At 39.0% G+C, this 122306-nt stretch overlaps 5 protein-coding genes and 2 non-coding genes across 10 annotated transcripts; 5 read left to right on the top strand and 2 right to left on the bottom strand.

Moving 5' to 3' along the window:
* The first annotated feature begins 1875 nt into the window (after positions 1-1875).
* LOC127531206 (U5 spliceosomal RNA) lies at positions 1876-1989 on the top strand. Its single transcript, XR_007938184.1, has one exon. It is a non-coding gene; the product is annotated as a U5 spliceosomal RNA (small nuclear RNA).
* Positions 1990-5866: 3877 nt separating this feature from the next.
* On the top strand, positions 5867-41653 carry arhgap27 (Rho GTPase activating protein 27). Of its 3 annotated transcripts, none has more exons than XM_051939740.1 (18): positions 5867-6625; positions 25570-26043; positions 27387-27626; positions 29402-29482; positions 31004-31126; positions 32611-32697; positions 32788-32850; positions 33856-33923; positions 34574-34661; positions 35078-35179; positions 36253-36351; positions 36887-36998; positions 37153-37287; positions 38335-38433; positions 38519-38596; positions 39690-39821; positions 39957-40062; positions 40459-41653. In XM_051939740.1, exons 1-18 carry the CDS (start codon positions 5882-5884, stop codon positions 40634-40636), a joined length of 3009 nt encoding a protein of 1002 aa, XP_051795700.1. In that variant the 5' UTR covers positions 5867-5881; the 3' UTR covers positions 40637-41653. The 3 variants fall into 3 exon arrangements, with proteins under 3 accessions (XP_051795700.1, XP_022047074.2, XP_051795701.1); XM_051939741.1 differs by lacking the exon at positions 5867-6625 and adding an exon at positions 17586-17827; XM_022191382.2 differs by lacking the exon at positions 32788-32850.
* A 636-nt stretch (positions 41654-42289) lies between these two features.
* Positions 42290-50305, top strand: vps25 (vacuolar protein sorting 25 homolog). The gene is made up of 6 exons (XM_022191387.2): positions 42290-42422; positions 43680-43825; positions 44245-44298; positions 44397-44485; positions 48204-48279; positions 49482-50305. The coding sequence occupies exons 1-6, from the start codon at positions 42376-42378 to the stop codon at positions 49592-49594; spliced, it is 525 nt and encodes a 174-aa protein (XP_022047079.1). The 5' UTR covers positions 42290-42375; the 3' UTR covers positions 49595-50305.
* A 684-nt stretch (positions 50306-50989) lies between these two features.
* wnk4a (WNK lysine deficient protein kinase 4a) lies at positions 50990-108171 on the top strand. 2 transcript variants are annotated; one of them, XM_022191381.2, is made up of 21 exons: positions 50992-51245; positions 51473-52126; positions 73319-73491; positions 74337-74557; positions 75994-76151; positions 80366-80454; positions 81192-81411; positions 83671-84016; positions 85528-85673; positions 86188-86261; positions 87327-87462; positions 88274-88390; positions 90382-90555; positions 94830-94884; positions 95444-95575; positions 97351-98174; positions 99374-99461; positions 103087-103720; positions 104614-104819; positions 104945-105039; positions 105743-108171. In XM_022191381.2, exons 2-21 carry the CDS (start codon positions 51506-51508, stop codon positions 105743-105745), a joined length of 4512 nt encoding a protein of 1503 aa, XP_022047073.2. In that variant the 5' UTR covers positions 50992-51245; positions 51473-51505; the 3' UTR covers positions 105746-108171. The 2 variants fall into 2 exon arrangements, with proteins under 2 accessions (XP_051795698.1, XP_022047073.2); XM_051939738.1 differs by lacking the exon at positions 95444-95575 and having other exon boundaries at positions 50990-51245.
* On the bottom strand, positions 85984-86055 carry trnag-ucc (transfer RNA glycine (anticodon UCC)). Its single transcript has one exon. It is a non-coding gene; the product is annotated as a tRNA-Gly (tRNA).
* Positions 108172-108266: 95 nt separating the features above from the next.
* LOC110949384 (cytochrome c oxidase assembly factor 3 homolog, mitochondrial) lies at positions 108267-109917 on the bottom strand. The gene is made up of 2 exons (XM_022191388.2): positions 109684-109917; positions 108267-108882 (listed from the first exon to the last, which is right to left on the bottom strand). The coding sequence occupies exons 1-2, from the start codon at positions 109877-109879 to the stop codon at positions 108779-108781; spliced, it is 300 nt and encodes a 99-aa protein (XP_022047080.1). The 5' UTR covers positions 109880-109917; the 3' UTR covers positions 108267-108778.
* Positions 109918-110260: 343 nt separating this feature from the next.
* cntd1 (cyclin N-terminal domain containing 1) lies at positions 110261-121571 on the top strand. Its single transcript, XM_022191385.2, has 7 exons — positions 110261-110435; positions 115723-115798; positions 115889-116060; positions 118004-118166; positions 118263-118407; positions 119959-120055; positions 121183-121571. The coding sequence occupies exons 1-7, from the start codon at positions 110261-110263 to the stop codon at positions 121285-121287; spliced, it is 933 nt and encodes a 310-aa protein (XP_022047077.2). The 3' UTR covers positions 121288-121571.
* The last annotated feature ends 735 nt before the right edge of the window (positions 121572-122306 follow it).

Raw genomic sequence — 122306 nt, 5'->3', positions numbered from 1 at the left:
TGGTGCAGTCAATTTGGTTTTTGTTTCACTTTGTAAGATGCACACATTTGTCCAACAGTGACTTACAAAACGACGAGAACTAAGTCCTAATCTGGGGATAATTTTCTGGGCTATTCTTTGACATGTAGGTTCAAATTTAGGTAAAGTACACACAAACTCAGAACTAAATGAAGGTGTAACCCTGTAAGACCTGAATATAGAAAATGAGCAGATAAATAAAACTAATGAATAGAAATAATATATAAACCCATATAGAAGAAAATGAGCAAAAAAGTGTGTGTGACACAGACAAATTTGTTGGTACCCCTCGGTTAATGAAAGGAAAAACCCACAATGATCACAGAAATAATTTGAATCTGACAAAAGTAATAATAAATAAAAATTCTATGAAAATTAACCAATGAAAATCAGGCATTGCTTTTGAATTGTGTTTCACCAGAATTATTTTAAAAATAAACTCATGACACAGGCATGGACAAAAATGATGATACCTTTAGAGCAGACTGAAAATAATGTGACCATAGGGACATGTTCACTCAAGTTGTGTCCTCTAATTAGCATCACAGGTGTCTACAAACCTGTAATCAGTCAGTTGGCCTATTTACATGGTTACCAGTAGTCACTGTGCTGTTTGGTGACATGGTGTGTACCACACTAAGCATGGACCAGAGGAAGACGAGGAGAGAGCTGTCTCTGGAGATTAGAAAGAAAATTATAGACAAGCATGTTAAAGGAAAAGGCTCTAAGTGCATCTCCAAGCAGCTTGATTATCTATATGCATTGTGAAGTTGGCCATGCTGGATTACTGCTGGGTGTTACAATTGTTTTGTGTGATATTTTAACAGGAACATGCAGCATATAAACCCAAAGTCTAAACAATAAAAGTCTGATTTTGGTACTGGGAAACCTTTAATCAAGACTAGACCTCCTCAATAAAGCACACTAAACCCCTTTTATTCAGTAATGTGCTTTAGTGGTGCACACTCCAAAACATCTAATCAACCTACATAAACCACAGTAAACCTGGGAGATGTGTGCTTGTCTGAAGGTCCTACTTGTTCATATATTTAGGATTATAATTAAAGTCAGCAGGTATAGTGTCTTAATTGGATGTTGCCTTCTCTTATAAGCTTTAAGTTGTGATTAGTTCAACAAAAACTGATTTTCTGCCTCCGACATAATATCAAAATTAAAAACATCACATGAAAACCCCTCAAATATTATTTTTTGGAATTTAGGAAGTCTTAACTGTCTAAAATCCTCCCAGTCTTTCCAAACTTTCATTGAAAGACTACACATGTGAGGACGTGAATTGTGTAATCTTCACTGTTCGCCAGGTAAGGTTATATGTTTGACTGTTAAAGCGCTTTATGGATGTTTCTTCTTAAACTGTTTGTGAAGATTTAACTTTAACGTTGTGCAAAGAAACTCTCCGTTTGTGCTCAGTAGTAGCAGGAGGGTATGTTTAGCCTCTAGGGGGCTAAAGCGCATGCGTGAGCCTTTTAGGTCGATTATTTTATCCTGTTTTAATTTTATTTTGTTTTTATTTCACTGTTGGGCTTTTAATTGATTCATTAAGCGATTATATTTATTTTTGCTAAGTTACAGAGCTAGCAAAACTCTCTACGTGCGGTTTGTTACCAGGAAGCAACACGGCACTACCCATCATGCACTGCGCGCAAGATTTAAGAGTTTTGTTAAAGCTTTATTTTGCACTAAAACAACTAGTTTAAATATTTATTTTACATATATTGTTTTTAATAAGATTATATTATATACCAATGAGAAAAATGTGTTGACTCCGATCAGTGACACCGTAGGTGTAGATGGTATGGCCGTGAATGACTCTCTCCGCTCAGACTCTACCAAGTCGTACGCTCATGTTTCTCTTCAGATCGTATAAATCTTTCGCCTTTTACTAAAGATTTCCGTGGAGAGGAACAACATGAGTTTAATCTAATTTTTTGATGCCCTGCCTCGTGTGGGGCTTCTAATGCTGTGAAAATAAAGACGAAGCTTTAGCATAGAAACGTGAACTGTTTTTAGGTTTACGTCGCGTTATTTACGTCAGTGGCTGATGAAAGCGGAACGTACTTACGTAAACGGCCTGAAGTCAACACAAAAACGACAAAAAAATCCAACTAGAGCTTAACAAACAACAAAACGACGTATAAAGTAAGATAACACTTCTTGTCCACATGTTTTTTTCTACTTATTAAACATTTTATTGCTTCTTAAGGATATTATTTGTATTTAATGAATAGTCGAGTGCTTTTTTTAAAAATTAAGATTGATCTTTTTCTTAATTTCACCTCAGTTTTATTTTGTTTTAATTGGTCTAACTGTGGTTGTTTTATCTTCTGATATCCTGATTTGTCTTTCCAAATCGTCTATTTAAAAAAAACTATTATTATAATTATTTTTGTTGTTGTTGTTAAGTCCAGTTTATGTTACTAGTGGCTTAATCCATAAACTGGATTTATATTATCAGCATTATCTCAGACAAGAACAAAATTGGCACAACAATATTTGCACTGCTGCCTCTTATAATAATAATAATAGTTATTATTATTGTAATCATTATTGTCAGTATTATTATTATCATACATGTGTTTCTTGCTGCTGTGTTATTTTCCAAATATAGTTGTAGAAAAATGTGACTAATTTCAGTGAAAACAAAATGGCTAATTGCATTGGGACAAAAACACGAGTAATGTCAGTGAAGGAAGATATGACTAATTTAATTTTCTGATGCACATAAATCACAATAATGCTTCATATCTAGTCTACATTTGAGCAATTTGTTTGAACTTGTTTGAGTGAACCATGGCTGCTCTATTACTAACACGATATTTAAGTAAACGTTATCTTATTCTAGATTAAATCTCTATGAGTCTTCCCAAAAGTGCTTTAAATGCAATAAACACATCTTATTTTGTATTTCTTATACTGGATGAGCATTCTTTGGAAACATCTTCTTGTGTTTGACACAAACTTCCAACAGAGGGAGCAATCATGCAACAAACACGCTGAAGCAGTTTTCATTTTACAGCTTTAATGAACACAAAAACAAAGATAGAAATTCATTCTCCTGTAAATGCAATATTTTGCTTTGTATGTGCAAAACAGCCTAAAATAAATACAAATAATGACTATACTTCTACTTTAATGTGGAGAAAAAGTGTTAATTTTGCATTTTAATGAACATTTGCAGCATTGTTTTTATTATTTTTAGTGTTTCCGTGCTGTTATGTCACCGTGAATCACTGCCCTGTCACTCTGTCCAACCCGGTGCCAGAAAAAGAATTCACATATCGAGAATGCACTTGGAAGTGTGGTTAAAGTTAGACTTCCCATTTCTCGTGGCTTCGGTGCTGCGATGTCTCACCGGCTGCTCAGAACAGGAAATAAGAGCCGAGCAGAAACAGAGCGATGCTGAACGCTACAGCTGTTTGTTTAGAAACAGCAACGCTTCAGGACTTCATCCAACCACGGAGAGTTTCTGGAAACAAAATCAGGCGAGTAGACGAATTATTATCCCTCATTCAGACTTTAGTTTCTTAGATTTCTTCTTTCATTGTTGAGTTTGTTTTTGTTGTCATTAGAGTGTGTTCCAATTCATTTCCAACCTGCTTCTCCTTTTGTAAAATAAACAAACTGAATATAAACTGTGAGGTAAATTTAACTTCAGAATGAATAAGAGAGCTTAGTACAGTATATTTAAACTGTTGATTTTCATTATAATATATTCCTTTGCATTTTTTAAAGAATTTTACAATGTATGTAAGATTTTAGCATGCTAAAGTTGATTCACATATCTTAAAAAATGTAAATATTATGGAATATAACTGCAACAAAATACAAAATTACACTTATTACATGTGAATTAGCCCTTCTCCATCACATTCTGTTGGTTTTATATTCATTCTTGATAATTTTTTTTGTCTTAAATGTGCTTCAGGAGACGATAAAACACCATAAATGCCCAAAAAGACAAACTGAGATTGCCAGGTGACGTCGCGCTGACGCCGAGCAGAGGTTGGTGCAGGCTTCCTGTTCTGTGGCAAAGCGTTTCTTCTGTCTGCAACTTTAGCCGTCTGTGAGCAAGTTCTGGTTGAAGCTGTTTTGCAGCAAATGGAAAGCAGCTTCCGGTCTGATTCAGTGCACACACAAAAACGATTATGATCTCTGCCTGATACTCTTAACTCCAACATCAGACATTCTTGTCAATCAGCATTCTCATGATAAAATCAAACCCCGTTACGGTTGGATTACTGGACAAGCCCACAGAGAACAGACACACAGGAGGTACAGAGACTTTAAACAGGTACTCAAATGACTACAAGCAGGTGGAAAAACTGCAAAAAAAAAAAAAAGCAAAGTTCCAACAAATGGATCCAAATGATGTCAAAACAGCTAAAAACTGGTCACAAAAAGGTGCAAACTACAACAAAAGAGGCACGGATCAACTCTAAAATGTCATTTTCGGTCTGGAACCCGTTTCCGTGCCCATGCTAAAGTTTATCCATATAAGTCAAGGCAAGTCAGTATTTCCAGCACACAGCAGAAGTGAGTCCACCCCCTGAGCGGAATCATTTAAATGCGAAATTATTCCTTGCAGAAGTTACATTACAGCTAAATTTAACAGCAGGGTATTTTCTCTTGAGCTAAAATACAAAAATTCAGGCCCCAAAGTAGGAATTTGTTGCATCAAAACTCAGTTTGAATAGTTTATTTTATTTATCCACCTCTATTTCTGGAAGATATCACTGCTGCACGCATGTTGGAAGACTTGTGCTGTTCTGTATTTCTCTTTCCAAAGATGTTCGGTTAGATTGAAGTCACACTCTGCCAGTTTTCACTTTTTTCTTCCTGTGTGCTTTAGATAATTATCGTGCTGGAATATTCCTCCTCTGCTGTGCTTCTACAGAGTGTTAGTCATTTGTTCAGCCTGTGTTTTGGTGTAACAGGCTGCAGCCTCATATCACCACACTTCAACCTCCGTGCTTCACTGTCAGGACGATGCATTCATTATCGTGGGTTAGACGCTGGATTCCTTCTGAGCTCAACAAATTTATCTCAGACCAAAGACTTTCTTCCCGCTATTCATCAGGCTCCTTTTCAGCTCTTTTAGCAAAGCTGCATTTTTCATGTTTTTGCCAAAAAGCCATCAAGAATGTTTTTTTTCTTGTATGTTGTTTACAAAGTCTGACATCATGAACCGTCCTTCACAGTGTCAGAAATGTGCCTAAAGCATTTGCTGTTGTGTTTTTTACAGCTAGACTGAATATGTGCCACACTGTCCATGGTGTTATTTCAGAATGACAGACACCATGGCCCTGATTAGTGCCACTGTGACTCCTCCTGATCACTGCTGCAGCTGTTTTTCCACTAGTTTAAAGTAGTCATTGATCTTCTTGCATTCTTTTCCATCTTTGTGAAGCCTCATAATGAGATTTTCCAGTTCTTGTGGCAGTTCTTTTCCATGATGTAGACATAAAGATAGACACAGCACACAGGTACAAAACTGAGAAGGTTTTGGAGCTCACTGCTCATTTAGACCAATTAGAAATCACAGGTTTGTTCAGTTTTGTCTCAATGTCTCAATCAGGTTTATTTACTTTTATTGCTTCCAGGCCTGTATTTACAATATAGTGTCTGTAAAATATTTGTTTTTGAATATTTTGAAGAAATAATAGTGACTGAAAGTTGATGTAATCAGAGGTCATTTGACTTTAAAGTGATTTTACACGTGGCTCTCCTCGCTGGTGTTGTTTGTTCAGACCGCTTATGAAAACCACTCAAACATCCCATTTCCTCTTTTTTTGGCAGCTCCAAGATGCCACCACTGCATCCACATTAACTGAGGGGCCTCCGGAGCATGGAGCTGGTGTCGGTGCAGTATGAGTTTGAGTACAAGGCGAAGGACGGCCGCCTCGTGTCCATCAAACCCAACGAGAGCTACATCCTGCTCTCCAAGACTAATGAGCACTGGTGGCACGTCCGCAAAGACCAGCACACCAGGCCCTTCTACGTCCCTGCTCAGTACGTGAAGGAGCTCGCTGCAGTGTGTGAAGTTCCCAATAAGCTGAATAAAACTGAGAGTGAAAACACACCAGTGGATATGACTAACGTGAAACCACGGCGGGCGTGCCACGGATCGGCGCAGGATGCTTCCAAAGAAACGTATCGCTTCTCTACTTTTGGTTTCTGTGACGACCTGCCAGATGTGAAGCCGTGTGAGACCCTGAAAGAGACCAGGAACAGTTTCTCACCCACTCTGGATAACATGAAGATGCACAGTTCAACTGGAGCTTTTTCCCCTCCGAACACCAAAGTTCTGGAGCTGTATGCAAAACCTCACCCTGTGTCAAAGGTCAGAAATGAACCTCCAGAAAGCTCAGTGAAGGATGTTACAGTGGATCAGCCACAGATCTGTGAGGAGGAGGACGATTTCGACTTCCCTTTACCTCCTCCACTCATATATGACACCATACCTGAGATAAAAATCACAGAGTACAACGGTTTTTCTGAGCTGGACGATCCTGTTCCTCCACCTGATGAGTTCTCGTCGCAGCAATGGAGTGTGAATGAAACTGTGAGAACTCCTTCTCCCACTGAAGAGGTAGGACTCTCACTGTTTGCATCGTTTTCATTAAACGTCCTGCATCAGAAGTGGCACAGTGCAGTGGTGGTTAGCACCGTCGCCTTGCAGGTAGAAGATCCCCAGTTCGTGTTCCGGCTTTCCTGGGATCTTTCTTGCATGTTCTCTCTGTGCATGCGTGGGTTTTCTCCAGGTTCTCCAGCTTCCTCTCACAGTCAAGAAACATGCTGAGGTTAATTGGTTACTCTAAATTGTCCGTAGGTGTGAATGTCAGTGTGACTGTGTGTCTGTATATGTAGCCCTGTGACAGACTGTTACCTGTCCAGGTGTCTCCTTCCTTCACCCGAGTCAGCTGGAATAGACTCCAGGACCCATGACCCTACTGAGGATAAAGCGGTGTATGGAGGATGGATGAATAGATGTTAGATGGATCAGCATATTTAAATATGTCACTGAGGCTTTACAGCCACAAGAGGGCGCTGCTTCATCATATATCATAGCAGAGCTGGGCTCTCTGTTCAAATATTGGATGTTTTATTGCACTGAATCGAAGTAGATTGTTGATTTAACCCCTAAAAACTAATTTCAGTGTATCAAAGTTACATATTTAGAGGTTTGTGTTCCCCATAGAATTAATCCTTTTTGCATTAAAATGACTCGGATGTGAGAATTTATAAAACCCTGATTGCTCCATTACCCCACCTCACCTGTAGCTCTGCTCAAACACTCTAAAAAGTGTAATTTTAGCATAATTCAGCCACATATGTTTGAACCAGAAACCATTTCTGAAGAAGAATAATGATTCAGACACACAAGTACAAAGATTCATTCTTTGTTTGTTATTCATGTAAACTGGAAAGTCAAAATCTAAATTTTTGAGACCGTAATCTGCAATTTAAATTGGATTGTAGTAAAAATACACACATATATGTAACCGGTGGCTTCTTTCTCTGCGTTGTGACGATCTAGCCGACACATAAATCTCTTTGGAGGCAATCTCTGTTCATTTTTTTATCCTTCACTGTAGACAAAAAAACATACAAAATCATCTGATTTTTGAACTTGGGCTCCTCTCCTTCTGAATACATGAACAGAAGACAGAGCACACACCTTTACAGACAAAAAACATGCTAAGTCATCCACCTTATGAACCTGGGCTCCTACAGAAAAACGATGCACACATCAGGATTGGAAAGTGAACTAAAAATGTGAGATGTTACATGACACTAAAACACACAAACTGTAACGGTATAATCTGGTTTAGCTCTCCTTCTGAATACACGAACAAAAGGGGAGAGGTAAGGCATGAAAAACACCTTTCTAGGACACCATGAGGCAGCTAAAAGTGCACAGAAGCCCCCCGCAAAGGTTCCACACAACCACTAGGAGGCAGACCAAACTCTGTGTAAATATAACAATATACCTGCATGTTCTCATATATCAGTAGTTCCCAATATACAGTCGGGAAAAGAATTAAATGGAGAAATAACACGTTGAGCTACACATATGAATGTTATTACATGCCAGATTTATTGTCTTAGATGTTGTATTTATTCAACAAACTCTCCAAATCATGCAGTTTAAGAGGGAAAAATACGCTTTTGGTGCAATTTCTCACAAGCAGGGTTGCAAAAAGATTCTTTTTCAGGAACATAAAGCTGCTGAAAACTGAACTCACCTCAAGGGTTTATCAGGTGAAAACCCACTGATTTCACTTCCCACTCTTAGAAGAACTGGGAAGAGAAGCGCATGGCATCCAGATCTCGGTTTCATTACTGGATGTGGCAGTCTGGTCAATGTCAACAAGTCAGAATGCAAATAGAGGATTTATTCTGGTCGCTCTCTGTGTGTTTTAACCCTCATGTCGTCCTGTGGGTCAAAATGAACCTGTTTTAAGTTTGAAAATGTGGAAAAAAATATAGATATTTTCACTGTGAAACTTCTGATGTCCACATTTTCAACATTTTTAGGAAATCTTTGAACATTTTTGGGTGAAAAAAGAAATGTTAAAAATGTTTCTAAAGAACATTCACAAAAAAAAACATTCACAAAACATTCAACAAAATAATAAAAAAAATCCAGTAAATTTCACTCGATTTTGGTTGATTTTTATGTGAATGTTCTTAAGAAAATATTAGAAGTTTTACTGATATATATGGAATCACTTTAGATATTTTTAGGATTTTTTTGGAAGATTTTTTCTCATTTTTTGAAAATATTTACAAGAATTTTCGTGCTAAATTAGTTTTTTTTAAAATCAAACTTTTAAGGAATTATTGTAATTTTCTTCCTGAAATTTTTGCAAATTTTTAGAAATTTGGGTAATTTTTTGCTGAATTTTTGGATTATTTTTTGGTGCCGTAAATGAGGACAACAGGAGGGTTAACGAGGGTGGAAATGACCGTATGTTGTGAAAACACGAGGAACATTTTGTGTTTTATTCAGTTCAGATGTTGTTCTTACGTAGAAGGAACAATCTGTTACAAGCATTTCATGCAAAACTTTACTTTAAAAAGTGAAAATAGAGAAATATTACAAACAGTGTGTGCATAAAATATCTAGAAGTAATTAAAGAACACTGAGAGTCGGCTGATGTGTCGTTATATTTTGAAATTATTATCACATCTACAGCATGTTTTGTAGTTTAATTCTTAAGGTTTTTCATTTCATAAACTAATCAGCTGTAAAATCTACAACTGTCAGATGTAATTGAATAAAACACGTCATAATTACTTTGGACGTGTTGTGAATTGTAATTATAAAGGTCAAAGGGTCTTTATTGTCATATCATTCCACATTTGCACACGCAACAATACGAAATTGGACCCTAAAGTGGTGCAACATGTGGCTGTTAATGTCAGTTACTGGTTTTATTTGATAGATGTTGAAATCTTGACTTTTATCTGGGCTCTTCCTCGTTTTAAAACCCATGATCAGGGCAGAGCTGCTGTCTAGACAGGAGAGCAGCAGAAATAGGATCTTGTGCAGGCTTGAATACAGTTTAAAAAAGGTGCGGCTTAATTATTGCCTCAAAAAAAGCTGCTGGGCCACGTCCTGAATATTCCCCAACACTGCTAACTCTTCCTCTTTACATCAAACTGGTAAAATTAGGCTCAGCAATGCAAAAAATATTTGTAAAAGTCAAAGTAGCATCACTGAAACATCAACATACGCCTTTAAAACTGACGGTTTTATGCAGAAAATGTGAAAATATGCTAAAAATGTGAAAATGACACGAATGAATTATGCAGAAAATGGATTCTGTGAGTGTTTTATTAGCATTTTATATTGATATTAGGACATTATCACTCAGTACAGCATGAATTTGAACTATTTTTTTACTCTTGGGTGATTAAATCTACAGCAGTGCAGCATTTTTTTTATAAACTACAAGCTGTCATATGAATGTAGTGCAGAAAAAACGTACAAAAGCTGCTTTTCTAATGTAAAAAAGTAGTATTAAGTTATCTCTCAGTGTAATTGTCATAATTTAAGGCTGTTTTCAGCAGTAATATACCCTCTATTGTTCTGTTTCCTGTGTGCTCATGCTACTGCAGTTCCATTTGCTTTATCTTTGTTTAGGAAAACTAGGAGTTAATGTTGTGTTTCCTGCACTGCAATGGAAACACAAAGTTCCTGTAGTGGAAAGTTACATATTTACAGTGAAAAGATAACCATCTTTTATTATTCCTCACTCTTCCTTGTCAAAACCTGCTGCCTACGCTACCCAGAATGCACCTCAGTTGGTCCAGCTGAAATAGATAAACAGGTGTGTTATTCTTATTTTATCTTCTATTAGCCTGTTTTGTTGACTGACTGCATCTAACGCCTACACACTGTTAAAAAAAACTAATAAAAGAAAAACAGTAAAAGAAAAAAGAACTATTAAAATTTGGCAGCCACAAAAAATGTCTAAAAAAAAGTTTAAAAAGTCCATAATAAAAGATAATACCTGTAATATATTTATATATATATACACAGTTAGATTAAAATAGTTTTAAGAATCTGAATTTACCTTGTTCTTTTACAGTGTATGGCTGTAAAATTTAAATCTGCTAAAAATATCATTATTTTACAGATCTTTGCTGTCATTTTCACAGTTTTTACAGTTGTTAAATGTTCCAGTTCTCTATTTATTTATTTATTTACATGTTTTATTCTGGCATGTTTGTCAAATATTTTGTTTTTTCTTAGTTTTTTTGTGTTTGTTCATTTTACAGTGTACACTTGCAGATTTTTTTTGTTTTAGTTTGCACCACCTGTGACCATTTGCTGGACTTTGCACAATTTTATTTGGAGCCACAAAACTTTAACGCCCTTTTTTTTGCAACTTTATTTTTATTTTTGTGCGTCCAGCACTGTTATGTAACACCTGTAAACCTGTACCTGTGGAAAGTCAGCGGAAGTTCACCTTTTCTGGCACTTTGGGAAACACATTTTTGCCCTGACTAGATCAGATTAGGTTTTTAAAGTGAGCTGCTTGTTGCTTTTGCCTCATTTCTCGGCGCTCCGTACCGGGAGTTGGCTGAGAGTTGCAGCTCATCAGCATATGAATGGCCGCTCGTCCCCTTCAATAGCAGCAAAGAGGTGTTCATTGAATACCTCAGTGGAAAGCAGCTGATTCAAGGTCTCAGTTTTGCTCAGCGAAACTTTCAGAAGGTTCACTTTTACCGGGTGTTTTTGAGTTCACATTCTGGTGTTTTTACTCGTTTGGGAACTTTTGGAGCTGCGCGCGTAAAACCGAAGAGCGTTGCTTTGAGGTTTGTACGGTGCAGTTGGCCTCTCTAGAGGAAAGGAAGGAGTTAATCCTAAAGCCGCGAGCCACTCCCAAACCTCCAGCTGCTACCTGGTTTCCCCACCGCCAGCGATCGTCCTGGGAAATGAGATGATCCGCCGCGCAGGGAGGCGATGAAACGTGAACTTAAACCCCATCCGAGCAGCTTTCCCCTGGTGTTGGATGTAGTTTGGTGAATTTACGTGCGTCAAACTTCTGGTTTCAGGTGAGTTCCTCGCCAGTTTCTGTTGCACCTGTTGTAGGATCAGGGATGTTTTGTGCTCAGTGTGTGAGGCGCTTTGACTCATGTAATGGCTGCAGGAGAACCGGTGATTTTCTGCGCCGTTTTTACACTGTAATTACCAGCGCGGTGTGTTTGCTCTACTGCGAGGCTAAAGCAAGTTAAAATTCCTGCATTTTAAACCAAATTCAGGAATGATAACTGCTCTGTTTGCCATGAATGAACCCTCCTTTACACTTGTAGCAGGACTGTAGAAGCGCCAGGACCCCTCAAGAGCATGAATTCTGGGCCCACAATGGAGGGCCGTCTCCATGGTGATGTGAGGGGGTCTGGCCTGACTCCCAACAAGCAGGGCTTTGGAGCTTTTAGTGCAAGCCCTGCCATGCAGTTGGCGTGTGTATGCATATGTAATGTGCAGAACTTGCAATTAGCCCGAATGTAGGTCACTTAATACTGAGGATTTTCAGTCCTCTGTGCTCTCAGATGGGATGTTAGAGCTGGTGAGAGAACAAGCCCAGCTGGGAATGTGGAGTTTGGTTAGTTTTAACTCGCAGAACTTGGAGTGTTCTCATAAAGGTGGTGATTATGCGGATGAATTTACATGTGGTTGCAGCTTTAATGGCTCTAATGTGTCTGCTTTGTTTGGAGGAAATCTCACTTAGCATTCATGATGGATACTGACCACATGTCCACTGGCTCTTTATCACCTAAAGTTTAGATTTTTGCCTCAAAAGAAACTCTTATTTTGCCCCTCAGTGCACACCATATCCCCAAACCTTTACTTTTTGTAGAGGTTTCAAAGAAAGCTTCTTTTTTTAAAATAAAATATCATATAAAGTGCAGTTTTGTGGTCTCAGATGGGACGTTAAAGATGGTAAATAGATGAGAAATCTAGTTGAGACAGGAAATGTAAAGTTTAGGTTAGTTTGTGCTTGCAGAACTTGAATTCTTCTCGTAAAAATGTTGATTCTTCCTATTGTTATGCTGATGGATTTACACGTTGCAGCTTCAGTGGCACCAGTGTGTTTGAGAATGGATTTTATTGTGTTTATAAATGGGGTTTTATCACTTCAAGTTTAAGGTTTTGCCACAAAAGCAGCTCATTAATGTTCCCAAACCTTTGATATTTTCATAATTTTGAACCACCTGAGACCAACTTTATATATTTTCAAAGCAAGTATGGAGACTTCATGTTGTTTAACAGAAAATCACATAGAAGAGTGCAGTAATTCCTGCTGCTCTGGTGTCTTAGATCATGTTTTAAAGTTGCTAAATGGATGACAAATTCAGTTGGGATTGCATATCTGAAGTTTTGGTAGCTTTTATTTGCAGAATCTTCCTGCAAACACATTGATTCTTATTGTAATACTGATGTCTTTACACGTTGTTTCAGCTTAAATGGCAGCATTTTGTTTGGTGAAAACCTCCCTTAACACATGTCCAGTGGCTTTTTATCACTAAAATGTTGGATTATTGCCACAAAACAAACTCCATCTAGTCCACAAACCTTTGATTTTTTTAGATTTTTGAACCGCCTGAGAACAATCTTCCATATTTGCAAAGACAGTGTGAGAACTGTAGCAGTAATTCCCGCTGCTCTGTGGTCTCAGATGGATACTAAAGTTGATAATTAGATGACAAATCCACCTGGGATTGGGAAGTTTCGGTTAGTTCTAACTTGCAGGACTGCTTGTCATAAAAATCTTCGTGTAATGCTAATGTCTTTGCATGTTGCTGCAGCTTTAATTGCAGCTTTAATGGCACCAGTGTGTCTGAATACTGAACACGCATCCACTGGCTCTTTATCTCATAAAGTTTACGTTATTTCCATGAAACAAACTCTGTCGAGTCTCCAAACCTTTGATATTTTTAGAAATTGAAACCACCAGCTTTCCATATTTGCAAATCAAGTGTGGGAACTGCAGCTCGTTCAGCAGGACGTCACGTACAGGAGCGCAGTAATTCCTGCTGCTCTGTGGAACAGACGCAATCAAATGCCAAGAAACTGCTCCAACAGGTAGTGTGAGTGCCTCGTCAGAGCTCGTTGTACTGAACACATGTTTCTGTGAAGCGTATCAGAAACAGGTGCATGTGGCTTCGGCTGCCAGACCTGGGAGAGCCTGTTATTTCCACCACATTACAGTCATATTGTATAAATCTCTGGATTTAATGAGGGGTTTAGTCATCTGACAGCACCGTCTGTCTACAGAGTTTACAAGCAGCTCAGGGTGAACACACATTTCCTTTGAACTACGCTCGTATGTTCTGTTCTGTGACAGCAGAGAGTTGAAAAGGTTGTGCCTCCTGTGCTTTAGTGTTGGATTAGTTTCACAACCGATAGAAGTTTGTTCTCAAGCTGGGACTGAGTTGTGTAATGTGGGCAGCCTCAGCTGGCATGTGTCCACGCTCATTTGTCAAACACAAGCAATGAATTACTGAGAAATTTGGCAAAGCAAAATTGATGCCTATTTTTTGACTTTTTTAACCCTCCTGTTGTCCTCATTTACGGCCATCAAAAAATATAGTTTCCTTTTCTTAAAAAAAAAAAAATCCAGCAAAAAAATTCCCCAAATTTCTGAAAATTTGCAAAACTTTTTTTTTTTTTTTTTTTTTACAAAAAAATTAAATAAAATTTCATGGTAACTATACAAAATAGGCCAAAACTATAACGTCCAGATTTTAAAAATAATAATTAGTAATTTATTCTTTGTCCATAAATCACAAAATTTATACTATATTTAAATCAGCTAAAAATGCTGTTATTTTACAAATATTTTCTGTTATTTAAAAAAAAAATCATATATATGTAGTACTGAAAAATAGGTGACAATTTTGCTGCTAAAAAGAAGATTTTTCCCATTTTTTTATGCAGTAGTTTTACATTTTACAAGGATCTGAATACTTCTTCAACCACTGTCAGTTTATGTGATTTTTTTTATTTCACAGATGAGATTGAAAAATAATTATTTTTTAAGTTATTTTACAGATTTTTCCTATTTTGGTAAATGACGGATAAAAAAAGTACAATTTTGCAGCTAAAATGAGTATTTGTCAGACTTTTAAAGGAATATATTTATATGTTATAAGGATGTGAATACTTCTCCCACCACTGGCAGTTTGTTTTCATGCCGTCTGTTGATATTTACTTGCACCTTTACCTGAATGTCAAAGGGGAATCTCTGCACAACAGCGTGGTTTCCGTTTCGATTGGCTCCTTGACGGTTTCCCTGCTGAGCTTTGCAGCAATCAGTGCTTAAATATTTACCCTCCCGCTCAGAAAACACTCCACCTGCACGGCTAGAGACGCCCGTCGTAAATCAGCATCAGCGGGTTCATTCGTACGTCGGCCTGCAGAGCGGCAGAGATCAGGTGGAGATAAGCTGCTGGATTCCACATTTCTGGAGTCATCGTGGATTCTGGGCCACGATGAGTGTGATGTAAGACGGATTCAATGGCTCGACTGTGTGCTTTGTGGCGTGATTTGGGCCCCAATTTGGTTCTCCCATTGTTTGATTGGTTAAGTGCTAATGTGGTTAAGTAATCAAGCAGATTGCTGCTTCATGCGTTGCTGAGGGCACCGAGTTGTCCGCGGATTCTCACCCCGCTCAGAAACACGATTAAAAAGTATTTACACGGATGTTTGCATAGAAGTTCTGGGAATGTCGTTTTAATAACAGAGAAAACCCTCCTGCTAAATATTAAAACACATCTTCAACCAGAACTCACAAATGAGACACCAGACACCGTAAGAAATAATAAAATACCAAAGTTTTTTTAACAGTTTACTGTTTTTTTTGTTTGTTTTTTACAGATTTCCCCAGTTTACATTTTAAATTACAGGTAAAAAATAACAAATCTAATTTTAATTTGCATGTTAACTGTAAAAATATGAGCCAAAACTGTAAATAATGTTCACTTAAAAAACTTCAACTATATTTAAATTAGCAGGAAATATTATTTTACACATACACTGTGTTGTAGTAAAGAAAAATATGTATAAAAAACATATTAAAAATAATTTTAAAAAACATACGTATTAAGGATTGCAAAAATGTAAGTTAGAAATATTTTAATATTTAAAAAATCAAACTATACAAAAGCATTTTTTGCAAGAAAAATAATGTATACTGAAAAAGAGTAAATACATTTTTATTAGTTATTTTATAGATTTTTCATGTTTCGTTAAATTACAGAAATTATTTAGTAAAATCCCCCCAAAAAGTCAATTCATTCTTTTACAACATTTGATCATATAATTGTTTTTTTCTACTGTATTTAAATCGGACAGAATCATAATTATTTTAAAGATACTTGCCAGTATTTTAAAGAAAAATTACATCATTCACGTGTAGTTAAATCACAGATATTACAGATAACGTTTAGTCAAATCAAAGAAAAAGAAATCTACGTGTTAACCAGAAAACATAGACCAAAGCTATAAATAATGTACACATAAATCTTTATTTAAAAAAAAATAAATGTATTCAGCAATATATTATTTATAATATGTGAAAATTACATTGTTTTTACTGTATTTAAATTAGCAAAAAATCCAAAACATTTACGTGCACGAGACTGAAAAATACTAAATAATTTTTTAAATAATTTTCTTTTTAATTTTTAAAATTTTGCAGATTTTTCCTATTTTGTTAAATGACAGATGAAAACTAGTAAAATATGTTGACTATAAAAATCATTAAAAGACTTGTAAATTGTAAATAATAAATAAATGAATATTAATTTTGAAAAATAGACATTATTTTACAAATTATACTTTTTTACAGTGCATGTTTTACTAGTTTTTATCTATCATTTATCAAAATTCTACTAATTTTGATAATTTTTGAATGTAATATTTTCCAAAATGGGAAAAAAAACAATTTTTTTTCTATTTTATTATATGATACATAAAGACTAGTTGCTGACTGTAAATAAAAAAGAATAAACTGTAAAAAATTGAATAAATTGTAAGTAATGACCTCATCAATATTGTGTATTTTTTTAATTAATAATAATTTGTTTTTTCACAGCATTAAACAGTAAAATGTCTCAGATTTACTGTAATTAAATCCACAGAAAATGATATATATTTTTTAGGTATATCCTGTTTTTTTTTCAGCATTTTTACAATTTTTGCATGTTCCAGCAGCAAACCTGCTGCCAGATTTTCACAGTTGATGTTTTCAGATATTTCTTTACAGTGTATTTTTTAAAGTTTTTTTCTTTGAATATCTGTTTTAAGGAACTGAATTAGAAAAATTGGGATGCTCTGGTCCTCTACAAGCACAACAAGCACCAAAAAGCATAGAATTTATAAATATATAAACAGCAGAGTTAACAAACCAGATTTGCGATTAACCCAAAACCCAGAAACCTCCAGAGAAACGGCCACAGCCTGCCGTCGGTTAACGTCGACTCACGTAGAAGGAAGTGCTGATTGAACAATTGAACAAAAAGCAAAACTTCCCGTTTCACACATTCGCCCTGGTGGATAATTTTAACAACACAATGTCTCATGAAAATAGCAGCTTTTCCATCAGTCTGTGGGAAACGATTGCTTCCCTTTTCTCCTGTCATTACTGCCGTTAGACGACCTGCTGGGAGGACGCTTTAGAGAAGCTCCTAGTAGCAGACTGAGCAGCTTCTTCTGTTGTCTTTTCTTCTGGTGGGCATGTTTCTTTAACAGCTTTGTTTCCACTGCTGTCATTTCCTTTTATTTTTATCATAACGAGGAAGTAGGTTGAGGTGACCTGCACCTCTTTCTATCTTGTTTTTTTCTTTCTTGCTTGCTTTTTTGGCTGCACACACAGACGGTTACCCTTTACCCTGCTGTCTTGTGTGCAGGAATTCATGCACAGACACACAAACACAGACACCCACACACATCTCAGTCAGCCAGCCAGCCAGCCAGCCAGCCAGGCCGTCCCTTCCTGCTGCTATTGTAACACCGCTCACAGTTCTCCTTTCTGTCTGGGCTGCAACATCTGCTGCTGCTGCTGCTCTGAGAGGAGGAGGAGGAGGAGCAGGAGGAGGAGGAGGGTGTGTTTGTGAAAAACCGCTCGATCCCATCACAACTTTAACAGTTCGCTCTCCTCTCTGGACGTATGGCTCCTCTAGTTAAAGCGACGTGAACATGATGGACATGTACTCCAGGGTCTGGTCGAGTCATCAGGCCAAGCGGGGCCTGACTCTGCCGGTGGTTCCTCAGGTAGGTCGCCCCGCCAGTGGCAGAAAAGCAGCTTTCAATGCTGCATTATTGGAATTTAAACTCGTATAGTGTGATAACTGCGATGCTTCCTGTTTTTACACGCGCCTCCTCTGCACTTGTTTTCTTTTCCTGTGTTCAGTGAAGCGGCGTAATAGTGAACCCATAGCATCGTGCCATGTTTAACCTCTTTTGTTTCTTTGCTACAGAGCAGCTTTATGTGTTAAAATCTGAATATTCAGCCTGAAAAATGTACTTTTTATGTGGCATGTGACCTCCAAACGCCGCAGTCATGAGATTAGGGGTGAAGTTGACACTTTTATGTGCTTGCAGTCAGATTTTCAGGCGAGTTTTAACCTTAAAACAGCCTCATTAGAGACAGTTATCACCTTTCAACATGTTTTATATGTAAAAAGTATTAACTCCAGCTGTCAGATGTGAGGTTATTTCTTATTAAATCCTGTTGGGTTATGTCATCATGGAGCTTTAATTCAGTGTTTTGCTCAAAGACACTGTGGAGAATTGACTTAGATGAATATAAAGAGCACTTTCACGTGACAAAATCCAAATATTCAGCCTATAAAATGTACTTTTGTGTGGCATCTGACCTCCAAACGCTGCAGTCATGAGATTAGGGATGAAGTTGACACTTTTATTTGCTTGTCAGTGAGATTTTCAGGCAAGTTTTTAGCATTAAAACAGCCTCAACAGAGACAGTTATCACCTTTAAACTCCACTCTATCTGCTTCAAAATACAAGACTGACCTACATAAAGTGCAAAAAGTGAGCAAATGATCAATGATAGAAGATTTTTTTCACATCCTCACCTCAAACAAAAGGCTCAGAAGCCACACAAGTTGACAATCAGGTTGAGTTTTGACACTTTTTTTTTTTCATTTTTATGAATGTTTTATATGTAAAATCTGTCTAAAATCTTAGCTCCAGCTGTCAGGTGTGAAGTTATTACCTCCACCAGGAGGTTATGTAATCACCGGAGTTTGTCTGTCTGTCTGTCTGTTTGTCTGTTTATCTGTTAACAGCATAACTCAAAAAGTCATGGACGGATTCTCACCAAATTTTTACAGGATGTCCGGAAGACCAAAAGTAACAATCGATTAGTTTTTGGAGGTGATCCGGATCACCGTCTGGATTCAGGATTTTTTTGAAGGTCTGTACAATTGAGTGATGGTCGCCTGGATCCAGACGGTGATCCGGATCACCCCCAAAATCTAATCGATTGTTACTTTTGCTCTTCCGGACATTCTGTAAAGATTTGGTGAAAATCCGTCCATGACTTTTTGAGTTATGCTGTTAACAGACAAACAGACACACACACAGACAGACAGACAGATGGCATGGCGGAGGTCTGCGCTCTCCGAGTGCTTTTCTAGTTTCTTATTAAATCCTGTAGGGTTACGTCACCGTGGAACTCTAATTCAGTGTTTTGCTCAGAGACGCTGTGGAGAATTGACTTAAATGAACTTAAAAATCACATTCATGTGCTGAAATCTGAATATTCAGGCTGAAATATCTACTTTTTGTGTGACGTCTGACCTAGAAGCTCAGTATAAATGAGTCAAAGGCTGAATTTGACACTTTTGTTTGCTGGTGTCTGCTGTTTTAACATCAAAGACAGTTATCACCTTTCACCTCTTTCCAATCCTTCATGATGCAAGACTGACCTACATAAAGTGCAATAAGTGAAAGGAGTATTCATTTAAAAGCAGCACTCCTGTAGTTCAGAGAGTAAAACACCTCCATTCAAACTCATAACTACAAAGACAGAAGTATTGTGAGTAAACTGTACTTACAGTAGGAAAAGTGAAAGTATTGGTGTCCTGCTTTTTTTTAGGAACTGTGAATAGTTTGTAGAAACCACATACGTTGTCAATCAGGTTGATTTTTCACTCTCTTGTTTGTTTGTTTTTTACCCTTTTACAGTGAAAAGTGGTAACTCTAGCTGTCAGATATGAAGTTATCCCTCTATTACGTCCTGTAGGGAAATTAATTCTCTGCATTTAACCCACTTTGAGTGTTGGGAGCCTCTATGGAGCTCTGAGTGTGTTGGTCAAGGACGCTGCGGAGAATTAGCTTAAATGAATGTAAAGTACGATATTTCTATGGGGAGCGGAGCAAAGAAGCACAAAATATAAATTAAAGCAAACTAGAACTGTTTTAGAAACCCACATTTCTTGATGTGCTCCTGTGTGACGTGTTTGTTTACGGTTTTCCTTTCATTGCATGCGGTTGAGTTTGAGCAGTTTGTTCCGTTCCAGAGTTGCTGTTTCACCGATCGATCACGCAGCTCTTTCATTTCCTCTCTCTCTCTCTCTCTCATGGTGTGTTGCTGTTAATCGATATGTTTTGGGGTCACTTGTCTGGTTGTCCTCATTGATCGCCTCCTGATTTCACTGGAATCAATGCTGAAGCCAAGTTAGCAAAGTGATAGCTTTGGATAGCCGCTGATGCAGAAATGCTCTCTTAGCTCTGCTGTATTTTGAGTTTTTCTCGCGTTATCCGGCTTTTATCTTCTTCTCCAGAGTTTTTTAGCGTGTTTGCACGGTTGGAAGAAATATTTGGACTTTTACTTGAGCAAAAGTGGGAATACCATGTGAGAATCCTGCACTGCAATATTAGTTGTACTGAAAGTTAAACAACTCATAAATGTTCTTCTTTGATGATAATCAAAGTGGTGATATGACAAAGTGAGATTTTTATCAGAAATTCTGAAAATCAGGCTGGTTTTGTTGTAGTTTAACAGCATTGTTTTGCAGTTTATCCTGCAAAATTTCCATATCTCTGCATTGAAAACTGACTCTTAAAGCTGTATTTTCGGAAAGTATGTGAAAATACGTGAAAAATATCTGTCAGTGTAGTGTAGAAAATCAGAGCTATGATGGGATATTAGTGGGATTGTTATCATAGATCATGAAAGGCAGCCTGTTGTTGTAGTAGTTTGACACAGTGGATCAAATGATAACTGTATTGTTTTGTGGTTTAGCTTGTGAAACTTCCAATTTCATGTTCAGACATGCTGTAACTGCGCATCTGTAATTGACTCTTAAAATCACATTTTCGTAAATTAAGCAAAAGAATCCGCTACTGAAGCTCAAAACCAGAAGAAAATCCTTCAGATTGCTGCACTAGAATGATACAAAATGCCACTTTTGTAAAGAAACTGCTGGATGTACGGGGGAAACTGAAACTCATTATCACAGTCTCAGATTATTTTCTTTATGAAATGATATTACATCTCAGATTATGGAAAGAAGGATGTTATTGTTGTAGTTTGACACAACGGAGCAAATGATAACTGTATTATTTTGCAATCTATCTTGCGAAACTTTCAATTTCATGAAAATACACTAGATCTCTGCATCTGTAATTGACTCTTGAAACCGTTTTTTTTTACAAAATAAATGATGAAGTCTGGCAATGTAGCTTGAAGCCTGAATAAATCCTGCAGATTGCTTTAGCAGAATGATAAAAAGTGCAACTTCCTGGAAGAAGCTACTGATTTACACTGAAAACAGGTTAAAATATCATTACCAAGTGTTGTCTTTTTATTTATTTTTTGCTTTTTAAAGAAAATCGGAGCTATGATATGATTTTGTGGGATTTTTAACGCAGATAATGAAAAGCATCCTGCGGTTGTTGTAGTTTGACACACACTTATTTTGTAGTTTAAATTGCAAAAACTCCAATTTCATGAAAACATATGATGTCTTTGTGTCTATAATTGAACCTTAAAGCCATATATTCGTAAAATAAGTGAAAAGACCTGTCAATTTCGATCAAAACTAGAAAGAGTCCTGCAGATTGTTAGCCAAGCCGCGCTAGACAACGCACGGCAACGAATTTAATTCTCTGCCAGGGTGGGTCTAGTTACCCTCCATAAGGCTCGAGGCTGGATTCTCCTAAAACTGGCCGGACCAATCACCATGAAGTGTAGAGTCAGAAGGCGGGCGTAACTAAGTGACGACAGAGGCGCGACTATTCTGACAGAAACAACCGGAAACAACTAGCCTAGCCGCGCTAGACAACCCACGGCATCGAATTTAATTCTCTGCCAGGGTCGACAACAAAAACGACAACAGTCGTTGAGCTCCATTAGCACCGACTCTGAATAATCTTTCTGTTAACATGTCTGTAATATACTTGAGCTTCACCCATTGACTGTATAAATAAGGCTTCACCGAACTACCGCATCCTCTGATTTCCGGCGCTCTAGGAGCCTATTCGTTGCGCTGATTGGTTGTATACCTACCCAATTGCTGCAGAGTGATTTGAAAGCGTGCCTAGAACCTTGTGCCTTCAGAACATGGGTCTAGCAGGGCGAGGCTAGCATATTGTTTCACTAGAATGCCATGATATTGTGGGATTATTATCACAGATTATGAAAAGCAGCCTGCGGTGGTTGTAGTTTGACACACACTTATTTTGTGGTTTAAATTGCAAATGTTTAATTTCATGAGGACGTACTGTGACTCTATATCTATAATTGACTTGTAAACCAGATTTTGGTGGAGTAAGTGAAAAAAATCTGTCAGTGTCGCTCAAAAACTGAAAAATCCTGCAGATTACTGCACTAGAATGATGAAAAGTGCAACTTTTTAAAATAAACTTCTGGATTTACAGTGAAATAGGTCAAAATATCACTATCACAATGTTGTATTTTTTGTTTTTTTGAAGAAAATCAGAGCTATGATATGTTAATTCAAGGTTATAGTCACATGTTATGAAAAGAAACCTGCTGTCGTTATAGTGGAGCAAATGATAACTGTCTTATTTTGTAGTTTAGTTTTCAAAACTTCCAATTTCACAAAGACATACTGTATCTATATGTATGTAGCTGACTCTTAAAATCATATATTATCTTAAAATTAGCACTAGTGGACCTCAAAACCTGAAAAATCTTGCAGACTGCTTCAGTAGAATCATAAAAGATGCAACTTTTTCAGAGAAGCTACTGGACTTACACTGAAAACTGGTTAAAATATCATTACCACGCATCATATCTTTTACTTTTTAAAGAAAATTTCACTTTTAAGACTAAATTAGACTAAAATGACCTGATAAGAATTCATGCAGACTGAACAATATATGATTTAACCATGAATGAACGAATGTAGTGCAGTTCAAAGTGCAGCATTTGAGTGTAAAATCTAAAAGAACACCTTGAAATTGAACTTAAATACAGTACTAGAGCACTTTCCGGCCCTGCATGCTGCCTTCTACAACATGCTTTTCCTTCGTAGCGTGCTGCATGTTTATTATGGTGATGAACGGATACAAGACAGACTTTAAATTTAGCCCAAGAGTCGAGCGATGAGACAAAAGGGTAGTTAGAGTCGAGTCTGAAACAGAGAAGGAGCCTCTCTTCGGGTTTGTGCCTCCAGTCATGGCTTATAAGAGGCTGTGCAGGGCGATAACTCTCAGGAGTCACAGGGAGAAGAGCAGCCGTCCCAGCGGAGCCCAGGTGAGAACACAACAGCTTCAAGAAAAGTCAGGATTTTCTTTGTAGTTTTGTTTCCTGTGACACTCGGTTGCTGCAATACGGTTTGAGCCGGACAGAAGCCGCCTTTCATCACTCGCTTTCCAGTTCTTAAGCAAATGAGTTGTGATGAGCGGCCCTGCTTTGCATGTTGTGTTCCTGAACCGTGTGTGACGCTCTTCATGAAAACGCATCAGGAGGATTCAGGAGGCCTCGCTCTGAAACATGCAGCTCGTTTTTAGAGGGTCTTTTTTCAGTCCAGGCTGCAGGACAGCAAGTTAATGATGGAAGTGGTGAAGTTTGACCTCGTTTTCAGCCCTCTGAAACTTCACCTATGGTTGGCAGAGTTTTATTTCTAAAGCAACACTCGACAAAAACACACAACAGTTACACACACGATCTGATGTGGAAGGAAGGAGTTAACACAGACGTGAGCTTTGAGGTTTGTTTTCACACTAAACTCTGCTGTGAGGGTGTTTTTGGGCGAGGCTAGAATTAGGTATTGATCAGTGCTGTGGGAGGAACACCTCTGTGGCGTGTGTGTGTGTTTTTTTTGTTTTTTTTTGCAGCTTCCTGTGCTCTGAAAGACGCGGAAGACTGACTTATAAAGAGCTGTAGTTAGAGCAGTGGGCTGGAGGACGAGTTGAAGCTGCAGAAACAAACACACTGCTGCTGCTGCGTTAGCTTTGGATTTACTGGAGTTTCTACACTGTCAAAAAAAAAACTGTACATTAGAAAGTGGAGGATTAGTATAACATGTAAAAACTGTGACAAAATAATGGCAAATAAATGTGAAATAATGACGATTTAGCTGAAAGAAAATGGAGTAATTTTAATGTCTCATGCCGCAAAACACTACTTGTAAAAACAGATTTTTATTCTAGACGTTATCGACAGCCAATTTCTTTGTTTCATTTTTTATTTTTACAATCAACATGTAAATTAATGTTTTAATTATCTGTATACTAGTACTTAATTTTTATTTTTATTTTTTACCATTTTCAGAGCTTCATGGCAAATATGCATAAAATAATAATCATTTTTACGGGCTTAAATACAGTTAAAAGAACTAAAATGTTATAGGTAAATAATAATTACTATTTATTAAAATACAGATTTTTATTGTAAACATTATTTACCGCTTTGGCAAGTTTTTTATTGTAATTTTTTTTTTAATTTTTACAGTTAACATTTAAATTATATTTTTTAAACTAAATATTATCTTTGACAAAACAAGACAAATCTGTAAAATAGTAGTTAAACAAATTATTCCTCATTTTCAGTGCTTCACGGCAAATATGTGTAAAATAATGATAATTTTTATTGACTTAAATACACTAAAAGCAAGCGTTGTAAACTAAAAAATAACCATTTGTTAAAATACAGATTTTTAATGTGGACATTATTCACAGTCTTGATCGGATTTTTAATTTTTAAAATATAATTAATGATTTTATTCACCTGTGATATTACAAAATATCTGTATTTTTTTTAAAAATCACGAAAATCAGAAATATAATGGCTAATAAACTATTTTTATTAATATTAATATTAATATTTTCAGTCCTTAATTATATACATAATTTTTCCTTCAAATAATGACAAATATGTGTAAAATAATTTGTTTTTTTCTGATTTTAATACAATAAAAATGAGTAACTTTATGGTCAGTTGTTGTAAAAAATAATATACTAGCTTTTATGAAAACACTGTAGAAGAATAAATTTGCACTTATAAAAATACAGATTTTTTTGATGTAGACTTTTTTTTTTACATAGTTTTGTCCTGTTATTTCAGGGTTAACATGTAAATTAATACCTTTTTCTTTGATTTTGCTCATTTTTTTGTTCATTTTAAACTACAATATTCTTTTTGAATAATGTCAAATATTTATATTTTTTTTGCTCATTCATTAAGTAAAATAACATGATAATTTTACTCTTTTTATTGGTTTTAATGTTTTTTTAAATTTATAATGTGTATATATGGTGAGTTTTGTTTGTACGGAGTCCTTCAGGGCCAAGAAAAGTAAAATTTGTTATTATTATTATTATTACTGGTAAAGATCAGATGTTATTTCTGTTATATATTTTAGGGATGACATGTAAATTATTGCCATTTATCTCTGATTTTAGGTGTTATTTTCTGTAATTTCACAAAGGAGGGAAACTATCGAAAACAACAGTAAATTGTTCACAAAGCCACAGCTAGAAACCGTTCAAATTTTGAGTTTTTCTCTGCTTTTCCACAGGTGGAGAATGCAAACCTGCGGTCGGCCGTGTACGTGAACGTCGCTCAGCTTCGCCAGAGCATCTCCGAGTCTCCCCCCTCGGCTCCCTCGTCCTACTCCCCCTCCTACCTCGACCCGGAGGGCTGGGAGGTGCACCTGGACCAGGACAGCGGTCAGGAGTACTACTACCACCCCGCCACCGGCCAGACCACCTGGGACAACCCCTTCCTGGACTCCCCTTCGGACCCGGAGCCTCCCCCAGCAGAGGAGCCCTTCTCCCCCTCGCCTCCCCAGTCTCCGGCCCTCTCTCAGTCCACCGCCTCCCCCACAGCCAGGGCCTCCGACTGGGAGCAGCTGGTGGATGAGACCAGCGGCCGGCCGTACTTCTACAACCCGATGTCCGGGGAGACGTCCTGGGAGCCTCCAGAGCCGCTGAGCCCGTATCCTCCCCTGATGGAGCCCATGAGCGTGCACAGGTTTCATGAGGACGGGCCGGTAAGGCTGCTCCACTTAGCCGGTTTTAGCCTCACCCAGGGGGAAGCTGTAAATACAGGCTGCTTTTAATGGAATTAAATCTCCTGCACCTACATAGCAGACAGGACTCATTTCCATTAGAGCTCACAGCACCAGATCCCTAAATGTAAAAGAACAGCAGCTTCTGCCCTCATTTCTTTCTGCAGCATCCTGAAGTATTTCAGGGGAAATAATCCAACTACAAATCCACATCCAGGCACATGTTCTTATTGTGTCGTACTTTTATATTCTGAGTAGCTTTTCTTCACGACACCAGCAGCTAATGACCCAGTTTGTTCCCCTTGAACGACTTTTCTGAGCCGCAGAAACGGCGTTAATGGGCCACGAAAGAAGAATACTTTGAGGCCACGGAAGTGTTGGGACTCATTTTTGAAAGTCATAGAAAAGTAATGGAGCTGAATACCAGGGTCACTGCGGGGAATTATTCAGCTGACGTTACTAAAGGGAATAATTTGACATTTCACTGAAGGCCATAAAGTCCAAATATAAACACGGTTTGAAGTGTTTAAACTGTGAGGAGAGTCCGTCTCTCACATTTCCTCCTGTGAAAACCACAAATTAGTTTTTCACATTTAGAACTACAGACACTGAGCGTTCCAATAGAGAAGGATGTTACAGATTTACCTACAATTCTAAATATTATTTATTATGTAAATTTTAAATTGGAAATTTTAATTAAGGTTAGGATCCTACAATGTTACTTAAATTAAATGAATTTACTGGAATTGGATGAATATTAAGGGAAACAGTATTATATGTCATACTAATTTATTGTACTATTTAATTATTCTTTAAATTAAATACTAATTTAAAGAAAAATGTTTTTTAAATTTAAATATAATAAACAATAATTTTTTAAATATAATTTTCCTGACATATTTAGATGTTAATTTTAGGACCCTACAATATTGTTTTTTATGTAAATTCACTGAACAGTTCTAAATCCTGGGGTTAAGAATCTACATTATTATATTTAATAGAAATTTCCAGAACTAATTTAAATATTTAAAATAAAACCCCACTATGTTTTTATTATATAAATTTGCCTAGCTAGTGCATATAGTAATTTTTTTGTTCATTTTTCTCTAATATATATATATATATATATATATATATATATATATATATATATATATATATATATATTAGTTTGTTTTTTGCAGTTTTTCTTTGATATTTTCTGTTTTACATGTGTGTGTGTGCGTATTTTTTTGTTTATTTTATTTTATTTCTTTTGCTATTTTTTTCTATATTTGGTCTTGCGGGGTAAAGTGTTTTAACTCGGTCTGTTTTCCATCCCTCAGCCTCCTCTGCCTGAGGAAGATTACCCCTCGGAGGATTACCCAGCTGCTGATCCACCGGAGGGCTACGAGGAGCTCCTGGCCACCGGACCTCCGACGCTCCCTAAAGAGTTCACCCTGAGTCATGTGACCCGGACCATCATCCCCCGGGCAAACCTGGACCGCAGCACGCCGGCGGGGTGGAACCTGACGGTGGAACCAGGAGGAACCTGGGTGTTCACCAGCGAGAACTCCCCAGATCAGGTACAGAAAGCATCCCAAATACAGTCAAATTACAGATAAGTAATCAGATTACAGCTCGTCTCGGATGTTCAGAAACACGTTCCAGCACTGATACCGTGACGTCTGGTTGCAGAAGGTATTTTTAGGTTTCCCTCAGAGGTCGTCTGTGGTTGTTTTGATGTCAGTCTAATAGAATTAAAACACAAGAGGCTCCGTTCTTCCCTCTCATTAACATTAGCAAAGACAGGACTAGAAGGAGACAGGAAGTGTCACCTCCACACAGACGTCCAGTCATTTCACCTTAAAAACAAAATGTCACCTTAAACTTCCTCTGCTGATTACTTACACTAAGACAACTACACTTTTTATGCAAGTTTTCTGAAATATTATGTTTACATACACAAATAAGGTATTAAGTCACTGAGGTGTTATCAGTCTATTAATCAGAAATGCTGTGAGCAGTCAGAAAGAATACATTTTTGCCATGTTTTACAGAAAGACTCAGAATCATTGCTTACAGTACAGTTGCTGCCATTCAAAGTCTTTGATATATAAACATATATATATATATATATATATATAAAATGTATAGATTAGCATAAGTAGTCCTTAAAGTATAAACAGTGTGAGCATAAATGTAAAATGTGCATTTTAAAGTATACACCTTAATAAACAGCACATTAATGATATATATAAGATAAGAATGAGGCTGTGGATGATATTTGGTTCAGCCACTTTGTAAAAACTTTCAGAATATAGATTGGAAAAAAAACTTAAAGTTTGATATGTGTAAGTGTGACTGAAGTGGAGATTTTGGTTCAGAATAAGAGAAAAAAAATCATTTTTTAAGGAGGCAAAATGTGTTTAAATAACAGGTAAATTCCAATTCCATCCATTATTTATGAGTACAAAAGTCTCGTATTTGGTCTCACTGTAAAGCTACCCTAGTTTGTTTACTTAAATTACAACTATGACTGTTCAATGAGTCTGACTGGGGAATTACCAGTTCTGGAAACTCCTGGAGTCTTAGTTTTAACTTTAGAAAGATGAAAAGGGTTCCAGACTAAAGGTAACTTTTCTTTTGCAATTAAAGGAACCAACGGCTTGAAGCACAATGACCTTTCACGTGTTTGTCAAGCTTGAAGCATCCTGTTGTTATTTTTCTGTCTTGTATAGACGATCAGAAAACATCTTTTTATAGATCTTCTGCATTGTCTTTGGTGCTTTTTGCATAGGCTATTTGTTTTGCGCAGAATATCATTATTTTACTGTCTTGAACTGCGTTATGATGACAACAAAGCTCCAAATTCTAATTTCAAATGCACCAAAACAGTAGAGACTGGACAGAACTCCAGTTTTATTAACACAAAAGAAAAGGAACAACAGACATTTGACATATTACTCCAACGTTTGCACCGTCCATTTTGCTGCTGGAACACTAACTAATGAAGATTTTTCTCATTTTATCTCATGAAAACATCACTCATTAGGCATTCTTTTAGACTAAAGTCTTATATTTGCATGAAATAATTTCACAAATAAGGAGCCACATTGCAGTGGCGTGGCCAAAGCAGTGAAAATACTTTCACTTTCTGTTTCTTTAATTATATTTTCAGGCATTTTGCCAGGAAAATGTGGGGAAATAGAACAGGGGGACGACATGCGATAAAGGGGACTCAGCGCTTGGAGGCATTTGCACCCATGTGGTTTCCTCCTAAATGCTAATTTTTTCTCTTTTTTGAAGAGATTAGTGCCACTGAGACATGTTTAACTAAGATATGTGCATTGTTTAACAGTGGATCAAGTCTGTGGATGATCGGGGGCAGACCTACTACTACCTGAGAGACGGCTCCAGGTCTCAGTGGAACCTGCCCGAGGTAAAGACCCTTCCCTCCTTCACAGATTGTGCTAAATTAATGGTTGTCAGACGCCGGTTTAATTGATTACCTGTCAGATAAATGAGGTTAGTGGGTTAGGTCATGGAAATGAGCTTCCTCTTTGTGTGTTAGAGGTCTTTATGCACACTGTAAAACAAATTGTTATTTTTACGGTACAATTGTGGCAGCTGTGGTCGCCACAACGCCATTATAAAATCACATTTTCTTCATTTACAGTAAAGAGGCGTCTTCATACTGTTGATTTTATGGTGAAAAAAATGTGCTTCTTTCCATATTGTTTTGCTGTAAAGTTTTAACCTTTAAATACATTTGAGTTTTTGTGAAAATTTACTTTCGCTGGAGTCATTTTTTTGTGTGAATGTTCTTAAGAAACATTTGCAACATTTCTATTTTTCCACCAAAAAATGTTCAAAGATTTTCCAAAACTGTTGAAAATGTGGACATCAGAAGTTTCATAATCCAGCAAGTTTTGCCGGATTTTGGTTTATTTTTTGTGAATGTTCTTAAAGAAAATATTAGAAATTTTACTGATATATATGGAATCACTTTAGCTATTTTTAGGATTTTTTTGTTGAAAATTTTTACTCATTTTTAAAAAATATTTACAAGAATTTTTTTGCCAAATTTGGGGGATTTTTTTTTTTAAATAAAACTTTTAAGGGAAACTTTTCAGGAACGACTGGAATGTTCTTCCTGAAGGTTTTGCAAATTTTTTTGCTGATTTTTTAGATTTTTTTTCAGACAAGGAAACAATATTTTTGGTGCCTGTAAATGAGGACAAGAGGAGGGTTAAACTGTTTTCTTTTAGTTATTTATGCACTCAAACTTCGAGCTGGTGTAGGCAGAAATAAGAAGGAGAAGAAGAAGGAGTGAGAGAAGGAACGATACCGAGACCAAAGCCGAGATGAACGAGATCAATAGACCAGCAAGAAGAAGAAGAGCAAAGACAAAGAAGGAGGAGGAGCTTGGTGGATGGCTGTGGCTCAGTTGGTAGAGCTGGTCATCCAATGATCAAAGGGTTGGTGGTTCAATTCCCACTCTGTCCTAGTCATGTGCTGTTGGACCCGCCTTGCCTCTAGTGCTAGAAATGTAGCCTACCACCACCTGAGTGAGAATGTGTGACTCAATAATGGATCCATTGTGAAGCGCTTTGAGTGCCCAGAAAAGTGCTGTATAGATCTAATCCATTGTTGTTATTATTAAGTTTAAATGGTACCAAAAAAAAGACAGATTTTGGAAATACAACCTCTCCACTGGAAAACCACAGACATGTGCCTGCACTACAAACACATAAACAAGCTACATGCTAACATTTGCTTGTTGCTTCCATGTTGAGTTGATTTTTCTGCCCTGAATCTTGATATTTGGCCATAACATGCTATCCCTGCATCATTTAGGGCACAAAACCAGTTAAAACTCTGGTTTGAGTTGTCTGTATCATGCCTGAAGTGTGTTCTTTTTAATATTTAGGCTAATCTGAGGTGTGTTTTGTCCGTCCAGGTCCATGTCGGTGCCGGTCAGTCCCGGGTGGAGAACGGTGTCGAGTCAGACAACGTGTCGGTGATCAAAAACTGGAGACACACCATGGGACCGGTTCAGCTCGGCTCTGCCCAGGACGAAGGGGTACACTAGCATTACATTATCATTAAAACCAACTCAGACCTGCATGTACACGTACAGGAGGCGTCACACATCCAGGGCGTGTCGGGCGGATTAAACTGAAAGCTTTCCTCAGGTTAGACAGCCAGCACTGCGAGGCTTTTAACCCGTATTTAGCAATTCAAATCGACTGCACGGCCGTCGTATTTACAGAAACAGCCTCGGGACAGAGGCAGAGGGAGGGACGCGTTTGCACAAATCACTTGCTGGTTCCTGGATGCAAATAAGGGCAGTTCGGTTGTAGCAGTCAGGGGTACAACACCTTTGCTCAAGGGCACAACAGGTTCTTCACTGGAGGAGCTCAAACCGAGAAAATCAAGTTTAAGGACACACCTATCCTGAAAGTGTCTGTTTTTGAACATGTGAAGAGTGGAAATAATGGTTAATAGTAAGAATGAGAGCAGTAGAGGTAGTTTAAAAACAGTTTATTTTACTTTCTTTTTGTTTGTAGAGCATTTGGCACATTAAAACACCCCCCAAAAAATAAGAATACATTGAAATAATGCAGCCTTAGAATAAAGTGTTATTTTTGACTGTAGGGTAAACACAACACACTTCCACTGTTGATTACTTACATTAAGATAATTGCTCCTTTAATGTTTGTTTACAGATGCAAATGAGAGTATTATGTCTTTCAGTATGCCATAGGGGATTTTTTTTTTTAATATTCTTTTTATTAATTTTCGATTTTTAGAACAGAACAAAAACAACAAGAACAACAACATCCCTCTTGCCCTCCCCCCCACCCAGCCACACCAGTATATCATAAATGATAGGGTTGGGACAAAGTATCGTTTGGCAATATATCGCGATCCTTGTTGCTACAGCACCAGTATCGGATCGTTTATCAAGTATCGCAATACTTTCAATACTTTTGCATTCCTTTATTTTTTAATGAACACTTTCAGTACTTTGTTACATTCTGTTCTGTTAATGCATTTATCAATCTTAAAAACCATAGGGGATATTTTGACACCTATTTTTATTACTCTATAGATCAGAAACAATTAATTTTTGCCATGTTTTTAGTAATACGATTATATCAATGAACCAGGCTATGAATAATATATGACTAATCCCCTCTATAAAAGCGGAAGTGGAGATTTCTGGCTCAGATTAGATGAAATAAATCATCATGAGAAAACACCCTTAAAAGATTAAAAGAATCAAAAATTGAGAGTTGGACAATATCGGCGTATCGGTATTTGGCAAAAAAGCCAATATCCGACATCCCTAATAATCATAACTGTTTGTACAAAGAAATTCAAATATTGTCTGTTTGTTTTGTTCAATTTCTGGTTATTATGTGAAGTTGTAGTTATTGTCCATTTACTTATAGGTCCCTGTTGAGCTATCTGGTCGCCCGTTGAAGCTATATTTTTGATCCCTTGGTCTGTTTGGTGTATTTTTATGAATTAAAATGTTAAAATCCCCTTTCTGTCGTCCAGAGGTTCGTCCCGACTCACCGCAGGAACACGTCGGACTACAGCAGCGACAGCTCCAGTACAGGAAACTCTCCGGAGACGCAGCACAACGTGAGTTTATCTTTATCTAAAAACATTTTAACTGTAAAGCGCTGTGAGCTCCCCTCGTATCTGAACGCTGCTCTGTGTTTTCCCTTCAAGGCTTTTGGGTTTAGACCCTGGAGAAATCCGTATTATCTGACCTCCAGGTGGCTCCGCTACAATGTGGGTTTTAGTTTTCACCTGAACTCGATCCATAGATAGCTGCGTCTATCTATGACGGGCAGAATGTGTGAATTCACATCACTTAAGGAGCATTTTTACATCAAATATTAAGTTCATTTAAATCCCCCCGTCATTCATACACAATGCTGTCGAAGGCGAATCTCATTTTATGCTGTTTTTGTTTTGTTTATGTGCATCTTTTCAGCTTTAATGTGCTGAAGACAGTTCAGATTTGGTCTAAATGTCATATTTGAAATGCCAAAATGCACTCAAATGGACTAATCTGATGATATTCAACATAAAAATAGATAAAAACCCCATGAAAGGAGCTCTCAGACACAATGATTTTAACTTTTATGAAGTGAGAATAAAAGAAAAATAAAATGCATTTAAAGCAGCCGCAGCTTCCTGATTGGTGAGTTTAGCTGTTCTGTTTATTTTTTGGTGGCTGGCGTCGATAAAGTTTGTTTTTTTTTGCTAATCTTTGGCTTTAAATGAGGGAAGTTGATGATGTTGCACCGTCATGCTTCTATGTGTGACTGTATTGGACTCAACACATCTTTTGGCCTGTTGTCACTCTCATCTGCTGCTGCTAAAAATTGGAATTTCTGACCAGAGAAATCGCACAAACTTTGGATAAATTCATCTCAGTCGCTGCTTTCAAGGGTCTGCTTGTTGACATTTTACTTTTGTTCAGTTATTTAGTCATTCATTCCATGTTTTTGCCATTAGTCAGACTGTTATTGTAGAAAAAAAGTAGTAAAAGAAAGGTTAAATCGATAAAAATATGGAATAAATGGGAATAATTCTAGTAATTGTGTATGTGTGGGTGTTGTACTGCCAATGTGTGGCTGTGAATGGTGCTGAACGTCGTTTGTACACATGACTTAATGACCTGCATGAGATCTTTGTGTCCCTCGTGTCACCACATGCTGTAATTTAGCTTTACATGAAAGAGAAAGAGTCTTCACAGGATTAAAATGCTGTCATCTTTTGCATTTTTAGGTGCAGAACTTGGAAAAAGCTGGAATTCTCAACAAAACAAAAGTGTCAGAGAACGGGAAGAAAGTAAGGTGAGTCGAAAAGTCCCTTTAAACCTTTTTTTTTCCTCGGGTTTGACTCCCATGTTTCAAGTTTGGTGTCATTTTTTGTCTTCCCTAAAGCTCTTTAACCCTCCTGTTGTTCTCGTTTACGGGCACCAAAAAATATTGTTCCTTTGTCTGAAAAAAATTCAGCAAAAAAATTCCCCAAATTTATAAAAATTTAGCATTTTCTCTTGAAAATTTATTTGTCAAGAAATCGCCAAATTTGGCAAGAAATATAAAAAATGATCAAAAAATTTATAAAATTTTCCAAAAAAATCCTTAAAATATCTAAAGTGCTTCCATATATATCAGTAAGACCTCTAATATTTTCTTTAAGAACATTCAGAAAAAACAAATCAACCAAAATCTAGTGAATTTCACTGGATTTTGGTTGATTTTATTTTTTCTGAATGTTCTTAAAGAAACGTTTTTTTAACATTTCTTTTTTTTTCCATCAAAAAATGTTCAAAAATTTCCCCAAAAATGTTGAAAATGTGGAAGTTTTCACTGTAAAAATATATATTTTTCCCCACATTTTCAGACTTTAAAATGGGTCAATTTGCCCCGCAGGACGACACGAGGGTTAATCCTATTTTTTTTCCTTCTGTGTGAGTGATGTTTTTTTTCCCCTATTTCAGGAAAAACTGGACCCAGACGTGGACGGTTCTCCACGGAGGTGTGCTGACGTTCCACAAAGACCCCAAATCTGCTGCGACAGGGGCCTCGGTACGATTTAAAATAAAGATAGAAACCCTCACAGCAGAGAAAAGTGCTCATCATGTGTTCATATGAAGCTGCATTCCTGCTCGTTTTGCCTTCTGCGCACTTCTGACGAGGCTGTGAGGCGCCACACGCAGAATTCATCACTTTTTCTCTTTCTTCATGTTGTGTTTTGAATACTGCAACTTTTCCTCCACATAATTCACACCTCGGTTTCGTGTTTCGTGCCTAAGAAAGGAGAGGAAACGCTAAACTGCAGCTCGGTTGTGTCACCTTTGTGAGCGGTGACGGCGCAGACAAGCCCTCGGGTCACGAGCTGACAGGAGCAGCTTTTGTTGAACAACTCGAGCATCCTGGAATGTTGCAGCGTCGGTTTCGTAAACAGCTGGATCTTTATTTTCTTTTCTCTCTTTTTTTTTCAGAACAAGACCAATCAGATTGTTCCCGAGGTCACGGTGGATCTGCGAGGAGCCACGATCGGCTGGGCCTCCAAGGACAAATCCAGCAAGAAGAACGTCTTAGAGGTGCGTTGGTTTGTTGACACGCAACACGACGCGGCGTTATCTCCGGCAAGTGTGCCGGTGTTTGCTCCGTTAAAGTGCAGAGAAAACATGCTCTAATGCAGAGGTGTCAAACATGTGGCGCGTGGTCCAAAAGTGGTCCTCCAGAGGGTCCAATCCGGCCCTCAAAGTGTAAAAGTTACAGAAAAGACATTAACTGCAGATTGTAAATTAGAAAAACTATAAATTTAAAATCATTTCTACACCATGAAAAATTGTTTAGATCATAAAGTAAAATCTTATCTTGCTCATTCATTGTTGTTTTGCTGTTTTGTGTCTAATTTTTGTTATATTTTGCCTTGTTTTTGTTGTTTTTGTCCTTATTTTTGGCCGTCTTTTGCTGTTCACCCATGTTTTTGTCGTTTTGTTTCTCGTTTTTGTCTTTTGTGTCTCCCTTTTGTCTCACTTGTTTTGGTCCATTTCTTTTGTCACTTTGTCATTTTTTGTCTTATTTTTCGTCTATTTTTTTGTTTTGCTTTGTGTCATTTGCCTCTTTTTGTCGTTTTGTTTCTTGTTTTTGTAATATTTTGTCTTGTTTTTGTTGTCTTTTGTCTTTTTTTTGTTGTTGTTTTGACCACAAAGTAAAAATCCTTTATATTGTTCAGTTCCAGATAGATCTCACTAAATGTTGTGTTCCTTTGTAGACACTCTGTGATCTGGAAGTTGTAATGTGGAAATGATAAACTGAGGCTTGAAATTAAATTAATTTTTCTGCAGAAATTTCAGGTTGTTCACGATGTTTTGCAAAAAGAAAATTCCTTAAATGTGAACATTTTCAGAATGTGCTTTTTTGCACTAAAACAAAGGAAACATTAGGAGTTGTGGTCATTTATAGATTATTATGCTGTGGTTTTACTGGTCAATGAAGATCAAACTGGGCTGAATGTGGATCCTGAATTAAAATGAGTCTGATCTAATGCTTTCATTTTCATCTTTGTAGTGGCTGCTGTGAGTTTAATCTTGCAATAAATTGTGACTGATAAAGTTGCTTCTCTGGTGATGAAACTACAGTTTGATTACTGTAATTGTCTCTCCAGTTGAAAGGAAAGAACGGTGTGGAGTTTCTGATCCAGTACGATACAGAAAGCATCATCAGCGACTGGCACAAAGTCTTAATGGACACCATACGACAACTTGTGAGTCTTTGCATCGCCCGGAACAGATGATTATAAGATAAAAAATAAGCTTTTATTAAACCCACAGAGGGGAAACTTGCAGTGTTACAGCAGCAAATAAGGGTCATTCCAGAACTGGAGGACATTTGGGCTTCAAAATCTTTGTTTAAATATTTTGTCCGCTGTGTAAGATAAACATCTGAACAGTAACTAAAGCTGTCAGATGAATGTAGTGGAGTAAAAAATATATTTCCCTTTCAAATGAACAGAAGCGGAAGTTGAATGCAGTAGAAAATGGACTAAAGTTCACGCACTGCCTCTGTAATGCAGAAGATGCTTCAATTTCTGCATTATTGTTTATTTTAAACAAGTGTTCTGTTATTGAATTATGAATTTTTCAGTCTGTCTCCACTGGAATCCATGTTGTTGTCAGAAATTTCCAAAAATCTTCTGCACTTGAGTCAAAAACAATAAAAAAAAACCACACTTAAAGGACTTTAAATGTGTGGATATTGCCCCGTATTTGTGTTTGATTGTTTTGTTTTGTGTTGATCAGGAGTATCAGGACGTTCACCATCATTCAGACGAGGAGGACGGAGATTTGTACGAGAAGATCGGAAACACGGAGCGAGACGATAAACTTGGAGCCGGAATGGACAAACGAAGATGTAATTTAACTACATTTTACTTCACTGGGAAAGCAAAGCGTGTCTGGTTTAGCTCTGCTTTGAATGACTTAATCACTTTGACCCAGTTACATATATAAATGAGTCCCCATCAGAGCCGCAGTTACAGTTTTAAAAGCCGCTGTTGCTTCTTTAGCCTCCAGGCCGAACGTCACTCACTCATCCAGCTCTGCAGGAGAAACAGACCCCAAGAAGGTCCGAACCAAACTGATGAAGTTCCTCATGAAGCGTCCGACGCTGCAGTCTGTCAAAGAAAAGGGCTACATCAGAGGTAACTTCAGCCAGATGCACTTCCTCCCCGGCTAATTTGAATAGAAGCAAATGGGGAAAAAAATCAGCTCGAAATACCCCCGTTTCCTAGAAGTTTCTGGTTAGATGCAAATTTACCCTCCTGTTGTCCTCAGTTATGAGCACCAAAAAATATTGTTTCCTTGTTGGACAACGCAAGGGTTAAATACAAACTGTTAAAATTACAGCATTTATCAGTACTGGAAACTATACAAGCAGAAAAAATGGCTGTATTTTGATCTGAACATCTGCGGCATTCATGGTTCCATCAGAAACACTCAGCCAAACCAAACTTAACATTTCACGAAAATCACTTTTTTCCAAACTAATTTAAAAATTGCCAAAAACAGGCCATTTGCTCCAATAACATTCTGTAAAAAACTAAATATTTTGGGATTTTTGGTGCAACCGTGAAACCAGGATTGGCTCGGCTGTGACCAACGATCATGCGACAAAAAAAAAACAAAAAACGACTTTTTCAGCTGAACAGGGTTGAACTGCAGGCTGTGCAGGAGACAAATATGGGCACAAATGAAAAATACAAGCAGTAAAATATCTTAAATATATAGAATCACCATTTTTCACGGTATTGAAACTTGGAAAAAGGTTGAACTTTTTTTTTGTCAATTTTGCACATTAATTGCAATCCAATCATCCAATAAGTACTAATTTCAGTATTTCTTTCTGATGATTTTTGCCATCATAACTATGTCATACTGCATAGAAGACATTTTTAAGTTCTCTCTACTTTTAGTCATGGTTATTCTGCTTCCATAGAGGTGCAGGACTTAATATTGCAGTGAAAAATGGCCCGACAGTGAGTAACGATAAAACCATTTTGAGAAATGAATGTAGGGGTACTACAGAAGAAAAACCGCCAGACAAAGAAAGTGTCAAGTTCTGTGGAAGTTTCACACCTAAACTGATGATTCATTCATGCTGCTGTTTCACTGTATGTGTTAAAATGGTTACTAATATATTCAGTGTTTTTATCTTAGACTACTACTAATAATGCTGTTGTTCTTGGCAGAGAATGTGTTTGGTTGCCATCTTGCCACGTTATGCCAACAAGAGAGGACCACGGTTCCTCGGTTTGTGGAGAAATGTGTTAGAGCAGTGGAGAAGAGAGGTAATAAACCTGATTTATTATCACCGCTGGGGTGTTGTTTCTTTGTTTGACATCCCTGTTGACCGACTGCTGTGTTGATTTCCAGGTTTAGACATCGATGGCCTCTACAGAGTGAGCGGGAACCTCGCTGTCATTCAGAAACTACGCTACAAGGCTGATCACGGTAAATCCACTCACTTCACAACAATTAAACTGCAGAATTTAGCTGATATTTACACAAGAAAGTAAATCTACCGACTGCTGCGGCTCCCCTTAGAGTGACTGTATAACCAGAGTGGCGACATGACGGGTCCAAAAAATTCTGGTCACGTGATCTATAGGCGCCATTTTGTTTCCAATTCATGAACGCTGGGTTTCCCTGTTAACGTTGTTTACACCGCAGAGAGTAATTCTAGGTCTTTTTCGCTTCCTAAATACCTGAAAAATGACGGGCTGTTGTGCCTTTGGGTGCACAAATCGGTCAGAGAAGGGATTCCAGATGTTTAGATTTCCCAGTAATAGTGAAAGAATGAAACTGTGGGAAAATAAAGTCCAGAGAGTGGGATGGAAACCGACTTCATCATCGTTTTTGTGCCAGGTTAGTCCCATGTATGTACTTTCATGTTATGATGTATGGGTGAATGACAGTTAGAAAAGTTTGATGTGATTTTAGGCAGTTGTGGTTTTTTTGACTTTGACCATTTTCATGGATGGAGATGCATGAAATACGGGCCGCTGAAGTTTAACAGGTTACCCCGTTAAACTTCAGCGGTCCGTATGTGCAAACGCATTTTGCTAAATTGACCGAAGCTGCAAACGCGATGATAGAAACATTATACACCCATGGAAAGCTTAGATTCTCATGAATCCGCCGGTATAAACCACTTTTAGATGTGATTACCACAGCGGATAATATAAACACATTTGTCCAACAAACAGCAAATAACGTAAACAGCACAACTCACCTTTGAAGGCTCAAAACTAGTCACAGATGAAAATATTCAACAAAAAACGGCCATAATCCAACCTTGGACATCCAGACAAAACAAGCCAGTAAAATATTTTGTCCAAAACATGTCTTGAAATCAGTAAGCAATCCACAAATAGCTAGTTTTCGTGAATGTGCACCTCGTGCTGCGCGTCCCATATTGAGTGAATGGAAACAAAATGGCGTCAAATCCCCAGTTGTCGCCACTCTGGTTATACAGGCACTCTAGCTCCCCTTAGACAACAGCGCCCCCTGCTGTGTTGTAACGCCTCATGTTGTGTTCGAACAGAGGAGCTGGACCTGGAGGACGGTCAGTGGGAGGACGTCCACGTCATCACCGGAGCCTTGAAACTGTTTTTCCGAGAACTTCCCGAGCCGCTTTTCCCATACAGCCACTTTAACAAGTTCATCTCCGCCATCAGTGAGCACAATTTACAATCCATAAATTTGATTTTAGCAGACTATACCTCCCATTCTACGGATAAACATTTGTGTATTTTCTAGTCATGATAATTTCTTGAATCTTTTCCCTTCAACTTTTGGTCTGCTTTTGTAGGAATTCCTGATTACAACACAAAGCTGTCTTGCATTTATGAGCTGGTCAGATCCCTTCCGCCTCCAAACCATGACACCATGAAGCTCCTTTTTGGACATTTACACAGGTTTGCATCACCTTTTGCAACTATCTTTTTATATTTCCATCAAATAATTTTATACATTTTGCAGTATTACATGAATTTATTGAATTTTATTCGTTTAAGTGACTTCAGAATTGGGCTGCACAGTGGGGTAGTGGTTGACACTTTCGCCTTGCAGCAAGAAGATCCCTGGTTCAAATCCTGGCCTGGGATCTTTCTGCATGGAGTTTGCATGATCTCCCTGTGCATGCGTGGGTTTTCTCCGGCTTCCTCCCACAGTCCAAAAACATGCTGAGGTTAATTGGTTACTCTAAATTGTCCGTAGGTGTGAATGTGATTGTGTGTCTGTATGTGTAGCCCTGTGACAGACTGGCGACCTGAAATGTCGCTTTTCTCACCTTTGTTTCATTTCTGTGGCAGGGTCATTCAATACGGAGACGACAATCGCATGACCGTACAGAATGTTGCAATCGTGTTCGGTCCGACGCTGCTCCGTCCAGAGATGGAGTCGTCCAACATCGCCATGCACATGGTCTTCCAGAACCAGATAGTAGAGTTCATCCTGAACGAATACGAGCGTATCTTCCACTCCAGCTGAAGCGGTCGCGAGCAAACCTGAGCAAACGTGCGCTCAAGTTGTTTTAAAGTGCCAGATGTACGTTTTGCATGCACATCATCAGCTTCAGTGCAACGAATAAAAGCAAACTTGTAAAATAAGACAAAGGGGCCTTGAAGTTTAACCAGACTAGATAAAAGGATCTTCAGATGCTGAGGATTTCTGCAGGAAGTTTAACCACAGTTTAGTCTGGATTTCTCCATAGGAGGCTCACACTGTTAGAATTATCTTTGGCAGTATTGTAGGATTGGAAGTGGAGCCACACAGGTGCAGACAGGTGTGGTTCCGTTTCCCTTCTCAAAGCTACTGAGCTTGTTTCTTGGGTGGCAGAAGGACTGTATTAAACTGCTCTCACTCCCTGAGACTTTAGCTGTCGAAATCTCACAGGTCACTTTCTTCAGATTTTATCGTTTTGTTTCATTTTTGTGTTTCTTTCTCTAAATTCCTCCTTTAATAGAACCCAAGTCAAACCTGGGTGACTGCATTAATGCTCTTTTTAAGAAATGATCCACGGTTGCTTCTGTCTTTATTTTAGTTTAAATCTTTGTTTTGGATTTAAAGTTACAGTATATCACACGTGGCAATAACTGAGATTGTTTCTAATATTGTGTTTTCTTTTTTCAGCCTCACTTTTATGCATTGGATTTTATTGTAATATAGAGATGTATAAAAAAATAAATATTAATACCAACATCTTGCTGTGAAGTAGACGGTGACATAGAATACTTGTGCAACCTATAGATTATTTTCCACTGAATTGTAAAACACCATTTTTCAATCATGCTGTACTTGAAGAAACTGTATAATAACAACATAGGATTATAAACTAGCGATGCGTTTTTTTGACAGTTGCCAGTAAAATCAGTCTGACCATGACACAGAAAAATGGATATTAGAAGAGATATATGACCTGTAAATAGAAATAGATGGCATATTTATGCTGAAAGTTGGTGAAAATGCACAAGTTATTCCATAATAAAATAACTTTGTTTAAAAATATCTGCCTATTTATTCTTCTTGCTCATGGAAATGTGTCTTTAAATTATTGATACACACACAACTGAGACTGTTTATTAAAAGACATTGCTGCTATTTACAGGAACATATTAGAGATTCTCAGCAGCAGAAGAAGTATGCAACAGAAAAAAATGCTCTCAAACTCGATTATTACCAACAAAATGTACAAAGAATATCAGAAATAAAGCAGCCATCACTTACAAAGTGCTACATATTTATCATTCTGAAATTATTACTGCTGTACACATTTTAAAGATTGACTATGTGCTTTTTGTATAAATTATCAACCTGTTAACAACCTGTTGTGTAGCTGTCAAATAAATACAGAGTAGGAGAAAATGTCTTTGTAGTATTATTAGGTATTGAACACCTTAAAATAGTGACAATATCTTTACTAATATATTTCACTAATATGTAAATCATTTTATTTCCAGGTGGTGCTTTTTTTTGGAACATATTCAGATCTTTTTTGTAATCAGGCACAATTCATTGCAATATTTTATTTTATTTTATTTTTAATTTAAAGGGAAAAAACATGGTTTTGTCTTGAAGGTTTGATGCTTTGTTAGACTTTCTTCAGTTCACTTCTTGAATCTTGAATCTTGTTTTAAGTCCGTTGGTAAATTTGTGTTGCTAGCCGGAACCGTTTGAGAGGGTGGACTTACTTCCGGACTCTGTCAGCTGTTAGCACCGCATCGACTGCAATGAGTTTTGAGTGGCCCTGGCAATATAATTTCCCTCCGTTTTTTACGTGAGTCGCATTTCTCTGAACTCTATTTCAGATAAATGTCTTTAAACACATTTGTTAGGCTCCATTATGTGGATTTTTATGAGCCGAAGCGCTCGAAGATGTTTTGCCAGCTAGCATAATGTTAGCAAGCTAACAGGCTAACCGACACAGATTGCTAGGGAAGTGGATATACACCCTAGCTTTCTAAAGTGTATATAACAGCTCTTTTTACTTTATTCAGCGACTCATTAAGGCTCCACTTCGTGGGAAGATATAAGGCAATTTACATGTTTGGAATTCACCATCCTGTGTTTGACTTTAGAGAATTTACCTGTTAGCTCTTAGCTAGCTGTTTTGATGGGATGTGCTAACGTTAACTTAGTTGTTAGCTGACAGATTTACCTCACAGTGTTTCTTTTTCTTGTAGCTGATCCTCCAAAATCACAAGCTTATGTGTAACATCCGTTGGGCAACGCCAGGAAATTCTCAGTGCTGATATAATCTAATAACAGTCATGATAATATTAACATTCAGGCGATAAAACCAAGCAGGCAAAACGCAAAAAATATTAACGAACAACCATAAAATAACAATAATAATAATAACTGTATTTATATAGCACCCTTAAGAACAGCGTTCACAAAGTGCTTTGACTGTTAAAATATGCAAACACAGAGATAATCAACAAGCTATATGAGACAAGTCAGAGCAGTCAATTAAAATAAACAGTAAAAATTACAATAAATTCAAAGAATAATTAGCTAGGTTAAAATTAGAAGTCAAAAGTAATAGAGAATTAAGAATTAGAGAGACAACATAACACCAAAGAACCAATCAGGTAAAAATAAAACAAGAGAGAACATCTAAAACATTCAGGACATAATGCAGAATAAAACATTAAAATTAGTTAAAGCTAAAAGTAAACCTCGCATAAAAGCAGGACTATAACAATGGGTTTTTATCTTTATCATCATCACAATGCAAAAGATACAAAACTAAGCAGACAAACATCATAAAAAAATAGAAAAACTGTAAAATATGCCAAAACAAAAATAAATATCCACAACAAAACCAGATGAATGAAAATCTTATAAAAGAAATTGTCAGTAATGTTTTTTGTATTTTTAAAGCCACTGACAACACAGACAACAATCAGACTCAAGCAGAGTTAAGCTGATGTCTGGCTGTGTAAGGCTTTTAAAAGAAGCAATAAAATCTTAAAATTAAAACTAACCGACAACCGCGCTTTACGTTTCCTCCTGATGTCATCCTGGACAGGCTACAGCCAAATGTTGACACCAGACAGAAGCAGCTGGCGGCGTGGTGTTCCCTGGCTCTGTCCTACTGCCGGCATCACAAGCTCTACACCCTGGACGTCATGGAGGCTCAGGAAAGCCCCGTGTTCAACAACAAGAAGATAGAGCGTATCCTAAAAGTCCACGTGGGATTCAGTCAGCTTCGTCCGAGATGCTCTTATTAATTATTTATTGCTACACGCCTGTTTAAACTCCTTACATATTATGATTGTTGAATTTAGATTGGGTTTATAGCCTTCCTGCTTTGATAGGATGTAACATTTCACCCTCAGGATGTTAATGATGACACTTTTTGCAGTCACGGTAGGCGTGAAAAGCTTTTCAGGACAGTAAAACCTCTGTTGCTGCAGGGAAACCTCAGTCTATTCCCATTTTATTCTGAGGTTTCCCTGTTGGTTCAAGGCTGAACCAGGCGTCAAAACATAACCGCCATTTTCAGATTCAAACTATCATCGAGACATCAAAGTGGGTATCTGTGCTCGTGTGACATTTCATTCCTCTTTTATTTGCCCTTAATGGAATTCCAGGAAAGCTGTCAATCGAAGCAATTCAAGTTGTGTTTGAAGAGCTGAGGAAAAAAGGTGCATTTTATTCTGTTGATGTTTATGCCGTGCTTATGAGCAGTACTCCACAGGGATTATTAACGGTTTTGTTACTGCTTTTGTGTGTGTGACTCCAGGGAACCTCGAGTGGTTGGACAAAAACAAATCTCGGTGTTTGGTCATGTGGAGACGACCAGAGGAATGGGGAAAGTTAATATACCAGTGGGTGAGTCATCACACTACAGCACTCACACAAACTGCACTTTTTTTGTCATTTATGGGGCCAATAGATGTGAAGAGAGAAGAATTGAAATATGTTAAATTTGAAATCACTGCTACATGTTAAACCTCTAAATCAGGGGTGTCAGACTCATTCTCGTTCAGGTTCCACGTTCAACCTAATTTGATCTCAAGTCGGCCGTACCACTAAAATCAGAGCATAATAACCTGTAAATAACAACAACTCCATGCTTTTGTTTTAGTGCAAAAATTTTCACATTAAAGGAATTATCTTTTTACAAAACATTGGAACTGAATGATAAAGAATTATACTTTATGATCAAAACGACAAAAGTCAGACAAAAAAACCAACAAAAACGTGAGACAAATGACAAAAGTCTGACAAAAACAAGACAAACTATTTCAAAAATGAGGCACAAAAGAATAATGAGGAATTTAGTATTTTACTTTAGGATAAAACAACTTGTCATGGTATAGAAATTATTTTAAATTCACAGTTTTACTAATTCACAGAAGAAGAAAAACCCCTTTCCATACACTTGTCAGACATTTAAATAAATGAATTACTGAGTTTCTGCAGGAACCTGACTTCCTAAAAGTCACATAAAAGTGAGATCAGGTTCTCGTAATAGATAGTTTTCCCTGAAGAATGCCAGTTTCCCGCCCCTGTGTCCGGATAACTAGGTTTTTATCTACTTGTACTGAACAGACAAAGTATCTCTGTGGCAGCAGAACAGCACGATTAAATTACAGATCACTAAAGATGTTGCACCCTGCGCTGATAGTAATGATAATTCAAGGTCTGACTGAAGCAAAAGCAGTCACAGAGTAGCCTCCCTGGTTTTAATAGTCAGTTTCCACATTTGAACATTTATGAGGCCAGAGTTTAAAAGTAAAAATCAAAGTAATGGTGGTAAAGTAAAGTCAAAGGAGGGACAAATCTGATTACCCACCTGTTTAATGTGTTTTTTGGATGTGCATTTGCATTGGTATAGATGACAGTCCTTATTTTGGTTTCAACAACTAAAAGAGAAAAGATCTGCAGTCCAACAACATTTCAATCTAGCAAGACAGCCAAAAAAGCACAAAAGGGAAGACGAGAAAGACAAAAGCACAGCATCCTCAGAAATCTGCATAGCGCAAACATCATGTACCCAAACTCACACAAATTGTGGTGAAGTAATTACGCTAAAGCCGCCATGCTTTATCAGCTAGATCTTCCCTCCCAGACATAGTGTGTGATCTTAACACCTCTATCCATTCTTTAAAAGTGGATTAGGTAGAAGATTTCTAGTCCTGTAGAGTTATCCCAGTCGCTGTTGTCGTAGCTAAACAGCACCGTAATCTGACGTTTTTACATTTTAACAATAAACTTCAGGAGAAATGTGTATTTCCAAACGTACTGCTCAAAAAAGAAATGATCTAATCCCGTGTGCAGCTGATTTTGTCACAGTCATAGAACACTTTTTTAAACATAAATCTTCAACTTGTGTAACTGTTCTTAAGTTGAAGTTTTTGGAAAGAATTCAACAGGATCTGCGTAATATCTCATAAAAAAACAACCGTGACTGTGTTTTATTAGCATGACAGGATCGTGGTGCAATTCTGATTATCTTACGAGGTCTCCTGATCCGGGCTCCATGCTTTGCCAGCGCGTTTCGAGTTTGAAAATTGTGTAACCCTGATTTATTTATAGAGTTTCGATGCACCTTTGCGGCGTCTGATTTGCAGAAATCTCCAGAATCCTGAGTTAATATCGCCAAAGCATCTGAAGCCAACATCTCCCAGCACAACCCCCATAATATGAATGCCAGACATGATCTATTCAATCCAAAAAAAATATCTCTTCTTATTTATTATTAGCTCCTTTTTATACCATATGCAGGATCTGCTTGCAAAATCGAGCTCGGATTTAGTTATTTGTTGTACCTTTCTCCAAGATTCTCTGGCTGTAGAGGAGGAACTGGGCTCTGTGTTTGTGTAAGAACTGCTCTTCTATTTCCACCCGCAGAGGGATCATAGTGGGGGGTTAAAGGATTTTAGCCGCTGACCTGCTTTCTGTAATCACTGAATGTTTGATAATCTGATTTCTGAGGCTAACCTGGTCTGTGTCCGTATTAAAGTTAACATCTGTGTTTTTCTGCTCCAAGAGGTCGACATTTCCATCCTTATTCCATGAAAAACGCTCACTTTATTTAACGGATACCGTTAAGTAGAAGCAGATGTGTAATTAAATTCAAATAAACGCCTTTAAAGCATGACAGATGGTGTAGATGAAAGGTGCTGGGGCACATCTGTCTTATAAACGGTATGCAAACTACAGCCCAAAAACCTGCACACGTTTTTTGTACGTCTCTCACTGCAAACACATGATGTAGCTGTTCACCTCTGTACACGTGATCACCGGCTAATTAACAAAATAAAAGTCTGACGTCATGCTTCGTGAGCGTGATTTAGCGTGCTTAAAGAAGATTTTGATTTATTTTTTGCGATTTCCTGCCTTTTTGGAGTTAAAACAACAAGTCACAATTTAGAATTTTATAAAATATTTTTACTTTAGAGACAAATTAAAAAAAGAACAACAGCGACACTTTGAAATCAAAATAGGCCAACAAGAAAAAAAGAATGTCAGTCCAATTTCTAATGAATGTTAAAGAAACTAAATTAAAGAAAAAATAGTGTAAACATTTAAGAGGTTGAATAAAACATAGTAATAAACAAGTATTTATTTGTTACATTAATTGCTTTACATTCAAAATGTTTATTACCCCACTAAGAAATATGTTTTGGGGCAGAAATTTGAATGTAAACAAAGAACAAGCTGACATTCTAAAAGGGGAGATTATTTTTCCAGAGAAAGAGTTTAACTTTCCTGTTGTCTTCACTGATGGGCACCCAAAAAAATATTGTTTCTTTGTCTGACAAAAAAATTCAGAAAAAAAAATCATGAAATTTCTGTAAATTTACAAAACCTTCAGAAAGAAAATTCCAATAATTCCTTTAAAGTTTCCCATAAAAGTTTTATTTTTAAAAAATCCACCAAATTTGGCAAGAAAATTCTTGTAAATATTTTCAAAAAATGAGTAAAAGTGTCTAAAGTGATTACACACACACACACACACACACACACACACACACACACACACACACACACACACACACACACACACACACACACACACACACACACACACACACATATATATATATATCAGTAAAATTTCTAATATTTTCTTTAAGAAACATTTTTAACATTTCTTTTTTTCCACCAAATAATGTTCAAAGATTTCCCAAAAATGTTGAAAATGTGGACATCAGAAGTTCCACTGTGAATATATATATATATATATATATATATATATATATATATATATATTTTTTTTTTTTTTTTTTTTTTTTTTTTTTTCCACATTTTCAGACTTTAAACGGGTCAGTTTTGACCTGCAGGACGACACGAGGCTTAACTGAACTCTAACCCCAATTTAGAATTCCCAGTATGTTTATACACAAGAAAATATCTGATTAGCATCGGTAAAACAGCAATGTCTTAACAGTTATTTACTTAGCTTTTCTACAGATTAACTATGAGTCAAAGCATTTTTTTCAAGCTTTTTCTGTTGTTTAAAGAGTTGTTCCTTGACTGCCAGATGAAAACACTAGATATATTTTCCCAGTGAACATTATTCTTTTCTCTAACATTTTAGGTTTCCAAAAACGGCATGGTTAACTCTGTGTTTACACTTTATGAGCTGTCCAACGGTGATGACACAGAAGGAGAAGGTACGGTACCGTTCAGGGTGCTTTTTCAAACAAACTGATGAATGTTTTTGTTGTTTTAAATGTTTTCACTGAGAATAAACACAAACAGCCAACATTTATTATGTAGAATAACGATTGGACAGAGTTTTATTAATAGTTTTCCTTCCTGTTCTTGTTTTTTTGCATAATTTTAAGTATTTTATCGGCTTATCGAGGATTCAGAAAATTCAGTGTCATGCTAAAGTTTTTCTGTTTGGGTTGAAGGTTTTACATAATAATAAATACTGCATGTTTTACATGTAAATGGAAGTACTTTTCTTATTTTTTCTGTTAAATATGTACATTTGAAAACCATTTGGCAAAAATGTTGTCCGTAAATCATCTAAAATAGTTTATCTTCTAAAATAATCCAGAGAAAGGGTTTTATTTAATTCATTAATTTTATTTTCTCAGTTCTAGTATGTCTTATCTGTTGTATTTGTTTATTCTTTTCTTTTTTAATCTTGTTTTATTGCAGTATTTTGTATTATTTTCGTCTTTTTTGCGTGATTTTATATAGGAATGCACAATAATATCATACGGTTCAGAAAATAACACTTGTTAAGTTGTTTTTTGTTAATATGAGCTCAAAGATGAAACTTTTATGACAGCTTCATTTTTCTGTTACTTCAACCCAGATGTTCAGAGATTGTTTAATCTGCTTATCCAATATTGCAAATTCTGAATCAATGACATAATGAGCAGTAACTGAGTATTTCAGGCTTTCATTTTTAGGAACTTCTGAGTTGTTACACAAACATAAACTCAGGTTTCAGTGTGTACAGAAACATGTTGAAAGTTTTTTTATTTAGCTCAGAAATAGCTCACTATATCAAGCTAAGTTTTCACAAATATCTTTTGTAATTTCCATTTGTTATAAAAATTCCAATCGAATCAGAGCTACTGAGCAGAAACTGTTGTAAAAGTTTGACCATTTGAGACGGAGTGACTCATCTGGATGTAATAATAATTCCTCCTGCATCCATCGTGTTAATGATGACAACCAGCTGTTCACTTACTGTCTGTTCTATCAAAGACCTTCACATCTGCATTGGTTGTGAGGTAATCATTGTTGTTTACTTCATCTGCTGGTGCTCACGGTGTTCTGGCTCTCGGTTATATACAGTAATTTAGCTTTATTCTCATTGTGCATTCTTCTGCTGCTCTGTAATCCTGTTCTCCAGACTTCCACGGTCTAGAAGAGTGGATGCTGCTGCGCTCCTTGCAGGCTTTACAGACGGAAGGCAAAGCGGAGATCATCACCATGGATGATGGAAAAGGTGTCAAATTCTTCTGAAACGGTGCTGGAGTCACTCTCACTCTGTCCGGGAACCCTCATACTGTACCCTTTGCAGGCAAATTTCAACATTTAGCCACTTAAGGCTACTCAAGGTGCACCTCGATGTCCGGCTGATGGATGCTGGTCCTGTAATTGTTGTTGCCTTTTGGTTCAAAGCCTTTTTCTCACTGGAAGAGAACCAATATCATATCTTTAAATGTCTGGGGGAAAAGAGCATTTTGAGGTGACATTTGTTGCCATTTAAACATGCAATGAGTCTATCAGGGGACTAAATACTATATGTTTGAATACTTCAGGGGAAATCTCCCCGCCGGCTGTAACTTTACTCCTTTGTTGTAAAAATGCAACTAGTTTTGTTCCCATTTTCTCTGTTAACAAATCTACTCTGTGTAATTAGCTGTGGACCTTTGCTCGCCTGTTGTTCCTCTGTTCCTCCATGCAGACATCCCAAAGAAATCCCGGAACACAACACCAGAGGGACTTTTTATTTTTATTTCGAGAAGTAATACTTCCAGAAGAGGAACAGCACAGAGACTCAGGCCAGCCCTGCTCCCATCAGCTGAGTGTAATAATAGTGGACTCCATGTACAGTTTGCTGTCTTCATATTATTGTGCAGTAGCTCCTGTGACGCTCCTGTTCTCTGTCTATATCCAACCTCTTTTTTTCATATCCTGTAGGAAAAATAAATTAGAAATTTCTTAAATCTTCTTTGTGTTTTTTCCCTTCTTTTCAATAAAAAAATGTCTCGTTGAATGACATGGAGATGTTGTGATGTGCTTTGCGGCTGCTCTCTGGATGTTTCGCTCACATGGTGTGCTGTATGTTCCGGCCTGAGGGGATGGTACAGCTCCGGGGAATCATGTGCATGTTTGCTGATAAAAGCTCTCATGTGCGCTGCAGGGACAGGTGGGGCCCAGTGTGGCCTTGGCTGATAATGGTGTCCTGTTTCAGCAGCAGCAGCTCTAAGCAGTGTAGCCCCCCCTGCAGGAGAAACCAGAACATTCACCCCCTCTGGGCTTCGTATCTCTTTCATTCAGGCTAATCAAATGACGACAGATAGTAGTGAAATGACTCATTCGTGTCTTAATTCTACGAAAAAGGGGGAGGAGCTGTTTTTATTAATGAATTAAGGGACAGGACATCCTGTTCTTCTACGTCAACAACATGAGCTGTGGCACCTGTTCACCTAATCAATACAAGCAAATTCCTAAATGATCACTTTATTGATCCTCCCTGAAAGTTTCCATTTTTTCCACATTGATGCCACTCACCCTGATTTGGATTGTAAAGATATTTCAGTTATGTTGCCGCAGTAAATCAAAACAGAACCTAATGAAAGTTGTGGTTTTAAAGAGCATTAGTCAGCGAACATTCCTCTAATCAGAATTTAATTACTCCCTCCGGATGTTCCTCTCCGAGCGTCAAAGCGGCGAAGGGGGCGGAGTTGGAGAGCGCGCAGCCCAGAGCGCACAGGACGCACAGCCCTCCTGAGCCTTGTTGATATTGGCAACTCCGTCCTTTCACGGGAGGTTATGGCTGGAGTCTTTGCAAGGAGAGGAGAGAACAACGCGGATTATCTGACAGAAACGATGCGTTAAAGTGCGCAGTGCGTTTATTTGGAACGTTTTTACGCACCAACTGCGATGAGTGAGTCCGTTTATTCTTCCTTTTCCTTGTTTTCTAATTGAAATAAACTTCCACAGTCGGTCATAATTGCAGGTGGTGGCATCTCACGTGTTTTAGAGAGGCATGTTTAATCTTGTCTTAGCTGTTATTTTGTGGTCGCTGCCTCTAGATGCGTTGACATCATGGAAAAGTAACTTGGAGCGTAAAGTAACGGTACTCTATTGTCCTAATGTCGTTTCCACATTTAGGCTCTAAATCAGGAAGGCGCTGAACCTGCCACAATGTCTCACGCACAAGTTGAAATACCCGGACGCGGTTTCCCAGGCCTCTCCATGGATATGACCGACGACTGCTTGTCCCGGGTCCCATCCGTGCTCAGGACGCACGGCTTGGGCGCACGGAGGAACTCTTATGGGCTCCAGAAAATTAGTATGGACATCGATTCGCCTCTATACAGTGGCGCCCTCTCCAAAGCCTTGTCCTGGTCCGCTGAGAATATCCTAACGCTAGCCGAGTCCAGAGCAGAGGACGAGAAGACGGACGACACCTCTGCGTCGCCCGTTTCCAGCCCGGGGACCAGCTCCAACACCCCCCCACGCAGCCAGGAGCCCGACGCCGGGTCCCTCGGCGGGAAGTGGGAGCCCAGAGCCGCCGCTCAGGACGCCAGCTCGGACTCTGAAAATGAGCTTCACAGCAAACAGCACAAGATCTTGTCCCGCATCACGTTTGACACCCAGTGGGAGCAGGAGGAGAAGGAGGACGTGGAGACCAAAGCGGTGGCGACGTCTCCTGATGGACGGTACCTCAAGTTCAACATTGAGCTTGGAAGGGGGTCTTTCAAGACGGTCTATAAAGGACTGGACACGGAGACCACAGTGGAGGTGGCCTGGTGTGAGCTACAGGTAGGATGGCTCACAATTCACTGTAAACATTCCCCAAATGCACTGAAATGTGAATGGGAAAGTCAGCACACATTTATATTTAGTTATTTTGACTACAAATTTGTCTTTAAAACAGCTGTAAATTGATATTCAGAAGTTAAGTTCAGTATTCTGTGGATCTCTACATCAAAGTTGCATTGGTTTCCAGCCAAAGTTTACACTAGATCTCCCTTTCTAACCTTCAGCAACATACCCAGGTCACATACGCTGATACTTTCCCCTGCTTTCCTGCCCCACTCTGCTCCAATTCCCCTGTCAGGGCATCAGGGTTGATGTGAAGCAGCTAATCTACTACATATTATGCCTCCCTGACCTTGAGTTGGGTTATGTCAAACCCTCGCATGGTAACCCAGGTCATCCTGTTAGCAGTCAGCTCCCACTGAACCACTGCCTGCCGTGATCCCCTCTAATCTCTGTTTTCATTTCCAACCGGTGACCCCATGGCTCTCTTTAGTGTCTCACGTGCAAAACCAGCAACAACCGAGAGCCAGCAGGTCGTTTATATGTAGCTCTGATCAGCTATCATCACTATTTGTGTGTGAAAATAGAGACTTTAGTGGTCTGATATGTTTCCATCTGGCCGGATCATGTTCTGCTTGGCCTCTGCAGGGCGTTTATGCTCACGTGTAACATGTAAACATCAAGCGAGACAACAACTGAGGAGGAAGGCTGCTGTTAAATTGTGCAGGTGTCAGTACTTTTCTACGCCACAGTGTTTGGCTTGGAGGCAGCAAACAGCCTGGCCAACAGCTGCCGCTTGTCTTGCTTACATGGTTTGATAGCGCAGCGGTGGATTTAAAGATTTAAGCTCTAAGTCCACCCCTTAACATTTGCTGTTGTGTGTGACGTGCGTCGGTATCGGTATCTGGCAACCACATGAGCCTTCTTAAGCGTGAAGATGTGCCCTGATAACCTCTAAATGTCAATTTAAACCCAGTGCCAGCCACACTGAACTACATATTGTCAGCAGGACATTGATTTCTATGAAGATCCGTGCAATCTTGAAGATAGTTTTGGTTATTTTAAACTTATAATTCCACGTAAAAGCACACTTTGCACTCCTTGTGTTGTGTTTAAGCCGTGCAGAAGGTGTCGGTGTGCAGAGATTCAGGGATTATTCAGAGCTGAAGTGAATCTGCCCTCGAGGCTCAAGCTCCAGCACCAGCAGGTGGGGACTTCTGCCTTGAGAACCCACCTGTCAGATCACATAGCAGGTGTCTGTTTGGGGTGAGGTAGATGCCGAGTCACTCCCAGGCTTCTCGGAGAGGCACAGATGTCCTTTTTTACCTGCACTGTCACAACACAGTCACTGGTAGTCCGATCCCTGGAGTCAAACGCAAGCGGGGGTCCGTCTCTGTTTGTGGTTTTGACTTTTAAATCACACCCCTCAGATTTGAACCAAAGCGGACATTTTTGCTCCGTGGCTGTGCGCGATATTGGAAACAAGCATGCCATTTCATCTCTTTACTTGAGACATGATCCCAGTTAAGCTCCTTAATCGCTCCTAATAAGCTTAAAGGTGGCCATTGTTGATATGGTTACTGTTGTGATAAGTTAACCTCAAAGAGACAGACTCAGCTTGCGGTTTCTTAACTGAAATCACTACCACGTCCTCCCCGCGTGCCTCCTCCCTCCTCTACGCTTGAGCGAAACGTCAAAAGCAGGCTGTTGGTGGCTAAACACAATCGCTCCTGTAATGTTGACGGAGCAGCAGACGAAGGTGCGTCATTACAAGTCAGGTAGAAATGCCTTAAGCTCTTTTAACTATGTATTAAAGAGCCTGGGCTGTAATCTGCAGGCATTTAAGATCAGCTGCTCAGGATGTGGAGGAGCTTTAAACACTTCCCACTTTTGCAGATCATAACTGAAACACAATCGAAAGGCGTGAAGGTGATCTGTTTGTTGTTCCAGTGAATGCTGGTCTGTCAGGGCGGCGTCTACGGGAACTTTTTGTACTCGCACACAAAAAAGTAAACAAAACATCTAGATTCTTCCATGACATGCAACACCAAAAGCTTGGCCGGTACAGTGGAATATATGCTCTGCGTCACTGCTCGTAAACCTAATGCCTTACATTAAGAGTATACAACCACAATAGAAACCCAGCCACTCTCTGGAATCTTGTACTATGACTCCAAAGAGAAATAAACTGTATAAAGTAATACATTTACAGCTTGTCTAATACTTAAAGAAGACTTGATAATGTTAGTTTAAGGGTCTTTGTGGGTGCTTTGAATTTTAGACACAAAAAAGCCCCAAGAAAATCCAGTCCAGAAATGTCAAAGATGTGCTTAAAGTGTTGACTTTACACACTTTGTCCACCAGGAAGCTCAACACTCCTTGGCAACATGTGTTTAAAAGTCAAAATTAATGGAAAATTGACAAATCTCTGTTTAATGTAGAAAATCTCTTCACAGTATGTTATTGGATTCATTTAAATACTCCAATCAGTACTGGAAGCAAGGCGGTCATTGATGATGCTATTTCCTGTTGAACATGCCATGCTCAGTACACATGCATAATCAATACGAGCCACGTTGTAAAACTGAAAGAAGATGACAAAAATACGATAAATCCAGCGGACCATTCTATTGGCACTTGAAGCTAGTTGACTTTCAGTTGGATCTGCTGCGCTTTTCACGTTTTAAAATGACATAATGCAACTTTGTACGGAAGTCCAAATGTAAAACCCATAGATTTTTCAATTTGTTTCAGCTCTTATTTCATATTTTAAATATTGATTTATTAGCTAGAGCTGCGAGAAACAATTATTTTTATTGTTGATTAATCTATAGACTGATTTCTCGCTTAATCAGTTGTTTTTTTGCTTTTTAAAATGGTAAAAAATGTTCCTCAAAGCCCAAGATGACGTCCTCAAATGTCTTGTTTTGTTCAAAGATCTTCAGTTTACAGTGAGAGAGGAGCGAAAAAGAAAATTTTCAAATTTCCGATGCTAGAATCAGAGGATTTAGACATTTTCCTTCATTAAAAGATAACTCAAATTGCTGAATTGATTACTAAAATAGTTGGCTTTTGATTTACTACTTGAAAAGTAATCAATTAAATGCTCCACCCTTTTCTTAACGGAGTTAATTACGCTTGTTAGTTGTAAATTCTCCTACATGGGGTGGTGTCCTTTCAGTTTCCAGACTTCTGAACTGCTGAACACGTCTCCAATTGTTGTCAGTTCCATATTTATAAATTAAATCGTGAGGCAAACGTTTCCGTACAGTAATTTAGACGCTCATTACTGTGCAGTGCAGTGGAAACTGATGGAGAACTTTCGAGCTTTTAGGACATGTAAGTTTAGAGCTGCCTGGTGCTACCTAGCAACCCTTCCCCCACGGGCACACAGGTGATTCAAGTGCCATATAGGCGACATAGGCGGAGCTTCGAAGGAAATGCAGCTGTGATAAAAAATGGATGAGCTTTTCTATGGCCCTCCTCCCACTTCCATTCATCCACAGTGTTCTCACTGTACAGCACAAAGGCAGAAGGAAGAGTTAATGAACTCGCTGTGTCTCCGCTGCTGTCGTCTGTGCGCACAAATCTTACATTTTAAATGCATGAAATGACGAGCATGGAGCTTCTTAACCATCAGTCCTGACTGTGAAAGCACAGCGAGTAACCGACAGGAGTGAGTGCGCTGAGGCACATATCCTCTTCTGTGAGACCCTTTAAAGGGCATCGGTTGCACAATACCTAATCTTATTGAAGGGCAGCAGTTTCCAGCTTCTCCCCTCCAGCCTCCATCAGACACTTGTATAATCTCACGTCTGGTTTCTTTAAAACCAGCTCCTATTCTTTTATCATGCTCTAAATAGCAGCTCTATCACGCGCGACTTCACCATACCTGCATTTTTCAGGGCTATCGGTGTTTATGAGGGCTGCGCTTAATGCAACATCAGCCTGAGCGCATTTTATAAATACTGCAGCGCGCTCACAGCCAATTAACCAATTCCTTAACTGCATAAATACCGGCTCAGAGACGACGTTCTGCTGATTGTTAGATAACGAGTTGTAAAAAGTATGTGTGGTTTTTCTTGATGGTCGCAGATTGTTTAAGAGGACTTTTTGGCTGATGCTTTTTTGTGGTAACTGATTCCTTAAACACATAAAACTTTATACTGATACTGCACATAGAGCGGGCTATAATTAATTAGTCGTTTAACTGTGCTTGCCCTGTTAGAAACAGATCGTTTCAGTGCGTAAATGGTTGGCAGTTTGCTTTCACGTACAGAATCACAATTTACAAGTACCAGAGGAGACAATCCAAACAAGATTTAGTGTTAACTTCAACTTTACCTTTAGCTTTTGGACTAAACAAGCAATTTAAAGCCACCTGGGTCTGCTTTTTCTTTTTTTCTGACCCTTTATTAATCAAATAAATAATCAAATGAATCAGTAATGAAGTCATCTGCTCTCCTGTATGTTTATGTGCCGTTGGTGTCAGTGCAGCACAGTTATTTGATGACAAACGACGGAGGGTGTGGCGTGGTTTGGTGGTGGGAGATTTCCATCAGTGCCGCTTTAGTAAGTGTTGGAATCATTACAGTAGCTGTGAAAGTGGGCTCATGGGGTCCGAGGAGCTGGAAGCTGCCCTGTTTACGTTCTAGCTCGAAGTTTTAAAGCTCCTATAAGAGCAGCAGATCAAATTAAAGCTATAAAACCTTATTAATGTCTGGCTACTGGGTCCGCACAGTTTGTATTCTGAGTTATGAGGCTACACAACAAGGCATGAATCTAGTCTGGCACAAACCCTAGATTTCTGTTGCCCCACTCTCCCTTTCTCTCTATCATCTGCTAGCCAGGGTTTCACAGTACAACCCCGGCTATGTAACCTTTATCTGAATGTGGCTAGTGTTCGGTGACAAGCTTCGGGCCTCCTATCAGCTCCACTGTAGCCAACATCAACACCGTCTTTCCTTGTAGCGGGCAGCGAGCGGTGGGATCCAGCTTATCAGGGCCAGCCAATGTTCTCCGAGGGGAAAATGAAGGAGGCCCGCGACGATAGCCTACATTTACACATGGCAGCGCGTCACTTTGACGTGAAGGATGTTTGTTTGTTTGTCTTAACGCCGTTCAGTCCTGAACGGAAGGTCGCACTGGGTCACCTATAAAACTGTACTGAATGTGCGTTCATTCAGTGATTGCTGTGCGAGATACAGCTCGTCTGTATCGCGCAGTGTAGAATCAGCGCTGAAACTAGATAACAGTGTCTCATTGGCTGCTGCTGATAGTCCGTCGGTGTCTTATTTAGGGCGGTTACTGTAAGTGCAAGCAGAGGCGGCATGGGGGTTTAGGGGCCTCGGGCCATTTGGTGTGTTTGTATGTTTCTATTGGAAACTGAAGTGCTGAAGGTGAGGCTGTGTGTGTTTTTCTATATGTCTTAACCCTGCTGTTGCCTAACACATACTGAGGGATGCTGCTCAGTGATGCTTGCTTAGAGAGAAGAGTCCAGAAAATAGATGATTCTTTTTGCCTCATTTGATATTTTTTCTTTGTCTGTCTGCACAAAACACCTAATTTTGAACATAAAGTAAGCAAATTTTACTCCATGAATCCATTTTATGTGTAAGACGGAGGCTTGCAAAGCATCTTTTCCACTATCATCCTTTGACATCAGCCTTATATTATGTAAGTTTTGATAAATAGAAAGTCCACCACGATACCTTAGACCAGAGAGGTCAAACTCATTTTAGTTCAAGTTCCACATTAAGCCTGATTTGATCTCCATTGGGCCGGACCAGTGAAATCCCAGCATAATACCCGAGAAATCACCACAACTTCACATTTTTCCTTTGTTTTAGTGCAAAAAGGTGCATTCTGAAATATTCACATTTAAGGAATTACGATCCTACAAAACATTATGAACAAACTGAAATTTGTTAAGAAAAATAAGTTAAATTTCAGCAACATTCAGCCTCAGTTTATCATTTCAACATTATAACTTCCAGATCACAGAGTGTCGACAAAGGAACACAACATTTAGTCATCTGGAACTGATTGATGTAGTATTTTACTTTAAAAATGACAAAAACTAACAAAAACAGGACAAAATATGACAAAAACGAGACACAAAATGGCAAAATGGAGAAACAAAATGACAAAAGACACAAAAAATTTGACACAAAAGTTACAAAGCAACAAAAAATGAGACAAAAAAGCACAAAATGACAAAAACCATACACAAAACAAACGATAAAGCAAAACAAAATGACTAAAATAAGACAAAAAAACACAAGTGAGACAAAGGATATTTGAGACAAACGACAAAAATCAGACAAAAAGGCAGAAAAACAAGAAAATAAAGACTAAATATTGCAAAAATAAGACACAAAATGACAAAAGAACAATCTAGTATTTTACTTCATGATGAAAACAACTAGTCATGGTCTAGAAATGATTTTAAATTTATAGTTTTTACTAATTTACAATCTGCAGTTAATGTCTTGTCTGTAATTTTTACACTTTGAGGGCCGGATTGGACCCTCTGGAGGGCCGGTTTTGGCCCCCATGTTGGACACCCTTGCATTAGAAAAGCCAGAATTAGTCAAACCATGCATGACATGCACACACAGTAATCTGATTTTATGTTTCTCTAAAGCCTAACCGACAACATGTGAAACTATTATTGACTGAAAATGTGTCTGCTTCCTATCACAACAATTAAATGTGGAAGTAAATCCACTAATCACGCGTGTAAAAGCGTCTCTGTTATTACGTGTAACTCTGCCAGACACAGACTGGGAACGCTAAGTGGAAAGAACAGATTAGAAGCTGGTCTTCCAGATGTAATGACAGAGCTATTGTACTGTAGAAATGTGCTTCTGGCAGGGGACTGTGTTTCTGCTGAATCACTGCTTTTTATTAGCTTCCCTCACCAGATCGATTGTTCATGGGACAGATTTCAGTCAGCGCTCAAGGTTTGCTTAAAGTTTTCCAGCTTCCAGTAACAGTGACCCACATTTTATACAAAGACTCGCTCCTCTTCATGTTCCTCAGATGAGGCTCAGTGGAAAGCTTGTGTCTTCTTATCGAGTTTATCCCTTTAAAATGACACCGCTGTTCATTTCTCTGGAAGAACCTTTTGTATTTACAGTAATCCTCTGTCCTTTAAAGGAACACAAATATATCTTTTCCTCTTCCCTGTCGACACTGAATGCCTGCCAGTGATGTTATTCTTTTCTTCTGGGACGAGCCCTTATCTCTCAGATTAGCTCTTATCCTTCTGTCTATAAATGCACATTGAAAGCGTTCTTCGTGAAGATGATCTGGAACACATTTAGCGGCTCCGTACAGGGGACAGTGACAGTAATCTAGCAGGTTAATTGCATGTCACGCTGTGTGAGACAAATTGTGGTCGCAATTTGTGCTAAAAAGATGTCTGTTTAGTATGGCAAACTGTAGATTTATAACATGAAAACAGCATTCAGAGACTGAACTGACTGCTGTTTATTCCAATTGACTGCGCTGAAAGATTGATAAACATCATTGTAACATCACCCATAAGTTTCCTAAAGAGTGGATTTAAAGTCATGCCCTTAATTATGCATAACTTCCACCCTTAATACAGTTCAAACAGATGAGTTGTATAAAAATTCACCCCCATGCGGCTGTCAGGACCTCGTAAATTAGCTATTGATACCAAAACATGTCGTTGTACCAGGCAGTAAACATGTTTGTTTCTGCTGTAAAGTTGGGCTTTTTAACATGCCGGTTAATGGGGATTGACTCACTTTCGGTGTTGGCCTCTAGTGGTCATTTTAGGAACTGCAGTTTTTGGCATTTGGATTTTGGATTCATGTTTTTTAGCCTCTGAAGTATTTTATTTTAGGCTGTATTTTAAGCTCATGTTTTTACAGAATGACTATTAGTAAATCACATCAGACAGATGAAAACAGCATGATGGCTTAACTTGGATTTGATTTAATAAGCCAAGAAAATAAGGTAAAAATAAATGGTTTAATATCACCTTTTTGTTTGAACTTTGGGGTGGACACTTTAAGTGGAGGCTTTGGGTGTCCTGCCCGAAGAATTTTTAAATGTTAAACACATGAATTTTTGTGCCATATTATGCTGCTTGTGTCAAGTCATATTAGAAATATCTACTACCTATCTACCTATACTAAATTTAGGGGGTTAATTGAAAATATGATGGAGTATAAAGCAGCATGGCTCTCAGAAATATTTCATTGCTTTTAAATATTAAACTCTTGAAGATAAACTTTAGAGATAAAATCCTATTTAGTGCTAACTTGGCTGATTTACCAGATAAATAGACATGAAGTGCTCTTTTGTCATCCTTTGTGTCTTATGTTTGGGGACGTAGCATCTTCAGATGAGCTTGTGGCTCCTTTCAGTCAATAATAAATTAATTTTAATTAATTGTTAAACCACTTGGCTTTAATAGCTAATGTGTAAAACTTTCAGTGCATTCCAAACATCACAAAAATCTGTGTGATCTGCCCGTGTCTGAGGCATTGCTGTGTTATGAGTAATCATATTTCCTGAAATCGCCGATGGACTAGAGCCATTTTGTGCTGTCTTGTGATTGGTTGTTTTGGAGATGTTGTAATTTTCTGACAATTTGGTCATTAACTTCTGACACTGCCGTGATTCTGGTTGCCGGAATGGACATTTGACAACCCTACTATTGGTTATTTATGTTACTGATTTCATCTTTTCTTATGTCAGCACGCATGGAAAACATGAAACCACAGTCTACAGGGGGTCTTCAGGGGAAAGAATCTGTCACTGCACTTTGGAAAATGTCTTCACTCCTCCATGTTTTCAGTATTGACAGTGTGTGACTGTACAGCCGGTCCTTTTGGTGAAAAACATGTGGTCACCCTGCAGCTTCGGCCCTCCAGAGGCCCCGGGTCCTGCTTCCTAAACAAACCAAAGACCTCAAGCTTTAATAGCTGTTAGGGCTCTGAGGCCATAGTTGGTAAGGGAAAAGGCTGCTCCGCGAGGTTACCCCTGGTCATTTCTGAACTGCCCATGTGTGTCTGAGAGGCAGGACGGAGGTGTCGGGGGTGTAAATGTGCTCTGAGTTACCATGTGAGTCCTGGCATGAATTGGCTGATGGTGCACAGTAACGGCTCTCTCTGTTTTGGGCCTGCCACCTTTTTAATACACACCAGCAAACACAGTAATTTGTTTTTTCAGTCAACAGAAAACATTAATTTGTGTTCCTCCCAGATGTAAATAGAGCTGTATTAGTTTATCTTGAAGCCACGTGGGTTTCAGGCTCTCAAAATATCCGTCAAATTGACTCAGTGGAGCAGCTAGTCAAAGATTCGTAAATCTTTCATGCTGTTACCTTCCTGTGACAAGGGCACCACTTGCATACCAGCACTTCGTAAACTATATCCGGTCCTGGTCGCCAGTGGCACTTGATAGCACATCCTTGTTTGTCAGTGTAACACTATGCTGCTGCAGGCAGAGCCGGAGCCGAGCACAAATAAACCAGTAACCAAACGCACAGTCCAAATCCAACACGTGCCTCATGTTTTTACTTCACGAAAACATCCACACAAAGCAAATCTTTATTTAATTATGAAGCGGAGAAAAGAACGCCACGGTTCTTTTTTCACATATTTGGAGTTTTTAAAGTGATAAACGAGGGTTTTCATAAGCTTCAACTTCACAAAAAGTAATAACAAAAAAGACAAAAGATGAAAGCACCTTCACAGCTTGCTTTAGCGTGCAGCCTCGGGTCAGAACAACTTCAAACGGCTTTACTGTGACGCTCTCCTGGTCTGAGCTCAGGCAAATCGTAGTTTCCTACAAAGCTTAGCATGTTGTCCAGCTTGGGGCAACACGTGTGGAGAGTTTTTGCGTCAAGCTTTTGTCATACAGAGAAAAATGGACTTAAATGACTTTCACAAACTTCTTGTAGTACTTTGGGAATTTGTGTAAGATCAGAACTGTTTGAGAAGATTTCAGGAAGTGGATTAAATGGGAAGATAATGACTTAGGTCATGATTTGAACATGCATATTAGGTTGGCAGGTTTTAACAAAAAAATCCCTTTGTTTGGTTTCCATCCTCCTCCAGCGTGATATTTGCTTTGATGTCATTAAAATAAACTTCCTGTGACTTTTGGACAACTTGCTCTATAAAAAAACTTTGTTTAATATCTCAACTGGATTGTTGTAAAAACTCTTTATTAATGTTTTACTAGCATTTGAGTCTGTAGATCTGGTGACTTCATATAAAATGAGAAACCCATGAGTTCTGGAGCGATTAATCAATTAAATGATTCATCAATCTGTTCAATGAATTAAACCAACTATTTTGACAATCAGTTGCTTAGTTGGAGTGCATTTTTGAGAAAAGAAGGCAAAATTGTTCTATTTTCATCTGTTAAATCTGAATATTTCTGATTTATTTCCTGTTTTTTGACAGCAAACTTAATATGGTTTGGTTTTGGTCCAAACAAGACATTTTAGGATGCCATGTTGGGCTTTCATAAACATTAATTGACATTTGTTACCATTTTTGGACATTTTATAGCCAAACAACAGATTATTCAACAATAAAAAAAATAAAATTACCGTCCAAATAAACTTTGCACAATGTGGCAGCCTGAACACTTTTGAATGAATGGATTATAACTGATCAATAAAGCATTAGTCAGCAATTTATTTACCTGTAATTAAAGTGCTCGTCTTATCAAATGCTACCGAATATCAGAAGCTGGGTTTAGTTTCCGACTTGCTCCTAAAGAAAGTCACTGAAATTCTGCAATCTTAAAGGTGAGTTCTGTCTTTGTTTAAACTGCTCTCAACTAATACATGCAACTTTTATATCCAGAATTTTATGCACACGCAGCTTCCCTTTAAACCACAAGAAAAGCGGTTGGGAACCGCTGGTTAACGTGGGCTCAAACAACCCATAAAATCAAGTATGTGCAAATACTGTTCAGCCCAACTCTTTGAAACAGTGACTGTGGAAAGAAAAAAAACCTGCAGCCTGAGATCTGAGGAACCCGCCCAAGAGAGACATCCCTTTAAAACCTGTCAGATACGTGTCGTCATGGACCTGCCGAGGCCTGCAGTGAGTTAACGGTAGCCCAGAAGATAATTATCGTAAACATTTTTAAATAATTAGTATCTTGTAATCAAATTCAGGGTAGCATTTTACGTGGATTAGTATGCTGCCGTTACAACCACCCAGTTAAGAGCACGAGATAAACCATTTTTATCAGATTTTTACAGAGTAGAAGGAGAAAAATAGCAGCCAAAAAATGATGTCTTGTTCAACAAAATCTGTACAGTCGTACGATTAGATTAATTTCAGGAGCGGGAACGGATCAAAAAAGCTCCCTGTCGTAAAGATGTTAGCACACAGATTATTGTGTTTGGCTGCCACCGCTGCAGCGCTGGTTTAATCAGGTTTAAGAGCCCACAGGTTCACTTTGGCCCTTTGTGGCGGCAGAAGACGTCACCGTGATGGAACATGACAGGATGTTATGTCCACTGACGCAATGTACCAAGAACACAGAGTTCAATCATTTCCTCCAGCATGCAGGAATCACTAAATATATATATTGCTTATTCATGGGAGTGCAGGAATCCTATGTGACAGGTTACTAGTTTATTGAACTGTCACACAGCAGCTCCATTAAAAAGGCTTTTCACAGCGTTTGGGAATGTAACAGGCAGCCAACACACAGCGGTGCACCAACAAAATTGTGTTTTCTGTCAAGTTTGTTGCAACAATTTTCCAAAAAACATGCATTTAGTTAAATTTTAACAAGATTGTTTAAAAAAATGGAAAGCATGCCATCATAACTGGATGGATGCATGGATGGATGGATGGATGGATGGATGGATACTTTATTAATTCTGAGGAGGTACTGGGGGTCCTTGACTTACGTCGGAGTTCCGTTCCTACAGATTGATGTAAGTCAATTTTCTCCATAAGTCGGAACTCTGATGAAAATGTAAACAAAGTCGTTACGTGCATCACGATATCGATCAGTTCTTTGGAAAAGTCATGTTCCAAGCATTTTATTTTATCTAATTTACTTCCAAGAAGATGTCTTTCCTTTTCTTTGAAGCACTGCCATCAGAAGAGTCTGACTTACGCTGGGAGCCATAATGAAGGGCAAAAAGTTAGTGAATGCAGCACAATCCAAGGTGGAGTACAACCAGAGAATGGAAACAAAGCCGTCTTAAAGCGCCGTGTGATGACGTATTCATCAACTCCGCTCACCAACCAGTTTGGACATAACGCCGAAATGCTGTAAGTCGAGGACGCCGTAAACCGAGGACCTCCTGTACTCTAAACCCAGGCGTAAACTAACCGTGACGTCACCCGTTGGTTTCAACGCCGAGAAAATGAAGCCCGGATTTTGCTACTTCCTGGTCGCCGTTTTGGATTTTTTGGAGCCAGTGACGTAAAAAGCGTCATCAAACAGAATGAACCGGAGAGCAACTCGGGGCAGGATTGGCTGAGGACTCTCTTATCCCGCCCACATTTTACCGCAGAGGCTTCTGTTGCTGTCTATCAAGTATAGCCACGCCCCCTGGCTCCGCCAACTTTAACGATTTATTTAAAATTCAGTATTGATTTATTTTAAGATCGGCCACCTGATCTCTCATTTTGACCATGAAAACTAACGGGAAAAAAATCCTGAGCTGTAGAACATCAGTCTGTCAAATTTTATTTTTTCCAAAAATGAATTGGGGTCTATGGAGAAAAAGCTTTTTGGAGCCAACCCTAGCGGACGGCGTGATATTGCAAGTTTTTGACACTTCCGGGTGGGCTTCAAATTTAGAGCCAGATGCTACGTCCACTTTATATACAGTCTATGCTTAAAGCTATAGAAATACTAAATGTATTAAAAATCAGTATACAGTATTTACACATTTCAGGACACATTTTAAAGTGATCAAGAAGCAGTAAATCTCAATATGCGAGATGTTCAGGGACTTTTCCAGGCCCTGAACATCTCGCATATTGAGATTTACTGCGCCTTTATTTCCAACCAGTTTTTAATCAAAATATTTAATAGACACCTACAACCAGCTGTAGAATAAGTCATTTTCATAATCACAAGTTACCGTGGAAGGAAGCGCAACAAAAGACGTCGGTACAGTGCCTATAGATGGGAAGGAATGAGGTGGATCAGGGTTGTTGCGTGCAAGGAAAGGTTACCAGTGACTGTAAATATGCAATGTAATGCTCAGCTTGAAAGGCAAGTGGGATTACTGAAGAAGAGGAGTCTTACTAGGGGGAGGTGGACCGCATTATGAGTGCAGAGCAGTTTATAGAAGGCTGTCAAGTGGGGTTTTAATGGGTTACTAAAAGCAAACACAAGGCAGGTTGAGAGATGTTAAGAATAACAAAGCAAACAGAAGATACACGATCTCACCGCTGGCAAACAAGCCAAATTGGTGGCTTGAACAAGATGATGCAATGCTTTCTAAGAAAACTTGAACTGCGCAGCACAGAGGGTAGCTATGTACTTGTGCAAATACAGTAGAGCAAGACAGATTTGAATTTAGCTTATGCAGATAAATCAGTAGATTTTTCCAGCTCTGAAGCGTGCATCGTGGCCACAAAATCTGCCAAAAGTCAACGTCATTATCACTAAAAAAACGCACGCATTTATATCTGGAGAAGGTGTCGCAACCCGATTGACAATGACGTGCTTGACGGACGACTTTTCACGACCGGAATACATAGGAGATAGTGTAATCCTGCGTTGAGATGGTAATTAGTCGGGCGCCACAAGTCAAGTGAGGTTGTCAGAGTGAGAGCAGCAGTCAGAGGCGGGTTTGAGTCCTCAATCCTTATGAGATTAATGGCTAACCTCCCTCTGCCCGCTCCATTTACAGAACACGTTGGGTTTTTCTTGGAAAAAGCACACTACCACCTCAGTCCTCACCTGCAAACATCTAAATGTGCCACTGTGCCACTGTAGCTGCCTACGTGCATGTTTATACAGAGTGCATGTCAGTCAAAGCGGCGATGTCGGCCTTCGGGCTCCGAGGTCAAAGCGTTTTTCTTTCCCACGTTGCCTTTGACCTCAATCCCAGATCTTGGCGACGCATCACGGCCCATGACGGACAGGAGTTTGTTAATTCTGCTCCTGTCGTCTCCCGTCACAAAAATCCCTGGATGGACTCTGGTCTTTATCTGCAGGACTCCTCACCGCCAGCATCTGGAGCACAGTTCTGGCCTGTTAGCAGCACTTTCAGTAATAAGTTAATGACAGGAAGAGGAGGGGAAAGCTGCTATTTTAGTCCTTAAAAGGGTTCAAACAGAGGTCAAGGTGGACTGGAAGACATGCAGGATGGATTTGGTCATTTAAAAAATGAAACAGAAAGTTATGGGTTGCTTTTTTACATGCAGTTTTACAAATATCTGTGCACAATGTAGCTACTATTGAAAGTTGCTTTTCTTGGGATGAAATGTGTGTATTCTTTTTCCAGAGCCATCCTGCTGATTTTTGTATATTTATTTGTCCACCAGTGGATCAAGACCCAAAGATGTTTAATTTGACTTGGATTTAATGATATACAATCTAATACACTATCAGATCTTTCCATTTTACCAACTGATTTTGCCAAATCAATTGCTCATTTTCTTGGTTTAAAGAAAAAGTCTTGCAGTATTTAATCTCAAAATATAGACGGAATCTTTATAACCAGATAAATATATATAAAAACAACATGAGCTGCAGTAAATATTGGCTTTGTAGTCTGGTCTGAGAGACTCACAAAAGAGTCTGTGCCTTAAAATAGCAAGAAATGCACTCTTTGGCCTTGTTTAAATAACATTTATGAAACCACAAGGCTCAGCTGTTTAAAATTAAACTCTATACACAATAACTGACCTATTTTTAAAGATCTGCGTCTTCCGGAGGATTAGTTAGACTAAAAAAAGGTAGTGAAGTTCGAAAATGTTATTGGTTTCAGTCTCTTTCTTGTAGGATTTGATGGCAATAGAAGCAGTATAGAATCACAGCAGCCCAATTCTTTTAGAGCAGAGGTGTCAAACTCATTTTAGTTCAGGTTCCTCATTCAGCTCAACTTGATCTCCAGTGGGCCAGACCAGTAAAATCACAGCATAGTGATCGATAAATAACCACAGCTCCAAATTTTCCATTTGTTTTAGTGCAAAAAAGTACATTCTGAAAGTGTTGCACTTTAGAAAGTTTTCTTTTCAGGAATTATATTTTTGCAAAACATCATCAACAAACTGAAAACAGAACAGAGACAAAAAATTAAATAAAAAAAGTTCCAAAGCAGCAAAAAAAAAAGTACAAATGAGACAAAAACAGTACGCAAAACAACAAATAAAGCAAAACACAGAATGACGAAAATAAGACAAAAAACACAAGCGAGACAAAAAGGAAACACAAAATGACAAAAACATGAGACAAACGACAAAAGTCAGACAACAAAAGAGTAAAAACAACAAAAACAAGCCAAATTATGACAAAAATGAGACACAAAATGAGACAAAAGAACAATGAACAATTTAGTATTTTACTTTATGATCTAAACAACCTGTCATGGTCTAGAAATGATTTTAAATTTATAGTTTTACTAATTTACAATCTGCAGTTAATGTCTTCTCTGTAATTTTTACTATTTGAGGGCCGGATTGGACCCTCTGGAGGACCGCATGTTTGACACCGCTGGTTTAGAGAATATTGAATTAATTCATCAAATGCTCGTTTCAGTGCTATACTTAACGTTATCGTCCAAATATCCCAGAAGCCTCCAGCCCTTAACACACATCTGCAGGCTGTAAGCAGCATGACTGGATCCTTTTTTTATGCCCTAGTTTTCTCTCTGTATTTAGTAAAGATTCCTGCAGATACCGCAGTCTGTCGGCTGCCCAAATCCCATCCAGACTCTCCGTTGGAGTGCAGCATCAGGACGCTGCTCTTTCCCGTATTAAGCCACGGCGAGCACCACCTGGCTTTGCTGCAAATGCTGGCTGACATGTCATGTTCATGTCCCGGTTGTCATAATAGGGGCGCTGACAGGGACTTCTTAATGCCAGAGGCTCCTCTACCATCAACACCGCTTATGTAACCCTACTTATGTGGTGCTTTTCCAACCCCCCCGGACCCCCCAAGTTCAATATGCACACCTCCCGGTGGCTAAGAATAAATTATCCAGCTGGCACAGTATAGGAAAACTTCTAGCGCTCATCTCAGTTTCTAGCCTGTTTTTAAGGATGTGCCTGCTTGTCCTGTTAAAGCGGTTTGTTTTTATGGCTCCCTGCGATGTTTTCTGCAGTGTTGAGCAATGTTTTCTGGCCTCATTTTCCAGAGAGAGAGGTTGGGACACATGGAAGCGGGTTAATATTCCATGGAAACTTTAGACAGATGCACAGCAAGCAGCTCTTCTAATGCCACAGGGCTTCTGACTGAATCAGAATCGCTTTTGTTAGGCGTTTCTCTGGCATCTCGGAGTGTTGCTGTATGGTTTTCATTTCTGTTATTAATAATAATGGTTACATTTATATAGCACTTTTCAAGACACCCAAAGCACTTTACAATGAATCCATTATCTAGTGGTGGTAAGCTACATTTGTAGCCACAGTTACCCTGGGGCAGACTGACAAGAGCGTGGCTACCAGTCCGCACCTACAGCCCCTCCGACCACCACCAACATTCACACACCAGTGAAGAGCACTGGAGGCAAGGTGGGTTAAGTGTCTTGCCCAAGGACACAACAGCACATGACTAGGCAAAAGCGAGAATCAAACCGCCGACCCTCCGATCGTTGGACGACCCGCTCTACCACCTGAGCCACAGCTGTGTGTATTATTCACAGCTCATGTGCATGTGTTTGTTACCCTGAAAATTAACCAGCACCGACAACAATGCGAGCAGATGACTTCCTGCAGCTCGCTTAGTTGATTTTTTTTCCACTTCATTTTCCAGCATATTTTTCTTGAACCCTCGTGTCGTCCTGTGGGTGAAATTGACCTGTTTTAAAGTTTGAAAATGTGGAAAAAATATATTTTTTCACAATGAAAACTTCCACATTTTCAACATTTTTGAGAAATTTTTAAAAGATTTTCAAACATTTTTTTGGTGCAAATAAATGTTTAAAAAAAAGGTACAAAGCAACAAAGATAGAGAAACTAAAATTTTGAAAATTTTTTGGTGCAACAAAAGAAATGTTAAAAATGTTTCTTTAAGAACATTCAGAAAAAAATCAATCAAAATCCTGCAAAATCGCTGGATTTTGGTTGATTTTTTTTCGGAATAATGTTAAAGAAAATGTCGGAAATTTTACCGATATATATGGAATCATTTTAGATATTTTTAGGATTTTTTATAATAGGAAAATATTTACTTTTTTTATTTTATTTTTAAAATTATTATTTCTTGCCAAATTTGGGGATTTTTCTAAAATAAAACTTTTAAGTAATTTTTGGAATTTTCTTTTTGAAGATTTTGCTTTTTTTTTTTTTAAATTTGGGGAATTTAAAAAAAAAATATAAAAAAATTCAGACAGGGAAACAATGTTTTTTGGTGCCCGTAAATGAAGACAACAGGAGGATTAAATGAACAATGGTTGTTTTGTATTGAGGAGAGGTCCGTGTGAGTCACATGAAATAACTGTCGGTTTGTTCAACAGCTCGCACTTTTACGAGGAGTGTTGCCACAGCATGATCTAATTTTTTTATTCCAAGAATGCCCGCATTCAGCAGCATCTTGGTAATTTGCGACCGTGTCTGCCAAGCTGCAGTAAATCTCGTGGCTTTGGAAGTGTCCGGTGCCACAGCCGATTACTCCCTCTCTGGTGCAGCTTTCATTTCTTTGCACAGGCGACTGTCGGCGGGAGGCAGAGCTCGGCCACGTGGGGGTCCGATGTTATCGCGCTTAGATACACAAACATACAGATGCACACCAACCCACTGACTCACTCACCCCGGCTCACACGCAAAAACCTCGCCACGCTGCCACATTCACACCGTGATTTGTGTCGTCCTGCGTCGCGTTTCCTTATTTTTTCCGTGATCTGTGGCAGCTGTAAAACCTCAAATGTCCATAAAGCCAAATGAAGTGCATCCAGCGCAAATTAGATTACAGCTGAAACCGACTGACTGGGAAGATGCGTGGAAATTTGTGTCATTCTAAAAGCTTTTTTGAGCCCCGGTGACATTTTAAACACAACACGATCACCGCTTTTGACTTGTGAGCTGAGATGTTTTTTCCTCCTGACAGAAGTCTTACATATTGAGAAATAAAACGGTTTAATTTTTCACGTGAAGTCATGTCACTTGAAAATAATGCTGCAATTGATGCTCTTCTGGTTTTGATTATGTGTGACACCCTTCTGGACGGTTTTACTGTTAGAAATGTGATGTGAAAGGGAAAGAAACCACAAAGAATTATCACCAGACCGTTTGGTTTCCCTCAGCACTTTAGTTTTTCCGAGCTACATTTTAAACGTCTCATGATGACTACTGTAAACCCAAATTATTGTCCTTTTTTTTGCAAGCCATCTACCATCTTTGACAGAAGTTTACATTTGAGGAATAAGCCTCAGCCTGTGTTTCCTGGTTTAATTTTTCACATTAAAAGCAGGTCACTTAAATTTGACGCTGCACTTGATGTCCTTTTCGTGTTTGCTGTTTAACGCTTTAAAAACGTGACGTAGAAGTGAATGAAACCACAAAGACTCTTCAGTTTCCCCAGTGTTACGTAGCAAGTAAACATAATGCTGCAACTGATTTTTTTTAAAAAGGGTTTTTACTGTTGCTTCTGATTCTTTCATGACCACAAATTATCACCAGATTCTTTGCATTCCCTCATGCAGCCCTTTAGAGTTTTTGCTGGCGACATTTTAATTATGTCACAATTACTACTTTGTTTTTACTTTAAACTCAAAATATTCTCCTTTTTTGCAAATCTTTTGGTATTTCTGACAGAGGTTTAACAATTTTCACTTAAATTTAACACTGAAGTTGATGTAAATGTGACGCGAAAGGCAATGAAACCACAAAGAATTATCAGCAGATTCCTCAACTTCCCTCAGTAGCATATGTTTCCTAAATACTGTATAATGCTACAGTTGATGTTTATTCTGCGTAGTTTTTACTGTTAATCCTTTAACAATCCGCTTCGTGAGATGAAACAGGGCGTAACCACAAAGAATTAAAATCAGACTGTTCCTCAGTTGCGACATTTTAAACATCTTAAAATAATTAATTTTAACTTTTAACTCAAAATATTCTAACTTTTTGCGAGTCGTGTAGCATTTCTAACAGAGGAAAAAGCTGCAGCCGGTGTTTCCTGGTTTATTTTTCACATTAAAAGCATGACACTTGACTGTAACGTTGTAAATGATGCCCTTTTGGTTTTGTATATGTGTGAGATCACTTCTGCATAGTTTTACTGTTATGTTTAACCCTTTAAAAATGTGATGCGAAAGGCAATAAAACCACAAAAGACTCCTTGGCTTCCTCAGTATCATGCAGCACTTTAATATAATGCAGAAATTGATGTTTTCTGTGTTGTTATTCTGCATTTAATTGAACAATTCAATGTGTGATGCATATCGCAAGAATTATCACCAGATGCTTTGGTTTCACTCAAAATAATTTCCTTTATTGCAAACTTTTTTGCATTTCTGACAGAGGTTTTACGTATAAGAAATACGCTGCAGCCTGTTTTCACATCATAAACTTTCACTTTTGACCTTAAAAATGATCTACTTGGTCAGAAATTGTCTTGACTTTGAGCCCGAGGCCTCCTGTTGGAGGTGTCGATGTAATACGACAGTTTGACAGGTGACTGACGCAGGTAAAAAGAGGTTTTTCGTTGTGCAACTCCAGCCCGTGCAGGTCTTCAGACAGTCCGCCTCCTGTGTTAATTAGGTTAGCTTAGAGTTAGGAGCACCTCCTCGCTTACTGGGAAAAAGCAGAGAGCGGTGATCAAGCTGATTGTAAGCATAAACATATGAGTGTGGAGCATTTTTTCCCCCCTCAGAAATCTGCCTGAAAGCAGGATTCATGGCTCTGAAGTCTCACAGGAGTTTTCCACAAACCACCCACCGCAGCCGAAGCTACTCTACCGGCAGCTAAATCGGTCCATTCATCCTCGGGAAGCACAAAAATGTCTTTGTTCTTCCAACCCGATTGCACCATTTGGTATGGGTTTTTGCGTGGATTTAAGGAAACCTCCTCCTTAAATTTGTAAAGTCAGAGCGCTCCTTATTGGAAAATAAAAGTGGTTATGTAACCGGAGGGTCACCCAGATGGATGAACCTGCGGTTTCCAATCCCACAGTGAGCTCATTAGCCCGAGTAGCAGTGATTTATCAAATTGGTCCAGGGTAGTTGTGCGCTGTGTTTATTGCTACTAGCTTACGTAACCGTTTACGACCCTGATGAGACTGGAGCATGTGTGTGTTAAAACTTCATGGCACTGTAGCTCAACTGTCAACACAACTGCATTTTTATTGTTGACAAAGCAATCTCACCTCAAGGTCCATTTAGTTGTAGAGCTTTCAATCATGCTATACGATAGGAGATGCAGCTGGGCCTCTTCTTGTGAGCTGAATAACCACATCTCCGTGATTAAAGGCATTAGAGGAGATTTAATTTCCTACAACTTTGAACGCAGCATGTGCATGCGCACATACAACCTCTCCCTCACCCCCCTCTAACCTCCCCCCTCTTAACATTTACGAAGAAACGCCCCCCTCCATAAACTTGTGTAGGACTCGTGAAGTTGTCTTTTACGGCTGGGTCCCCCTGGATCTTTATCTGCCATTATGTAAAAAAAGATGAGTAAAACAAGTCGCCAGCTAACTACGAAGCTATACCAAAGCAACACATACAGAAAACACGTAAGTCCAAGGCGTACGTAATCTACGTAACTAGGCCTGAGCCGGAAGATTTTTGATTGACAGGAAAGGGAGCAAACCAAACGCCTCGGTCCGAGCGCGTTGATTGGCTGATGTTTTTCAGGTCCTGCCATGTCCACAGTTATTTTTTTTATTTTTTTAGAAACCATACATACAAGTCCACTAAAGGTCAGTATATTCATTTTATGTGAATCAGACAAATTAAACAACAAAAACGTCCTCCATAATGCCTTTAAGACCACCATGAGGGAGCACAAATGAATGCAGACCTTCTGAATGTGACTTTTTCTGCAGACCCGTAAGCTGACCAAAGCGGAGAGGCAGCGTTTCAGCGAGGAGGTGGAGATGCTAAAAGGGCTGCAGCATCCGAACATCGTACGCTTCCACGACTCCTGGAAGTCGACGGTAAAAGGCCACAAATGCATCATCCTGGTGACCGAACTCATGACGTCAGGCACGCTCAAGACGTGAGTCTTTGCATCCAATTCCTCTTTAACCGTCGTGTCGTCCTGCAGGTCAAAATTGACCTGGTTTAAAGTTTGAAAACATGGAAAAATAAATACGCCTTCACAGTGAAGCTTCTGATGTCCACGTTTTTAACATTTTTGGGAAATCTTTGAACAATTTTTGGTAGAAAAAAGAAATGTTAAAAATGTTTCTTAAGAAGATTTTTTTTGTAAATGTTTTTGTGAATGTTCTTAAAGAAAAATTAGAAGTTTTGTTGATATATATGTAATCACTTTAGAACATTTTAGGATTTTTTTTGGAATATTTTTACTCATTTTTTGAAAATATTTACAAGAATTTTCTAGCCAAATTGAAGGATTTTTTTTAAAATAAAACTTTTAAGGAGTTATTGGAATTTTCTTCCTGAAGGTTTTGCAAATTTTCATAAATTTAGGGAATTTTTTTGCTGAATGTTTGGATTTGTTTCAGACAAGGAAACGATATTTTGTGGTTCCTGTAAATGAGGACAACAGGAGGATTAAGCTGCATCTTTGTTATCGGTGGATTTTAAAAAAAGATCAATCTCCAAACCCAAAAGCAGCTCATTTTTATGCTTACCCTCCTTCTTACATACCGAAAAGTATATTTGTCTCACATTTGACAGCTTCTCTTCTGCTTTTAAAGATGATAACAGCAGAGAATAGTTCTACTTTGAATACAATGTTCTGGGAAAGATCTCTGGAAACTTTCAAGCTTCCCCCTGGCTGTCAAAATAGGAGCTGATTTATTTTGCGGCACTTAGAAGCTTCCTCTTCTGGCTGCGTTGGGATATGTTTAGACTGAGCTGCCTGACGCTTTGTTTCAGGTACCTGAAGAGGTTCAAGGAGATGAAGCTGAAGCTGCTGCAGCGATGGAGTCGTCAGATCCTCAAAGGGCTTCACTTTCTGCACACTCGCACTCCCCCCATCATCCACCGGGACCTCAAGTGCGACAACATCTTCATCACCGGCCCGACTGGCTCCGTCAAGATTGGAGATCTGGGGCTGGCCACTCTCAAAAGTGCCTCTTTTGCTAAAAGTGTCATTGGTAAGAGTAGTTTCAGTGTGTTTATGAATGTTTTACCCTGAACTGATGATATAATTTGGCCTAAATCTAACAGTTAACCAATCTTTAAATGGTGGAAGATCTCAATCAGGTGGAACAGGTTTCGCCTTTCACTTTTCCCTGTTTGTTTGTGTCTGTTTTTTCCCACTGCACCCAAGCAACCTCAGGTGCCTCTTTAAATTCCTGACCTCATTTTTAAACGCAGCATCAATCTGCAAGTGGCTTTTAATTTCAGTGGGAACTTGCCCATCCCATCACGTACGAGCAGGGAGTGCCAGCCATAAAGACCTGTTGATTCCTGCTGAAAGTGGCTCTTAAATTTAATTTAACCACCTCCAAATGAATCATAATTTGCTAATTGTTTTATCATGAAGAGGTGTGGTATGGATTAATTTTACTTTTTATGATAAAACAAGAAAAATAAATTAGCTTTTTAGGCAGTCGGTCAGTTCACCGCTTTGGTCTAAATTATAATATCTTAGAACTATTGGATGGATTTTCAAATTTCTTTTTCCTCCCACAAGTCAAATAATAATCACTTGTTGACTTTTTGATCAGTTCAAATACTTCAGTTTATGACTAAATGCCCGCAGAACCAATGACATTCCCATCAGCCTCAGATATACTTCGACCTGGTGCCAGTTAGCAAATGTTAGCATCCTAAAAGATCATAGTAAATTCTGTACATGCTTAACCTCAGGGTGTTCACACTGTAAATGTTGGCATGTTGGCATGTAAAGGTTAGGATTTAGATCAAAACATGACTGTGCATAGATGCAATCTCACAATTTTATTAGATGATAAGTTGTCAAGTTTGGGTTTATAGCTTGTTCTGATGCTATTGAATGGGAAGAAAATGTGTCCATACAGGCTTTCTTGTATATGTTGCTGTGACGCAATCACTAAAAGTCGTATCTACGAGTATATGCTCCAATGCAGCCCAAAAATTCTATGTTCATTCATTCTAAATACAGATTTTTGGTAGTCTCTTAGTGATTTTCCAGTAATAATTACTTTCTTATGCCATATAGTGCAAACAGCAGCAAAAGTGCACATATATTAAAGTGCACAGATATTAAATTACACCTAATTTAGCTTGAATAAGTCACTAATAAAACCTTATCTACACTGTAGGCAGACACTAAGAAGAGAATATACAGTTTGAATGACTGTTGAGTTAAATACAGTGAAAATATGCTGCAGTATTAAGATTCTTAACTTAATCTAATGTTCTCAAACTACAGCAAACGGTACTTAAAAGCGTGTATGCTTTTGCTCATGTCCTGTACTCCCCTCCTTGGGTGGAAATTTATGCCAAAGAATGATTTGTTTTACCTGTAAGACATAAGACATTGTCCCTTAGTGGTTTTGTAGTAATAACTGGACGATTTATGACTTCCACTTCTGAACCCTAACAGGAACACCAGAGTTCATGGCCCCGGAGATGTACGAGGAGAAGTACGACGAAGCCGTGGACGTCTACGCCTTTGGAATGTGCATCCTGGAGATGGCCACCTCCGAGTACCCGTACTCCGAGTGCCAAAACGCCGCCCAGATCTACCGCAAAGTCACCAGTGTGAGTACGGGAAAGAGGAGGACCACCTCATTTCCCCCCCAGTGTTTAAAGTAATCATCCACATGTGTTCTCTTTCCTCTACTGGAATTAGACAGAATGGAACCAGGATAACTCATGGCTGGATATTCTGAATGCCTGGAAAAGAAGGGGGGCCACACGGAACGAAAGCTCCGTTTGGTCCATTAAAGGCTCAGATTTGCCCATTACGAGCTCGGGGTGCAGAAGTGTACAATAACCCAACCGCTCTTCTGTATTCAGGCTGCAGTCATGACGCAGGACTGCATGTTTTACGCACTGATTGCCAGCAGCTTCACCAGTTCAAAGGTCTTGCATAAGTGGTGTCGTTTTCCCTGGAAAGTTCCCTTCTTCATGAAAAGATTCGAATAGAATGTATGCTAATTTTTCTGTCTGAACTGCTCAAATCTGGCAGAAAAAGACAGATGCACTGGGAAATTAAATATTTTTACTGCATTGGAAGATCTAGAGATGAATCCAAGCTCAGAGGTCCACCTAAATAATGCTGCTTCCAGGTCATATGACAGTTTCATCCAGAAGTCGTGGGACTTCATGAATGTACAGCCCGGTCTCACGGGGATTCGTGAAACTATGTATTGATTTTTGACACTTTTAAGTTGCTGTATTTCAAGCTGTTCTCTTGGAAGATCTAGGGTCGAATCCAACTAAATGTACTGCTGCATTCAGGTCCAATCTGGCAATTTCATCCAGAAAAAGTTGGACTTCATCAAAGTATCGATTTTTACAACTTCAGCATATTCTTCTGGGAGATCTAGGGTCGAATCCCAGCTTAGAATCCAAATAAATAATGTTGCATTCAGGTGATATAAGACAGTTTCACCCAAGAAAAATGGGACTTCATCAAAGCACTTATTTTAAGACTGCAGCATTACAGCAGCACCTTTAAAATGGTGGATTTCGAGCTGTTCTTCTGTAAGGTCTAGGGAAAAATCCCAGCTCAGAATCCATCTCAATAATGCTGCATTCAGGTCATATAAGACAGTTTCAAACAAGAAAAGTGGGGCTTCGTGAACATATCAATTTTTAAGACTGCAGCATGTTCTTCTGGAAGATCTGGGGATGAATCAGAACTCAGAATCCAAATGAATAATGTTGCATTCAGGCCCTATCAGACAGCTGCATGCAGAAGAAGCTGGACATCATCAAATTACTGATTTTTAAGACTTCAGCATGTTCTCTTGGAAGATCTAGGGATGAATACCAGCTCAGAATCTAACTAAATAATATTGCATTCAGGTCCTATCAGACAGTTCTGTTCATAAAAAGCTGGACTTCATCAATGTGATGATTTTTACAATTTCAGCATGTTTCTTGGAAGATCTGGGGTCAAATCCAATCTCACAATCCACCTAAATATCAGGTCATATCTAGCGCTTTCGTCCAGAAAAAGCTTGACTTCGTGAACGTGTTGATCGTTAAAACTGCAGAGTTACAGCAGCATGTTTAAGTTGCTGTATTTCAAGCTGTTCTCGGGCGCTGAGCGCAGAGATGACGCCATGGTGGGCACGGGCAGGCGACAGTAGAATTATATGTTTTGGAAAATGTGCCTCACTCTTTGCTCTACAAAGAGTCCTGTTTCTTTCTAGTGTGTCGCATATGCAAAGCAAACAGCGTCTGACGGAGGCTGGAAAGGCGAGAAAGCGACAATGCCAACAAGTCAGAGTGGGTCTGGCTCCTCCACAAACAGGAGCGCAGACGTGTTCCGTGTGCAGCCGGAGAAGCTTAGCCATGCGGCAAGATGAGAAAAAAAAAAAACACAACAGCTCACGTTAGCTGTGCTTGTCGTGCTTTGTTAATGTTTTACTTTTACAAGGACGACGGCTGACGTGCGGGTTTAACGGCGTGACAGTTATATTTTTCACAGCACTAACACACAAACCTGACGTAGGTTTAAATGACACACTTCTACCTGAAGTCATTTGCTGTTGAAGAGGCCCGGAAAGTGCAGCAGAACACATAAGATTCTTGTCACAACTGTTTACAGACTTGGCCTCGTTTATAATATGATTTACCTCAAGCAAGTGGATGAATTTTCCTGTTTACAGTGGAAAAATTCTGTCTCATACACATTATATAACCAAAAGTATGCAGACATTCGAACACTGCATCCATATGTGACAGATAAACATCTTACTCTGCATCATTACAGTCCTCTTATGACATCCTTTGCTCCACCGAATGTTGGGCTGCAGGGATTTGCTCCTGCTTACACAAGAGGCTGATGTTGGGTGATACTGTGAGACCTGGTTTGCACTTTGTGTTCATCCCAAAGTGTCAAGTTCTTCCACACCAAACTAGGACAAAACCATTTATTCATGGCGCTGCCTTTGTGTACAGAGGCGCTGGTGTGTGGGAACGGGATGGTGCAAATAAAAACACATAAAACTGAGTTATTACTGTATGCAAACCATATTTTATATGTCATTGTGCACAGGTTACTAAGACACAATAGAATACAGTGCAAACAGAGGCGAAGGTGCATATAGAGACATAGGGTATAATTGTAATATGTACAAAATGAACAAAATAATATATTAAATCACAGTTTGAGTTATTAATTAGCTGTAATAAGTCACTAATTTAACCATTAAGGCTACACAGTATATGCAGTTAAATGACTTTGAAGTTAAATACAGTGAGAGTATGCTGCAAAATGAGGATTCTTGATGTAATTTGATGTTCTAAAACTGTGGAAAAATAGCATTTGCAAGCTTTTTTTGCAGGGTTTTCTACATGCTTTTGGTCATATAGTGTGCTTCCCTCACTGAGCTGGAATTATTCCAAAGAATGTCACATTTTACCTGCAAAACATAAACTCATTTTAGTCTATATCTGTGCAAAATAGCAGTTTTGGATGTTTCACATCTAATACATGGATCCTAATGTGACTAATCAACATGTTTGGTCAGAAACTAAAACAACAGAATATGCAGTTAAATGACTTTTAAGTTAAATACAGGGATTCTTAATGTAATCTAATGTTCTAAAATTGTGAAAAATAGCATTTAAAACGTGTCTGCAGGGTTTACTATCGGTCTTTGGTCATATATTCTACTTACTTTCAATGGACTGATAATTTATCCCAAAGAATACCATTTACTTACAGGACATATGTACGTTTTATTCTCATATCTGTGCAAAATATCTGTTTCAGGTTTCTATGGGATACACTGGTCCTTTCGTTCTCAACAATGTTAGAAATGTGACACAATAAATAAAGTCAGCGGGCCGCTGATTTGCTTCCTAAGATCTTATCTCGACCTCTGTCACCACAGGAAAGGAGCTGAGTCACAAATTAGATTTGGTTCGAGGAAAAACTGATGTATCCTCGAGGTGCACACGGAGGACAGCGAGGCGAGCAGATCGTAGGTGATCGCAGTGAAGGAGGCGACCCAATTTGAGTCTGAGTGGACAAAAATGACACAAAAAAACAAACAAAAGTCAAACACACTTGTTGCTTGAGTAAAAAAAAAACATCTCGTCCTCTCTGTTGTCTCACTTTAAGAGGAAGCAGTCATGAAAAGCAAAACAAAGCTGCAGCGACTCTGTGACATGTCAGCCTCTGAATGCGATAACAAAGGCTATCAGTTCACTGCTAAATCTTATTTGGGTGTTTGACCCAACATCATCAGGCTGCTTGGGTATCTGCAGGCCTGGTGACCTTGGGTTTTTTCCTCTCTTATCAGTGTTTTTACAGGGATTGGAGCTCTACTGTAATCTATGTACATTCTCATGATAGCAGTCATAAAAACTCCCTTATTTCTTTTAAAGGAGAAGCCCTGCCTAAATATTTTCGAGATAAACTCTACATGGAAGCTGCAGCTGTTTTGAGTTATTAAAATCCCTCTGAGGATTGTGTTTAAGTGAAGGAAAGGAGGAAGAAGCGCATCTTGGGTTTTTTCCATTTACAGGAGCTCTCGGTTGTTGTCCTCCGCTGGTGTTGACATGATCGCAGAGCCGAATGTCATGCTGGCTGGAGGGTTAGCTTAACATGCAGAGCAGGTGGGAGTGGCTGTCCACACTCTGACTGCTAATGTGGGATAAATGTAAAAGGAAGGTTACTCATTACTTATTCTGCTTAAAATCCTTCAAAATGCTCCCTCCTGTGTTTTTATTATTACCTATGAAGCCTTGGAGGGGGAATAAAACCTAATATTTTCTTCTGACTGTTTCCACAGGGCATTAAACCCGACAGTTTCTACAAAGTCAAAGTCCCCGAACTCAAGGAGATCATTGAGGGCTGCATTCGCATGAACAAGGATGAAAGGTAAAAGTGAAAGAAGACACAATAACCCACAACACCACAATGAGAAAATGTGTAAATAACTGATATTTTAATCTTTATAAAGTGAAGTGTTTCCCCAGTTCTATTTTATTTCCCCAGTTATCCTGCTGCACTGTGTATAAACCCAGTGAAACGCCTCTGCAGTTTCTGAATCACATTTTGTTTCGCTGTGGGCTCATTCTTCACTGTGATATAAAATGTTGCTCTTTTTAGAAGCAGCAAAACCATGACTCCAAGTAGAGGGAACTCATATAAGTCTTTTTGGCAATTTACCAAAGTTTCAATGCCATAAATCATACAAAAAACCCACAAAATGATAAACCAAAACTCAGCAAAATTTGCTGGATTTGGGTTGATTTTTTTGTGTGAATGTTCTTAAAGAAGATATCAGAAGTTTTACTGATATGTATGTAATCACTTTAGATATTTTTTAGGATTTTTTGGAAAGATTTTTACTCATTTTGAAAAAATATTTCCAAGAACTTTCTTGCTAAATTCTTAATTCTTAATTCTAAATTTTAAATAGAACTTTCGAGGGACTCTTTTAAGAAATTATTGTATTTTTGTTCCGAAATGTTTTGCAAATTTCCAGAAATTTAGGGGCTTTTCTTGCTGAATTTAAAAAAAAATTCAGACAAGGAAACAATATTTTGTGGTGTCTGCAAATGAAGACAACAGGAGGATTAAAACAAATCACTGATTTCCTTCCCTTGCTGCAGGTACACCATCCAGGACCTCCTGGATCACCCCTTCTTCCAGGAGAACAACGGCGTGCACGTGGAGCTGGCGGAGGAGGACGACATGGTGAAGTCGGGCCTGAAGCTGTGGCTGCGCATGGACGACACCAAGAAGCTGCACGGGAAGTACAAGGACAACAACGCCATCGAGTTCCTCTTTGAGCTCTACAAAGACGTGCCTGAGGAGGTGGCTCAGGAGATGGTAGGCTGACGACACGACCCGATGAGGTCAACCTTTACTGCTTCACTGACCCAGTCTGTGGCGGCCATTAGCGAGGAAATTGAGTAATTGATCCCAGATCAGCAGATAGAGGCGGCTTCAGGCCTCCTCCATGTGTTCTCTGTGTTCTAACCCTTTGATTTATGATAATAGCTTTTTATAGGCTTTGTGGAGGGAAGCTGAATATGGAGTTGAAATGAACTCCTCATGTTTGAGTACAGTTAAACCCCTCAGTCCTTCACACAGAATAAATTACTTCATCTGGAGGCTGCTAGGGAACAGCAGCATAGTTAGAAGAAGGGCAATGCTAATTCATGTTGTTGAATTTTGAATTAAAAGACAGAATCAGTGTTGAACTGCTGTTGTTGTAATTGATATGCTTTATTTAAAAGCACCTGCAGATTTACATTTAATCATCTGGTGGTCCTGTTATGGGCTTATCATCATTATTATAATTGAAAGAGACGTTTCTCTGTCAGATTTGACACTTGACCCCATACGGTGAGAGCAGCCTCGCTAGTGCACCTCACATCATTATGTGTCTTTTATGGTTTCATTACGACAGCAGAAAGCACTGAAACCCGCCGCGGCCCATAACGGGAACACCTTGCACAGTGTGTCAAGGTCACGGCTCAGCATTTAATCATCAGCGGTTGGAAATGTGAGAGCGTGTCTCAGGAAGCGGCCGAAGTCACGTCTTTAATAATCTAATGGCTCTCATGCTTGTTACGAAACGTCCTCGAGAGCCCCCTCCCCTCCGTAGAGGTCACTTTTAATGAAAATACAAGCCACAATTCCTTACTTGTTTACCTCTTTGTGGTAGTTTTCATCAAGATCAAATTTGGTATCAGCGGGGGACATCTAGTCGGGGCGATCGGCTGTAATCTGACTAAGTGTTGAGAGGCAGCCCCGCTGTGCTGCACCGGGTGTCACAAAAGGCCGTTCAAGACGCTAGAAATGACAGAAGAATGCAGTTTGTGTGTGTCGGGTTCACAAAATAAATGTTGTTGGCGCTAAAGCTTTCGTCTCGTGAAAGGATGGACTGAAAATGGGTCAAGAAGTGCTACAAAGCCAGCACAAATATAAATTACTAGTATATATGACTACCCACATTTTCAGTTTGTGTCATGAATGTCAGTGCAAAGTCCATGAATTTTTGTCACATGACGGATGCTCCCAGCTGAGACACGGATAGCTTCACAGTTTCATCAAGGAACTTAGAATCAAACGTTTTTTTTTGGGGGGGGGCTAATTTCAAATGACATCAGAATTAGAATCAGCTTTAATGGACAACATACAAGGAATTTGGTTTTGGCTGTTGGTGTCACCCTAGGAATATGATAGAGAATAATAAAAAATAAAGAAAATATAAAAACAGGAACAGGGAGGGCAAAAATAGTAGTAATAAAAATAAATATAACACAATATATACAGGAATTTACAGCTAGAAAGGAATATATGAAGATAGTAGTGCAAAAATGATATAAAGTTTTGAAGGAAATGTCGTGATTGTAAGCTGAGATTTAGTATTTTTTTCTAATTAGACCACACATCATACACCACTCTGCTGGACTGAGTGTAACAAAAGGCCGTTCAAAATGACAGAAGAATGCAGTCTGTGTGTCTCGGTTCTGCAAAACAAATGTTATTAGCACTAAAGCTTTCGACCCATGAAAGGACCGACTGTAAATAGGTCAAGAAGTGCAACAGATCTGCATTCATTTTCTACAAATCACACCAGCACACATGTATATTACTAGCAATATATGGTTGTCACGTGACAGATGCTCCCAGCTGAATCATTACTAGCTTCACAGCTCTGCCAAGAAGCTTAGAATTTTTCATTTGTTACTGAATTTGTGCAGATCTATTTTTTTTGGCTAATTTTAATTGACACGTATAGAATTTTGAATGGAATGTCACCATTTTAAGCTTAGATTTAGTTCATTTTTCTAATTAGACCTCACATCACTCATGATTTGTTGCTGTAATCTGATTACATGTTGAGAAGCGCTTCCACTCTGCAGGACTAAGTGTCATAAAAGGCCGTTCAAGACGCTAAAAATGACAGAAGGATGCAGTTTGTGTGTGTTCTGTGCCACAACAGGACTGACTGTAAATGTCACAGCATGGGTCAAAAAGTACAGCAGGCCTGCATACGTTTTCTACATATTGCACCAGCACACTTGCACACATATACTTAATGTTGGGCCCTGACCCTTTGCGTGTGTTGTCACGCAGGTCGTGCTCGGCTTCGTGTGCGAGGCCGACTTCAAGCTGGTCGCCAAGGCCATACGGGACCGAGTGACGGCCATCAAGCGGCAGAGGGACAAGCTGAGGCGGCAGGCGGAGGAGAGGAAGAAGAAGCAGGCGCAGGAGGCCATAGAAGAAGAACCGGAGAACAAAAGCGGCGATGTTGTGGCAGCAGAGTCCCCGACCCCGGCCCTGACGCCTCCGGCCCCCATACTGTCCCCTGTGACCAGCTCTGTGGACTCCGGCGTCAGCTCCAGCTACCCCGCAGAGCCGGAGGAGCCCGAAGCCGACCAGCACTTCCACGTCCGACACAACAGCCTGTCTTCTGCAAACTGTGAGCTGATTAATTAAATATCTCGTGCTACGAAAATGTGCGTATTTGCAGTTCAAAAGCTCTGATTAAAACTTTTCTCATTTTAAGGCTGAGAAGCTGTTGAAGCATGAAGCTTTGCAGTGCGTCAGGTCCTTGAATTCTAGTGTTGACCCGTTTTAAAGTTTGAAAATGTGGAAAAAAATCTACATTTTCACAGTGAAACCTCTGATATCCATATTTTCAACATTTTTGGGAAATCTTTGAGCATTTTTTGGTGGAAAAAAATGTTTCTTTTAGAACATCCACAAAAAATCATTGATTTTTTTCTAAATGTTCTTAAAGGAAATATTAGAAGTTTTACTGATATATATGTAATCACTTTTGATATTTTTAAGGTTTTTCTTTGGAAGATTTTACTCATTTTTTGGAAAATATTTACAAGAATTTTCTTGCCAAATTTGGGGGACTTTTTTTTTTTTTAATCAAAGCTTTTAAGGAATTACTGGCATTTTCTTCCTGAAGGTTTTGCGAATTTTCGGAAATTTGGGGATTTTTTTGCAGATTCTTTTTATTTTTTTCAGGCAGGGAAGCAATATTTTTTGGTGCCCGTAAATGAGGGCAACAGGAGGGTTAAATTCTAGTCAAAAATGCTGTTAATATCAACAAAAAAAGCTTGTTCTTTATAAAACATCTGAATATATTTGTACAATATAGTGTATTTCAAAATAAAAGTAGCAATGCCCGACAATGAAAATATTTTTAGGAATTAAAGTCTTGTATTTACAATTTTAGCTATTAGGAGTAAAGTTTTATTGGCAAAGTATGCTTAAAGCACCGGGTAAAAGATAAAAGTTTATTTAAAGTTATTGTAGCATTTTATTTTGAAAATCAGTGAAGTTGGAGCTAAATTTTAGATTTTGCAGACAGTTTAATCTATAGCATTGCATCATATTTTATATATTTAGAATTTAAGATAACTCCTTTTGAAATTTAGTGGTGTAGAAGTATAAAATTGCATAAATACTCAAGTAAAAATATCTCTAAATTATACTTAAGTGTACAGTGCTTGATTAACTTACATACAATTTAAATAATGTCACATGTGTGTCAGATAGACTCGTTAAAGTTTTGACCTGTCTTGTTTTGGGTCATACTCTTTGAAAACAAAGACTTCTCACTGCATTAGCTGCACAACTAAACAGAAAAGCTGTTCAGAACTCCAAGCACATAGGAGGGATGCACTGAAATGTGAAGCTGTGGAGAACTAAATTATTCAGTCCCTGTAAGTCTTTTCTCTCGTTGTAAGAACATGCCGTCCTGTAGTTATTGAGCATTTCTCAGTTTTGTAATTCACAGTTTCTTAAATAAGCACCCAGATATTTAGAATACGGTAGAAACGTGTCACATATCCAGAGAACAGAGCTGGTATGAAGTGAAATACTGGAAGTTTAATTGTTTACGTGTGTGGTGCAGCTCAGTTTGGGGCCTTTACATGCGTGGGTTTCTGTGTTTGTGTCGGTTTGTTGAAACAGCTGACTGCGAGACGGACGGCTATCTGAGCTCCTCCGGGCTGCAGGATCCGCTGGAGGCCGGCGGCTTCAACACCACCCCTCCCACCACGCACAGCAACCCCCCGGCTGTAAACGGCCTTCCCATCCCGGCCCTCCGCTTCCCCTCGGTGAGTGGATTCAGTCAGGAGCTGAAACTATAAGGAAGGATGGCTTTCAAGACTTTATAAGGCATCGTTTTGCAACATTACTATGTCCAACCCAGTGCTTAGTTTTGTGTATCTTCTTGTGACATATTGTCAGTTTAAAAACTGATGTTTTACGCTTTGAGTTCTTATACAAAACATTAAATTTGAATTTGTTTTTCAGTTCTTCATCATGTCCCTGATGGAATTTTGAGAAAGAATAGAATTCAGATTCAGAAAACTTTATTTGTCCCCAGGAGGCAGTAAAAAAAAAAAAAAAAAAAAATCACAACTCTGCGTTGGCCGGGAATCGAACCCGGGTCAACTGCTTGGAAGGCAGCTATGCTAACCACTATACCACCAACGCATGCAGGAGTGTTTAGCCTAGCAGCTGTCTGAGGCTGCACTTACTGCACTGTACAGTTATGTTTTCAGCTAAATGTTAGCAACTTTGTACAGCATATCAGCATGCTAACCACATATCTCTGTCTATTTGTAGAGTATTGCCGTATCCAACAACATAGAACATGGAAACTCTGGACTCCCGAGTGGCTTCAACTCCCCTGTGGACAGGTAAGCGTCCTTCACGCTGAGCTTTTTTACAGCCGTTCAGGGAACAATAGAGCCCTATCATCTGTTTCATTTGAAGTCAGACACCTGAAAATCAATATTTGTTATTTGAAGCTACAGATGTTGAGCAAAAGTGCTTTCCAATAGAGAAATAAGATTACTGTTGCAAATTTACCAAAATGTTGAAGATAAAGTAATATGTTCCGTTCCAAATTACCATTATAGAACAAACAGCGCAATTCTCAAAATGTCCTTTAGAGTCACAGCCACTCAGTTCATTTTTTGTGATTCCCAAGAGTTGACAGTATCTGACTCGTTCATGTTGGATTGAAAGAAATGTCAAGAGTTGGTTGAGTACCGTGTTTCGTAACAACTTAGTCATGCAACATTTAGGAGCCAAAACATTCTCCCAGGTGCTTAATTCCTCTGAGAAAAGCCCTTGATTATGATGAGCAGATGTGCATGTCAAAAACCACAAAGAGAGCAACCGTTTGCAGTATCAACACGGATGTCAAATCTGTTTTTTTTTTTACTTTGTATGTGAAGGTGCAAAGATGTTTTACTGTGAACTAAAGTTACCCATGAGGTGGAGGTTTTTAAATAGAGACGGATGGACGCTGCCAACCAGTAGGCCTGTAAATGTTTGCAGCCTGTGCCAGGGAGGTGGAAGGAGGGGAGTCTGTGACCGCAGCAATCCAAAAAGGCCCGGGAGACGCAATTAACTGAACCGAAGCTTTTTATAAAATGTGCTGCATGTTCTCTGAAAGCTCCTTCATTGTGTACATACAACAGATCACATGCTTCCTCCAGGTTGTTGTAGACGCTGTTAAACTATATTGTTTAACTCGACCGTTGACACGCCACTGCAACACATCTAAACTTTATTTGACACTCTGGAGTGCTGTTTATTATTTCGTGTGGTGCCAAGATAATCGGTTGGCTGATGGATGCTCGGCTCCTTTATACTTCTGTTGCGGATGATGAATTGACTTTGAAATTGCTAATGCCTCAGCAGCTTGTTGGGGCGTGTTTTTTAACCAAAAGCATATGCGGTTTATTCCCTCGCAGCTACGCCTCCGATGTGACTTCTGGCCTGAGCGACGGCTACGAGGGCCTATCGGAGAAGAGCGAGAAAACGGCGGCGAGACGGACCGCCGGGAAGCTGTTCAGGAGGAGAGCGCGCTCACGGCTGCGCATCACCGGGGTACAATAAATCAAACGTCTCATTTAATTACACCCCTGCAAATGCATTTTTTTTTCCACGTGATAAACAAATAAATCAGCCGGACTGAATTATTGAATTAGCCGAGGCATTCTCTTTATGAGCGAGCGGTGAAGCTCCACCCTGATTATGCAACGTTATCAGCAGCCACGCTGTTATTTCCCCGGCAACCGCAGCACATTACTCTTCTGATCAGGACACTCTGTGGTCTTTTAATGAGCGTGTTTGGACTGGCGGCAGAGACAAACAGATCAGGCATTACCACATGTGCATACCGAGGTGCAAAGAGTGCAAAGATAACACATTTAACCCTCCTGTTGACCTCATTTACGGGCTTCAAAAATATTGTTTCCTTGTCTGAAAAAGAAATCCAAAAATTCTGCAAAAAATTCCCCAGATTTATAAAAATTTGCAAAATCTTCAGGAAGAAAATTACTTATAAGTTTCCCTTAAAAGTTTTATTTAAAAAAAAAAATAAATCCCCAAATTTTGGTTGATTTTCTTGTTAATGTTCTTTAGAAACATTTTTAACATTTCTGTTTTTCCACCAAAAAATGTTCAAAGATTTCCCCAAAATGTTGAAAATGTGTGAAAATGTATTTTTTCCCACATTTTGAAACTTTACACCGGATCAATTCTGACCCGCAGGAGGACACGAGGGTTAACACACACAAGCACGCTGCATTTTAGCGTAAACTCACACATGTACAAAAACACATCGTTCCCTCTGTTCTCAGCTCTGCTCAGGTAAATAGACTCCTTTGGTGATTATGTGTCCTCGGTGTCTCTGCAGCTCTCTGATAAAGTGGACCGAGTGGTGGAGTGCCAGCTGCAGACGCACAATGACAAGATGGTGACTTTTAAGTTCGACCTGGACGGAGACAATCCGGAAGACATCGCTGCTGTCATGGTGAGATGATGCTGGTGTTATAAGCTACAAATAACAGAAAATTTGCTTTATTTTTATGAAAGTTTTTTTACTGTATTGGACCAAATCGACCTAAAAAATTTGCTTTATTTCAGAAGAGGCAGCAGTTGGAACTCTATCACTTTAACCCCTGAGCTTAAAACCCACCAGCAAGTTTGAAAAACATGATATCTTAACAAAAATGACAAAATGATTCATCCATCTGAGCCAGGAACTGTAAAAATTAAAACGAATCCTTGCATTTCCAACTTTCTAATAGACTTACTCATCTGTGGCCAAACCTAACCTTAAATTGTGGTGTTTCTTTAACCCTCGTGTCGTCCTGCGGGGCAAATTGATCGTTTCAAAGTTTGAAAATGTGGAAAAAAAATATTTTCAGAGTGAAAAACTTTCACATTTTCAACATCAGGTGTTAATAAAAATGTTTCTTTAAGAACATTTGGTAAAAAAAATCATTCATTTTTTTCCGAATGTTCTTAAAGAAAATATTTGAACTTTTACTGATATATATATATATATGTAATCACTTTAGATATTTTTCTGTTTTTTTGGGGAGATTTTTATTTTTTAAATTTGGGGATTTTTTTTAAATAGAACTTTTAAGGGAAACTTTAAGGGAGCTTTTGTAGTTTTTTTCTTACACATTGTTAATTCAATTTTAATTTGTAAGAGCAAATATTTATAATTTCTTCCTTCAAGTGTTCGTTAATAATCATTTAAATGAGATAAATAGCTGATTTACTCCCAGAACGTTCTGCAATTAGTTCAGAAACAAGCAAACTTCTTCAGTCTGCTGATAACTTTAGCAGATTCCTCTATCTCAGCTGGACATGATTCATTGTCTTCCAGTTAGCAGGCCTTTTGTTTGCCGGTCTTAACTCTTACTGATAATATATCTAACTTACAGAGAAGCGAGTGACGCAAGTGAGCAGCTCCATCCATCCTGTTTCTGTCTTTATTAGAGGGCTGTGGAGTCTTTGTGTGAAGGAGGCAGCAGCACTTTGTGTTCACTGAATGTACTGTTTCCCTCCAACACAGTGGGCTTTTGTTTACCGTGTCTTGGCGCAGCAGGGGCGCTTGGCATCTCCGCTGCCCCGTGGTTCTCAGTAAAGGCTTTTAAACGAGCTGAATTATGCCACGCTGACAGGAAAAGATCACCACGCCCCGACCCACAATTCAAACTGCATGAATATGCAAAACCTCCCGTAAACAAACTGCTGTATTGTGGATTTCACGTGAGGCATTTTTTTCCCTGACAGTAAGCTTTAGCTGGAGGGAGGTGGGTGGTTCAGTTTCAGGGATGGACACACAAGAAGACAAAGGAATCTTTTAGAAATGCACTTACAAGCTTGTATTCTCCTTGTTCAGAGAGAAATGGTAATTAAGTAAAGGTTTAAAGCACTTTCAGGTTTTATTTTCTGCCACTTTGCAGCATTTTGATTAAATATTTTCCTTCTTGCACTTCGTTTTTATATGATGCATGCACCAGTAGTTATTTTTGCAGATAAAATTCTAAAATATTACAGATTTTTTCTAAGATTAATCAACCAAATTTATATAACGTAGATCCAGTTTTATCCATTTTAAACAACAATAGTATGTTGCTATTACCAATTGACGTATAACAGAACTCTTAACTTTCTGCAATATTAGTAGATTTTCTTTTGATATATATAGTCAATTTTAATGCTAATTATAATAATAATAATGATAATAATAATAATAATAATAATGCTAGTAATCATAATAATCTTAATGCTAACAATAAAAAGAAAAATATAATAATTATTATTATTATTATTTTATTTTTTAATATGTTTATTTTTAAGCAATAATAATACTAATAATAATAATAAATGCTAAAAAGACAATAATATCATAAATCATTAAAAATAATGTATCTTGAATTTCTATCGTCTGTCTGTCTGTCTGTCTGTCTGTCTGTCTGTCTAATCTAATCTTTTGTCTTCTAGGTACATAATGAGTTCATCCTGCCGTCAGAGAAGGAGGGCTTCATCCACCGTATGGGTGATATAATCAAACGGGCCGAGGCTCTGATGACCAAAGACCAGCCGGTCCACTCTGGCGGACACCGACTGGCCCAGCCGGTGTTCCACGGCGGCGTGAACTCCTTGTCTTCCTCTCAGGTCAGCAGCACCTTCCTTCCAGTAATTCTGACTGCAGCTCTGTTAGCCGAGAACAAAGGAAGTAACAGCATCTGTGTGTTTCTGTCTGGTCGCCATAAATAACAGCAGCTACAGTCGAGCTGCGCTTCTCTGAGACGGAGCCGTAAATCAGATGGAAAGCTGTGCTGCTTCCTACACTGGTAATAAAGGGAATCTCATCAGAGAGCTTTCCTCTCCGTCCACAGTTCCTCTAAGACCTGCCCTTAAAGACTGAAGGTTAAGTGTCTTCAGAGCCACCAGAGACGGAGCTTTCACTTAGAACATCATGTTACTAAAAGCACTAATGTCATAGAACCCTGTGTCTCCTTTTTTTCACGTTTATTTGTTCCCACAACCACAAATCCTTTCCAGTGCTTACAACATAATGAACTTTCCAGCATATCTGCCCACAGTGCATTGGTAAAATAATTTATGCTTGGATGTATTAGGCTTTTATGAATCAAGGTTTCTGTGAAGCCATAAAACGAACTTCCAGGAAAAAAAGAGCTGTTAAGAGCAGTGCCATCCTGTACAAGATGTGAGCTAATGGCTAATCAGATACAGTTCGTCTGCTCGGGGAAAAGGAGCGTCTGTTCTGCCAGGACGAATACAGAGAACAAAATCTTCCCGTGCCCACTCGTAAATACGAAAGGAGATATTCATAGATGATGGAGAAAAGGAGAACGTGTGGGGAAAGAGAACAGCGAGAGCCAAACATCTACCTCCCTGTTTCCGACCCGCTGGCTGCATAATTACCCTGAAGCACATCGAACGGACCTCCTCTGGCGTCACTCCAACACCTGATGATTGCCTTTCCTTACAGAAAGTTTAGTTAGCTCAGGAGGAAACTGACAGGCCCAGAGACTCGTCTGTCTGCAGCTCCTCTGTTTTGTAATTCTGAGATTCTATTAATAAATTCTATAAATGGAGCTTGAATCCCTGGAAAGCCTCTCCAGCTGTTCCTAGTTTCCTTCACCCACCGCTGGAAGAGCACAGCTGGGCCTCTGCTCAGATAAACGCTAACGTAAGCAAGTTAACATGCTCAGTGCTAACAAGACCTGCTGATTTCAGGCAGATGCCTTGTTACTTTCGTGCATTAGCACAACTAACGTTTGCTAATTAGCTCTGAAAAAAAGCAAATTGGAAGCTCACATGTCCACATGGAGTTTATTTTTACGCTGGGCAACAAATGTATTACAATGAAATGTTTAATTTCAGCAGATATAAATAATAATTGATGAAATTTAGTGACCTATTAATACAGATCATCAGAATGAAGATCTATTTGAATTTAACCACTTTAGCTTATTTATCACGGTATGTGAGTAATAATTTTAATGTTATCACAACAGTAAAAGATGCTTACTAATAAATTTACAAACATGAATAAAGAAAGCAAATAAAACTCAGAGACATGTAGAGGCTAAAAAATCGCCTGTGGATTTACTTTCAGTATGTTTTTTTGTACATTTTCCCACAAAGAAATTCACAATATTTCAGGAACTGTTCAAGGTAAAAGCCTGAAATTTTCACTTTCATTTCTCATTATGTCGCTAAGTCAGAATCATTAATAATAAACAAGTAGATCCAATAATCTGTGATTATGGGGGAGTTGAAATGTGAAACAAAACTTCAAGTCGTCATGAAAAATCCCACCTTTGAGCGCAGATTAACAAAAAAATTGATAATGCAGAAGTCAACTAGCGATATTTTCTGAACCATATCTAGCTTCATGATGTAATAATTCAAAGGAAAACATATTGAGCACTTTATAATATTAAATATTTGGTCACAAAATTTAAAAAAAGTATTTTTTGTAATTGATTGAGCAGGTGTGACAAGTTGTACCACAAAAACAGAAATGTTGTTAGATAATCTAATTCAAGTAGAACAGAGTCATAGAGTTTCCAAATCACGCGTAAACCAAGAAAATTTAGTTGAAAAATGGTCATCTATGCACAATTCCACTTCTTTTTAAGCAATTTTTAGCTTTATTTGAGAGGAAAGCAGGGAGAAGACCTGCTGGAAGTGAAGCCAGGCCACGAGATCAGGTTTATGGGTCAACCGGTTAAGCTATCAGAGCACCCTTTTTTGTCTTTATTGACAGGACAGTAATAGAAGGAAGCCAAGAAAGTAGGGAGAAGTATGGGGGAAGGACCAGCAGCAAAAGGCTGTGAGCGGGAATCGAACCTGTGGCTGCTGCTTTGGGGGCTATAGCTTCTGTTTATGGGTCGCCTGCTCAACCTGTTGAGCTATCAGAGCGCCGAACCCCACATTTTTAGGTGTGAAAAAATATGCTAAAGGCAGGTCAATGAGAAATATTAGCTGTGAAAGTGTTTGAGCTTTATTATGAGCTGAAATTTCACAAATGTCTCTATATATTTTCATACTTTGTGCTGTAAGAATTTTAGGCAAATCAGACATGGCTGAGGAGAAATGATTCTAAAAAAACATGTTACCCATTGACATGTCAGCAGGCATGGACCCTTTAACAATCCTAATATTGACAGAGAAAATGGACTTTATTGTCCACCTAAAACATGAACGCTGTGCTAAATTGACAAGTCATATATCAGAGTCCAGAGCGGGACTTTATTGCATAAATTTATTCACAATCCATCCTACAGTTGAGATATTTTGGTCAAAATTACAAATTTGAATGACCAAAACCATCTGGAAACAGATTCTAGGAGCCATGGTTTTGTGTAAAACTTATCTGCACTTGTCCATTAAATGGCTGTTGAGATATTTAACAGCAGAATGGAAAACTTTGGCCTGCTGGTGGCTCCAGAGGGAACATCAACACAGTCTTCATGATTCATCCTTTGGGAATCATGAATATGTGTAAACTTCCATCTAAAAGTTGATGAGATATTTAGTTCTGTACCTGAGTGGTGGATTAACCATCAAACTGACAAACCTTCACTTCCATCACTACAGCCCAAGAATAATGAACACTCCTCCACCTCTCAGGTTTTCCAGCTGGATTAGAGCCGCCAATTATCCAGATTATGGAGGTTAAAAGTCTCCTCATAAAAGATCGCTCGTAAAAATGCACAAAGACGCAGTAATATTTATATTGACCAGTTAATAACCTGGGATTTTTTTTATGAAAACAGCTTTTTTCGCAAAAGTCTTTACAGCCGTTTTTGCATTAAAAGAGAAAAGAAAACTTTATTGTGGCCTGATACATGTTGTACGACACCGACAAGTCATATACACCTGAGGTCGGGTCTCCAGGTCGCCTGCATCTCCCGGTATTTTAGAGTCGGCTTAGAGGGTCATTACATGGATTTTACACGTCAGCAGCAGCTTATGAGGAGCTACGGCACAGACTGTGAAAATGGCAGCAGGACTTGTGAAGAATTTTCAAATCTGAGAATATTACAGACGTCAGCTGGGTGTCGTAGCTTTGGCTCAAGATTATGACACAAATGCTGCATTAGTAACAGAGACTCTGAGCTTGAAAGATGTTGCAGAGGCGTCTAATCAAAGATGGAAATAAGTTGCCTGCAAGCATTATGGAAAGCTTGACTTGTGCTGCACAATAGTGGAAAAAAAATTAATTTGTGATGCTTCTTTTTATGTAATATTAAAAAAAAAATCTAATTTTCACCAGATGGCTTGACTTTAGATAGAAATGTTTATTCTAGAATGACTGAGGTGATTTAGTAGGAGTGTATCTGCATCAAAAATACATCATTTGTTAAAAAGCAGTTTGTTTTTTATGTCATGTAACACCTGGAAAGGCAGCCGAAGTATTTTTTGCTTTGGATGGCGTTCAGATCTGATGTTCCCTTATCTTCTTTCTCAGCATTCTATTTCTGTTTCTTGCTCATTTATCTGTGCACATGTGGAGCCTGCATGTAAACAAACAGAAAAAGGACACTCAGCGCATCCCAGCACCCTTAAATCTGAGTAGATTCTGATGATATGTTTGCGATGTGATGCATTTACACCTTGCAGTGTCGATGCTGATAAAGACATATTGTGCAGCGCTGCATCAACTTGATGTCTTAGAATTCCCTCAACTTTATGAACATTCAATGTGGAGTTCTGGTTGAACGGTGAACTCTCCGGTGTGATTTCTAACCACCTATCAGTGTCGACGATTAGACCGGTTGTGTAACTTTGCGCTGCAGCTGAATCAGGAGGGAGTCTTCAGATATGAGACGACGTTGCATCATCGAACCCTTCAACATTTTTGCCAGCAGTAAATTGAATGGAAGTTTAATCAAATGTCTTCTTTTTTACAGCCTAATCTGCACAGTCACACCCTGCCTCGGACCCACTCCTCCTCCTCTCTGCCTGGTAAGTCCCATGTGATGAAGTTAATTCAGCCACTACAGGATAATTTGATGCTGAGGGATATTAAAAATGACAGGAATGTGAACCTGAGATAACCTCATAGGACTTTGTTTTGATTGGCTTCATTAACCCTCGTGTTGTCCTTTTGAAAATGTGGAAAAAAAATATGGATTTTCACAGTGAAACTCCTGATTTCCGCATTTTGGACATTTTTACTCATTTTTTGATAATATTTACAAGAACTTTTCTTGCCAAATTTGGGGGATTTTTTTAAAATAAAACTTTCAGGGGAAACTTCAGGAATTATTGTAATTTTCTTCCTGAAGATTTTGCAAATTATCAGATATTTGGGGATTTTTTTGCTGAATTTTTGGATTATTTTCAGACAAGGAAACAATATTTGTTGGTGTCTGTAAATTGGGACAACAGGAGGGTTAAGTAAAGTGTGTTCAAACTGCACAAAGACTGTCGTTCTCACAGCATGTCACATTAACGTGCTTCTTTTTTTTCCTGTGCATGTGTGCATGGGCGTCCACTCATGCATGCGTGTGTCTTGTCTTAGACTACAGTGGTTCTAACCCCAGCGTAGGGGTACGTGGCTCTCCCCCATGCCCCAATGGAGAGGTCTTCAATGCAGACATTACTTCACCTGGGCGACCTCTAATACGCTCACAGTCTTTCCACAACGCCCCAGGTAAATAGCCCTGCACCCTCCCTCTGGTCCCGCGTGAAGAGACCGAGCATTGTTTACTGTTTCAGCACTCTGAAAAATTGTTACAGTCCTGTTGGCAGAGAATAAGTCGAAGCAAAGCTCAGCTACCTCATAAACCCCCTCCCTCGCCTCCTCAGGGCCCTTTCTTGGTATTGTTCAGACATTCACATGGCGCCATCCGCCATCCCCACACCTCAAAGCCTTCGTCTGTGTCTGCCTTGCAGCAGGGCCTCTTGGGTAATTACCTCACCTGAAGGGCGCTTTCTGGTTGTGAATGGTGTCGCTGTAAAGCATGAGATTTCTCCACTGCTGCGATAGTCAGCAACATCTGTTTGCCAGCACAAACTCCTGCAGAATTTCCAAGAAAGTCTCCTCCCACGTCAAAGTCTCCCTCCCCACAGGAGGGGCATTTTGAAGAACACATCTCCTTCATATGCCCCCAATTCCAGCCTCAGCTGCCACCTGAACATCCTCTCTCCCTCTTGCCTTGGTCTCTTCTCTGCTGGGTGTCCACTGCATGGCTGCTTTCGCAATGCTGCTTGGCCGCCAGCCACCATTACAGAGTGTTGCTTAACCTATGTTTCCGTCAGCGTGGAAAAAGTAGAGGCTGGTTTGCATCATCAGCAACAGGAGGTGTGGTTTATGACTGTGGAGCCATTGTTGAAGCAAATGTCAAATCAATGGATGGGGCGAGGATATTGGCGTCCTAATCTATCCCTGGAGGAGCGATGTGGAAATCCTGATTCCTTTAATCTCACAATCAGACCCAGAAAGCTCGTGCGCACACGTGTGTTCCATTTAACCTCCACATAAAAGCCTCCCTCCTCCATCCATTGATGCTAAATCCCTCGCAGCCATCGAAGCCCGGTGTGCGACTGCTTCAGCTTACAAACACAATTACAGTCGGATGCTGCTTTAAACAAAACGTCTCGGTTCACCATGGAAACCCATTATTTGTAGGTACGGGTAAGGTTTTTGCTCCACATGGTGTATGTCTTGGCAGGAAGTTGAAGGAAGGATTTGGTGACGAAACCCTGAAGAGTCGGGAAGAACCAACTCGTCTTTTTGGGTCAAACTGTGTCCAAGATTCCACTGCAGCTGTGAAATTAAAAACTACGTTTGCATGCAGAAATTAACTCTCCTGTTGTCCTCATTTACGGGCACCAAAAAATATTGTTCCCTTGTCTGAAAAAAATCCAAAAAATCTGCATGAAATTCCCAAAATTTATAAAAAAAAATTAGCAAAATCTTCAGGATGAAAATTCCTTGAAAGTTTCCCTTACAAGTTTTATTTTTTTTTAAAAACAACAAAATTTGGCAAGAAATAAAAATAAAAAAATAAAAATTGTAAATATTTTCAAAAAATGAATAAAAATCTTCCAAAAAAATCTTAAAAATATCTAAAGTAATTCCGTATATATCAGTAAAACTTCTAATATTTTCTTTAAGAACATTTGGGTAAAAAATCAACCAAATTCCAGCGAATTTCACTGGATTTTGGTTGATTTTTTTACCCAAATGTTCTTAAAGAAACACTTTTTAACAGTTCTTGTTTTTCCACAAAAAAAATCTAAAATTTCCCAAAAATGTTGAAAATGTGGAAGTTTTCACCGTGTAAATATTGTTTTCCACATTATCAAACTTTAAAACGGCTCAATTTTGACCTGCAGGACGTCACGAGGGTTAAATGGTGGCACGAAGAGACTTTAAGTTCAAGATAATTGACTATAAACAACTGTTTTCTCTCTGTTTTCTAGGTTCTCCCCTCCATTACCAGCAGCACCACCACCCTGCATCCCTCCTGCCCCACCACCAGCACTACCACTTGCCCTTTATGGGCCACACTCACTTCCCGTTCCCATATCCGGGCTCTCCGGGCTCATCGAAGCCGGCAGGGATCCATCCTCCCCTCACACGTGTCGCCAGTAACCCCACCTTCCCTTCTGTTCCCTCCCCGGCCCCCAGCTCCCCCAGTCCTAAGAATGAAACTCCCAGCCCCGTTAGCAGTGAGGGTGTTACCCTGCCCCCACCTGCCCCTCAGCACCCCAACATGTGGCCCCCCCACACACAGCCCCTGTTCTCCTTGGCTAACGTGATCTCCATGGCGATGAGCATGGCCCAGTCTTTCATCCCCCCCACCAGCCTGTCCACCCAGGTGATGCCCTCCTTTCCAGGTTTTCACCCCCAGCTGCCCGGCCCCATGAACCCTCAGTCAGGCTACCCCTCCGTCTACCCCCAGCACTACCAGACTCCGCCACTAGAGGTCTCTTACCCGGCGGCGGGCGGCGTCTACCACACCCCCGAACATCAGATGGACGGTTTCCACCAGAGCGCTCATCCACAGTGGCCGCCTCACGTCTCTCCTCCCTCCATGCCCTCCACTCCTCCGCTGGTTCCTCCAGAACCTTCGCAGCCGGTTGGACTCCCCGGTTCCCCCAGCCGGACCAACCAGGACCACAGTTACGCAGCTCCATACCCGGCTCCTGAGGCTCCAGCTCCGGCTGCCTTCAGATCAGAAGTCTCCATTTCAAGCTCCTCATCAGATCTTTCCCCGTCACCTTCAGAGAGCCCAGAGAACACCGTGAGTGCTCGTTAGGTTGATCTCAGGGATGACATCTTCTGAGATCTATGAACTCCAAGTGGTTTCTGGGTGTTTTATTGTCACATTTTTATTCAGTGTGGGCTCATTTTTCACTACTTTATAAAGTCCTGCACCTCTATGGAAATAAGACAACCATGGACAGAAGTAGAAAGAATTCACAATGTCTTTTGTGCAGCATGACAAAATTAGAATGTCACAAATCATAAAAAAAAACCACAAACGAAAATGAAAAATCTTTGATAATTTACTTGACAAAAATTTTTAAAAACCTGGAATCAATCTATAAATCCTTTTTTTCCAGGTGCACACAGGTCTTACCAATGCTAAAACTATGTTGAACCTACATAGTTTACTTAGTACTACTATACTACTTATTTTTTTATTTGTTTACATGCTTTTCTTCTGTTTGCTCTGTGTCAGCACTGCCTGCAGTTCAGCCCAGTTTAACTGAAAAGTCTCAGAATTTTTGTTACTTCCCTGTTGGTTACAGCTGAGTCATTTATGGCTTCAGAGTTTCTCAAAGGAGTGCAGAATTTTTATTTTTTACAGAATCTGGTTTAAACAAACGGTTTTCTTTTGGCTATTTTTTAAAGGAATAAAGTGATTTTGTAACTTAGATTGGTGAGGCTTCTGTGCACAGATACCGATAAATAATACAGGAGGGTTTTTTGTTTGTTTTGTTTTTACAGTTTTTGTTTGATAAATGTTGTCATTTTGACTAATTTTAAAGATTCCTCTTCAAGATTTTGCAAATTTTATACATTTGGGGATTTTTTTTTGCTGAATTTTTGCTTTTTTCAGATGAGGGAACAATATTTTTTCATGCCTGTTAATGAGAACAACAGGAGGGTTAACAGAAAGAAACTAAGATTCTCAGAAGTGTTTTTAATTTGATTTGGTATAGGTGTGAGGGAATCTGCAGAAAAGACTCTGTTTTTCCTTCCAAATCCAGTCTCTGTTTACTACAGTGCATGGAACTAGTTAGAGTCATATTATGTAAGCCAGCATTTGGTAGCAGTTATCCGCGGCACAGAAACTAAGTTGGTGGCCTGCTGTACTGTTAAACTCTTTAATTTTAGAAAGACAATTACAAAGGAACTGAGTTTAATTTGGACCACACGTGTCCTGTCAGCGCCCTGTCAGCTGCAGCTCTAATAATATTTCTCCTCCTCCTCTAGTTATCATCCCTCTGCAGTCCGTTGCACCCCTCTGTACCCAACATGAATGCAAGCAGCTCCAACCTGAAGGCCTCTTCCACTGAATTTGGTAAGAAGTTCTGCGAATGTTCCCAAAGCAGACCTCTGCACCATTAACACCTTACATGAGGAATGTTTTCAGCTGGGAGCTGGGAGCGCTGGAAAATGACATACTGTATGATGTTTATGTTTGCAGCCCAAACAAACACACACACACACTTTGTAAGTACACACAAATGCACCCGAGCTAAATATTACTCTGGAATAAATGCCCCTCTCAAAACAAGAAAAAAAAACTTATTTCAAGGAACTTTTACCTTGAAATAAGTGAAAAATCTACCAATAGAACAAGTGAAAAATGGCTTGGTCAGATTTCTTGAACTAAGATATGATATTTAGAATATTGAGATCTTAAATTAGCTGGAAAACTTATTTTAAGCTCTAATTAACCAGGATTATCAAGCTTCGGTGTCTGAAAATAAACTAGACATGCTACAAAATAACAGTTTTCACTCAAAAATAGATTTTTGCTTTCATTTGGGATGTGCTAACCCTCCTTCTGATTCTTGTAAATATTTTCAAAAATGAGTGAAAATGTTCCAAAAAAATCCTAAAAATATCTAAAGTGGTTACATATACATATCAACAAAACTTATATTTTCTTTAAGAACATTCACATAAAAATCAACCAAAATCCAGCGAATTTCACTGAATTTTGGTTGATTTTTTTGTGTGAATGTTCTTCAGAAGCATTTTTAACATTTCGTTTTTTCCACCAAAAAATGTTCAGAGATTTCCCAAAAATGTTGAAAATGTGGACATCAGAAGTTTCACCGTGAAAATATGTATTTTTTTACATATTTTCAAACTTTGAAACGGGTCAGTTTTGACACGAGGGTTAAACTTATTTTGAATTTTCTTGTAAAATTCAACTAAGAACAAGATAATTTCAAGATTGTTTGACTTAACAAGATATTTAAGATGCGTTGTCCTGAAACAAGTCCCTCCATGTTGCTGAAATGTCTCTCGTTAAGTGAATTTATCTTAAATCAAATGGTATGAGACACTTGGACTAAAAATAGGACAATAGACTTGGTAAGATTTTGAGTTTTTGCGGCGCTTATTTATCCCCCCTCCTTTATTTGTGTTGTATTCGATCAAAATGCATCCCGATGAGTCCGTTCTGGTCAATTTGCTTTCTGAGCTGTTTTTCGTTCCCTTCTGTCTCTCTGGATATTATCACGTATTCGTGGAGAGGCCATTGCGTAACTGCAGCCTGGATGTAATGTTCCATTCAATATGAACACAAACGTAGGTGTGATTACAGCCCGACCCACAGGCGGCGACCAATCGGCGGGCAGCTGTGCTCGTTACAGGCCTCTCCTCCCACATCCACACCTGTCAGTATTTATATTCTCCTTTATGCCCTCACAATCCCACATTCAACAGAGCCCCTCTGTTTGAGCGGGCACCGGACCAGACAGACTGTACAGTAAGGACACCCAGTGGACAAACTGAGGCACTGCAGGGTTTAAATGCTCTGCAGATGTTACTCAGACTGTCTTTAGATTTCAGGAAGCACGTCCATTGCAGCTGTTTATTATTACTATTATTAAATATATTATTATGATTATTACTGTGATAAATAAAGACTATCCATTTACACTAGGCGATTATTATTTTAGATAATAAGACAGTGAAAACACAGTGGTACCTCTTTTAACCCTCTGAGCCCTAAAAGACACATTGGGCCTCATTCATGAAGTGTTCTTAAGAAGAAATCTGTTCTTAGAGCCTTTATAAGAAGTTTTTGGCATTCACGAATGTGTTCTTAACTGACCTGTTCTTAAAAGTAAGAACAAATTCTAAGAACACTCAGGAGGACTCTTACACACAAAAAATCTGCTCTTTTAGAATTTTGTTACAGTCAAAACTGATCCAAAAATTTGAATTTCTTTCTTAAAATCATTCAAATATTACCACAAATTATTTAATTTAAAACTAGATTTATTCAAGTGAATTTTAGTGATCAATGGTTTTATAGTTCAGTGCCAGTTAAACTCAAAATCAGATTTTAGATCTGAAGCTGAACTTGGTCACATTAACGTGTTTGGAGGTCTGTGGGAGGTACAAGCGCAATGACCACTACGACGTGCACGCACGATGACCGCCGCCACGTGCACACGCCCCGGTGTGCACGCGCGCGCTGACCGGGGAGACGAGGCGGACATGGCCTGGGCAGTTTTACCTGTCACTGCAGCAGAGGCAGAGGGTGTTTTATTACGACACACACCCTTTCTGAGTATAAAAGTTTAGCTGTCTCAGGTCAGACTTTATTGGCTGTTTGAAGCTCTGTCATCTGCAGAAATGAGCATCACTCTGGTGGGCGGAGTTTCACCTGCACTCCAGTGCTCACGTGTCTCAAACACTCTCTTGCTGCTGCCTTATGAGGAAGTTTAGAGGGTGTACCTTTTACATTTACAAGTCAATACAATGTAAATGTCATGTTAATGAGAGGGGAGGGTGTTCGTAGAGACTGTTCTTGAATCCGGCGCATCTCCCTCCTAAGAACAGATCTGGCTTGTCAAGAACGCTTCGTGAATCCAACGTACTTTTCTCTTGGGAGTTCTTAAAGCCGTTCTTACGAACGCTTTTCTACGAACGCGTTCATGAATGAGGCCCATTGTCTTTAAAAAATTGCCAAAATAACAAATCAGAATCATAGGATTTTTTTCTTCCTGATGGTCCTTGAACTACTCATCTGAGACTCGTTTATGTCAGAAAACAGAACAAATATTAACTTGTAATCAGAATAATCCGCCAAAATTACTTCATTGCATGTTTTTTTAAAAAAATATAAATGCAGTCCTTCATGTACTAATCTGTGACGAACTGTTCTATGTGAAATTTAACCAAATCTAAGCCAAAACGCTCATTTCAAAATTTGCAGAAAATAAATGGTTTCATGTTACCAGATTAAGACCAGAGCTGATCAGATCGGATCGGCTTTATTCATCCTGGAGGAAATTGTTTTGATTTTTTTGTGCAAGTACTTTGGAAACATTTTCAACATTTCTTTTTTCCACCAAAAAATGTTGAAAATGTGGACATCAGAAGTTTCACTGTGAAAAATAGAGATTTTCAAACACATTTTCAAACTTTAAAATGGTTCAATTTGACCCACAGGACGACACGAGGGTTAAGAAGAAAAGCGCTCAGAAATCGCAGTACTCCACCAAAGCTGTTTCTTGAGAACATTCGAAAAAAAATCAACAAAAATCCAGCAAATTCTTCTGGATTTTGGTTGATTTTTATGTGAATGTTCTTAAAGAGAATATTAGAAGCTTTACTGTAATCACTTTAGATATTTTTAGGATTTTTTGGAAGATTTTTACTCGTTTTTTGAAAATCAAGAATTTTCTTACCAAATTTGGGGGATTTTTTAAAATAAAACTTTTAAGGGAAACTTTTAAGGAATTATTGGAATTTTCTTCCTGAAGGTTTTGCAAATTTTCAGAAATTTAGGGAATTTTTTCTCTCAATTTTTGGATTTTTTTTCAGACAAGGGAACGATATTTTTTGGTGCTCATAAACAAAGACAACAGGAGGATTAATGCAGTGTGCTTCTTTTTAAACAGATCAGTGTATCAGGCAAACTGCTTCATGGCTTCACCTTCTCCTCTCCTACGTTGCAGAAGTTCAGTCGGCTCCGGTGACCGTTGGGAGATTCCAGGTGACGCCGAGCATGGACATCCCTCCTCCTGCTGCTGCGCCGACGGTTGCCGCTCCTGCTGCACCTCAGGCGGCCGACGGAGGCAGCACCCAGTCGGAGAGCAGCACCGAGGAGCAGGGGGAGTCCGAGACCAGCCTGGGCACCTCCCTCACCATGTCCCCTCCTCACCCACAGTTCCACAGAGGCTCCACGGGGGTCCTGCAGGAGGTGGATGGGCAGCCGGGGTGGGCGGCCAACCAGCAGGAGCAGCAGCAGGTCAGGGATGAGGAGGAGGAGGAGGACGAAGAGGAGGACGAGGAGGAGGAGGAGGGCGAGGAGGAGGTGGTCGGGGAGAGGCCGAGGGTGAGGAAGAGGAGTCGGAGGAGAGCGTACAGCCTCAGCCTGCTGGGAACGTCGGCCGACAGCGGGCTCTCGGTGACGGCGGCCGAGGCGGATGGGAGGCTGTGGGACGGAGCGGCAGGAAGCCCTCAGTACAGCAACGCCCTGCACCACCTGTGGATGATGACCTACAGCCGCAGCGCCCCCTACCTGAGCAGCGACGACTCGGACAGCGACGACTCCGACATGCTGGACGAGCTTCAGGAGCTCAGGGAGAAGTAAGCGGCTCCGATCCAGAAAGTTTCCTCCTGAACAGATGCCAGAAATGTCAGCAGCTCATTAGAAGAACACAGAGGACAGGGCTGTTATGAAATTCAAAATAGGAAAAAGTGTTTCAGAAAATACGGAACATTTTGAAATACTCAACTAGACGAGGCTGATTGTGAATCCTGACGCAGGAAGCAAATATCCTGAGGTTTCGTTTGGACTCTCACAGTCACTGAGGCAACAGTTTTCTGTTGCTGCAGGGATTTAGTGGAACTTGTTATGGAGACAAACTAGATATCGGTCTGTCTTTAGGGAAAAATCAGAATCAGATTTATTGGCCAATTTTGTGAACGCATAAAAGGAATTTGACCCCAGTGTATTCAAAAATAGAACACGTGTTTTAAACAACAGGTTACAAAAAGGAAAATGAGTCTTTAACTACTGTACAACTAGTGCACATTTCTAGGTATGTCTAAAAGAGCCTCAGTTCTCTTGCATGAACACACATTTCCATCAATAAAGAAAGAGCTAAGGCTTATTAGATAGGTTTTAGGGTTGCACTGAACAGTTATTTCCTTACCTAAATTAAATATCAGAAAATATTACTGAGCTTGTCAAACATACGGTCAAAATAAAGACTTTTATTCTGCAAGATAAGTTCATCTTTTATTATCATCTGAGCTGGTGTGCTGGAGCTGCACCAGTGAGGAGGTAAGAGTGGAGAAAGAGGCAGTAAAGTCATTGGTCTGCACATTTTGAGTTGTACAGTCACATTCCTGCCATTTTAATGGTCAAAATAATCTTAATATGCTGCTGTGATTCATAGAGATGAGTTTTTAGGGGTTTAATCGCTGACTAGAGAGGAACTAAGGCTCACATTTGCTGTTTTTTTGTGCTTTCTTAGACATCTGTCTGAGGTGCAGGCCCTGCAGGCCGCCCAGAAGAGGGAGATTGAGGAGCTGTATGAGCGGATGGGGAAGGTTCCTCCTCCGGGGATCGTCTCTCCTGCTGCTATGCTGTCCAGTCGACAGCGCCGGCTCTCCAAAGGAAGCGGCTTCCCTTCGTCTCGCAGGAACAGCCTCCAGCGTCTGGACATCCTGCCGCTCCAAGGTAGCGAAGAATAACCGTTAAATTGTGATTAGTGAGATACTGCCTTGTGAATATGTTCCAGCTTTATGTCCAAATGTTTGTTTGTTTGTTTGTTTTTTCTAAGCGTTGCCTTGTTGTTCTCTCAGGTATCATCAGGAGGAACTCTCTGGGAGGCAGCAGCAGCGGCTCACAGGATAAACCCAGCAAAGGCGTCACCTTCGCCACTGACATCAGTAGAATGGTGAGCGGACGGAGCGTCAACAAACTTTATTATTACTCTCCTGTTCAAACACAAGCTAAGATAAGATAAGATAAGATAATCCTTTATTACTCCCCACATCAGGGGAAATTTCCACTGTAACAGCAGAGCAGCCTTAACAACATTAACCCTCCTGTTGTCCTCATTTACGGGCACCAAAAAATCTTGTTTCCTTGTCTGGAAAAAAATCCAAAAATTCAGCAAAAAATTCCAAAAATTTCTGAAAATTTGTGAAACCTTCAGGAATACAATTCACTGTTATTTTGCTGGATTTTGGTTGATTTTTTTGTGGATGTTCTTAAACATTTTGAAAAAAACATTTCCACCAAAAAAATGTTCAAAAATTTCCCGAAAATGTGAACATCAGAAGTTTCACTGTGAAAACATTCTTTTTTTCTCCACATTTTCAAACTTTAAACGGGTCAATTTGACCTACAGGACGACATGAGGGTTAACAACATTACCAGTAATGATAATAATTCTAATAACAGTAATTATAAATAATTAGGAGTTGTCGTTATTAATGGGTTATTATGCTGTGATTTTACTGGTTCGGCTGAATGTGGAGCCTGAACTAGAATGAGTTTGACACCGCTGTTCTAAAGTCTTATGCTCCTTCTTGCAGGGTGGGTGTCTACATCTGTCTGCTGAACATGCACTGATCTTTGTTTTGTTTCTCTTCCAGTAAGAAGCTCTCAGCCAAGCTCGCTGTGTATCTGGACTACCTCATCTGAAGTGTGACTGCAGTGGTCAAAGATGGCTTTAACCCTTTCTTCACTGGCACACCGATCTGCTCCCCTCCCCCCCCGCCAGTGGTCACAAAGTTCTCCCGGTGGTCACTTACCTCAAATGTACAGAAACTGTCATGAGTACGGCTGGATGCACACAGGAACCGTAACATCTGGCGTTCAGCCCTTCGTCAGATCTGGTGAATCTGTTGCAGCTGAAGCACGGAACACCAACCAGTCTGCTTTCACGTTAAAAGATCTTTTTTTGTCTTGCTTTCTTGTAAATAAGCGGTTCGGTCGTCAGCACTCTGCAAGACGTCCCATCGGAGGCTCCTTTAAATGTTTTCTCTGAGCAAACTTTTTGCGTTAACGCAGTCAGGCGATGGTCCGGAGTGCTGCAGGGCTTTGTGGCGCTCGCATCGGTTTTTGACCCAGAACGACGACGTTTTCCTGCTTGTCTGACTCTCTGCTGTTTATCTGAGCACAGTACCGTGAACCACAGTGAGGCTCCGACACCTTCACTTGTTCTACACCTTATTGGCTGTAGTTTGTTGATGATGACGTCTCAGCAGCTCCTGACTGCACGGTGAAGACGTTCTATACTCTCATTCAGTAGAGCTGTGATTTTTTTGCCTTTCCAGAGGCTGCCGAGGACAGTCTAGATGCATCGTACAGTTTGATGCAGTCACATACGTGTTGTTTTTTTGTAATTCTAGCTTTGGTTTCTTCTGTGATTTGGACACCTGACAGGATGACCGGCATTCTCTTGACTCACAACATTTTCTTATGCAGTAAAAACGACTTTTCTCTGTTGTGTAGTAGTATTGGATATTATTTCTATCACCTCAGACAGCCACAGCATTAAAACCTCCTGCTGGATAGTGTGTAAGACATCAACACGTGAATGTTGATGGTGTTTGGCACCTGGACGTTGGTGGTGGATCCTTTGAGTCCTGTAAATTGTAATGTGGGGCTTTCACAGATCAGGTTTGTTCTGTTCTGTCACACGGATGCTCCATCAGATTAGTGAGAAGTCTGGAGGCCGAAGGAACAGTTTAGGCTTTTCATTTTGGTCTTTTTAGGATATCAGTCTTCCAGGTTCTGCAGAAGGCGACTGGACCTCTCATCAAGGGGTTTCCACAGATCTAACTGGATCATGTATAGTCCTAGATATGTATATTTTCACAGCAAAATCCCACGGCTAAATGTCCAATTAAAAACCCAAGGCTAACATGTCTTCATGTGGAAATGGTTGTAAATCTGCCAGGTGAAGGATGAAGGTAAAACTTTGTGGAGGAAGAGAACTCAAGCCTGCAGTAAAAGCAGCCAATAAGTGGTGTCCTAGACCACCTTCTGTGTTTAGAGATGGATGTTCTAGCCTCACGGAGTTCCATAAAGTCCTCCAGTGGTGTTCTGCAGAAGCTCCTAGAAGTTTTGTGGTTTTGTTGGGTGCATTGTTCAGTTTAGACCCAAGGTTTCCCAGCAGATCGTTGCTTTGTAATGAAATAATGTTATTTAATGCTGTGGCTGATTGATGTGAGACCAGATAGAAATGTTGGAGAAGAAGAATTAAATGGGGAAAAGTTTGGTTAAATTGTCCAGAAGCATAGAAAAAAATCACACGTTTTCAAATCCTATAGTTGGTTAAAAATGGGGCGAAAAAATGATAAAAATAGGATTTCTTCATATTGATTAGTTGTGAAAAATCCACCTAGACTACTGGCGTTCCTGTCGACTGTACATGTGTATATAATAGAACGCATTTATAGATCATGTTTACAGGTTATGAGTAAACTAAATATTTCTGCTACCTTAATTTGTTCTCAAGCAAAAATCATATTTGTCGCTTGTTCCATAGATCAAGCACCTTGTGCACTTTAGCAAATTCAATTCTAGCTCTGAATCTTTTAACACGTTTGTGTTTAAAACTGTTCGCTGGAGGAAGAGCTCGCAGGTTTCCAGTTATTTTTCCTTATGGGAGGTAGAGAATATTCTCCACTTTATTTTCTGATCATACTGGATCACAGTAACGATGATCTTTTCTCCCACGGTTTGAAATATTGACTTTAATGTGGGATGTAGAGAATTCAGCCCAAAGCTGTGAATCTGTAGCTGTTGCCTTATAAAATATTCACAACACACTGAATTTCCTGGCAGTCAAACTTCTATAATATTCATAATATATTCAAAGGAAAGTTTCATTTCAAAAATTTGAATGTAAATATATATAATTGTATTGCTTTCTGAAGCTGCTGTCCTGCCATGCTGAATCTGTGCCTTTCCCTTACAATGTCTTATTTTATATTTTTACTCTTACGATTTGGTGGCAAGATCAGACTCTATATATTAAATTTTGACAAAAATAAATGCAAGTGTAAATACCACAGCTCTATTGTCATGTTTACTGCTTCACCCAGTCCCTTTTCCCCTCACAGAAATGGTTACATGGAGACACAAGTGTTAGAAAATATTACATTAAGATCTCATACATCAGATTTTTTATTTTATAAATCACTACTTTATCATCATAAATAACAGCTTTCATCAGATTCATTTCCGCAGCGTTGCTGGCGTTCTCCATCGTCGAAGGCCACTGTAGATTTAAAGTCGATCTGTTTTGTATTCCCCTCAGGCTGTAACGCTCACACATGATCAGGGCTGGAAACTTCAGCTAAGAGGTGGTAATTTACGCTACAGTCTGCGCCTTTCGTGTAGCTTTGTAAGGTCATGCTGAGGTCAGTGGATTAATCCTTTCCGCTGACGGGAAGCTTAATTGAGACCAAAACACATCTAGATTTAAGTCGGCAGAAGAAGCACACAATTACCTTCCACAATCAGGACAAAACAAAGTCCAGTTCTTTCTCATCATAAAAAAGAACAAAACAAAACCCAGCAGCCGGTTGTGGAACATGAATCAGCGGCATCATGAGTCCCTTCTTGGTTAAGTGCAGCACAGACACACAGTCCAACAACAGGCAGGCAGTGAACTAATCTCAGTTGGCACCAGTCTTTGCTCCCTGCAGTCTGGCACGCTTGGCTTCCTCATCCAGCTCATCCATGATCCGCTCCTGGGACACCGAGTAAAACGTGTAGCCGTCTGATGTAGGAGGAAGAGGTCAAGGCAAATATTTGAAAGGATGAAGAAAAGAACTGGATATTACATGAAAAAAGAGTGAGTGAGAAGTGAAAGTGAAAAAACAGGATACCCCAATGAGGTACCCCCTAGTATATAACAAAAAAAAATTGTCTCAGTTGAAGTAATCAACAGCAGAAAGTGTTTTTTTTCTAGTGATATCGGTTAGTTATTCATTTATCCAACTCAAATTTACAGATACTGAAGAAAATCCATTTGGACATATTTTATGTCTTGTATGAAAGAAATAAGGACATCTGAAGAAGCAATCTCACCGGGTTTTAAGATCATTCGTGCATGAAAGTTTGTCAACATCTGCCACTAGAAGCTGGCAGTGGTGCGTTCAGGGAACAGGTTGGTCAGAAACACCTGGAGGGCTTCACTGCTGTTGGTTGCTAACTTGCTAAAAGAAGCTTTAACTTCGGTACAGTTGAAGAGAGCAAATTAGGACTGCTGATAATTAAATATTAGCTTTATAGCTAATAATCAAAACAACCAGCGTTTATGTATATGTGCTAACTATGCGAAAACACTCCAATTTCCTTACAGCTACTTTAGCCCGCTGCCGTGTTTGAATCCAATGAAAGTTAGCTCAATTTAAAAGGCAGTTTTGAGAATTAGCTGTCAGTTAAATCCTAAAAACAATATTAGTGTTAAAGGTTGTTACTCTAACTCAAACTCATGGAGCGCAGGGTAACTTTAGCATGCTAAGCTAACGTTACATAGTTCACCTTGTGTTGACGTTAGCATGCTTGGCAAGGATACAGATGCCCAGAACGAGCGCTCCGAAGGCGAGTCCCGTCACCACATTCCGCGACCGCAACTTGGTCGTCTTCTTCTTCCACTGTTCGAGCTCCACCTGCCTGATGAAGTGCAGCTGCTCCTTAGAAAGACCCTCCTTGGTCGGGTCTAACCTGCTAGCGAACGGAGCATCAGACTTCGGAGGCGTCTTGTCAGCCATGTCTACGGTCAGTGAGGCGTGTGGGGCTGTTTTACAACTGTTAGCCGCAGCGCCGAGCTACAAATCATCTGCTCGGTTCGCGGCGAAGCGAGTCTCCAGTCAGCTTGTTAGCAGATCTACGCTGAGCTCTACCAGCGCCGCTTTAGCTGTATGCTAACAGAACATAAATGCGTAACGTCCAAATGAGCCCCCAGTAGCACCTCTTGGTTCCTAGTAGGAAAACTACGTGAACAGCGCCATCTTTTGGAAAAAATATGATTTAGTTTTTTGTGTTTCTAGTTCATTTTAGACAAATTTGAACTCAATATACTTCCAATTTGTTTAAAGATAACTAATTTCGTGCTCTCAGTCAGAAAGCTATCGTTAGACAGTTTAGCTAAAATGGCGAAAAGGCTGCTTTGTTCTCCAAACCAAAGTGACGTCGTCAGTTTAAAATTTCGACAAGCCTCTTTTGAGCTACTCACTGATTTTCTGTTTAATTTCAACAAAAGGAACAAAGACAGCCTCAACAGCTTATCAGAATGTAGCGGCACCTTTAAGAATAAAAGACTCATCGGTAAGTAAAAGTTATCAGTTTAGAATTTTTCATTTTAGCTTGCTAATGATCGTTGTGTCTAATAACTGCTATGAACTGATAATAACGGACATTTTAAGACGACTGGCATAATGTTTCATGTGCTATCTGCCTTTTTACACCCCTGAATTTTTAAACTTTAATTTATAGCTGTTATTTTTTATTTATCTTTTTAAATGCCAGTTTAATAGATAAACCTAAATTGCAGTGCACACCAGGTAAGACATGTTCAATTTACTTAAATGACACACAGGTGTGACAACTAGCAGGCAAAAGATTCCTTGTTCTTTTTACAGAAGTTGTGTGAGGCATTATTTTGGATCTTGACATGATTAAGATGCTGAAGTTAGCCTCTGACTCAGCAGTTAATGTAGTCTGCATGTGGAAAAAATAGGTGAACTATCCCTTTTCCCCTATTTTGACAACTAAAATAAAAGGTTTCACAAATCAGAAACAGTCTTAAATACACAAAAGCCTTTCTGACACAATCAAGTCTAGTTTTGACTGGTCTATAAATAGTGTTTGTTTTAAATCTGGACCTAATTTATTGTTGTCTAAATGAGGAAAAGCTGTTCAATTTGCCCCTTTCGCATTTTCACAAATAGAATAAAGATTTCACAAATCAGAGGCTGTGTTTTAAAGAATCTTTAACCTCTCTGAGACAACGCAGGCCAGATTTGACTCGTCTATATATCGTGGTTTTGTCTGGACCTAGTTTAATGTGGTGCAATGAGGAAAAAGCAGTGTGGTTTTCTTTTTTTAGTAAACTGAATAGAGGTTTCACAAATCAGAAACAGTCTATAAAATACCCTTTATCCTCTCTGAGACAATCTAGTCCAGATTCGACCCATCTAAATGCAGCGGGTTTAGATCCAGACCTGCTCTAATGTGATCCTGATGTGAGCAGTGAAGTCTACTTTATTTCCTTTTCCTCAAATAGAATTAAGGTTTCACAAAGCAGAGCCTGTTTTTAAGTTGCCTTTAGCCTCTCAGAGACAATCCAGTTAGATTTGACCAGTCTAGAACCTGAACCTGGTCTAATCATGCCAAAAGAAGCACAGAAAGCCCTTTTTTTGCATCTTAACAGATAGAAAAAAGGTTTCAGTAATTTACCTAAAATATCTAACATGATTTTACATCATTAAAGTCATTACACTTTTCTCTTTAGTGCTGAATCAGAAGCCAACATACAGCAGGTGTTTGACCACCTCAGCAGTCTTTAGATTTTAGCCTAACACTTGCACCATTTTCAAGTTATTTCAGAGTAAACTGAATATAAAATGTGAGTGTCTGTGCCGCAGTAAGATCTTTTCTCTTTATTTCTATGCTGAGAACATGTTCAACATTCATATTAAAGGGAATGCAGGCTACCGGAACACTGATTCTTAACATGTTTGCCTTGGAATTGATCTTTTATTATGATGACAGACAACTCTAAGCACACGTAAAGGTCTACACAAGTTTTATTTATTAGTAATTTGGGAGATTGGCCCGTGATACCAGGGGTGTTAAACTCATTTTAGTTCAGGGGCCACATTTAGGACAATTTGATTTCAAGTGACCAGTAAAATCACACCATCGTAACAGATAAAAACAACTGCATATTTTTCCTTTTTAGTGCAAAAATGTTCACATTTAAGGGATTATATTTTTACAAAACATTATGAACAACCTGAAATTTCTCAAGAAAAATATGTTAAATTTCAATTAACGTTTTACTTCAGTTTATCATTTCTACATTATAAGGATAAAGCGGTGTATAGAGAATGGATGGATGGATTTCTGCATTATAACTTCCAAATCACAAAGGAACACAACATTTAGTCAGATATCTGGAACTGAACAGTATAGTATTGTACTCTATGATCAAAATGACAAAAGAAAACAAAAACAAGACAAAATACAGAGTATAATGCACAGTGAAATGTACTGAGCACCTGTTCCAGACCGAAACAATAAGAATTAAAGCTGCCAGCAGCGTTGAACAGGTCTTTCCACATTCATGCACTTCGGGACTTGGCACACGTCGAGGTTGGCGGACGTCAGAGTGTGACATAAAGTTTCAGAACACAGCTTACTAATTTCAGGCTAATAGCACAAAGTCACACTCCCAAGTTATTATCACATCATACTGTATTTTATTATATATCATGTTTGTCTATTATGTTCACAAATATCAACAAGTCACAAATAAATAGAGACCACACCATTGCATATGTTTAACAAACCGCCTTTATTAATCAAAATAATTTGTCAAGTAAACATCAGTGTTTCCCCTCCCATATAAACAGCGAGGCGGCCCGCCTCGTCGGTATAGGACACAGTGTTGAGCAAGCTACTTGGAAACTGTAATGAGCTAAGCTACCAGCTACTCCGTGTTAAATCAAGCTTCACTACACTGAAGCTATGACCCACAGAAATGTAGCAAGCTAAGCTACAGCAATATGGCCAAAGTAGCTTAATACATTCAAGTTACTTTTTTTTCTTACCAAAAAAATTCAGGGACTAATGAAGTCAGTCAAACGGAGACAAGAAAATGCTGACTTGTTTATTATTAAACCATCATTTTTGTTCTCAGTGCTCCAAACTTAGTAAGTTGATACACTGAGGAATATGTGGAGCTATATTTAAAATGAATCAACCTTTTTACATTAGAAATCATGGCTTTGATTTTCTTTTTAGTTTGTATTGCAGACATAATGTATCTGATAATTAAGTTGCAGTAGCTTATATTAACACACCACTTACATTGGAGGGTATAATAGGTTACATTTGATATCATTTCCATATAAAGTAAGCAATATTATAGTAAGACAATTTTATACATAATTTGGGTATTCACGTTGGGTATTAAATCAAGTTTTATTTCTTAAATCTAATATCTATGTAAAATCATTCCATGCTTTCCCAAAGTGCTATATCCACTACTACTTAACTCAATTTTGGTCTTGAGTGTAAGATTAAGATATTTAATCATTTATGCCATCACTTTTGTTTCCCTTTCTGTTATTTTTTTCAGCCATTTGCTCATTAGTGTTAACAGTAATACTGAAGAAGACAGATTTTGGTTTTACTGTTACCTCGTTTTCTCCCATACCTCCCATAATTAAACTGATATGTATCAGTTTAATTATTTAATCCCCCAATTTATACATATTCACACACTGCCACCACACCCTTACGCTTCATTTAATTAATTTACTGCCACGCGAATTTTAGATGTTGAAAAGTAGCTCGTTTGAGTGTGCATCTTATACTGCGGTTGACATGTGGTGGTTAGCTAACTGCTGCTGGTTGTGCATATTCGGTAGTCACCTGTATATGGGTTCTCTGATTTGTATTTGACGTCTTTGAAGTTGACAGAAACTTCGCCTTGGGCTGGCACAGTAGGCATCTGAAAACAACTTTTCTCCGTTTTTTCACAAAAACTCATAAGTATTTAGGTAGGGCCACGGTGACTCTGACTCCTTCTCTGCCATCTCTCAGAGAACTGAAGCGAGCGTCTGTGTGTGGATCCAGTGGAAGGGATTGTTGAATGACGACATCAACAGTTCCTCCGCTTCTATTGGTCGACACAGACATGTCGGCGTTTGGAGAGGATGTCACTGTCTGATCCTTAAAAGTGTGAGATGAGACTGCAGCAGAGCAGAAAGCTCCGCTTCAAGCAGTTCAACATTCATCATTTTAAAATGTAGCTTTTTGCGTTCGCTACCGCGCTACATGACCAAAAGATCAGCTAAGCTGTTGAAACGTTTTTTTGATTTTGTAAACAACGACGCTACCACGTAGTTACAGAAAAATGTAGTTAAACTACTAACGACGCTATTTGTAGTGACGTTACTGCCCAATCCTGATAGGACACCGCCTCATTAAAATTCTGCCGACATTGCCACCTCACTGGTCCGCGGCAAAAAAAAGAAAAGTGCAGCGCAAAACCCGACAGACCGTCTGCGGGGGGGTGCGCACCTCACAGCCATTTCAACCCAGGGGAAACACTGTTAATAATACAGTTTTTTCACACACACACACACACACACACACACACACACACACACACACACACACACACACACACAAGATAAAAAAAAACTAATAAATTACTCATTTTATTTGCTCAAATTTATTTGATCAAAACAAATTTAGAATAGCATGAAACCCAAAAGCACATCCAGCAATGGTCCAGTCCAGCCGGTGATCCAGCAGTACAGCATCTAGACAACTAGAAGTTTTCTTTTGCGACTTTGGGCTCTTGTCAGGAGTCAGGTGCCAATAGTTCCCGCCCTGAAATGTCTTCGCGCTCGATATCGACACATGTAGCATTCATCAACCATAGAAAAATACTAATGAATAACTCATTTTACTTACTTGATCAAAACATATTTCGAATAGCATGAAACCCAAAAGCACATCCAGCAATGATCCAGTCCAGCAGGTGATCCAGCAGTACAGCATCTAGACGATTTCCATCAACATCCACACACCTGAGCATACCTGAGATCAACCAAAGAGGGCTGTGGTTGTTTTCTGCATACAGCTCCCTGAGCTCTATTAACGACACTGTCAGGTTTCTGTTGAATATGCGGACCTGAAGCTCAAATTCGTCGTTAATATGCCAGTCCATGATGCTGTTCAAATTTTCTTTCAGAAAGTATTTGGCTCCTTGGGGTCGGTTCAGAAATGACCAGCCAATAGTTCCCTCCCGGAAATGTCTTCGCGCTTTATAGCGACACATGCTGCGTTCATGGACCGTCAGAAAGTTGAAAATCTCATGAAACATTATGCTCTTACAGTTTCTGGCTGATAAACTGAGTCATTGTGGAGGATTTTCAAAGCCGTCATCAGGTTTTTGCTGAGAGACCTCAATCCAGTAGTCCTCAGTTTTCTGAGAAAACTCAGGAATCAAATCAACCAAAATCCAGCGAATTTCACTGGATTTTGGCTGATTTTTTTGTGAATGTTCTTAAAGAAACATTTTTAACATTTCATTTTTTCCCACCACAAAATGTTCAAAGATTTACCAAAAGTGTTGTAAATGTGGATATCAAAAGCTTCACTGTGAAAATATGTATTTTTTTAAATACATTTTCAAACTTTACCCCGGGTCAATTTGACACACAGCACAACATGAGGGTTAAAGTGGATTTTCTTCTAAATTACTGTCTGCAGATGTATTTAGTTTGTATTAGGTAATCTGCTGAGTTCATGGTTGCATTTAAAAAAGTGTTTTAATTGATTGTTCTTTGCTCACTTCCTGTCTTGTGTCACTCAGAGTGCATCCTCCTGATATCCAGAGAACTGAGACTGGACCCGCTGGCTGGATACCACGCTATTGAATTACTTCAGAGGTAAGAAGGAGCGGCGCATATACATTTCCTGTCACACCCAGTGCATTATTGGTTTAGATGTGCCCTTATGTGGCTTATTAACTCCCCCAGGTTCATGGTGAAGCACCTTACAGATTTGCTGACCACACCCACACCTCCAGGTGCAGCTGCTGAACAACCAAGAAGTAACGAAGACGCCGTTTTTGACAAGCTCAAAGACAGATTCCCCCTCGTCATCTTCTCCTGTGTGCAGCTCGCCAGCAAAATGTCTTTGCACAGTCATGTAAGTTCTGCATTGAAAGGAAATGTTATTTATCACCATTTGGCTGTCAATGAAACCAAAATGAACAAAGCTGGTTAAATAAATATCCATATATTTATCTTTTCCCTTGATTCTTATCATGTTGGCGGTGAGTAATACCTCCTCGTTGGGCAGCAAGAATTCCTTCATGGAAGAAACCCCCGACCTCAAACTGCAGCCTCCGAAATGTCCAAACACTTGAATGAACACTTCTCTAAAACAACAACTGATTGAACAAAAAACTGAACTTTATAACCTTTGTGGACATAGGCGTCAGTTTAGGGGGGGACGGTGGGGACGTGTCCCCCCCACTTTTTGTCAGGGGTCATTTTGTCTCCAACACATTCAAATTCTTCACATGTAAGCCGTTGTAAACCCAGTTATTTTCAGTAGTATAGAAAATTCAGACGCTCCTGAACGCACCATCCGCACTCGGCCGAGAGTTGCACAGACACGCAGCACACCTTCGTGAGGTTAAAAAAAATGTGCAGATGCTAAATTTGCGCCTGTGCCAAGTGGAAGCTCCAACCAGAGGCGTGCAAGGGCAAAATTTCGGCCCGGGAGAATTAGTACTATAGCGGCCCATAGACTTCTGTACCCGCATGTACCGATAGCTCAACAGCTTGAGTCTCCGCCTTTGGTGCGGTGGTTGTGAGTTCGAACCCAACCTGTGGCATTTTGCCGCCGTTCTTCGACATTTTCTCAAAGTGCTGTGGTCTCCATCCCCCCCACTTTTAAAAACAAACTGACGCCCTTGTTTGTGGAGGAAGAATATATGTGAAGCTGTGAACTGAAGTTTCCACACATGTTAAATCCATTTATTTTAGGGTGGTCTTTAGTTTCCAGTGACTCCTGGAACTCTTAATTTATTTTCTGTGATGGAATCTTTGAAACACACCCGTCTGTTACAAATAACAATCATGCATTTTGGTTCTTGCATAGATTTATTGAAGAAAAAAATCTGTGAAATCTGCTCTACATACAGCAACGCTAACACTTGGTTAACTCTCGTGTCGTCCTGTGGGTCAACATTGACCCGGTTTACAGTTTGAAAATGTGAAAAAAGAAAATCTGTGTAACTTCTGAAGTTTAAAGTTTGAATATGTGGGAAAAAAATGTTTCACAGTGAAACTTCTGATGTCTGCATTTTCAACATTTTTGGGAAATCTTTGAACATTATTTGGTGGGGAAAAAAAGAAATGTTAAAATTGTTGTTTTTAGGAATTTTTTTGGAAGATTTTTACTCATTTGTTTTGAAAATATTTACAAAAATATTCTCCAAATTTAGAGTATTTTTTTTTAAATCTTTTAAGCAAAACTTTCAAGGAATTATTTAAATTTCCTTCCTGAATGTTTTGCAAATTTTCAGAAATTTGGGGAATTTTTTATAGAATTTTTTTTTTCAGACAAGGAAGCAATATTTTTTGGTGCCTGTAAATGAGGACAACAGGAGGGTTAAAAAAATCCCACAATATTCATTCAGCCCATCAATGCAGGGGGAAACTCTTAATTTATTTTCTGTGATGGAATCTTTGAAACACATCCGTCTGTTACAAAAAACAATCATGCATTTTGGTTCTTACATAGATTTATTGAAGAAAAAAATCTGTGAAATCTGCTCTACATACAGCAACGCTAACACTTGGTTAACTCTCGTGTCGTCCTGTGGGTCAACATTGACCCGGTTTACAGTTTGAAAATGTGAAAAAAAAAAAAGAAAATCAGTGTAACTTCTGAGGTCCACATTTTCAACATTTTTAGGAAATCTTTGAACATTTTTTGGTGGAAAAAAGAAATGTTAATGTTTCTGAAGAACATTCATATAAAAATCAAAGTAAATGAGGACAACAGGAGGGTTAAATGTCCTTTCACATTCGCCAAGCCCTCTGATAAAAAATAATCTTATAAAGTTCTTCATTTTCTAGATGATTGACAACAACACCACGGTGCGCTTTCTGCACTCTGTCGGCCACCGTGTTTCCAAACAGACTGTCCTGGAGTCGGAGCTGATGGTCTTGAAAGGGCTTGAGTTCAACGTAAACGTCACAAACCCCATGACGTACGTGGAAATACTGCTGGAGGTGCTCGGTAAGATGAACACAGACTTATTTCACACTTGGAATATGAATGTAAAGGGCTCTGTGATGATAAATAAATTTTAAAATGAAAACTAAACTCTCGTAGGACACAACGAGCCGTCCATCCCCGTGGACCGACTTTACCACCACTGCCAGCATGTTCTCCAGTTCATCAGCCTGCAGAGGACAGCCATCTTTGACTCCTTGTTAATGACGACCACTCAGTGTGTCGAGCCGTCCAGGGAACAGAGGTGTTAGATTTCTCCTTAAGACACCGTTTCTGCTGTTTTGGGACAGGTGGCTGCTGTCATGGTGGAGTGGACAAGCTGCTTGAGTGGCAGATGAGTAGATTACCACCATCTGACAGCCGTCCATGCTGTTTTGGCTCAATATTTTGGCCGGTGCTATCGTGCTTCTCGTATCGCTCGTCCCCCAGCAGCACATTTACCCAACAGCTATTAAATCCTGACAGGCTAATGCTGATGCTGGAGGACGTTATTAAACCTGCAGTAAATGGATTTTTTGGCAACTTGGAAAAAAATCTGTGAACACAACATTAACATTTTGTCAACTTTTGAAATATAGTGGACTTGTTAGCATGCCGTTTACGCATCCAGCTGATTAGCATTCATTTGAAGACTAATTTCCTGTTAACCCTCCTGTTGTGCTCATGTACGGGCACCAAAAAATATTGTTCCTTTGACTGAAAAAAATCCAACAATTCAGCATAAAAAATTCCCCAAATCTCTGAAAATTTGCAAAACCTTCAGGAAGAAAATTCCAATAATTCCTTAAAAGTTTCCCTTAAACGTTTTGTTTAAAAAAAATCCCCCAAATGTGGCAAGAAAATTCTTGTAAATACTTTCAAAACATGAGTAAAAATCTTCCCAAAAAAATCTAAAAATATCCAAAGTGATTACATATATATCAGTAAAACTTCTAGTATTTTATTTAAGAACATTCACAAAAAAATCAACCAAAATCCAGCGAAATTCACTGGATTTTGGTTGATTTTTTTGTGAATGTTCTTAAGAAACATCTTCAACATTTCTTTTTTTCCCACCAAAAAATGTTAGAAGATTTCCCAAAAATGTTGAAAGTGTCGACATCAGAAGTTTCACTGTGAGAATATATTTTTCCCCACATTTTCAAACTTTAAAACGGATCATTTTGACCTGCAGGACGACACGAGTGTTAAAGCAGGAGCAGACATCATTTTTATGGCATCACTTGGCAATAATTCCATGCTAATCTTTCAACATATTGTAATTCAAAGACTCCATCCTCTTGGCTTGTGAAGATCTATCCTGTAATGAGAGATATTAACCAATCATAGGGCATTTTACTGATTAGATAAGACTTTAGAAATAGCAACAACGTCTGGAGCATAGAACAGAAAGGGGACACCTACAGGAGGAGACCGTATTTTTTCACATTTCATCGCCTTTTCCCCGATTCCTGCCTGTTGCAGCTTTAAAGTTCTATTTCTTTCCTTTACTCTGAGCTCTGTTTTGGTTTTCTTGACAACTTCACCAGCAGCTAATACTCCACCGGCCTGTTGTTTAACTCTGTTTGTCTGCTATTTAGCGCGGAGCAGGTCGTGCCAGGTGCGAACTTTCTCTGTTCCTGTGAGCAATTAGTGTGAAAAAATAACAAAGTTTCGTGCCACAAAACCAAAACCATGAGCTGAAAGATGCTATAAAGCTGCTGTTCTCACAACACACAGCCATTTGGTTCATTGTTAGCATGAAAGCATTGATGATGTTCACTTTAACGCTGCATTTGTCACCTCTGAAAACCAGAGAGAAGTTTGTGACAGTGACAGAAGACTGCATGCTGCTTGGTGTCGGTGTCATCGCCGTGACTACATTCATCCTACATTTCAGAAAATGGAAGCAGGTGAAACACTTGTCAGTCTGTATCATAAAGCTGGAGCGCGAGACTTTTACAAATAACTGATTGTGACATTTAATCCACATGTTGTGCTGTGGGTCCAAATTGACCCGGTTTAAAGTTTGAATATGTGGGGGGAAAAAAATGTTTTCAGAGTGAAACTTCTGATGTCCGCATTTTCAACATTTTTGAGAAATCTTTGAACATTATTTGGTGGGAAAAAAGAAATGTTAAAATTGTTGTTTTTAGGAATTTTTAGGAAAATTTTTACTCATTTGTTTTGAAAATATTTACAAAAATATTCTTGCCAAATTTAGGTTTTGTTTTTTTTAAAAAATCTTTTAAGTGAAACTTTCAAGAAATTATTTTAATTTCCTTCCTGAATATTTTAGCAAATTTTCAGAAATTTGGGGAATTTTTTATAGAATTTTTTTTTTTTTTCAGACAAGGAAACAATATTTTTTGGTGCCTGTAAATGAGGACAACAGGAGGGTTAAAAAAAATCCCACAATGTTCATTCAGCAGCTCATCAATGCAGGGGGAATCTGTGTGTGTTTCTCAGTGTACAGGAGTTGTAAATGTAGTGTCTGTGGTGACATTTTTGTGTTGGAGTGCCGCTAATGATGCGTTTTGCATCAATCTTTAATGATGAATTTGCTAGAGCTGTGGAATGTAGAGATGGAGACGGAGCTGGCTACAGCAACTAAGAGTATAACCAAAAAAAACTCTAAAAGTTTCTGATAAAAAACAACCTAGTATTCAGAGGAGGTATTTATAATCTTAACCCTCTTGTTGTCTTCATTTATGGGCACCAAAAAATATTGTTTCCTGTCTGAAAAAACTTTGGGTTTTGGTTGATTTTTTTTGTCAGCGTTTTTAAGAAACATTTTTAACATTTCTTTTTTTCCACCAAAAAATGTTGAAAGATTTCCCTAAAATGTTGAAAATGTGGACATCAGAAGTTTCACTGTGAAAATGTGTTTTTTTCCCCAAATTTTCAAGCTTTAAAACGGGTCAGTTTGACCCACCGGACGACACGAGGGTTAAAGCAGGAGCACATTTAATCTGTCATAGATGGATTCTGTATAACACAAAGCCAACACTCTGACGAATTTTTCATGAAACTCTTGCAGGTAGTCGGAGGGTTGAGCCACATCACTGGAATCTCAGGGAGGAGCATCAGTGACTTTGCTCATGCGACGTTGGTGCACATACTTGGCACTGGTTTCCCTCAGTAATAAGCTTTAGTCTTGATAACTCGTCCACTGAACACTTAAGTGGCTTTTTTTTGTATTATATATATATATATTAATTATTTTTGAAGTTTGTAGATGTTGGCACTGAAAAGAAAATCTGTTCACTGGAACATACCTGAATTATTTGAACTGTCCTTTCTGTCAAGCAAAATTGATTTAACTGTTCCAGATGAAATGTTTATCTGTCAGCATATATTGTTTTCTACATCTGATTTTGCCTTATTGTAGCAACTTTATTGTGGCAACATGGTTCTGCAGATAGAAAAGAATGACACAGTTTGATACAAAATAAAGATTTCAGTATTCAAAATTCTGTGCTTATATTCTTATTCATATATTTAATCTTCAGATACTCATTTGCAACCAGAGAAATGTTTCAACTTTTTTGCTATTTGGGGCAGACTGATGCTACTTGAGAAGAATATTATCAAAGGCTAAATTTTCACCCTATCAATCAGACGTTATCTAAAGTTACAGGAGCCAAACAGTCGAATGCCTCCCGCTGTATGAGTGGACGTATGCAGTTCTGCTCCTGGGATGAAGCTGTAGAAGGATGTAGTCCATTTTTAAACAGAATCAATTCTTCAATTAGTGTTTAAAAAAACAGTGCAGTGATTTGGTTTTTCTGTCTCAGTTTACCTGCTGTGGTCTGTAGAAGTCATCACAGTCGAATATTTCTGGATCCAATGTCATCTTCCTCTTACAAAGTTCACATCTTTGGATACCCAACCCTGGAAACACCAGTGCAGCCTGCCTTTAGTAAGTAACTGTCTTACTGATCGACAATCATATGCAACATTCACCTTTTAGGCGTCTACTGACCTGTTTGGAGTTTGGTCTGGAAACAAGTTTTCAGACAGTCAAAGTGAACGAACCGAAATCTTCCTGAACACAGGCAGGGCGACAGCAGCGGGTTGGACGGCGAAGCTTCACCGCTGAAGCAGATCCGACCCTGACGGCCCTCATCCTCTAATAACCTGCACACAGCAGGAGATGACCCA

The sequence above is a fragment of the Acanthochromis polyacanthus genome, chromosome 19 (assembly GCF_021347895.1).
Source record: "Acanthochromis polyacanthus isolate Apoly-LR-REF ecotype Palm Island chromosome 19, KAUST_Apoly_ChrSc, whole genome shotgun sequence".
In the NCBI taxonomy this organism is placed as follows: domain Eukaryota; kingdom Metazoa; phylum Chordata; class Actinopteri; family Pomacentridae; genus Acanthochromis; species Acanthochromis polyacanthus.
Note: the sequence above shows the minus strand (reverse complement) of the source record. Positions and strands in the feature narration are given on the sequence as shown.

Bases quoted from the DNA above. Each gene is read 5' to 3' on its own strand.
- vps25 (XM_022191387.2), top strand. From the start codon at position 42,376: ATGAGTTTTGAGTGGCCCTGGCAATATAATTTCCCTCCGTTTTTTAC. The intron at 42,423-43,679 runs GTGAGTCGCATT...CATCCTGGACAG, and splicing joins AATTTCCCTCCGTTTTTTAC to GCTACAGCCAAATGTTGACA. The intron at 48,280-49,481 runs GTACGGTACCGT...CCTGTTCTCCAG, and splicing joins TGATGACACAGAAGGAGAAG to ACTTCCACGGTCTAGAAGAG.
- arhgap27 (XM_051939740.1), top strand. From the start codon at position 5,882: ATGGAGCTGGTGTCGGTGCAGTATGAGTTTGAGTACAAGGCGAAGGAC. The intron at 37,288-38,334 runs GTAACTTCAGCC...TGTTCTTGGCAG, and splicing joins AGAAAAGGGCTACATCAGAG to AGAATGTGTTTGGTTGCCAT. The intron at 39,822-39,956 runs GTGAGCACAATT...CTGCTTTTGTAG, and splicing joins CAAGTTCATCTCCGCCATCA to GAATTCCTGATTACAACACA.
- LOC110949384 (XM_022191388.2), bottom strand. From the start codon at position 109,879: ATGGCTGACAAGACGCCTCCGAAGTCTGATGCTCCGTTCGCTAGCAGG. The intron at 108,883-109,683 runs GTATCCTTGCCA...CTCCTACATCAG, and splicing joins AGCGCTCGTTCTGGGCATCT to ACGGCTACACGTTTTACTCG.
- cntd1 (XM_022191385.2), top strand. From the start codon at position 110,261: ATGGCGAAAAGGCTGCTTTGTTCTCCAAACCAAAGTGACGTCGTCAGT. The intron at 118,408-119,958 runs GTGTTAGATTTC...TCTGAAAACCAG, and splicing joins GAGCCGTCCAGGGAACAGAG to AGAGAAGTTTGTGACAGTGA. The intron at 120,056-121,182 runs GTGAAACACTTG...AAACTCTTGCAG, and splicing joins ATTTCAGAAAATGGAAGCAG to GTAGTCGGAGGGTTGAGCCA.
- wnk4a (XM_022191381.2), top strand. From the start codon at position 51,506: ATGTCTCACGCACAAGTTGAAATACCCGGACGCGGTTTCCCAGGCCTC. The intron at 81,412-83,670 runs GTAGGCTGACGA...GTTGTCACGCAG, and splicing joins AGGAGGTGGCTCAGGAGATG to GTCGTGCTCGGCTTCGTGTG. The intron at 104,820-104,944 runs GTAGCGAAGAAT...TTGTTCTCTCAG, and splicing joins GGACATCCTGCCGCTCCAAG to GTATCATCAGGAGGAACTCT.